General features: G+C 52.8%; 1 protein-coding gene across 1 annotated transcript; it reads left to right on the plus strand.

Annotated features, from left to right (window-relative positions):
- Window positions 1-2,382: 2,382 nt before the first annotated feature.
- On the plus strand, window positions 2,383-105,552 carry IGF2R (insulin like growth factor 2 receptor). Its single transcript, XM_069598858.1, has 48 exons — window positions 2,383-2,769; window positions 21,439-21,578; window positions 31,057-31,175; window positions 32,720-32,818; window positions 38,491-38,623; window positions 39,068-39,197; window positions 41,027-41,132; window positions 44,334-44,496; window positions 44,654-44,822; window positions 45,683-45,786; window positions 51,805-51,969; window positions 54,437-54,577; window positions 56,139-56,282; window positions 57,350-57,487; window positions 58,265-58,412; window positions 58,874-59,051; window positions 59,693-59,808; window positions 60,229-60,397; window positions 61,904-62,083; window positions 65,174-65,275; window positions 66,410-66,511; window positions 69,092-69,287; window positions 72,155-72,325; window positions 73,082-73,225; window positions 73,309-73,484; window positions 73,740-73,827; window positions 74,359-74,574; window positions 75,302-75,432; window positions 75,684-75,781; window positions 79,059-79,195; window positions 80,255-80,445; window positions 82,019-82,145; window positions 83,158-83,277; window positions 83,541-83,797; window positions 84,073-84,291; window positions 87,219-87,368; window positions 89,822-89,983; window positions 91,131-91,338; window positions 91,616-91,762; window positions 92,903-93,137; window positions 94,008-94,144; window positions 96,362-96,476; window positions 97,369-97,515; window positions 97,908-98,095; window positions 101,315-101,501; window positions 101,958-102,113; window positions 103,058-103,127; window positions 103,748-105,552. The coding sequence occupies exons 1-48, from the start codon at window positions 2,597-2,599 to the stop codon at window positions 104,153-104,155; spliced, it is 7,500 nt and encodes a 2,499-aa protein (XP_069454959.1). The 5' UTR covers window positions 2,383-2,596; the 3' UTR covers window positions 104,156-105,552.
- The last annotated feature ends 1,136 nt before the right edge of the window (window positions 105,553-106,688 follow it).

Raw genomic sequence — 106,688 nt, forward strand, 5'->3', positions numbered from 1 at the left:
CTGCTGAGTTTTTCAAATTTGCTGGCATTTTGAGTGCAATACTTTCACAGCATCATCTTTTAGAACTTGAAATAGCTCACCTGGATTCCATCACATCCACTAGCTTTGTTCTTAGTGATGCTTCCTAAGGCCCACTTGACTTTGTATTCCAGGATGTCTGGCTCTAGGTGAGTGATCACACCATCATGATTATCTGTGTCATGAAGATCTTTTTTGTATACTTCTTCTGTGTATTCTTGCCACCTCTTCTAAATATCTTTTGCTTCTGTTAGGTCCATATCATTTCTGTCCTTTATTGTGCTCAACTTTGCATGAAATGTTCCCTTGGTATCTCTAATTTTCTTGAAGAGATCTCTAGTGTTTCCCATTCTATTGTTTTCCTCTATTTCTTTGCATTGATCACTGAGGAAGGCTTTCTTATCTCTCCTTGGTATTCTTTGGAACTCTGCATTCAAATAAGTATATCTTTTCTTTTCTCCTTTGCCTTTTGCTTCTCTTCTTTTCACAGCTATTTGTAAGGTCTCCTCAGACAACCATTTTGCCTTTTTGCATTTCTTTTTCTTGGGGATGGTCTTGATCCCTGTCTCCTGTACAATGTCACAAATCTCAGTCCATAGTTCTTCAGGTACTCTATCAGATCTAATCCCTTGAATCTATTTGTCACTTCCACTGTATAATCCTAAGTGATTTGATTTAGGTCATACCTGAATGGTCTAGTGGTTTTCCCCACTTTCTTCAATTTAGGAAGAAATTGTGTCATTTTAGAAAGCAGAAAATATTATTTTTTTCCAAATATTGGTGCCACGAATTTTAATCACTTGATCAAGATGGTTCCACTAGATCTTTCCATTGCAAAGATATATTTTTCTTTAGTAGAAAAACATTCTTTTAGACAAAGTGAATTTTCTAGCTTGCAATTATTTTTCACCTGATGGTTTCAGTTTCCACTGAAGATCTTTGGCGGTAGCAATTATAACATTGTTGTTGTGCAAAATATGAACCCTTTTAGGATGCCCTCAGTGGGACATCTGAGCACCCTCTTAGGACCACAACTTTCCTTTCTTGGGCCATATTCCTCTTTGGCAATATACCACCATGGCTAAGCTGCAGGCTCTGGGACTGTCTAGCCTGTGCTTAAACTCTGGCTTCTCCACTTGGTAGCCATATGACCTGCAAGCTTTTTAATCTGTCTGTGCCTCAGCTTCCTTATCTATAAAATGGGTGCTATGAAGGTATCTGTCTTATAGGATTGTGTTAATATTAAATGAGCTAAATCAAAACAGCGAAACTACACTTGGCACATAATTAACTTGCTCAATAAACGTTAGCTATTACTGTATGTGTTTGAATTTCTCCTTTGTTGCATCAAAGTGGCTTTGCCTAAGTTACTTAACATCTCTGTGCCTCTGTTCCTCATTTAGAATATGGTTCCTGGATTCATGCATGTTAGTTGATAGTACAGTGTCTTATGTGGAGTAAGCATTAAAAAAAAATTAACAGGGGACTTCCCCGGTGGTCCAGCGTCTAAGACTGCATACATCCAATGCAGGGTATCTGGGTTCCAGCCCAGATAAGGTAACTAGCTCCTCCATGAGGCAATAAAGACGTGGCCCAGCAAAATTAATAAATATTAAAAAAAAAAGAACCGTTACCATCGTGGTTATTCTATACAATAATCAGATTATTCTGTGTCAGGTAAACTTCTTAAGTTCATGTCTTTTCAGATTCACCTTTTTATTCTCACTGTGCCTAGCTCAGCCATTCACACAGTCATGAGCTTAACACAATACATGAACAGAGCCATTAAAAAGCTTTGCTGAGCGGCACTCGCTCGTCAGCCACCCTTTTACCTCCTTTATGTTTCAAGTTCCTATATCTGGCCTGCCTTCCTTATTGTAGGAAGCCCACGCTTGGGAAATCACATTGCCACAGGTTTGTGAGAGGCTCTGCTGGGTTGTAACGGTGGGAACACGCGGTGCAGGGCTCAGCGATCGGCCCCCCGTAGGGCAAGAAAAGTGGGTTCCCATTCATTAAGGGATCGAATGTATGGTAACAGGGCTGCGCGGCAGCCTTTACATCACTTAGGTTCTAAACCTCATTTTCCCCTCCCTGTCGGTCGAGGGTGGGAACCTGGGAGTCCAGGTTGGGCAGCACCTCCATCCCCCGAGAGCGCCCCCGGGGGAGACACGGAGGCGGGGGGTCCCGCGAGGTAGCGGCGGGCACTGCAGGCCTGGGGTTCCCGCACCTGCGCGCGCGCGCGCGCCGCGCGGCTTCCGGCCGCGCGCGGGGACGCGCTCACGTGACCGGGCCTGGGCGGAGCCGGGCGGGCGGGGATCACCTGAACAAGGCTGTCACGTGAGCGGGGCGGGGCGGGGGCGGGGGCGGGGCCGACCGGCGGTCACGTGACAGCCCCCCGGGCCGCCGCCGAGCCCAGAAGAGCCGCGCGCCCCTCGAGCTCCCCCGGCTCGTCGCTAGCTCCTCGCGCTCCTGTCCGTCTCCGCCTGCCGCCCTGGCTGCACACCCGTGTCCCGGCCGCCGCCCCCGGCCGCCGCGCGCCGCTCGCCCGGCTCCGGACGCGCAGCCCGGGCCCGGCGCGATGGAGGCGGCCGCCGGCCGGAGCTCGCACCTGGGGCCCGCGCCCGCCGGGCGCCCGCTGCGGTGCCCGCTCCTACTGCAGCTGCAGCTGCTGCTGCTGCTGCTGCTGCTGCCGCCGGGCTGGCTTCCCGGGGCTGCGGGCACCCAGGGCGCCGAGTTCCCAGAGCTGTGCAGGTGGGTGGCTTGCCGGGGCACGGGCTTCGGTCGCGGTGCCCCAGCGCGCGGCGGGCGGGATGGGGGTTCAGGGAGCGCCCGCGGGGGAGGGGCCGGGGTCCCCGAGTCTTCTCCTTGGGTCTGCCCGTCCCCGACGGAAAGTTGCCGCCGTGCCGGCGAAGGATAAGAGACCCGGGGGTCATCGGTGTCCACGGGCAGGGGGTGGGGGGCGCTTGGCCCGCGCTGGCCCGGGGTCCGCCGTCCGGCCACTTGTGGCTGTCACCAAGTCCGGGGCGGCTTTGAGTGCGTGCGAGCGGCCGGGTGACACCCTGCGGGCGCCCTCACGCCCAGCGGTGCGCCTGCGAAAAAGTTGGGAGGACGCAGGAATCCCCGGCTTCGCTTTGTTCCCACTCCGCCTTTCCCCCAAAGTTCCACCAGCGGGGCTTCAGATGCGCCCCTTAAGGTGGACAGACTCACCCGTAGGACCGGCCGTGGGGTTGGGGGGGGAGGGGTTTGGTTTCATTTGCTGATTGATTTCCTCCATGTGGGTTTTCCATTTGTAAAGTAGCTTTTTCTGCAGAAGTTGACTTTTTTTTTTTTTTAAATCGGGGGAATGGAGAGTGGTCATTCAATATTGGCTTTCGAGACTTCACCCTTCACTTCTGCGAGCTGAACTTCCTGTCTCGTTGTTCGCATGATGTCATTGTCTCCGGGTGGATTATTCTAGTGGAGTCTTTTGCTTTGGGAACCATGACTGTATAATCGTTGGTCCCAGTGAGGACTGTTAAGTGTCCTGCCGTGGCTGGGAGTCCCGGGGTTGGGGAACTGCCAATTCCATGTATTTTTCTAACTAACCTTCTCTGGACTGTTTAGGATGATGGAAAATACAGCTTTTATTTAATTTTTTAAACCTTGGTGAAAAAGGGGTGAAGTTCTGAAAGAGTCGTGGACAAAGAAGTCAGCAATTATCCCTGGCGCTAGCAATTTACCTCTCAGAATGAAGCGAAGTGTAGCCCACTTGGAGCTGAATTTTGAGCTTACGGTGAGGTGTATGGGGTTCTTAGTCTTCCTTTGCGTTGCAGATGGTCTTATTACCCCTGAATTGAGAAGTTGCAGAAATGATTACTCTGAGGAGAGTGAGGCTGAACGCACAGTGGAAGCGGAAAGGCCCATATTCTTTGTCCTTTTTTGGAAAGGTATTGGGGGCCCAGGGAGAGTTAACTGCACATTAGTTTATAGGCCAGTTAACTGCCCTAAGATACATAAGTTACTCATAGAAGCCCCCTGTTACAGTGAAAAGCCACAGTCACTGACCCAAGGTCAGGCTGTGACTGATCTTTAAAGGAGGACTTTTTGGGGTAATGGCTGCTGTAACCATAGGCATCCATGAGAAATTAGCTCAGCTTGGCCTAGCAGTGTTAAAGTCTTGGTTGCTGGCAGATTGGAATTGATTTCTTAATAAAGTTGGCCTCAAGGGCAGACCCCTACTCTGGAGCTGCTGCAGGGGATTCTTGCTTTTGCTTTAGGGTAGTCATCCTAGCACCTGGACCATGGTTCACAAACTCATCTCCAAATGGAACTTGGCCTCTTGGTCCAGTAGAAAATGGCCGTTGTATCTTGAAATGCGTCTCCTCATGGTCACACGTGGGCCTGACTTAGCAAGTGCTTGACAGTGTCCTGAGGGGACTTGCATGTTTTTAGCATGTACCTTCTGAGGTCTTAGGACAGGTCCTTTCTGCCAGGCTTCTGAGGACTGCAGCCCCAGCCAGGTTGCAGCTGGGTGGGCTTCGGCACATTTCTTTCCGGTTACTGCTCTGTGGTTTCACATTCAGACTTGTCTAGAGCCGCATTTAACAGTCTCTACTTCAGACCCACTCCCTGAAATTTGAAATTTGTTTTTTTTTTTTTCCTGTTTCAAATGCATACCTTGGCTTAAATACTGAAAACATTTTTTTTCCCCCTTTAGGGAAAGGGGTTAAAAAAAAAATCTTTTCTTGAGTGAAATCAGACTGCCTAAAAGTTCCTTCACTGTAGCACATATTTGAATGGGAATGTGGGCTGATCATGTCTTTAAGTCCACTTTGAAAAATTCTACCGAGTAGCCCTGAAGCAGGCTGTTCTTGGCAGCCTTTTCTTCCAGCCCTGGGCGTCCATCCGTAAATAGCTGCCCAGGCCTTGCCGTGAGTGTGAAGAGCAGACTTCTGCTCTTGCAGAAGTTTGCGCCGCTTTTCGGTGGCAGTGGTCCCCACGGACACAGGGTCACATTCCAAATGTCCGCAAATTGGTTGCTGGTAACGAGGAACATGTTATTCCATGGAAGACTCTCCCGGTTCCTGGTGGTTTGGTGCCCGGTGTAGTCCCTAGCTCCCCTCTCGCAGGTTTGGGGTGCCTGGACACCTTCTGGCGGCCGCAGGAACCCTGGCAGGCAGGTCTCACGGTCACTGGAAAGGGGGGTTGATTGTGGGGCAGCGGCCTCTCCTCCCAAGTCCAGCTCTCTAGACCCCGGGAGGGTACCTTTTGCCTATGGCCCCTTAGAACCAAGAGGAGGGAAGTTGGGGCCCACTTCAGGGAGGCCTGCAGGGCACCCGTGTGGCTCAGACCCCTCCTGGGGTGAGTGTGGTGGGCAGGGGTCGTCCCCAAGTGGCTCGTTAGCAGAAGGGATGAAGGCAGCCGAGGAGAGACTGTGCCTGCAGCGGCTTTAGCATCTTTAGCCGGGCGCTGCAAAGCAGGGATGACGACGGCCAGCCGCCCAGAGTGTATCTGCTCTCCCAGCACTTTGAGCGTGTGTCCTTCGGAGAGCCTCAGTTGTGCATTCTAGAAGCTTCATGAGGATGGATGCACTCGGCGAGTCCTGCGCTGTGGAAGAAGTCGGAGGTTTTTAATCCCTCGGCTGTTTCTTGGGAGGTGGTGTGTGGTGGAGAGAAAGCACTGGAATCCAGAGGCCACCGTGGCTGCCACTGGGTCTGGCAGGCACGGCAGGACTGGGGCGTGGAGTGCTGAGCTGTATGGGATGTGCAGAGGTCGGGGGGCAGGGTCTGTGGGGACAGGAGGTCAGGGGGCAGAGGCCAGAGGCCGTGAAGAGTCACCCGAAGAGACCAGAAGGCCCTCCGCTTGTCTACAGCTTCACCCTCTTCCGTACGAGATATACTTTGTAAAAGGCCGTTCTACACGTGCGTGGTAATGGGTGACTTTCTACCCTTTATTTTGGTGTTAACAACATTCTTAATGAGTAAAGGCTTAACAGTTTATACGAGTTATAAAATAATGCTTTGGGCTGTTTTAAGTAGTTAAGTACCTTAAAGTGTATTTAGAACAAGCTTTCCCCCAATTGTTTCTGTATAAACGCTGCAACTTTTTTTTTTTTTTTTTTTTTTTATTGAGGACAAGAGAGTAATGAAGCCAGCTGGGAGCTGAGGTTGGTTTAGTTGATGTCTCTAAGGAGACATTTTTTTTCCCTGCGATTTTTCCGAAGGAACAGTGCTTATATGCCTAATTTGGGCCACATGTTGAACCTGGATCACATCCACTTGTGTGTATATGTTTCTTGCAACAATAAGTGTGTGTGTAGCCCAAGATTATTAACTGTGGGTAGACACATGCTTTAATTCTTAGACCATCATCCTGACAATAGTCCCAGGGAATGAACTCCTGATTGGGCTTCATATCTTTTATCAATGTTTCACAGAGGGAGTTTTAAAAGATGGGGTTGAGTGAAATCATTTAGATGTCTCATCTTTATTTTGATCTTGGCATGTGTAACTGTGCTGTGCTGGGAAGAGAGAATTCACGACAGTCGCAGAACTGGGGCTGATGGAAGAAAGTAACTCATTATTTTGCAGATACTGTTCTTTTTCTGCTTCCCCCCCGCCTTTTTTTAATTGTCCCAGCCAGGAGCCCTCTCGGCAGTGACCCCACTGGTCATGGAGGTGGAGGTAGCTGAGATCGGATATACCTGTGAGTCCTTTTTATTTTCCGCATAGCTGAATCATGACCAGTGAGGGACAGAGGCCTGAATTCTTGTTAATGGTGTCTCCTCACCTTTAGTCCTGGCAAGGTGACAAAGGACTCATTTATTCTCCAAGTGATCCATCGACATTTCTTAAGTAGAGGGGAAAACTGGGAGGGGTCAGAGTGGAGACACCACCATCTGGAAGCTCTGGATCCAGAGAACTGGTGGCCACCACTGCTCCCCTTTTGCTAATTTTATTTTATTAAACGTTTGAATTTCTTTTGTTAATTTTAAGTAATGTGTAATCTAAGTTTTGATTTTTTTTTTTTTTTGACCCAAGACTAATCTAGATGTTACTAGTTTTTTGGGCTGTTACAAATAAAGCTGTAGTAAATATTCATGTACAGGATTTTGTGTGGACACATGTTCTATTTTTGGATAGATACCTAGGAGTGAGATTGTTCAGTGGCTGGGGAGTGAGGGTTGATTTATGGAGCTGCAAACTGACTTCTGAAGTGGTTGTCCACGTTGCCTCTCCATCATCGGTGTCAGAGTTCCGGTGTTTCTACATCCTTGTCAGCACTTGGTCTTATCAGTCTTTTTAATTTTAGCCATCCTGGTGGGTTTGTAGTGGTATCTCAGTATGGTTTTAATTTTCATATCCCTGCTGACTCATGACGTTGAACATCTTTTCTTGTATTTATTTGGATGCCTCATGAGGTTGAACGTCTTTCATGTGCTTATTGACCACTTGAATATCTTTTGTTGTGATTCTCAAGAAAATCTCTTGCCCCTCTTCCCTGAACACACTTGTGTTTCAAGAGTTCTTTACGTTTTTGGAGTCAGGTCCTTCCTCAGGTCTGTATAGTGTGTATTTCCCCCCCAGTCTTTGGATTGCTTTTTTTTTCTTCCCCTTAATATGTCCTTTGAAAACTAAGTATTTCTTAATTTTGATGAACTTCAATTTATCCTTTTTTTTTTTTTCTTTTAAATCAGGCTTTTTGTAGCCTATGAAATCTTTGTACCAAGGTTTCTTAGCCTTAGGACATTTGACATTTGGCCTGAATAAATATTTGTTGTGGGGTCTGTCCTTTGCATTGTGGGGTGTTAAGAGCACCCTGTCTTCCCAGGTAGCTCAGTGGTAAAGAATTTGTCTGCCAATGCAGGAGATGCAGGTTCAATCCCTGGGTTGGGAAGCTCCCCTGGAGAAGGAAATGGCAACCCACTTTGGTATTCTTGCCTGGAAAATTCCATGGACAGTGGAACCTGATGGGCTACAGTCTGTGGGGCAACAAGGAGTCCGACATGACTGAGCACCGCCCCCCCCGCCCCCCCATTTTCTGATGTTTTATATAGGAAGCTTGCAACTGAATTTTTAAGTGAGTTCAGGCTGCAGCTTTCTTGCTGTATTATTCTTGGATGGGTTCAGTATCAAGAATGTTTTGCTTTGTGGGAAGAGCCAGTTAGTTTTTAGTATATTGTATGATACGGAATAGTTTTTGTATAGGATGGACAATTTCTGTTCCTTAAATTTTGGTAGAACTCAGTAGTAAAACTGTCTGGGCCTTGTGCCTTTGTGGAGATAGAATGTAGTGGAAGAGGAGTTTCAGTTTTGTCTGTTTACTCAGATTCTGTACTTTTTCTTGAGCAAGTTTTGATAATCTGTATTTTTCTAGGAAATTGTCATTTAAATTATGTATTCACATATAAATATGTAGCATTTACTCTTATGCTTTTGGAAATGCCTTTTGAATCTGTAGGTAAATGTAAAAAATTCCTGATGTTTATTTATGTATTTTTCCCCTCAATTAGGTTTACTAAAGATTTTTCTAGTCTTTTTAGCCTTTTCAAAAGAACTAGTATTTATTTTACCATCTTTGTCACCATTAATTTTTATTTTATTTATGCCCTCTGTTTAAAAAATTTCCTTAAAAATTTTTTCTGATTTAAAAAAAAATTTTTTTTTCTTAAACAAATTTCTTTCAGTGCAGTAGAGTTGACTTACAATATTATGTTAATTTCTGCTTCACAACAAAGTGATTCAGTTACGCCTGCATGTTCTTTTTTGTCGTCTTTTCCATTTGGTTTATCACAGGATATTGACTATAGTTTCCTATGCTATACACTAGGATTTTGTTGTTTATCTTCTTTTTTCCCCTAATTTAAATTGAAAGCTTAGATCTTTTAAATCAGCTTGCATGACTAAACTATGAATTTAAAGCTGTGTGTTTCTTTTTCCTGAGTATTATGCTACTTATGGGTTTTGATACATAGATTTTTCATCCTTCAGTTCTAAATATTTTCTTCTTATACCCCAAAATGCTAACTATTTGAATTTCTTGGATCCACCAGTTTTTAAAAATCTTTTGTTCTCTAGGTAAATGGAATTTTCCCCTCATGTGGGCAGTAAAAGTGTGAAATTGTGGCCTAAAACCTCCTTGAGTTGGGTGTTCTGTGTGTTTGGGAAAAAAAGGTTCTCTCTTTGTGTCAAAGTTTCCTTATTGTGCTGTTCAGCCTTTCTTTATCGTAACATATACTTGACCTGCTTGGTCTGTCGTTTATACTTTGTATCTGACTACCACTGTGGGCAGGGTTCCAGAAGAATGGCTTCTGTCCTCTTTCCCAGCCTAGCAGTTCTCCTGTTGTTTGTGAGCTCTTCAACTTTTTTCTGTTTCTTAGAAACATTCCAGCAGGGTCTGGAGTTGATGCATACTCACAGCTGCCTCTTCATGGTTGCCACGATTTCCCTCATCCCTTGGAAGACGTAAAGCTCTCCTCGGCTTGCTCTGTGAATTGCTCTTTCGTTGGGCCCAGTGTCTGTGGGCATTTGCCATCTCATTTTCATGGTGTGGGTGCCCTTGCGACGGCTGGTGCCTCTTGATTGTGCTCTTTGCGTTGAGCCTCCGCTGGGACGTTTGTGGCCTCTTTTTGCGCAGCTGTGCAGGATGGAGCTGGGAGCAGTTGTTGAAGCTTGGCTGCAAGTTGCTGGGGGGAGGCCGGGGGATGGGCAGGGCGTTCCTCTGGCTGGTGTGTCCCTGTGGCTGGTCTTAGGTGCTTTTCCGTCCTCCTCAACATCACTCCCAGCCCTGTTCCTGCTTGGAGACAGCTGCTGGGCCCTCATTGATGGCCGCTGGCAGAGGACAGTGTGTTCTGCCTGTAGCTGGAGTCCGCAGAGCTGGATTTCTGAGTTGGCGGTGGCCAGTCACCTCTTTCCTCTGCGTCTCAGTTTCCTTCTCAGGAAGGCTGGGAGTGGAGTTTTGGAGGTCACTGTCCTGCTTTTCAATGGGGAACTCTTTCTCCTCTTTACTAGTTGGAAAGCCTCGTGGGCCAGTTAACTGACCTGCTGAGGTTTTGATTTTCTTCAGTGTCAAATCAGGGTGCTAATCACGTTTTTAGGGTAGTGTGAGAACCAGAGTGTGTCTAGGTGCCCAGCCATCCTTAGTGGTCATAAACGGTGGTGGCGGTGATTGCTTTCTTTCTGCAAGTTAGGGCTCTGTGCGTCAGATCAGTGATATTTTTAGCTGGTTCCCCTGCACCCCCCTGGTTCTCTCAGTGTCCAGGGGCTTTTTGCCTCAACACGAGGGCATTTCTTCTTCATCCATCCTATACATTGGCACTCCATGGGAAAGTTCTTTTGAGTAAGAAGTGTTTCCATCATTTAAAGTTTTAAAACCACGGGGCTGTGTGATTCTCAGGGTCTAGTTTGCATCCAGGCTTCTGCGGTTCTGAGGCTCCATCCTTCAAGATTCTTCCAGCTCCCGAGTAGCAGAAAGCCCAGCTAAGTTTGCTTACACAAGGAGGAGCTTGCTGATAGGAGGTGTGGGGTTGGGGCGGGTGCCAGGTGCCATATGTCGGGTGGCCCCAGGCCCTTTCCTGCCTTTTTCTTGGCATTGTCCTCCTTCCTGCGGTGGCCTACCACCCCAGGGGGCGGGGGAGAGCCTCCTGATTTCATTTTTTGGTAGAAGGTCCTGAAGCCCCGAGGACTTCTGCATGGGTGTCAGTGCTGTGGAGGGGCTCAGCCCCGTCTCCCTGGAGGAGGGGTGGGTCTTAGATTCCAGGGCGTCTGCTGTAGGTGGGGATTGGGTGCAAGAATGCAGGCCAGTGGGAAGCGTTGTGAGAGCCCTTCACCAGTTTCACGGTGCCGCATGACTTAAGAAGCAGCTGCCACAGGCGGGGTTTTGAGGTGCCTGGAGTGGTGCGTCACGCCTATTTCTGTCCTCGTGGTAACCAGCGCGAGGGGCCAGCCTGTGTGCATCCTCCACGGCTGGGGTGGGTGGAGGGGAAGATCCTAGCCCCTCTGGGTTCTGCGAGCATGAAGCTTGCCCTTCAGATGGGCCAGAGACCTTGGGTGGGATTTTTATGTTGTTGCTTTAAGATCCTTCCATGAATCTCTGGAGGGTGGCTTCCTCCTTCAGGGCTAGGGGGTGGGTACAATTTTGCAGGTGTCACTCTTCACTTTGGGGCTCAGAGATGTAAGAAATCTGAGGTCGTGAAAGTTAGCAGTTCGAGTTTTGTTTTGGGGTACAGAGGGAGCAGGGAAAGATGAAGGAAAATGGAGACAGTGAAGCTTGGCCTTTGCCAGCCAGCAGCCAGGGAGGTCTTTTTAAATCAGAGCCTGTGTGCTTTAAGGGAATGGGAGCCCACTCCAGCATTCCTGTGTGCAGAATCCCATGGACAAAGGAGCCTGGCGGGCTACAGTCCATGGGGTCGCGTGCAGTTCTTCCCACGTACGTGTGTGCAGGAATAGACACGCGGCGGGCACGTGGAGAGCTTGTCCAGGAGCCGACCGGCCACCGGATGTTGACTTGTAACGTTAGTTTGTCACCATCTGGGTGACTCGCTCTAGTCAAAAGCCAGTTAGACATCTTCAAAACACTTGTTTGGTACTGAAAGCCGCTCCCCAGCACCCTGGCCTGTAAACAGAAACCCCAAACCATGAGCATGGACGTGCTGAAGGGTGGCTTCTTAGAAGTGACAAGAATGTGTCCCCGCTGAGTCACCCCTTCGCGTCCTCTGAGACCCCTCCGCCTGCCATCTGCCGGAGGAGTGTCACTCACCACAAACAAAGTGAGAAACCCGCGTGGCTCACTCTCCCCCCTTTTGAGCGTCCATCCTTTGGCAGAGGCCGGGTGAGTTAGCTGCTTGGGTGAGTGAGCGAGCCTGGGGAGAGGCGTATGGGGCGGGGCTGTTGTATGGAGGGTGCTGGGTCCGCAGGCCTGTCTATAGAGGGGGAGCTTTTGCTTTTTTTTAGGAAGCGAGGGGGTCAACTGCGCATCTGACCCAGGGAAGGGTGTGCTAGGCAGAGGGATCACGTTATCAAGTGTTCCAGCTGGGATGCTGGCTGACACGGCTGGAAAGTGGCAGCGGGGCCGACGTGCAGCAAGAGCAAGAAAGAGGGTGGGAGACGGGAATTTCCGGAGAGGGTTGGCTGGGGCCACGTCCTGTAGGCCATCAAGAGTGACTCTGGAAGAGAGTGTGTAGGTGTGTTTAACTGAATCCCTTTGCCGTGTGGCAGAAATGGGCACAATGTTGTAAATCAACTCTATTTCAATAAAAAATATTAAAAAAAAGAAGAATGACTCTGGATTTTATTCTGAGGGAGGTGGGATCCTGGGAGGATTTTGAGCCCAGGAGTGACCTCGGGTAGGGACGGCCTGAGGGGGATTTTTGCCGGACCAGGTAAGTGGTTATAACAGATTGGACCAGGGTCATGGTGCAGAGTGGTCTGATTTTGGGGACTTTGAAGATGAAGCTGGTGGACTCTGCCTAGGACTGGAGGTGGGGTGGGGTGGGGTGGGGTGAGGTGGGGGAATAGGGACTGAGCTGAAAGGATGGAGCTGCCGTTTTCAGAGGGAGTGGCGGTGGGGAAGTAGGGGCCGCCTGGAGAGTGGGTGGAGGTTGTGACAGTGTTGGGGGTCATTCCGTGGAAGTGCATGGTAGGGGTGGGGAGCCAGTGGAGCCAAGGTTCTTTCAGGCGGCATGAAGGTGACACTGATGTGGCCCTGTGCTTCCTGTTGCCAGCAGCGGGTGGTAGGGTTTCTGAGTCCTGTGACCCCAGCATCTTCAAAGCAGAGACTGTTCTCCTGCGGCAGCCTCGCTGGCCTTTGTGAAGAACTCCGTCTGGGTAGTGGCCCCATCACCGTCCGAACTAACCAGCTGAGCTGACTGCCCAGAAAGTAGGAAGGCGGGGGGCTCCCCTGGTGGCTCCGTGGTGAAGAATCCACCTCCCAAGGCAGGAGACACGGGTTCGAGCCCCGATCCAGGCTGATCCCATGTGCCGAGGAGGAGCTAAGCCCATGCCCCCATCACTACTGAGTCTGTGCTCTGGAGCCCGGGAGCTGCAACTCCTGAAGCGTGAGTGCCCTAAAACCTGTGCTCTGCAAGCAGAGAGCTTCTGCAGGACAGCAAAGAGGAAGCCCTGCTCGCCGCAACTAGAGCAGAGTCTGCACAGCAATGAACCTGGCACAGCCCCCCCTACCCCTGCCCCAAACAAAGGAAGGTAGCCTTTCTCTTGTCCTAGAGGCTTTGAAGGCAGGGTGCTGGGTCCCTGAGGGTTTGGGGGACGTTGGTGATGGTCTCTGAGGGGACTGAGCCTTAAAGTTTGATCTCTATGCCGTGAGCCGATGTTAAAGGCAGTTGAATTCCGACATCCATGTGATGATTAAGGAGGAGGTTCAGCCTGTAATTCAAGCCTTCGTTTTGCATTTGAGGAACAAAGAAAGTACCTAGATTGTAAAAGGGGCCTCATGGAGCAGGGTTGAAACCCTGGCCTGCGTCCTGGGGCTGTAGAGTCGCTGGGAGCAAAAACGCAGCAAGTGCAGCAGTGGGCGCACCGGCCGGCCCTTGGAGGCAGACCTCGGGTGCAGAGGGCGTTGGCCTCCAGGTTCCTGGAAGCCCCTTGAGGAAGAGCGTGTCTGTCCTTTTCCACAGGTTTCCGATCCATCAGGCCTTTGTTCTGGTGGCAGCTGGTGGCTGCGTGGTGCGGGCTTGGGTGGGCCTGAGTGCCTGTCTTGTTCTGAGAGATCCCAGGAGGCGGCTGGCATGCGTGTGTCTAGGTGTGTGTTCTGAGCTCCCCCCACTCTCTGTCTTGAGCTTCATCAGCTCCGTGGAGCTGGCCCCCAAACCAGGCTCCCACCCTCATCCTGGCAGTGTTGTGAGGTCACAGTCCTTTTGAAAGGACTTAACCAGGCCAACTCAGTTTTTAACCCGTCTTTGAGTCCTGCTGTTGATCCAGATGAGAGCTTAGGTGACAGTCCCTCAACAGCTCCACGTTTCCAGTCTCGTTTTCCTGGTGGTGGCTGTGGGGTGGATGACTTTTGGAGACTGGCAGGTGAGGCTCTGAGTGCTTAAGTGTGTCCCCCAAAGCTGGGTGGGGGTGGGATTCAGGCCCACGAGTGTGGGCTCCTTCCCCATCCCTCGGCACTTTGTGGCTTGCCTCAGCTTCTCGGGACCTCTCCCGGACACTCAGGGTGCTGGCGTTAGAGCCGTGCCTGCCGACCCCCTGGCGCCTCCACGCTCATGCCACCGGAGTCTCTCCTCCAGCGTGATTGCTCTCCAGACCACTGGCTTCCTGCTCCCAGACCCTGTGTCACTACAGGGAAAACCAGAGATTAATGTCTGGCATTTCCTTGCCTTTTTTTTTTTTTTTTTTTTTTGCTGGCCTCGTATCTTTATCCACAGCTTTGTGGGTTTGTTAGAATAGGAAGTGAAGTACTTCCTATATAAGCTTTGGCCACGATGCTCTATCAAACTTTTGTGTCCCCCCAGCGCCTGCAGATCAGGGTGCGTATTCCTCGTGCCAAATCAGATTCTTCTCTCATCGTGTCAGAAGCAGAGAGTTATAGACAACAGGGGTTACATTATGCTCTTGACATTTCTGCTGCAAATGTGCATTTTGGAAACCCTGCCTTCCTTTCCCCCTGCCACCCCTCCCCTCTCCCCGCCATCCTCCCCCTTTGCTATTTTAGGAGACTGTTCCAGATTTTCGAGGGTCGGTGGTCTGGAGGGATGAGCTGAGAAACTCTCTGATAATGATAAGAGGCAGTGGTGAGCCAAATGTTCCCTGAGTGTTTCGTTAGAGCCCTTGGATGTAGGCCAGAAGCAGAGAAATCTTTTTTTTTTTTTCCTGTTCAGGTTGGAAAGACTTTGCATTCCCCTCGTCCCCCAGATTTGGTATTGGCTGCTCACTCCAGATTTAGAAAAACAGTCCTCTAGCCAGTGACCATGTTATATGAATTTACTTGTATACCACCAACTTTCTTTTTTTTAAGGAAACCAGATCATAGATTCACACGTACTTGTTAATTTTACTGCTGGTTCCATTGTACCTCTCATCTGCTTTATATACTGATGAGTGTAGGCCAGTCATCAAATGTTTCTTGGCCACTTGACCATTATTACCATAACCCCAGGACTTGTGGGAGTGAGGGAACCAAGATCTCTAAAGAATATGGACAGAATGAAGGTTCATGGAGCTGCTTTGTGTTGGAGGGGAAGGGACTCAATTTTCTGAGATTTTTTTTTTTTCTTTAAGGTGTTGGGCATTCCATTTTATAATTAAACTGTCTGTACTCCGTTTTATCTATTTTTAAAAATTTTACCTGTTTTTGGCTCTGCTGGGTCCTGGTTGCTTTGTGTGGGTTTTTCTCCAGTTGCAGTGAGCTGGGGCTGCTCTTCTTGCAGTGCGTGGGCTTCTCATTGCGGGGCCTTCTCTTGTGGCCGAGCACGGGCTCTAGAGGCGGGGGCTTCAGTAGTTGCAGCTCACGGGCGTAGTTGCAGCTCCTCAGCACGTGGAGTCTTCCCGGACTAGGGATCGAACTCACATCTCCTGCCTTGGCAGGCGAATTCTTATCCACAGCATTATCAGGGAAGTCCTAGACTTCAGTTTAGATGTTAGCTGTTTTAAGAATTAGAAAGAACCCCACATTGTATTTGCAGAGTGTTAAGTTTTGCAGATATTCAGTGATGATGTATACGAAAGCTTGCTGCTGCTGCTGCTGCTGCTAAGTCGCTTCAGTCGTGTCCGACTCTGTGCGACCCCATAGACAGCAGCCCACCAGGCTCCCCCGTCCCTGGGATTCTCCAGGCAAGAACACCGGAGAGGAGTCCTAAGACACCAGTGTCAAATAGCTGAGAGGAGTCGTCCAGTTATAGCCATCTGGCTTTTTCTTTTGTTTTCTCTCTTTTGCACGGACATTGGCATCACGTTTGGTAGAAATGGCTCTGTTTCTCTTCATGAACCTTTATGATCTCCAGGCAGTTGTGATGGCCAGTTAGATCGGCTTCTTCCTTGCTGCCCCCGAATTGGTCCCGTTTTGACCGGGTTGGGCTCTCAGTGTGGCATTTGCCGGGGACCAGTATTGGGAAGGTAGGGACACCTTGCCGTCTCCGGGTTGGTTGATGGTCTGCTCGTTGTGTGCTTCCTTCTAATTGGTGATCTTCTAATTGGTTGCGTGCCAGCAGTTTTCAGGATATTATGAAATGTAAACCAAATGAGATTAAAATGGAACCTCTGGGCCTCGGAACAGATGCAGACTGACTGCTGTCGTCCAGGGTGGTTTTGGCAGAGGCCGTGGGATCATGGTCAAGGGCAGATGGTCTCAAGCTTTCTTGAACCGAGGGACCACAGCCTGTGTCCTCAGTTTATCTGATGAGATGAATCGTCCACCCCCAGGGCCTATCTCAGCTACAGAATTCAGTTTGAGACCCAGGTTTGAGATCCCCTGGAGAAGGGAAAAGCCACCTTCTCTAGTATTCCTGCTTGGAGAATCCCATGGACAGAGGTCCCTGACGGGCTGCAGTCCATGGGGCTACAGTCCATGGGGTTGCAAAGAGCTGGACACGACTGAGCAACTAACAGTGAGCTCAGAAAAGTGTCTTTTTTTGATCAGTATGGTGTGGGGTGGCCTGGATCTTCACAGAAGTCTTCACCAACAGCTTCTCCTCAGGGGCCATGCTCAGGTGCATTCACTCACTCTGGAAATCGGCACTCGGGGTCTGCCATTTCAGGGGCATCTATTGAGACAAGACTGAAGCTCCTAAAGTCTCCTGGAATGCTTTGCTAGCTTCACTGTTGTACTTAAAAGTAAATATCTTCTGAAAAGTGTTAAAAAAAGCTTAAAAAAAAATTGCAGGTAAATGAGGCAGTTGATCTTAGTGTGAGCGTTTGCCCTTGGGGCTGGGATGGGCCTGGGCTAGTGCCTGGCGTTGTCATTTCATAGCTGTGTGACGTTGAACAGGGGGTTTCATGTCTCTGAGCCGTGGAGTCTGGCTCTAAAGTGGAGGAATTCGAGAGAGTTGAGTAACCGTGTACAGTGCATGGGCGGCCTGCTGTCCAGACGTCAGGACCTGGGCTCCCCTGTGGTTTCCTTCCCAGCCTGCCAGCATATGCTGATCCTGTCCACGTATATGTCACTCTGTCATTCTGGGACGGAGGACACGCCTGTCCTGAGTCACGGGGCTGTGGGGGATACCAGGCACATAAGATCTAGCAGTGGGTGGTGGGAAATGCCAGGAGGGTTAGTGTCAGAGCTGAGGATAACAGCAGGGGCCAGCCCATGCGGTCCGGAGGGCATTGCGTGCAAACCCGTGTGTTTAATTGCCAGGTTTGCTTTGAAGTGAACATGGGAGTTTTCAAGAGTGGGAGGGGGACATTGGCTACTGATGTTTCATACTCTGGAGAAAGAGGTAGCATGGCAAGGATTTTGCTTGCGTGTGCTACTTTTCGAAGCCAGGGTTCTTGTCCAGGTGGTTTTGTGTCCAGAAGAGCGCTGCTAACTGAGGTTAGGCTGTCTCCTCGCAGGATTGGAACTGATTGTAAGACCCCAAAGTGGGCGAGGCCTCTGAGTGCTGTTTTCCAAAGACCACACACTTCCTGGGGTTCTCCTGCTCCGTCTTCTGGCATCCTGTTTCTCACAGATGAGATGGGGGACAGCTTAGAACCATGGTGTCTCATAGAAGTCTTGGCCTGATAGGAGAGTCAAGAGTTTCGTGAAGATGCCCACTGGGCTTTTATACTATCTGCATGCTAGTCGATGCTTGTAAAGCAAATATATTTCAAACATTTGTGTGTGTATCTGTCTGAATAAAGACTACATTTCCACCCAACTTGGAGATGTTTTCTTCCATGGTTTGTTCCCTGCTAAAAGTTTAAAATTTTAATATTACAGCTCATTTTTCTCTTTGGTCTGACACGTTAGACTCATTTTTTCCTGTTAGTTCCCCCCCCTCCCCGCCTTTATTTATGTAAGCCCAAAAAGCTTAGTGTAGAATATAGACTTTTCTGGGAATCTCAGCTGAATGGTTTCAGTTGCTTGGCTCTTAAATAAATCTTACTGTTGTGTTTCCTCATTTTGGCTGTATGTGTTCACCTCATGTAGAGAATTTTCTAGTGGAAAACTTTTGGACAAAATATTATTATTCCTCTAACATTTCATTAAATTTTATTTAGTCTATGTGCTTTTATTGTTTCTGAAGCCATTCTCTCGTTCTCAAATACGATCACAGTGCTTTAAAACTTCAGCATAAGTTTAAAGAATGATTTCGGCCTCGGCCATTCTGGTAGTTTGCCTTTCAATCTTGGCAAGGAGGCTAGAATTATCTAGTGCCAAACGCGTAGTTCTCTCAAGTGCTAACGGATATTTATTTGACTTTCACATTTAGGGAAATCATCTTTAAAACGTGTTTATTAAGGATGATAATTTAACTAAGGGGCACAGCAGTTGACACTATAGGTTTTGGAATATGCTTCGTGAGTTTTCAGATCGATGATTTCAACTGAACAATCATTCCTGAGCTCCTAACGATACAAGGCGTTGGGCGTGTGTGTCTGTTTTAAAGCAGACGTGTCTGTTGGAATCGGACCCTCTCAAGTGCTGACTGAGGACTCTTCACCCAAGAGCTGCAGTTTAGGTTTGTGAGTCGCTGTCTTGTGTTGGTGGTTCAGTCAAACCCTTGAAGACACCCAGCACTCGAGTACTTTCACAGCACCCTCCCCTCCTTACTCACATAACCACTTATCATTTTGATTAATCTTGAGAGAACGCAAATATGAAATACAAGTAGAGAAGAGAAACACGATTGACTCGGGCAGCGTCTTTCTAGGAACTCAGATTGCCAGATCGTCAGGACAGCACCCCCCACTTCCCTCTCTCCTCTCTTTTCTGCTCCGCTCACACATGCTGTTTACATCTGCCTTATTTAACTATCACCTCTGTAAAAATGGCAGTGGGTTTCTGTTTTAAGAAAAGCGTAGTGTTCTCAGTCACCACGTGCATTTCTTTAGAGTTGATTGCCACCAATTCACTCATTCTAAAATACCTTCACACAGCTCTCATGTTGTGGAACACTTTAATGATGCCAGTGCTTTACACTTGGTGTCTGCTATTCTGGAAAAACTTAGGGGCCCTGAGTAAGAGATTCACAATTTGCCTTAATTAACTGTATTTAATAGAAAAGTCTACTAATACTCTGCACGTAACAACACTAGCTGAAAATTTTAAGGAAACATCCATAGTCTGGATCTTTGAGCAGCCTGTTTTTGCTTCAAGTTCAGAATCAAAACTGGTTCCTTTAATCTGTGTGACCAGGTGTTCCCATCTCCTGGATCTCATCTGCTGCTCTCTCTGTCCACCTCGCTCCAGCCACAGGGCCCTTCCTTCCTTTCCATCCGTGTGCTAAGTTTATTCCTGCCATAGGACCTCGGAATGACTGGTCAGTCTGCTGGAATATCCTTCCCACCACATCTTCCCCTCGGTTGCTCATTTTGTCATTCAGGTCAGCCTGAGTTTGAGATCAGTTACTCTTCTGGATTCCAATCACATTTCTGTTACTTTGTTACTGTTTTGTGCTAGAAGGTGGAATTCTCCTGTGTATTTGCTTACCTGTTTATTTTCTGTCCTCGCCTGGAATATACACTCCAAGAGGGCAGGGCGTTTTTGGAATAATCATTGCTTGATCATTTCTGTACTCCTCACTAAGTATTTCAGACTTACTTGTGAAGCGAATGAAGAAAGGTTATGAAGGTCAAAAGCAACAGGCCTGGATAGATGACTTGCTGGTGCCTGGTGTTACTTGGGTCATTTTCTTGGGCCATGGAACTCTGGACTTGGGGGGTAAAAGGTGCTGCTTACTGGTAGGAGGGCTGAGTTTAGCGGTAATTGCATCCGAGTCCAGTGTCATCCCAAGGCCGGTGCTTGCCAAAGCCCAAAGCGCTCCAGCCTGTTTTTCAGGTCCTTGCAGTTCAGTGGCTGTCAGAACTCCCAGCGGAGCATTCACAGCCCTGCCCGAGTGCTGACGTGTGCCCAGGTCCTTGGTTTCCTGGCAGGTGGCGTTGATCGGTCCCCAGATCTGGGTTCAGGAGCACACCTGGCTCCTTGTCTGCCAGTAACCTTCCTGTTGGGGTTCCTCATTGCTGGACGGGGTTCTTGGGGAGACTGCCCGTGGGCAAGGAAGGGTGTGTTGCCTGGGGTTTGTGCCAAGTTAGTGCTCTGACACCCAGTGGAAGGGGAGCCCGTAAGTGGACTGGTCCTATGGGGGCTGTATTCTCCCGTCAAGCTGGTGCTGCCCACGGTAAGCTCCTGACACATACTTGTGGTTTCCAGGCTTAGCAACCTCAAGGTCTCACACCCGGTTCCTCCACAATTCCAGGGTAGGAATTCTGATTTACCTTCTGTCCTTTCAACAATACCGTTGCATTAATGTACCTTTTGCATTTTGTGAGGAACTTTTAATTTACTCTCATTTCCTATCTACCCTTATTGAGGAAATTTTTACAAAATTGACACAGCATTCTCCCTGGGAAGAGTGGAGAATTGAGAAGCCTTATTTGTTTGTCAGAGAAAACTGACAAACGTTATAGTTGACCCTTGAACAGTGCAGGTATTAGGAGTGTGACACCCCACCCCGCCCTCCCCACCCCTGTTGAAAGTTCCCATCCAGCTTTACGGTTCATCCCCTGCATCCACAGTCTGCATCTGTGCATTCAGCAACTATACCTTGTAGCGTTTGGTATATGGCAGCACAGTACTTAATGAAAAAAATTCCTTTATAAGTGGACCCGTGCAGTTCAAATCCATGTTGTTCGAGGGTCAGCTGTTATTTTGTCTCGAGTATGCAGATCGGTTCATGGACAGTTACTCAGTGTCTACTTTGCCAGAGGTTTGAACAGACAGCGAGTTTCATTGCATATAAAATACTTCATGTAGTGAATCAACCGAAAGTTAATTTTGTCTGATTTTGGATCTGTCGCCTGATGGCACAGCTTCATCTTGTCACTTTGGGTTTGAACTATTAAAGGTAAAACCAGAACCAGAACTATCTCACGTGCTATAACTAGTTTTTAAATAAGATAAACAAAATTAAAAACAAACATTTGGCTTTGCAGCATTCCACGGTGATTGGAAAGGTCACTGCCTTAAAACTCAACATAATTCTTGAGCAATTACTTAAATATCTGAGTTGGTATTCTTAAATTAATGGTAAAATTTTAAGTATTTTAATGCTTAGGGAGTCTTGAGGCTGCTTCAGGGCGGATTGAACTAGATCGAGGTGGTATTTAGTGGTTTCTGCCCTGGCTTCTATTCAACTTAACATAGTTTGACTTTAGTATTTTTGGCTAATGAAAGTGTATCTTCTAGGTTATGGTAGTCTTAAGCTTGAATGTGGCTTGAATATGAAACTAGAGAGAAGTTTAATTATTGGCAGATCAGTGACAGTGACAAATTGCTTTTCTTCCTTTCTAGTTATACATGGGAAGCAGTGGATACCAAAAATAACATGCTTTATAAAATCAACATCTGTGGAAATATGGGTATTGCCCAGTGTGGACCATCAAGTGCTGTTTGTATGCATGACTTGAAGACAGACAGCTTTCATTCTGTGGGTAAGTAAAACTGCCGTTAGCTTGCTACACGTGCGGGATCCTGATTTTGCAAAAATGGCTCTATGTATGTAAGCTGTCTCTTTAATTATATAAGCTTATGATCCATAATATATATTTTACGTTTTACAGGCGTTCAAAGTGGTAGCAATGTAAATGTCTGCTCTGAGACAGGGTTAGGCTCCTCCCGTCCAGCGGATGCGGTGCAGTCAGTCGTTACGAAGATTGATGCGCCTCTGTGTTTATTGCTACAGAAGGATGTTTCCTATATGGCTCTGCCTTCTCCTGTTTTTTCTTAAACCCTGTCTTTCCTTTTCTTCCTCTTTCACCCCCATTTCCTCTGGTGCCCAACTCCCTTCCCAATTGTATCTTTCTGCTTTGTGCTGTGGTGGTTTGAGTCTCAGGCAGTCTGTATTCACGTGGGGTCGTAGATGGTCCCTGGCTTTGGGCTCCCCCTAAAAATTAAATGGTCCTAAGGGCTTCCTCCCAGAGGAAAAAGCACAGACCTCTTTCCTAGGGCTCATTTCATTTGCCCAGCGGCCCTGGTTGGTGTTATTTTTTTGGTCGGGATCCCTTTCCTTTGGGAGGATAATGGGTCCACGTGGTTGATGGCCCCGCCACATTATATGGAGCATGAAAGATGGAGCGTGAAAGGGGCAGATGTGTAAAGAGACGGGCGGATGTGAGAGCAGGAGGTGTCATCCTCGGGGGTGGTGGCGTGGGTGTCCGTGGTGACCTGCAACCCGGGCCTTTTCGGGGGTGAGGTCTGACGGTGCGGGTCGGGGCGAAGTGGACATGGCACGTGACTGGTGACTGTGTGGCGCCAGGAAGAGGAGACTCGGCTTTGGAGTTGGGAGGGGCGGGTTCCTTTGGTAGCGCCATCTGTCATCTTGAACGCAAATTCCTAAGCACACTTGAAAGGGCTTTTTAGAAAGTAATGTTTAGAAAAAGAAGAGCGAGGTCTGGGAGGTCTGCTGGTCGAGCTCCAGAGTCTGCCTGGCTTCCCTCTCCCCCGACACGGAGACAGTCTAGACTGGGAACGGTGGTCGGAGGGACTTGGGGCCCAGGACAGAGATCTGAGAAAGCACTAGCTCGTTCTGAACTCCGGGGCCAAATTTTACTATTTTGTGAAATACTTAAAAAAATGTGTGGGGCTTTCCTGGTGGTCCCGTGGTTAAGAGTCCTCACTCCCAATGCAGGGGGCCTGGGTTCGATCCCCTGGCCAGGGAACTAGAGCCTGCATGCCTCGGCAAAGAGGCAAGTTTGCATGCTACAATTAAGACCCAGGGCAGCCAAATTAAAAAAAAAGCGCAAATGAGATCATCAGTTTCTTAGTTTGAACAACTCAGGGAGAGAGGCCCCAAGTGGGCCTGTTGGCTGGTGTTACTTAGGTTTTTAGGAAGAAGAAAAGTAGTTTTCCTCTTGATTTTATTATAATACGGGCTATAGTATTTTTGGCTAGTGAAAGTGTGCTTCTAGTTTGCGGCAGCACAGTAGAGTGTAACGTAGATGGGTACCAGACACTAGGAGGAGGATTTGTGAACTTGGCACAAAATTTGAGAATGACCAAGTTAGATAGGCTTCGAAAGCTCAGGCAGGAGAGTTGGTATTTTCTGGGGCAGATAGTGGATCCGTTATAAATTCTTTGTGACGGTAATTGGGGGAGGTGATCTGATAAAATGTTTTTCAGAAAGCTGGGCCTGGTGAGGTTGGTTGAAAGGGAGAGTTAAAAAAGATGAGTTGTTACCGGTTGACACTGATATAAAACAGCTGTTTCTAATCTCATTTTACTCCCAGACACACATGACATACTTTTCCTGGGGCCTCAGCGCCTCCGCCCCCCTGCCCCCCCGCACCCCCGCCCCCCCGCCCCGGGGGAGAGAATGGCATGCTAGATGGAGTGTGCTTTCAGCACTGGCGGTTATTGCCCTGCCCTTCAACTCACAAAAGCACACGTGTGTGAGCGAGTGAGAGCGACGCGAACATTAGCACAGGTCGTCTTGAATCTGATCTCATTTTGCTCATGTGTGTTATACAGTTGGAATAACTAAATTTGTTCTTATAAATTCAGTTTTATAGCTAATCACTAAACTTGGTGTGCACTTACATGCCAGGTGTTCTGTTTCTAAGTAAAAAGTACCTCATTTAACTCATGCATCAACTTCTGAAGTAGATGGTCTCATTTCCCTCGTTTTAGAAGGGAGAAAGCTGAAGCACTACATGGATAAGCAGCTCGCCAGAGGTTGTGTGGTTGTGGATTTGAATGCTGACAGGCCAGCTGCAGAGCCTGTGGACTTATTTGGCTTCTTACTCTCCGATCACAGCGTCCCATCAGACAGTTATAGCGCTAATATGGGAACTCTGGTGGGTAACCTGAACTCCTGGCTCTTAGAGGACAGCTGGAAACTAACATCAGTTTGCTAGAAAGGGGAGACAAACATGAATTTTGGAAAATGGCCGCAAAAACTGGAGCTCCCAATAGATCAGAGACAAGAAGAGCTAGTTTAGCAACAGATCCAAACACATAGGAGAACTGAATGTATAACCTGAAATTTGGATATAATTAAGCTATGTATCTCCTAGGAAACAATATTAGACATCTCCTTTGTATTGTGTTACAGAGATTATGGATTAATTAAAAGTAAAAAGACAATAGAACATTGGCGGGGGGAACCTAGTGAAATAGAAATATAATCTGAAGGAGGTAGGAATTTCTCTTAATAAATGATAAGAAAAACAATGCAGCAGCAAAATGGCAAAGTCTCTAAGAACAGGCAATTCACAAAAGAAGAAATCCAGATGGTCAATTCAGCTTCATTAGTAAGCCAGGCATAAATGCAAATCAAAGCAATAATGAAATCTAGTTTTCCTTCAGTCACATTGGCAGAAATTTAAATGGTTGAATCACGGAATGCTGGCAGGGAGCCTAGAAACGGGCACATTCGTATATGACTATAGGAAGATGGTTGTCTCTAACCCTTATGGGAAGATAATTGTTGATGTGAGTTTTATAGTGCCCATAGGGCAGTTTTTGTACTTACAAACAAATATTAAAACCTCAACTTTGGTCTAAATAATATTACATTATTTTTGATTTAAAAAATCCCGTATTAGTTCTTCCTTAGGCCAGTGATATTGTTACATATGTAAATCTAGCAGAGTTTAGCAATCATTTTTATGGGGTCAGTGAACAACCATTTTGTTCCATTTACAACCTAGTTGAATCATTTTCATCACATTTTACAATGATTTATGCATTTTATACATTTGATTTCTGTTTAAAGTACATCAGATAATCTGATCTGACGATAAAAGTTTAAGGATTAACAATAATTCTTATAAATTTAATAGTTTAAATGTAGAAATATGATAAGCCTGAAATTAGCTGTTCTCATATTGTCACAGTTCTGAATCAGTTGCTTAGTTTATAACCTCTGAATTAGTTGTAACATTGAACATCACAAGTATATAAAATATGAATATGTTCACATTCCTCCTAACAGCTTTAATATTAATACCATGATTTTCATTTAATTAATCTTTCTGGAGGTTGAAAATTATGTATCCACTTCATGAAGGCTGTTATAGCCCCTTTCATCAAGGTAGCAGACCCACTGTTAAGTGAGGTTACTCACCACCAAAGCCTGGTTCTGACTGGCTTCTTATAGGTGACCTGGGGGTAGGACAGCGTGTGAAATTCATTTGCAGTTGCTGGTCATGTGACTTCGTTTGCTCTAAGCAGACTGACTCCTAACTTAAGGTTGCACTTAATGATTCCTGTGTGCATTCACAGAAATCTACAACAGCAATCCAGCTGATCACTAGATTGACTTTCATGTCTCTTAACATGTGAAAATACCATTTCTTCTTGTGCCTTGTATCTTTCATTTTCAAAAATGATACAATTCTGTTAGATACATAAGATGATACCTGGTGATACCTGGTTGCCTTCTAGGTGTAACTCATATTTTTATCTCAGAGTCTCTCCTGATAGTCTAGAATTATCTGTTGCATTTAAAAACTTAGATTCCTGTAACGTCTTTTGTACATAGACTTTTGTACAAAAAAAAATTCCTCGTAGCATTGAAAATTGTAGTGAATATGCCGAAACAGCCTAACCATGGGATAGTTCAGTACATTGTAGTATATTCTGATTTACTTGGCTAAATCATAACATATATATATATAAATTTTTTTTAAAAAACAGCTAACACTTAATACTCATTTATTGATTTGTAACAAATATTTGAATGAATCAGTCACCAAAACAGACAAAAACCCCTTTTCTCACGGAGCTTACATTCTAGTGGAGCAGGAGGCACACAAGAAAGAGAGACAGTGGCTAAGTGGGATATTAAGACTGTGATGGATGCTGTAGAAAAGACGGGGGAAAGGCGGGAGTGCCGGGGGGCCTTGGGAGTATGTGTTCAGGAATATTCAGCAGGGTGGGTGTTGCTGAGAAAGTGACATTTGAGCAAAGACTTGAAACAAAGCAGCGAATCACATGGCTCCGGGGTTGGTGGGCGGCCAGTGCTGGGGGGGGGGGGGGGGGTGCTGTCAAGGCTAGAGGGAGGGAGGGTCTGAGGGGGCAGGAGCCAGAGTAGAAATCTCTTTTGGAGTGTTCATAGAAAGAGGAGCGGAAAGGTGAGGCAGGAGGCAGAGGCGAGAGCTACGCAGGGGGTTCTCTTTTTGGTGAAGGAACACGCGAAACAGTACACGTCGAAAGACACGATACAACAGAACGGGGCGTGTTCCGCGAGGGGGCGGCCTGGCCGGAGCACGTCGGAGAGGGCTAGCGGCCCGGCTGGCAGGCCCTGAGCAAGGTGCTGAGAAGGCCCGGCGGCCGCGTGCTGGGCCCCATGGCCGCCGGCAGAGGCACGGCCGCCGGCGGAGGCACGGCCGCCGGCGGAGGCACGGTCGCTAGGCCGGGCAGCCTCAGCGAGGTCGGGTTGCGAGCTCGGCCGGGCTCGGCCGCGGGCGCCGAGGGCGGCAGGCGAGGCCCGGCAGGCCCGGTGCGCGGCCTGATCGGGCGGACTCTGGTGAGCGAGGCCGGGCGCGCAGGGTCTGCAGGACCCGGCGCGGCCTGGCCGACGGCGCGTGGCCGGGGCTGGCGGGCGCGGGCGAGCGCTGCCGGACGGGTGCCCTGGCGCGCAGGGTCGGGAGGACCCGGCGCGGCCCGGGCTGCAGAGCGTGGCTGAGTCTGACGGGCTCGGGCGAGCGTGGCCTGGCGGGTGCCCTGGCGTGCAGGGTCGGGAGGACCTCGCGGGGCCTGGCCGGTAGTGCGTGGCCGGGTCTGGCGGGTCCGGGTGAGCGTGGCCTGGTCTGGCGGGCCCGGGCGAGCGCGGCCTGGAGGGCTCGGCCTGGAGAGCGCTGTCTGGAGGGCCCAGCGCGTGGTCTGGCGGACCCGGCGTGGTCTGGTGGCCCTGGCCTGGAGACCGCGGTCGGGTGGACCCGCCAATGCCTGGCGGGCTCGGCAAGTGCGGTTTGGTCTGGCGGGCCCAGGCGAGCGCGGCTCGGTCTGGGGGGTTCGGCCTGGAGGCTGCGGTCGGACAGGTCTGGCAGGCCCGGGACGCGCGGCCTGGTCTGGAGGACCCGGCCTGGAGAGCGCGGCCTGGAGGACCCGGCGTGGTCTAGTCTGGTGGGGTCTCGCCAGTGCTGTCTGGTCTGGTGGGCCCGGGCGAGCTCGGCCTGGTCTGGCGGACCCGGCCTGGAGAGCGCGGCCTGGAGGACCCGGCGCGGCCTGGCGGGCCCTGGCGAGCGCGGCCTGGCGGGCCCGGGGCGCAGGGTCTGAAGGACCCGGCGCGGCCTGGCCTGGAGAGCTCGGCCTGGTCTGGCGGACCCGGCCTGGAGAGCGCCGTCTGGTGGGCCTGGCGCGCGTGGCCTCGTTTGGAGGACCCGGCCTGGAGACTGTGGTCTGGAGGGCCTGGCGCGCACGGCCTGGCGCGGTCCGGAGGACCCGGCGCGATCTGGCGGGCCCGGTGAGCGCGAGCTGGTCTGGCGGGCCCAGTGCGCGCGGCCTGGTCTGGTGGACCTGGCCTGGAGAGCGTGGTCTGGAGGACCCGGCGCGCGCGGTCTGGCGGGCCTGGCGCGGTCCGGCTGGCCGAGCGCGCGGTCTGGAGGACCCAGCGCGGTCTGGCGGACCCGGCCTGGAGAGCGCGGTCTGGAGGACCCGGCGCGGCCTGGCGGGCCTGGGCGGACGCGGCCTGGTCTGGCGGGCCCTGCCGGGAGACCGCGGTCTGGCCGGCACGGCGCGCGCAGCCCGGTCTGGAGGACCCGGCCTGGAGAGCGCGGCCTGGAGGACCCGGCGCGGTCTGGTCTGCTGGGGCCCCGCCAGTGTGGTCTGGTCTGGCGCGCCCGGCCTGGAGAGCGTGGTCTGGCGGGCCCGGCGCGCGGTCTGGAGGACTCGGCGCGATCTGGCGGGCCCGGCGAGCGTGGCCCAGCCCATTTGGCGCCGTCCTCGGGAGCTGGCCGTGGGCCTGGCGTGCTGGCCGCCGCCCCGCAGTCCTCGCCCGGCCTTCGTCCGGGGAGGACGGCCAGGCTGGCCGGGGTGCCGCGGGAGTCCGCCGCGGGGGCGCTGCCGCGGTATACCGCGGCCTCTCGCCGAGTGCCGGGGTGGGCAGTCGGTCCTGGCCAGTAGGCGGAGGAGCGGGCGGCAGGCAGGCTGGACTGGCGGGCGGGCGCGGTGCCGATGGGGCCTGATGCTGAGGGACGCCGCTGTCCCCAGCGCCGCGGCCGCAGAGCTCGGCCGGTCCGTCTCGGCTCGAGGCCAGGGCCCGTCTGGTCTGCGCGCAGGGCGAGCCCAGCAGTTATGAGGCGCCCCCGGGAGCTCTGGGCACAGGGCCGGATGGGGCCGCCGCGTCGGGGGGGGGACAGAGGCGCGGGGGGAGGGTCTTTAAGGTGGGGGGGCTCCCCCGCCCCCTGCCACGGCCCGGAAGCGCCCCCTTCTGGCGGCTGCACACGCCGCCTCCTGCCGGCCGAGCCCGCCCCGCCACCTCCTGCGCCCCGAGTCTCCTGGAGCGCGGCGCTGCGGGGGCTCGGGAGGCCCCGCCCCGTCACCAGCTTCCCTGGCCACGCCCACAGTGGGCGGAGCCGCGGGGCGCTGTCCGTGGTCCCGGAGCCGCCTCCGCAGGCCTCTGAGGCTGTTGGGTCTGGAGAAGAAAAAAAAGATTTTTCAGAGCGATCTCCTGGAGTTTTAGGCGCGGAAGAACGATCCTGGCAAACCTTTGCCGCGGTTTAGACAGGCAAGGCAGAGAACCGCTGTACTGTTAAGTCTGGTGCTCTGGGGCCTGAAAGCCATTATTATCTCCTCTCCATTGGCGTCTTAAAATTTTTACCCCTTCCCCTCTTTTTTTTTCCTTTTCCCCCTGCTTAAAGATCTCCGGTGTAGGTATCAAAGTAGACCAGTTGTAATCCCGAGGTCATGACACTCACTCATCATTAGTCTGTGAACTAATCTTTTTTTTCCATTTTGTTTTTTAAATTAGTTGTTTTGGATAATGCAATGAAACCCTTCTCTCACAAAATCTAGGACCTTGACAATAACCACTCTCTCTCCATGCTCCTGTCTCTCTTCACTGGAGGTGATCATTTGCCCACATCCTGTATACCAACATTTCCTTTCTTTCCTCTCTCACTCTAGTCAGAGTCTGTCCGGCTGTGTGTGGTGTTTTTAACTTAATAAAAAGTGTATATCATACAATGTGTAGTTTTGGGGGAGCTTAAGTGGTAACAGCATATTGCTAAAAAACAGCTGTATTGTTGTCTTTCCCTGATTTATTCCTCTGATTCCTATGTTGTAGTATTGTGTAGGTCTAGCAGGGTTAATTTATCCACTCTTCTTTTGATGGGCATTTGAGTTGTTTCCAGGTTTTCACTAGTGTGAAGAACACGAGATATTCTTTCACATGTCTTGTTACATATATATTTATTTGTGGCTTTCGTTTATGTATTTACCTAAGAGTTGACGAGCTAAGGAATAGGGTATGTGAATGTTCAGTGGTAGGACTCAGTGCCATGCCAAATTATGTACTGGTTAAACCAGTTCATACTTCCTCCTGCAACACAGGAGAGCTTTGGGCTGTCTCTCCTCCGACATTTGGTGCTTAATTTTTGTCCATCTAATGGCTGGGCTTGGTATGCCGTGTGGTCTTGATCACCAGTGATGTTGAACATCTCTTTGTATTATGAAGATGTTTTTCTTCTGTCTGATCATATCTTGCCCACTTCATATTATCTATCGCATGTGATCAGTTCTTTCCCTCTAGAAGCTTTAGAATTTTCTCTTTGCCTTTGAAATTGAAATTGCCATACTATGACTTGGTGTGGGTTTTCCCCTTTTTCCTCTCAGCGTTTTCTCTCAGAGGTCATTCGTTTCCTTTTCTTTCCTAAAATTATAAAAAATGATTTTGTTTTTGTGTGAGTATATATATTCTTGATGCTAGTTCTTTGCCAGCTCAATGTATCACCAAATTTATAATTTGTTTCTGTTTTCCTCAAGGTACTTTTTGATGAGTGTAAACTTTTAAACTTAATAAAAAGTCAAGTTTAAATTTTTTTTGGGTAGTTATTGCTTTTGAGACTTCAATATTTTGCTGCATTAGGATTTAAAAGATAACTATGTATATATTTTATTAAGAGAATTTGGTTTCTCATGTTTATATCTTTTAATCCCTTTAGAGTTTATTTTTGTATACAGTGGTTTAAGTGGGGATTCAGTTATCTTTTGCCAGTACCGATTGCTATTTTGTTTCCAGTTTTATCTACTGAACAGTTTCTCTGCTCACTAACTTGATACCTTGTATATCAAAGTTTGACTCAAGAATCCAGGTGTCTGTGCTCTCTGTTCTGGTGTCTTGATCTCTGTTCCAGTCTGTCTGTTCTTGTGCCAACTATCATCACTGATACTATATAGATTTTTTTATTATAATAATGTCTCAGGCAAACTGAGAAGTGATCACCCTATTTGTGGACTGTTCTAAAAATTTTTTGTTTTTACAGTGTGTATGTATGAAGTTATAAAAAGGATTTCATCAGCCGAACTATATATTCTGATTTATGTTTTTGAAGATCAGACTGGTGCGAGATGGGTGGGAAAGGGAGGATGGTGAGGGACGAGACAGGAGTTGGAGGCAAGGGGCCCCATTAAGAGGCTGTAGCCAGAGCACGGGAGCCAGTGGTTACAGTCGTCGTAGAGATGGAGAGACATGGACGGATTTGAGAAGAAGGTCAAAGTGCTGGAACTTGCCCATGTTGACAGATGAGAGAAAGATAGGACTTAGTGCCATTTTGTTTGGGGCTTGAACAACAGGAGGTGGGGCGAGGATGGCATTCCTGAGACAGAGAATTCTTGGGAAAGGGCACTTTGTAAGCTTATAAGCTTTTCAGATGAATTATAGTGCCGTTTTTAGTTTGCTCGTACTTGGAAATAGCTTTTGGTTATGAATGTCTTCTAGCTTGTTCATGCTCTTTTCTCTCCGAATAGGTGACTCTCTTTTGAAAACCGCAAGCAGATCTCTTCTGGAATTCAACACAACAGTGAACTGTAAGCAGCAGAATCACAAAATTCAGAGTAGCATCACCTTCTTATGTGGGAAAACCTTGGTGAGTCCATGGAGAGTCACTTCATAATCTTTCTTTTAAAAACATTTGTCCCTGGGGCGTTCTTGCTGTCCTGGTATTCTAAGACAAGTAAGTGAGTAAAATGAAAAACTCAAGCGAACAGATAAACAGAAACCCCAACCAAATGACCATCATCATTAAAAACCAATAAGTAAACAAATCCTAAGCCTATAGTTACAATGTTTAAGTGAAACTTGACCCACATCCTGTGTACAACGCAATGTAAAGATTAGTGTGTTTAAACTCAAAGCTCTGTTTAATGTTTATGTTGCTGGCATAATTTTTTTTTTCTTTCTGCATTTTCTTTTGATAGTTTTCAGGGCAGCGTGTTTGCTTCTTAAAGTGTGTTTTTTTTTGTTTGTTTTGTTTTTTTCTAATTTACATTAAATTGGACAAACTGACACCTATCAAGAAGAAACCTTGGCCAGTGGGTAATGGGGTGCCCAACTTTCGGGGTATTACTAGTGTTGAAATGGAACATAATTGTTTAAAGCATGACATTTGTCTTCACTCTCTGTATATTGTATGTGATATTTTAGTTTTAATCCTTACTCTTTAGAAAGGGACTCTCAGCAAACGATTGCTAGCTTTTAGGAAAAACGGCTTGTGTACATGTTCTGTGAGTGTCCTATAATCAGAGTAAGAATCCAAGTGTTTAGAAAAATCAGATAGAGTGACGCTCATGTGGCTACCAGATTGCTTTAAAATATCATTTTTAGAATTTGGTGCTGTGACTGTTGCATTTTAAAACCCATCCTGTCACTCAGTATTGTTAATTTTGGACCAGATTGTCCGTTGCACTCTTGTCCATGTTGAAACTTTGGGAAATAATCTGTTTGCAGTGGTATGAAATCTGGAGGTCTGAGTTACAGAGTAAGCTGTCGTTTGAATTTTAACTAACTTTTCTTGAGGAATTCTGTGTTCATGCTGCAAGAGCCAGAATTTGCAGAGCTCCTTAGACTTGCTCAGGGAGTGTAGGGGTAAGTTTCCGCTGGGTCTTAACAACCAGCCACACCGTGGTCATCGCTGGTCCCCGTCTGTTAGAAGGGGCCCCCCGCTCCAGTGTGGGGGCGTTTAAGGAAGGCCGGTGTATGAGCTTGGTCAGGTCCAGATGGGCCTCCTCCGTCGGCTTCCAGGAAGCATGAGGTCACATTTTCTGGCTTTGGTTTTGTTGGCGTTTGGTTCGGAGAACATTTGGAGTTTGAGAGTGGAAGGTCTGCAGGGATTACTTCCCATGAGCTTACTGTACTTGCATAGCTGGGGCCGGAGAACAGTTTTGGATCAGTTAGAGCCAAATTCCATCATGATTTTATGAAGCTTTTGTCTCAGAAGTTTTGAGTTTGGGAACTTCTCACTCGGCTGACCTTGTTAACTAAAACAGTTGTGTGTTACTACTCTCCCCCCCCACACACACCCACTGCTGCTAGTTTAAAATTTTTCGTTAGCCTTCACGGTTTCTAACTTTAGAAAAGGAGCACTTTACAATACGTGGTGTGCTAACTTATTTTTACTTCTTTTAAAAATAGGGAACTCCCGAGTTTGTAACTGCAACAGATTGTGTGCATTACTTCGAGTGGAGGACTACTGCAGCCTGCAAGAAGGATATATTTAAAGCAAATAAAGAGGTAACAAGGGCCCTTCAGGGTTACATGTTTGTGAAGTACATTCTGGGACCTTCAGTGTTTGAAGTACAGACACATACCTTTTGAGGTAGAAATCTGTTTTTGGTTTTCAAACTCCGTTTGAGCAGAGAAACCATATGACTTGGGCTTTCCTGATAGCTCAGATGGTAAAGAATCTGCCTACAGTGCAGGAGATCCGGGTTCGATCCCTGGGTTGGGAAGAACTTCTGGAGAAGGAAACGGCAACCCACTCTAATTATTCTTGCCTGAAGAATCCCATGGACAGAGGAGCCTGGCAGGCTACAGTCCATGGGGTCACAAAGAGTCAGATGTAACTGAGCAGCTGACGCACACACACACTGCGTGATTTCCTTGATAACTTGTCCTGGATGGTTCTTACTTTTAGGACAGGGTGTTTTAAACATACAGGACAGACTGGAAATGGAATGGCTCACTCATGTAGAGCAAGTGATTTCCTGGTTTCTGATGCCATGCATCTCAAGAACTAAGTTTCAAGCTGACTTTGGGGTTTAGATCACCATGCTGCCTGCAGAGACCATCTCCTTGGCCTGGGAGTGGCTTCTAAATGCATCTTGGATCCAGGTCAGGTGTGCCTGGCCCTTACATTTGTTGCCAGCTCACCTCAGAGGCCAGATGACTGTCACTACTTCCCGTTTCTCTGCTATCTGGCACGTGTTCCTGGTGATCGATGAAGCACCATCCTCTCTAACCTACAGCTTCTGACTTTCCCTGGCAGTGGAGGGGGCAGAGGGCCCTTTCCTCTGCAGTTCTCCCATCCCACCACCCCGGGATTTCAAGGTGGCTTTCCTTTGTTCACCCAGGCAATAGTCTTCCTGGGTTGAGAATTCTCTTTTTTCTATATTCGTTTTCTGTTCCGTAGAGTTGAGTTCAGAGACCCTCTTAGGAGCTAGGAACTGGGAGTGATCAGTGATGGGAGTAATTGGTCATTTACCTGATGGCCTAATACGTTGTCATTTAAGAAGGGCAAAAAGAGACGTTTATATCTTTTTTTAAAAAGCCATGTTAAGTTACAAATAGTGAGCTATCACCGATTCTTCAGATGCGGCCGTCTCTAAAAGAAAAGCTATTCGGGATGCTGCCTTGTGTGTAAGGAGCGTTCAATGGGAAGGAAGAAGATATAATGAAATAACACTAGGAGGAGATGGTGTCAGATTTAAACTTTGCACTTAAAAACTTAGGTTAGACTCTTTGCCAGTATTTTGTTAGCGGCAGGTAAAGCATCCTTGAACCAGTGTGAAGTGCCTTCTGCTTTCCCGAGAGACCCCAGGCCCCATGGAGGTTCTTGCGGACTCTGACTCTCCAAGTGATAGTTATCACCCCCATTTTTCCTGTTTTAACCGAGTCTGTCTTTTACCTTGCTTTGCTGAACTGACAGTTGTCTCCCACCACCTAAAGAGTAATTACTTCCCCAAAGAAAGAAACGGTGGCTTGGTTTTGGTTTCCTTTGTGTTTTTAGGTCAAGAAGTCATAGACTACATCCTCTGTTTGTGCAGCCTCAAACCTAGGATTGTTTTTTTACATTTTTATAGGATTGTTAAAAAAAAGCCGAGAAGAATACACAGCAGAGACCTACGTCACTCACAAAGCCGAACATGTTTACAGGACGAGGGTGCTGACCCTGGACCTGAGTCATTTTGCGGGGTGGAAATGGGGAGATTAGAGCCTATGTTTTTCTCAAAAGTGATGTTTAACTTCTCTTAGAAGCTGATCGAAAGATGCAGGGGGAATGTTGATTTGCTCCCAGTGACCTTTTCTTTGGGCCTGGTTGGCGGCAGGGCTTTTATCTGTTGAGTTTTCCTCTCTGGAGGGGCTCAGCGTCAGGAATGTCATTACATTTTGAAAACGCTGTTGCGTTCAGGGGGCCCATAGACTGAAGGTGTGGAGGGCATCTGCTCTGCCTTAGGTATGGACAAGTAGATAAGAACACAAGAGCCTGATGCTTTCCTGGCGGCTCAGTTGGTAAAGAGTCTTCTTGCAACGTGGGAGACCCAGGTTTGATCCCTGGGTAGGGAAGATCCTCTGGAGAAGGGAATGACAACCCACTCCAGTATCCTTGCCTGGAGAATCCCATGGGCAGAGGAGCCTGGGAGGTTCAGCTCATGCAGTCCATGGAGTTGCAGAGAGTCGGATACGACCGAGCGCCTGACACACACAAGAGCCTGATGGCTGCAGCAGGAGCGTTGCTCTCACCCCCTGCAAGTCATAGGAAAGCGTTTTCCCTCTTCTCTGTCTTCAGTAGGATTCGATTGCGTCGTATAGGCTATAGTATAACTTCAAGGATTATGTTAAATGTAGAAACACTCATCATTCCTCTTTAAGAAAAAACAAACCTAGGCTTGGTTTAGTGGCCGTGTGGTCTTGATCTCCACCCGTTATTAGTGTCTCCTCATTGCTTCTGTTGGTTTGGCTTCATCGGATTTAGAATGGAGTGATGGGCAGAGAGCATGGGGCGGGGGTGGGCTCCAGAAAGTGCCATCTAAACCCACCCGCGTCATGCTCTGCTTAGTGGATCCCGGTGGAGTCCTCTTAGATCGTAATTTCTTTACAAGATTGTGGACATGCACCCCCTACCATTCCACCCCTAGGGAACACAGAAAACGCACTCCTGGCAAGTGCGTGGTCCTAGCGGCGTTGCATAAATATGGTTAATGTACAGACACACACTGTTAACAAGGGTGACTCAGTGTGCTGTGTGTGGAGCTGGCAGAGACCCCCTTTGCCGGCCGCCGCATTCCCGGGGCTGATGAATGTCTCCATTGCTCGGCTCAGCGGAGCAGGAAGTGGGAGGACTCTCCCCAGGAGCCTTGCTTGTTTTTCCGACGCTCGCTCCAATTCTGGGGGGCGCTGCGTTGGGCGTGTCTCCTGTTCCTTCCTGGAGTCGAGACACAGCCAGCAGTTGCTTGTGGCCTTGAGCCGGGGCAAGGGGGGTTGGGGGGGGTCTGCAGGCCTGGCTCACGGAGATCCATCTAGCCTTGGGGTGACACAGAGCTAGTTTAAGGCAGATGGCCCCCCTCCCCGCCTGCTGGGTGCTGTCCTGCTCACTCTCCATCTCGTAGCTGAAAAGTTGCTTCTTGTCTCCTGTCTCATCAGTCAGCCCAATTCCATCCCCCTCCTCTGAGTTAACACATTTCTGTTGACTGTATTACTCTGCTAGGGGCTGCAAGCTTTGAATTTGCAGGATCAAGGGCGTGGGTTACTTCCACTGGAGCTTTGTCACGGTCTGCAGTCATCCTGCTCTCGCACTTCGATGGCCTTTTGGCAGGACGTGGTGCCGTGTGTGGGTTCTGCCTCCTGCCCTCGGCCCGCTCTGTGCCTGTGCCTGCCCTCCTTGCTGGCATCTAGCTGTCGGGTCAGTGTCACAGGTAGTGGTAGCTTTGCTCTAAGGGTCTGGTTGACATGAGTTTGGGTCCCCCTCCCCCACCTCCGCCAAGGGGGTGCGAGTCCTTGGGTTTAATCCAGTAGCTCTCTCTGAAGTCTCTGCAAACAGAACAGGGGAAGAGGGTTAGTGGGTCAGAGCATTCCTGCAGGGTTGATAGCATCTTTCCGAGAAACATTTAAAAGCTAAACATTAACATGAAGCAGTTAACCTTTGTAAATGAACCTGCCTGTGAATAGCTTAACTTTTCCAAACGAACAGTTTAAGGAAAATTACCCACTGGAAATGATGAAACAGACTATCGATCCTTTGAAATGATTTGCAGAGAACATGAGTTTTTAGAATATTTCTTGGCTAAGGCAATTAAAACGATGTGGTATATTACTTTGCAGCTGAGATTTGGGGGCTGTTTCACATAAACTTGGTGACCAGGCATTTACTCAGGGGCACACCTGTGGGCTTGGCTGCTTTGCCTTCAGACTTTGGTGGAGCTTGGAAAGCACAGGGTCTTGCCCACTGTAATGGGTTTCATGTGTAACCTTCCCCTGGACCCCTTTTTCCTCCCCTCCGCCAGTTTTATTGAGGTGTAATTCACAAGTAAAATTGCATATATTTGAAGTGTACAATGCAGTGGTTTGGTTTAGTCCTTGATTTTTTAAAAACAGAAGGCCATTCATTTATAGAGATGAGAGAATACGTGTGAGCTGGAACCCAGTGGGGCGTCCCTGCTGACTCAGATGGGAAAGAATCTACCTGCCAAAGCAGAAGGCCTGGGTTCAATCCCTGGGTCAGGAAGATCCCTTAGAGAAGGGCATGGCAGCCCACTCCAGGGTTCTTTTCCTGGAGAACCCTGTGGCAGAGGAGCCTGGTGAGCTACAGTCCCTGGGGTGGCAAAGAGTCAGAGGTGACTGAACAACTCACACACACTCAAAGCGTGGGCCGGATGCCCAGAGGAGGAACTTCAGGCTCCGAGCCATGTCCTAAGCCTTGCTTGGGGCCGCAGCAGTGACATAGCCCCCGTCCTCAGGAGCTCACTCGCACGTTAGCAGGTGGGGGTGTCTGGTGACAGACACCAGTGCAATGAAGGAAAAGGGTAGGGGAGGCGCAGAGAGAGTGGAAGATGTTGAAAAGGCCACGCCAAGCAGGTGACGCTTCCCCCGGGGCCTGAGCAAGGTGAGAGGGGATGCCAGGAACTATTCCAGGCAGAGGCAGTGTCACTTTCCTGGGGTGAAGTGCCCCTCGAGGCCAATGTGACTACGTGGAGTGGTCCCCAGGGTTGGAGACAATAGAGAAGCTGGGATTGCATCCTCATTGCGATGGGAAGCGGCCCCTGATGGATTTTGAGCAGAGTGATGTGACTCGAGGGAATTTTAATTTTTTAAAACTTTTTTTTTTTTTTAGTTTTTCCTTTATAAGCTTTTTATTTTATATTGAGGAATAGCTGATCAACATCACTGTGATGGTTTCAGGTTGAATAGGGAAGGGACTCAGCCATATATACACGGGTACCCATTGTCCCCCAAACTCCCCTCCCATCCAGGTGGCCACAGGACATTGAGCTGAGTTCGCTGTGCTGTACAGCAGGTCCTTGTTGGTCCATTTTAAATTCAGCAGGGAGTACGTGTCGATCTCAAATTCCCTAACCCTCCCTCCCTCTGTCCTTCTTCCCGGCAACCCCTAAGTTCATCGTCTTAAGTCTGTGAGTCTGTTTTCTAAGTCAACTCAGCTGCATCGTGTCTTTTTAGATTACGCACATCAGGCATGTCATAGAATATTTCTCCTCTCTCTGACTTGACTTCACTCGGTATGTGACAATCTCTTGTGACTCGGTGGAATTGTTAAAGGGTTGATCTGGTGGTTGTAGAAATATTGGCTCAGAGTTGGGTACATGGAAGCTGGAACCTAGAGGCCCCCTTAAAAGAGATTATTGCAGGCAGGAGAGGACTTGCTGCCAGGGTGATGTGAGGTGGTTGCTAAGGGAGGGTAGGGACAGGGAGCCATGAGTGAGCACCCTGGTGGAAATGGGGACCGGGTGGCGGGGAGGGAAGGGGCAGGCAGGAGATGCTCACGGGAGCAGCCGGAGCCCTGCAGGCCTTGATTATGTGGTCCTCGGGGGCCTCACTGGAAACCCTGAGGCATGGAGCCCAGTGTCATGTGGCAGAGGTCACAGGCTTTGCCGTGCCCCTGCCACCCCCCCCCACCCCCCGCAACCCGAAGGCGTGTGTGGAAGCCCCTTCTTCTCCCTTCTCTCTCCCAGGTGCCGTGTTACGCTTTCGACAGAGGGCTCAAGAAGCATGATTTAAACCCACTGATCAAGACCAGCGGTGCTTACTTGGTGGACGACTCTGACCCGGATACATCTCTGTTCATCAATGTCTGCAGGGACATAGGTCTGTGTCTGAGGGCATCAGGGGTGGGAGTGGGGGAAAGATTGCTTCAGAGGCTTCAGTGCCTTTGCCCCAGCACCGTAGGATTCCCGTGGCTCCGAGATTAAGGGGTACATCCCTTAGCCACCAGCCACGTCCCATGTCCCGGCTTCCCAGCCCCTCCTGCGGACCAGGGGCAGAACCAGCATTCCAATGCTTCGTCCTTGCTTTCCAGCTGCCCGGCTGGGCAGAGAGCTCATCCCCTTGTCCAGTTTCAGAGCGGGCCTTGGCTTGCCCAGGGTCTCGGGATGGGATCCTGCTCGTCCTTGTTTCCAAATTTCTTTTACCTTATATTGGAGACTTTAAGAAAATTTGCAGTTTTTCGAAGAGCCCCTGGACCCAAGGTTTGAGTGTGATTGCTGTGCCCGGTGTGTGGTCTGATGCGGTGCCACGTGTTACCTCTTCCAGATGCGCTCCGGGCCTCGAGTCCGCGAGTGCGTGTGTGTCCCCCCGGCGCGGCCGCCTGCCTGGTGAGAGGGGACCGCGCGTTCGACGTGGGCCGGCCCCAGGAGGGGCTGAAGCTTGTGAGCAATGACAGGTCAGTCTGCGGTTGGCAGGGGCAGTTCTCAGCAAGAGCCTGGCTTTTCAGGGGAGCTGCAAGAATACCCCTTTTCACCAGGGCTTGAGAAAGGCCTTGCCAAGTGACTGCTACTTCACACATGCTTATAAACTTACTGGTCATTGCTTGAGTTGCATATTCTTGGTGACTTTCTAATCATTTGTTTCTTAGAGCAGGAACACGTTTATCGTGATGCAGCCAGCATCCATCCATATGGGTTCCATTTCATGAATTTGCCACCACCTTATGGTGTGTTTGAGTGTCTTCCCTGCTTCATCGCCCCTGACATCAGTTTTATGTCCATAGTTTTATCTCTTCTTTAAAAAAAAAAAAAACAGTCCTGGAGGGCAAGCGGCAGGAGGGCCACTTTGCCGTTGTCCTTCTGGGTACAGTTTGCTTCCCGACTGGGGTCCGGTGGGCCCCCTAGCCCGCCGTGGGCCCCCTAGCTTCTGGCAGGGGTGGTTCACTTTCTCTTAAGGAGCCCTGCTGTTGACACATGCTCTCCTTCTGACTTGTGTTTGCCCCTGGCTTGGCAGAGAGCTTGCTGTCTCCGGTGGGTCCCACGTGACCACGTCCTGAACTTGGAGTGAGGATTTTTATCCACTCTCTGTTCCCGGAGCCCTTTGGTAGACGTCTCACTGCACCTGCTCCCGTCTGGAACTCGTGGTGTATCAGCGTGTGCAATTATAGACTGCACTCTGTCCCCAGAAAACACTGGCGCGTGACCTAAATTGAAGCATGCTGGGAGATTCCCGCATGTGCAAGTGTGTCCGCCTGCCAGAGCCGCCCAAACCGAGTGCTGCAGGATGCCCAGGCAGCTCCTCTAGCTCCCTCTCAGCTCTGGAGGCCGAGGTGTCTGCGGGGGGCATGGTGGGGGGCTCCTCCTGAGACCCTTGGTCTCAGCTTGTGGACGGCTGTCTCCTCCCCATGTCCCCTTGTGATCTTCCCTCTGTGTGTCTGTGTCCCGAGCCCCTCTCCTTATAAGGACAGCTCTCTTGTCTCAGGGGCCCACTCCAGCGACCTCATCTTCATCCCCTCCTCCAAGGCCCCCTGTGTCCAAATACAGTCATGTCGGGGATGCTGGGCATCGGGGGCTTCCGCTTGTGAAATTTGCGGGGACAGAGTTCAGCCTCTCACCCTGTCTTCAAGTGATAAACGGGCGCTTCTTCCTGCTGGCAGGGGCTGGAGAGGACTCTCCGGAGAGCGTGGGCATGGAGTGAAAGCCCAAGGTCACCTTCAGAGACCAGGAAGGTCGTCTGTTTTTGGTGCCTCTGCGGCCACGGCCCACAGCGAGGCCAGTACCCCATGGACCTTTCCAGGGTCTGTCTGCCTGCCAGTGGGAGGCCATGTGGCCAGTGCTCTGGGCGGTTATCAGGTTTAAAAAAGAAAGTCCTCGGTTTGCACTGAAAAGTTGCCATTTAGAGAGGAAGTGGTCTTGCAGCCTCGTGGGCTGAAAGGCGCTTGGCCAGCTGGGCTGTGTTTGTTTTGTTTTGTTAGATGGTTTATGATTTTGTTCCTTGTCCTCCCGACAGCTTTTCTAAGAACTTAAGTTTACATGGTGATTATTTGGCTCTTTTTTTGGGTTTTGTTTGTTTTTTGAGAAAGTACAGCACTCATTGACGTTCACTTAAATTTTATGTCCCCCAAATGAAAATAAACACGAGGGAGTCTGTCCTGTGGTGTCTTTTATGTCTGTGACCTACATCTGTTCTCCTCTCGCCTGAATGAGGGTGCCGAGGGCAGCACGAAGTGGGCTGTGATGTCCGTGTTGGTCATGCTCACTCTCTCCCCGACGTGTGCATCTCCAGGCTCGTCCTGAGTTACGTGAAGGAAGGGGCCGGCCAGCCAGACTTCTGTGACGGCCACAGCCCGGCGGTGACCATCACGTTCGTGTGCCCGTCGGAGCGCAGAGAGGTGAGTGGCTTGACCTGAGCTCTGCACCCCAGCGGCGTTCAGCGGTCCCTCGTCCGGGGGTCCCCGTGGGGGAGACGAGCCACAGTGGACGGGGAAGCCAAGTGGGCCCGGGCTAGACCATGCCATGTGCTGAACGTGCCTGGTTGGCTGTGTACTATTTCGCAACCAGCCCGAGGGGCCTCCATGTACACCCGTAGGATGGTGTTTTCGTTCAAGGGTCGTGTGGGATGACATCCGGTAGTTCAGGGACAGATTTTTTTTAAAAAAAAAACTTCACAGCAAGGCGGCTGTCAGTAAATATTTGAAAAAAAAATGTACATATGATCCTGAACCTGTGGATTTCACGTGTCTGTTGACTGCTTCGGGTGAGGCAAGGTAAAAACGGCTAAGTGGTTTGTAGGAGCATAGTAAGAAACGAGTCGTGCAGATGGCGTGTAGGCCTGGCAGACAGCGCTCTGGGGTTCCGGGGGTGGGTACCAGTGTAGGGGAAACGAGGGCCCGAAGGGAGATTCCTGCAGCCTCAAGAAGCGTGTTCGCCCCCTCACCTGCGTGCCCGCCCCCTGCCCACGGGCAGATTGATGACTCGCTGTTTACTCAAATTCCAGTGCCAGCTGTAAACTCCTTGAGGGTAGGGCCTTGCATCTGCTGTGTCCTTGGGCCCCGGGCCAGTGCAGTCCCTCAGGTCCTTTGCTGCTTAAGTGTCTTTGCAGATGGCAGTGCTGCTGAAGGGAGGCGTCCCCAGGGAGGAAGGGTAGGGCTTTCCTCCAATTTATTTCTGCCTGTCCTCCCCACAGAATGAAGTAGGAGGAACGGAATTCTTTTGCCAAAGAATGTCCTCCCCCAAACAAACGTGGAATTTGCTCTGCTTTCTGGCTGGCAGCTGGCCGTTTTGTATGTGTGTGTGTGTTGCGGGTTGGTGGGGGGTGTGGAGAATGAGACTACAGTGCGGGTCCAGCCAGACTTCCGGGGCTGCGTGGTATCAACTCAGCCAAGACCAGGCGGGCCAGTAAACGACGCCGGTCCCGAATGTGATCATGAGAAGTGTCATTAATACTTTTTTTTTGCATGTATTTGTGTATTTCTTCTTTCCATCATACAAGTGGGAATCAGAATTAGGGAGATGCTCTAAGGTGGCCGTGGTCTCGGTGTTTCCCCCTCTGATCTGTGCTGCATCCAGCGAGCCTCATTCCACATTCTCACGGGGGAGACAGTGGAGAGTGCCCCTCCCTTCTCCATGGGACACGAGGCGGTCGAGGCTGGTGCGTCTTCCATGGAGCTTACGAGGTTCTGTGTCCAGCCTGACTGTCGCCTGGGCAGAGCTTGGGTGACTTAGGCCCGGGGCCCTTAATACTTTGAAGGTTTATTGAAGCATTTTCACCGGCTCATTAAATGCTTTTAGAAGCTGGAACTTTAGTAAAACGTTCACCTTGTCACATAAATCTCTTTTAGAAAGCTTTACTTGAATTTACATACTGTAAAAATTCGCCCAGCCTAAGTGCAGTTTAATGGTTATTAGTGCACTAACCGAATTGCACAATTATCGCCTCAGAACTTTTCCATCACCCAGAGAAGCCTCGTGCCCAGCCACCATCACCCCCTGCTCACCCAGCCTTGGCCGCCACCGAGAGCCCCGCCTCTGCCCCTTGGCCTCTGCCTTCCCCGACCTCCCACGTACGTGGAGTCACACGGCCTTGGGCGTCCGGCTGCTCTCGCTCAGCGCTCGGTCCACATCTCTGTTTGTTTGTCAGGCCGCCCTTAGCCAAGGGGTTAGTTGGGGCATCGATTTCCTGAGTAAGCGGTCGGGGCTGGACTTGGACCTCTGCAGCTTGTTGGCCATGTGATGGTAAAACTGGCACTGGGCCCCATGTCTGGCACTCAGCAGGTGTTCAGTAAGCGTTGGCAGCGTGAGGTGCCCAGAGGCGGCACGGCTGCACCTGATGCCAGGGCCGGGGAGAGGACCACTCCTCCAGGGACGTCAGAGGGTGGCACTGCATCCCTGTTCACAGTGACTTCCTGCTCAGCACTCATGCCAGAGGGTGGGCTTGTGGGTGGGGTGACAGCCTGGTCTCACCCGTGAACAAAACTGATCTGAGTACAAGTGAAGCCTGCCCAAGACCCTGTGGACATTCCTAGGAAGGGGCTAGGGACCATCTCCCTGTGGATATTCATAAGAGAGGGCTAGGGACCATCTCCCCCATGGACATTCATAAGAGAGGGCCAGGGACCATCTCCCTGTGGACATTCATAAGAGGGGGCTAAGGACCATCTCCTCCATGGACATTCATAAGAGAGGGCTAGGGACCATCTCTCTGTGGACATTGATAAGAGAGGGCTAGGGACCATCTCCCCGTGGACTTTCATAAGAGGGGGCTAGGGACCATCTCCCTGTGGATATTCATAAGAGAGGGCTAGGGACCATCTCCCCCATGGACATTCATAAGAGAGGGCCAGGGACCATCTCCCTGTGGACATTCATAAGAGGGGGCTAGGGACCATCTCCTCCATGGACATTCATAAGAGAGGGCTAGGGACCATCTCTCTGTGGACATTCATAAGAGAGGGCTAGGGACCATCTCCCCATGGACTTTCATAAGAGGGGGCTAGAGACCGTCTCCTCTATGGACATTCATAAGAGGGGCTAGGGACCATCTCCTCCATGGACATTCATAAGAGGAGGCTAGGGACCATCTCCCCTGTGGACATTCCTTGGAGGGTCTAGGGACCGTCTACCCCATGGACGTTCATAAGAGGGGTCTAGGGACCATCTCCCCCGTGGACATGCCTAGGAGGGGCTAGGGCCTGTCTCCCCAGGTGCGCGCAGATGCAGTGATTTCCACCCCCCTGGAGGGGCCGTCCATCTGGCGCCTGTGACAGAAAGGAGTGGACAGACCACAGGCCCTTCACACATGGTGACTGCTAGCCACGGGCATGGTGGGGCAGGGGGGACTGCGTTCAGGGCGGGTTCCCAAGCTGAAGTTTGCATGTGACTCTGAAAGGGACCGGAAGAGCCGCAGAGAAGCGGGGTTGTCACCAGTCAAATCATCACAATCTGTTAGGGGCCGTGTCGGTACTAGAATGAGAACAACGTTAAAACCCCAGTAGCACACCCTTGAGCTTTTCCGCAAGCAGAGAAACTCTGTCTGCATTTGAGCCGTGTGAATAAAATGAATCTTTCTCCCTTTTTCTCTGGGTTTGTGGCAGGGCACCATTCCCAAGCTCACGGCGAAATCCAACTGCCGCTTTGAGATCGAGTGGGTCACCGAGTACGCCTGCCACAGGGATTACCTGGAAAGCCAGAGCTGCTCCCTGAGCAGCGCGCAGCATGACGTGGCTGTCGACCTCCAGCCGCTGAGCCGGGTGGGAGGTGAGTGGGGGGCCCCTGAGGGCCGGGAGGGGCCCCGGGCTGAGCACTCCCTGCCCCGGGGCGGGCGCTGCAGGTCAGACGGGAGGAGGCTGTGCTCTCCCAGGCTTGTGCGCGTCGCGAAGCCCCTTCTCGTGTGTCCCCCTTTCCTCAACCTCAGACTCCTTGTTCTACACTTCGGAGGCGGATGAGTATACATATTATTTGAGCGTCTGCGGAGGAAGCCAAGTGCCCATCTGTAATAAGAAAGATGCTGCGGTGTGCCAAGTGAAAAAGGCAGATTCCACTCAAGTCAAAGTGGCCGGGAGACCCCAGAACCTGACCCTCCGGTGCGTACAGCCCCCGTGTGACTCTCAAGGGCATCCTGCATGTCCCTGTGAAGCCTGACACGCTCCCTTGCCAGCCGCCTGCTTCCATTTTCCACAGGGAAGTGAGCTAAGCACAGGGAAGTCAGCTAAGCTGGCATTTTTTTTCTTGCTTGAGTCAGGCAAGTGCCGTTTGTTGCTGACCCAGGTGGATGTTTTTCCTAGCTTTACAGTACAAGTGCTTCTGTTAGTACGGTTTGTTTTATAATCTGTTGTCTGTAGGGAACTGTACTGTAGCAAAGTTACTCGATTAGTTGATATGGCTTTTGCGTTTTACAGCTTATGTTTCTTGGAAGTTTTGAGTTTTCTCTTGCGGTTTGAGAAATCTGAAACACCACTGGCATCACACCCAAGAGTTGAACAACCAGGCGAATGCATTCAGGACAATTCTCCTGACCCCTGAAGTCAGGAGTTACCTTCACAAAAGCTTTTATCAAAGCGTTAGTTCTCTGAAATTGTCATCCGGGGTCCCTCTGTCAGACTTTCTGAGGCAGTTGCTGGTAGAGCTGTGTCTTCTTGGGCATAAATTATTTTGTACAGAACCCCAAAATGAGAGCAGAAGAGTCCCCATGTTCCCAGTAGAAACTTTCGTGCTTTCATCCAGCCAGTTATCACTTTGAAGTGAGAGGATGACAAGCGCATCCATTTGGAACTCTTTTCCTCTGGACGACCCTGCCCCAGACGGCGGGAGTGTGTCCCCAGCTGTTTGTGTCTGTGCTGGTCTGTGGATGGTGTGCAAAAGTCTTAATGTAGAAATGCTTAGACGTTCAAGTTTCTTTCTTGTTTCTACCAAACCTGTGTGTGCGTATGTTACAAAAACCTAGGTACTCGGATGGAGACCTCACCTTGATCTATTTCGGGGGTGAGGAGTGCAGCTCCGGCTTCCAGCGGATGAGTGTCATCAACTTCGAGTGCAATCAGACAGCAGGTGAGTGCGCTTGAGACAGTGGCAGCCGTGCGTCAGTGGGCCGGGTGCGTGGAGGCAGAGGGGTGGGGGGTGGTCAGACCTTCTCCTGCAGACGGGGCCCCACAAGGCCCCCTCTGTGGTAGCGGGCAGGAGGACCCCCACCCCCCTGCCAGCGGTGGACACACACGTCCTGTTTCCATGTTCTGTTTGTTCTGGGAGTGGGCCCGGCATTGGGCTCACTGGGAAAGCCTTTCTGTCCCGCATTCAGCTCTCGCTGGAGTGTGGATGGAGCCTGTGGGCTGGGCTGCTCACCACCTTCTGGTGGGTTGTCACCCAATAACTCTGCTTCCAGGAAACAAGTTTCTAGGTGAACCTTTTCTGCAGTTGGTTGCCCTGATAGAGGTTGGATTCCGGGGATTGTAAGAGGCCACAGGGCAGCTTTAAGTGGAGTGGAGGGCTTCCCTGGGGGCTCAGATGGTAAAGAGTCAGCCTGTGATATAGGAGACTTGGGTTTGATCCCTGGGTTGGGAAGATCCCCTGGAGGAGGGAATGGCAGCCCACTCCAGTATTCTTGCCTGGAGAATCCCGTGGACAGAGGAGCCTGCTGGGCTACAGTCCATGGGGTCCACGACTGAGCAGCTAACACCCTGAGTCTTTCTAAGCGACTGAGAAGCTTCCTCGAGGCCACCATGGCGCTGCCATTTCCTCCACGCGGTTGGGGTCTGTTGAGAGGTGATGGGGGTCTCACCCTCATCAGAGCGCCATCCTTTCCCAGGCCCCCCAAATGGTGACCTCCCCTGCTTCTCTGTGTGCTGGCTGGGCCTCAGCCCAGAGCTGCAGCCTGGGAACCACCCGAGTCCGGCCCTATCCGCATAGCCGGCCAGCTCACCCCATCCCTCCACCCCGAGGGGCCCCTGGTTCCTCCCTCTGTTTGTTTTGTACGTTCCCATGGAAGAGCTTTAACCTTCTGGTCCTGGGGCAGGTTCCTACGTGATTTACCGGGGGTCTGGGAGAGGCAGCCGTGCGTGGCGGGAGCCGAGCTTTAGAGGCAGATGTCTGAAGGTGAACGCGGGCAGGAGAGGGGGTGACTTGCCCCCGGGGCCCAAGCAGAGACTCACCTGGCATGAAGCAGGTGGGAGGGCATCAGGACGCCCCTCAGTTCCCATTGGCCCCTGCCGCCGTCCCCATGGTTCACGGCCCTGCTTGTGGTCTGTCAGCCCCCCTTACCCCCCACGAGCGTCCTGGTCTTCACGTTGGTGTCGTGTTCTCAGTTGGTTCATTGAACACGTCTTATTGATTCCTGTCTGCGAGGCCTGGGGACGCCTTGATGGCTGAGAGCTCTATGGGTGTGTGCAGAGCAGAGGCAGGGGGAGAATGGTGCTGGGGGACCACAGTGCAGGGTGGTGCGGGCAGGGTCAGGGCGCCTGGCAAGGTCTGTCGCTGGGGGCCTGTGTCAGGAGGAAGGTGCCCAGGTCAGTGGGCTGGTGTCTGGGTCCCCCCTGAGGACTAGGAGGTGCTGTGTGGATGAGGCGTATGGGACAGTGCGGGGCTGAGCCAGGCGCCAAAGATGGGGGCCAAGGGGCTGACGCTCGTAGCAGGAGGAGCAGCTCGTGCAGAGGTGGGCATCGGGGTGGCCGTGAGCAGGTCAGAGCTGAAGGCCCCAACCCTGGCTAAAGAGAGTGTGGGGGGCTCTGTGGGGATCTCATATCCTGCGGAGGGTCTGGACTCTGTCTAGAAACCAGTGTACAGGGGCTGGTTGGTGGTGGTGGAGGGGGGAAGCGGGACACACATCTGGCTTGGGTGCGGCCTCTGGATCTGTCTCCCTCCTGCTGGAAGGCCCCGAGGCCCTCCCCAGATTCTCCATCCCTCTGCCGTCATCCCCAGCTCCTCCGGGCCCTCAGGAGGCCCTCTTCGAAGTCCACCCCTTCCTCTCCTCCTGGGCCCCCCGGGAAAGGCAGCCTCCTCCCTGCCCCCAAGTCCCCCGCCCAGACCCTCGGGCGGCCTGCCCCCACCCTGGCTGGGTGGGCGGCTCTGCTGCGGGCGCCCTGTGTGGGCCAGGGCCCCCTCCGCCCGGTCGCTGCCGCCTCCGGCCGTGCGTCTGAGCTTTTTATTAATGACTTGGCTGAGGTGGTCGGGAATGCGCTGATCTCATCTGGGCACGTTGGGAGGATCGAATGATCACCCCCGAAGACCGCAGGAGGATGTTGAGGAGGGCCCCTGGTCAGGGACTCCCAGGAAAGACCCGGGAGTCGTGCCAGGAAGCTAGAGAGCCCAAGTGGGTTGGAGACTGGAAAAACGATTAGAGGTCATTCTTTTTTTTTTTTTTCCCCCCTTTTTGTTAGGAAAGTTTTCGAATCTATAAGTAGAAGGAACATTACGATGAAAACTTACATGCCTACCCCTCAGGCTAAACAGTCGTTAATGTTTTACCAAATTTGCTCCACGTTTATATGCTCCATCACATCAGCGATGGATCGTAACGCTGCACCCCGACTCCGAGAGAGGACATTCCTTCACGTAACCTTGGTGGCAAGGTGAACGGTGATGCTCTAATCCTGAAGACACTTGTCTTCCTAGGTTCATTTTGTTGCGACTGGTGACACAGAGACCCGACCCGGAGACTTTTAGATGTTTTTGTGGGAGACTTTGAGCCCCTTTCAGGCTGGAGTTGGATTATGAAATATTTAAAGCTCCTTCCAACTCTGTAATTTGGAGCTAACTATATGTACTATACTGCTGCTGCTGCTGCTGCTAAGTTGCTTCAGTCGTGTCCAACTCTGTACGACCCCATAGATGGCAGCCCACCAGGCTCCCCTGTCCCTGGGATTCTCCAAGCAAGAGCACTGGAGTGGGTTGCCATTTCCTTCTCCAATGCATGAAACTGTGTGTCGTCTAAAATTATTCCACTGTTGCTTTATATGAGTTTAAGTTTAGAGAACTTAGAGAAGAGAAGCCCTTAGTGGAGTCTCATGTTTATTGGATAAATGTAATAATGTATTTTTTGCATGTTTGAATGGGTGTTAATTGGCCACGGAATCTTGTGAAGGGTGGTTTATAGTTCAGCTTGGATTTCCAGGAATTATTTAGGCTTATGAGTAGAGGGCGGAGAAGGCAATGGCACCCCGCTCCAGTACTCTTGCCTGGAAAATCCCATGGACGGAGGAGCCTGGTGGGCTGCAGTCCATGGGGTCGCTAAGAGTCGGACACGACTGAGCGACTTCACTTTCACTTTTCACTTTCATGCATTGGAGAAGGAAATGGCAACCCACTCCAGTGTTCTTGCCTGGAGAATCCCAGGGACGGGGGAGCCTGGTGGGCTGCTGTCTGTGGGGTCGCACAGAGTCGGACACGACTGAGGCGACTTAGCAGCAGGAGCAGCAGCAGCAGCATGAGTTTAGGGTTTCCTGCTTTTCAAGACACAGAGGTGCATAAGTTTCTTCCTTCCATCCATGATGTATTTTCTTTACCATTTGTTTCAATAACTTAACATCTCGTTTGATGTAATAGATCTTATTGTTGGTGATCCTGTCGAACTAGGACATTAGACTATTTTGCGGGGAGGAGTTACGTTAGCCTGGGCTAGTAAAACACCGTCCACAAATCCAAGGGGCAGGCGATCACATTTAAGACGTCGTTTCTCTAGTCTCCGTGCAGGTCTCGGGGGCCTCTGCTCTGTGCGGTTGCTTGGAGACAGTGCATTTTCTACCTTGTATGGCTGCTGTCTGTGGATGTGGCCTCAGGATTCCACAAAGGATGGGAACTGCAGTTTTTTTTTTTTTTTTTTTTTTAAATTTAATGGGCCAGAACTAAGAGACCTGACCCAACTTCAAAGGCTGGGAGGCAGGAAATGTGGTTGAGCTGTGTGCCCTGAGGGAAGGTTGAACCGGTCTGGCGAGTGGGCAGCCCCATCTCTGTCGGGGCAGAGGAGGAATGGGGCGGGTCCCCGGCTTTGGAGGGAAGAGTCTCCTTCGCCTCCCGCTGGTCTTGGAAGCCACATACCCTGAGGCCGAGTAAAGGGTGTGCTGGGAATGAACCTGTGCAGGTGGGGTACCCAGGAAGCTTTCGGAATTGCGTGGAGAGCACTGATGGAGAGATTACAGAAAGTCACCCTGATCCCGCTGGTGGGTGGAAACCCATAGGAAAATAGCGGTCCTGGAGGCAAGGCCATTGTGTGTTTAAAAAGCCACGTGGTCTGAGTGAACGAGTCATTTATTTTAATATTTTAAATTATCCGACTTGTTTGTAATAGTTGTATAAGAATTGTAAGAATGAACCTAGTTTTATGTGTTTGAACCTAAACCCAGCCAAACAAAAGAAACGTAGATTGGTAGTGAGGAGTCTTAGTTTTCGATTCTCTGAAAGTTCTCCGAGGAGTTAAATAAGAATGCAGGTCAGGGGCAGGCCGGCCAGTGGTTATTTAAATTTTACTTAAAATGGACTCTCCCTGGGGATCATTAGGGCGTTTCAGATGCAAACCTAGCTCCTAAGGGAGGATGACCCTAGAACCATTCACAGTACTATTGGTATTTAATCGTCTGTGAAGTTACCTGGTAAAAGAAAAACACTCTGAATGCCTCAGGTTTTCAGGAAACACAAATCTTTTCTGATTCGTGAAATACTGATCCAGCGGGGAGCAGCGTAAACCTTGTGGGTGGATTGGGGGCTCAGGAGCGTTGAAAAAAGCTGGAGGAGCTTCACTGGGGGGCTTCACATGGGGGGCATCGTTGTCGCAGCTAGAGAGGGTGGGCTCTGTGTTGTTGGTAAGGAGGTTGGGAGCACTGGTTCTTAGGGAGAACAGCTTACGGTACTTAAAAAAAAAAGTTCGAAAAACAGAAGAAAGAAAAAACCCGCGGTAGCGCAGGGAAGTACTGCTGCTTTGCGGCTCTGAGTCTGGCTCTGGGGCCAGACCGTCTGGGTTTGATTTCTGGCTTTCTAGCTCTGGAGCCATAGGCAAACTACTTAGCCCTCCTAAATCTCCAGAACGGGGCTGAAACTGTCCTCGTGCTACAGGGTGTGAAGGATGAAATCCTCGGATGGATGTGGAGCCCTTAACGCAGACCATGTTGTTTGCCATCCAGCCCCGCGGAGAACGCTGGGTTTAGCCCTGCCCACCTTGGCTTGAGCTCCGTGTGCAACTAGCCGCTGTTGCTGGTGTTACAGCTGCGACAATTATATTATTAAAGATTTAATAGAAGTTGCAATTGAAGCAGCGTTCACTCTTGGTGCAAAATATTATCTCCCTTTTCGTTAGAACATTGTTCTCTTCAGGGCACTGAACCTTAAGAAAGGCAAGTCGTGCAGGAGGTCCAGAGGAGGATTATTAAACCATCAAGGGTGGAAAACCGGCCGTTGTGCCAGCAGCGCACTAGCTCGGAAAGGCAAGGGGATAGAATTTCTCGTTGGGGAAAAGTCAACAGGGTTTGCAGAATCCCAGGCTACGTGGACCAGGGAATCTGGCTTGCAGGGAGGGCTGATGGATTGGAGGACAATTTTAGAGGCCCACACGTGCCCGAGTCCCCAGGATTTGGGATGCTGGCCCCTCTGGGAGTGAGGTTACTAGACCTGAGTGCCCTTCAGCTGGGGGTGGGGGGAGGCCCAGACCTCATCAGACCTTATCTCTCTTCTCTGCTCATATCAGGGACGAGTCCCTGGGGACTTGTCCTGCTCACAAGCACATCGTTAAGACTGTGATGGTCCTGGAACCGGAGTGACGCCCTGGTCTGACTTAAAAGGGTGTTTATGAGCCTCTGGGAAGCTGACCGCAGGCCGTGAGCTGCCTAGCACTGCCCGGGGGCTCACACCCATTGAAAACACCCTGCTGTCCTGTTGAGGCCATCCTCCTGAGATGAAAGGGGCACAAGGCTGACCGCAGGGGTTCTGCCTGAGACACTCTGGCCTGGGCGCCCTCTTATCTCTGGGGCTGGAGCCCTGAGCTTGTTTGCCTGCTTGCCTGCCCCGGGGGGTCCCGTCCTGTGTGCCATCGGGCGGTCCTGGCGTCTCTCACATCGCGGGCACTGTCTCCCTTTCGGCCTGATGCAGGTAACAACGGCAGAGGGGCTCCTGTGTTCACCGGGGAGGTGGACTGCACCTATTTCTTCACGTGGGACACGAAGTATGCCTGTGTGCACGAGAAGGAGGCCCTGCTGTGCAGCGTCTCCGACGGGAAACAGCGCTTCGACCTGTCGGCGCTGGCCCGGCACTCAGGTAGGCGGCCGTAGGTGCACAAGAACCTTCCCTCTCGCCTCCTGCCCCACCAGCGTGGTTGGAAATGCTGTTACTGTTCTCTTTGTCAACTGATCGTATCCCAGCCCTTCCTCCCTTCTCACGGAGCAACATGAATTATCAGAGATGACACTGACTCAGGAGGTGAGATATCTGAATTTGAGGTCAGCGTTATTGTTCCCAGTTGGAGTGCCTTGGGCTCCTCTTATCTTAGTTTAGTGAAAAAACGACCAAGTGCCTTCTGTGTGCCAGGCCCTGTATTTTGTGATTAGAAACTTTTTTTTTTTTTTAACTCTTGTTGCTGAGAAGGTAGATCTTAAAAATTCTCACCACACATACAGAAATTGCTAGTTTCTTGTGATGAATGTTTATCTACACTACTGAGGTGTTCATTTCACAGTGTATACATATATCGAGTTGTGTTGTATATCTACAGCCAGCATGTGGCTTCCCAGGTGGTGCTAGTGGTAAAGAATCCACCTGCCCATGCAGGAGACCTAAGAGACGTGGGTTCGTTCCCTGGGTCGGGAAGGTCCCCCTGGAGGAGGGCGTGACAACGCATTCCAGTGTTCTTGCCTGGAGAATCCCCGTGGACAGAGGAGCCTGGCGGGCTGCAGTCCATGGGGGTGGCAAAGAGTCAGACAGGACTGAGAGACTCAGCTCAGCATGGCACAGCACCGACGAGTTGCCTCTGTCACAGGGAATAGCACGTGACAGGCAGGGTGGCCTGAAGCTGCATAATCACCAGCTGCTATGGGAACGATGACTCACGTGTTCTGAGCCCCCGCTGCTGAGGGCCGCTTTACGTTGGAAGGAGGATCCCTCTGTTGTGGGTGCTAGTCAGGGAACACGAGCCCCATCGCAGATGCCCTCAGGTAGTGGATTGCCCCGGGAGTTACCATCCCAGTGCTCTTGTGGTTCAGCACCTCTGAGCCGCGGGCCTGGGGCTGTGGTTCCCTTCTGTAGGCTGGTGGAGAGGTTGGCCTTCTGTCTGCTGGGCGGGTAGGGCTCTCCGCTCTGCTCAGACCGGGGTGCGAGGCCTCTACTGCCGCGTCCAGCTGTGTTGACTCAAGCAGCTTGCCCTCCTCCTCCTCCCCCAGTTTTTCCTTGCTGTAAACTGAGTGCTGCTTTCTAATCCCTCTCTTCACTTTCCTTTTTTTTTTTTCTTTTGTAACCATCCCTCTGTCCAAGGCCCAGCCTGAGGTCTGTGAAGGATGCAGAGATGTGTTCCAGCTCAGCTGACTTTGGCCCCCCTCTCTGGTTCCGTGAATAATCAGTCCTGAATATTCTTTGGAAGGACTGACGTTGAAACTGAAACTCCAATCCTTTGGCCACCTGTGCAAAGAACTGACTCATTGGAAAAGACCCTGATGCTGGGAAAGATAGAAGGCGGGAGGAGAAGGGGACGGCAGAGATTGAGATGGTTGGATGGGATCACTGACTCAATGGACATGAGTTTGAATAGGCTCTGGGAGTTGGTGATGGACAGGGAGGCCTGGCGTGCTGCAGTCCACGGGGTCGCAAAGAGTTGGACACGACTGAGCGACTGAACTGAAGTGGCTCTTTGGGAGCAGGGTGTTTTTGTGTAGCGTTTGCACCCAGGTAATTGAGATGCTGTGAAGTGAGAGCTAAAATCCTTCCCTGATGGTTAGATGTCCTTCTGCGTGAGGGCCCCTCAGCCCTCCCACCGCAGCTTTCAGAACCGTTTGTCCTTGTTTAGCAAGTGGTCCTTCCAGGTTGCTGACAGCCCTGTGTAGTGAGCGGGTTGTGCTCCTGCTGATGAGGGGTTTTCGCTGTAAACCCCGGACTCCAGTCTGTGCAGGAGCATCCTCTCCGTGTGTACGTCCGCCTTCCTTCCCGGTCCTCAGTGATGTCTGCGGGGGCTGTTTGGGGATGGTCCGCCTTTGACTTGCTCTCTGCTCTCAGCCCCTGCTGCTTCTACCTCTGTGGATGTTTTCTGTTCAAACACGACTGGGTCGTGAACGGTTTTGAGTTCAGGGACCACCCATGTCTTGTTTATTTTCTGGGGGCCCCTAGTGCTAAGCTCCGGGCCGGGTCTGCCTTATCTGTGGTCTGGAGGCAGATGCGTCGCCCGTGGCCTGCGCCTGCCAGGTCCCAGCGCTGGCGCCTGGCTCTGCTTTTCAGGTTTTTGATTTCAGACTCTGAGGCTTGGGAGAACTTTTGCTGTTTAATCCTCAGGTCGTCCCGGTAAGCTCCCTCTTCTGAGGAGCTCTTTGGGGCTGGTTTGTTACTGTCACGTTCAGAACAAGCCTAAGATTCCCCCTGTGAGTCTGTGCCTTCAGCCTACCCAGGTCCAGAGATGTGAGAGCCTGTTTAGTGACCACGGGCCTTTGCCGTCCGCTTCATCACCGTCTATGGTGTGACTCACACAGAAAAGCAATCACTGCCTAGGGCTAGAAAAAGCTTTTTTTTTTTTTCTCGGTTACAGAACTGGAACAAAATTGGGAAGCTGTGGATGGCAGTCAGAGGGAAGCGGAAAAGAAGCATTTCTTCATTAACATCTGCCACAGGGTCCTGCAGACGGGCCAGGCACGGGGCTGCCCCGAAGACGCGGCCGTGTGTGCCGTGGGTGAGTGGTACCCTGTGGTGAGCCGTGCCTGTGTGTGCAGGCGGAGCTGGGCTGCATCCAGGCTGGAGGGAATGAAGATGAGCTTCCTGTGGTTCATTACAGCCTCCTCTCTCTGGGTTCAGCACATAAAGGATGGGAGGGAAAGGAGAGTTTAATGACTCAGATGTAGGGAACTGGGGCACTCGGGCGTCTTGAAGAAGGCGGAAGTCTTCTGATGTGGGCTCCCTAGAGACAGAAAGAAACGTGGGAAAATCCTTGGTTATCTTTTCACCTTGTAACCCGAGGAAGAGAACTGCCAGTGCTTGTATAAAAAAACCTGATTTTGATTTGTTAACGGCTGTACTGCCTGGAATTGTTCAAGAATTATGGCTTCCGGGGAAGGGGACTCTCAGAATCTTGTATGAGAGAAGTGGATGGACCCTTTGAGTTCCTTTGGCTTTTAACTGTGTTGGCCGCAACTTCTCAATTGAATGTTAAGTGTTTAAACATGTTACTTAAGAGTCACCTGGAAAGCGACAGGCAGAATAATTGGAATCTGTTTTGCAGGCATTAGATAAGCGATTGTGAATTGTTAACTTTTTAATTAATTTTTATTGGAGTCCAGATGCTTTTTGTTCCTTGGTAGCTTAGGTGGTAAAAAATCTGCCTGCAATGCAGGAGACTTGGGTTCAATCCCTGGGTTGGGAAGATCCCCTGCAGAAGGGAAAGGCTGCCCGCTCCAGTATTCTGGCCTGGAGAATCCCATGGACAGAGGAGCCTGGTGGGCTACAGTCCATGGGGTCAGAGAGAGGCAGACACGACTGAGCGACTAACACACAGTTGCTTTACAGTGTTGGGTTAGTTTGTGCTGAACAGCAAAGGGAATCAGCTATATGTATACATGTATCCTCTCTTTTTTGGATTTTCTTCCCATTTAGGTCACCACAGAGCAGTGGGTAGAGTTATAAGGGATTGTGAATTTAAAATCCAGGTTGGATTTTAGGAATTACTCCAGGCTCCAGAATTGGTGGTGTGTCTTTTTAAGCAGGCGTGTCCCTGCCTTTATTTGAGAAGGACTTGAGACAGAGTTTCATTGCTTTATCGTAAAAGTCACTGAACCAGGAATTGAGTGGTCACCTGCTTGGCCCCCTGAACAGATTTAGTTTCTACTTTGGTCACGGGACAAATGCTTCCCCCTTGGTTTCAAATGACCTTGTGCCTCAGGGCAGCTGGGGCCCCCCTAAATGGGGGAGCGTTGTTGTTTTCCGAGATCTCGTGACAGGCACTTCTGCCTCTGTCTGCCTCCCCTGCCCTTGAAAGATGCTGTGAGTCACTCTCACACTTTCCTCCTTCTCCGCCTGGAGGTGCCCATGGGGTCCTCAGCGAGGCCGCCCCTGCTCGGTCAGACGTGTCACTTGCATCTAGAGACCCACTGACCGTCCCGAGCAGGCTTGGCGGGCCGGGAAAAGGGCCAACACACACCTGTGGGCCTCAGCTCCCTCTCGGTACCTCTGCATCTGTGTTGTTAACCCCTTTTGATCCTGTCTTCTGTTTTGTTCCCCCTTTGCTTTCTCTTTTCTAGATAAGAACGGAAGTAAAAATCTGGGCAGATTTATTTCACCTCCCACCAGAGAGAAAGGAAATATTCAGCTCTCTTACTCAGATGGTGATGAGTGCGGTGGTGGCCAGAAGATAATGACAAATATAACGCTCATGTGCAAACCAGGTACAAATGAGAAGCACAAACAGAAAACGTGGGGTCTCCCGGGCTCCTGCCAGGGGCACCCTCGCAGTCTCTGTTTCCCGTGTTCCTCCCCGGCCACCGCTGGGACGACGCGGTAGAGCGCTGAGGTCCAGAAGCGTCGCGGTGGCCCCGCTGGATTCTGTCGCCCCCGCCCCAAACCGGCCCAGAAATGGAGAAACCATATGGTGTCCGAGGGGGTCGTGTTGCAATTTTCCAGATGAGTTATGCTCTCGGCACGGCTTCCACTTCCTTAGGCCTGGTGCCGGCCGATCGTGGGGCCCCCTGACTTCCTCCAGAGGGGGACCATCACGAACGGCTCCAAACGTCATCCATGACCTTAGTGGGCACACAATAAACACTCCTCTTAATCTGCCTTTATTTATAGGTCTGCATTGTTTTCCAGGGGTCAGGATCTATATATATATATCTGCACATTTTTTATGTTTGTCAAAACGTGGCATTCTGTGAATGCTCCTCTGTGTCCCACGGTTGTTATTTATCATCTGTCGGGACTTCCTTGTTGCTGCTGGCTTGGTTTTACTATTTTTACTCATTTTTCTCTATTGTTGGATTTATAACGTTTCCAGCATTAATTGTGCTGTGACATGTCCCCGCTGCCTCCTGTTGGAAGATTTCCTTTGGATAAATTCCCGGCTGTGAGATAAGTTCAAGGACCGGGACAGTATTTTTTTTTTTTTTTTTTTTAAGATTGTAAAATATACATAACATAAAGTTGACCATTGTAAAGGATTTGTAAAATACACACAATCTGAAATTCACCCCTTTAACCACAGTTCAGTGGCGTCAAGCACCTTATGTTCACATTGTATGTTACGTACGTGTACACCACCGTCCATCTGCAGAACTTTCTCGTCCTCCCAAGCTGAAGCTGTGTCCCCGTTAAACACTAGTTCACCCCCACCCTTGTCCTGACCCGGTCGGTGTGGCCACTCTAGCGACCTCAGATCAGTATTTATAGAGCTGGTTTGAGAACCATGGAAGCTTCTCGAGACCAGATCAATGACCAATCTGGGTATGCCCATCAACAGGTGACTTAGAAAGTGCCCCGGTGCTGACAACCTCCAGGGATGACGGCTGCTTCTACGAGTTTGTGTGGCACACGGCCGCGGCCTGTGTGCTCTCCAGGACCGAGGGGGACAACTGCACGGTCTTTGACTCCCAGGCAGGTGCGTGTCCGAGCGCCCTGTGGGGCAGCCTCTCCTGCAGCCACTTCAGCTGGCTTTTATTTGTTTTCTGGCCGCGCTGGATCTTTATTGCTACTTAGGCTTTGCTCTGGTTTCGGGGACCGGGGGGCTACTCATTGCAGTGGCTTCTCTTGTGAAGTGTGGGCTTCAGTGGTTGTGGAGCACGGGCTTAGCTGTCACGCAGCACGTGGGATCTTCCCAGATCAGGGATCGAGCCCTGTCTCCTACATTAGCAGGCAGATCCTTAACCACCAAGTCACCAGAGAAAGCCTGCTTGTTTTCTAACGTTTTCTCTCTGAGTGTTTGAGAGTTGATAACCTGCTTCAGAATTTATAGTAATCCTGTTTGACCAGAACTCTGAAAATCTGGTGTTTGAGGCTTACTTGAGATAATGAAAAACCTCTCTGATAGTTACACTTGCAGTGGGTTTGCTAATCATTAGCCCAAGGAACACGGGAAATCAACCGTGTCTGGAAAGACATCCCGAGTGCCTTTCTGGCCGTGAAACCCACCATAGCCTTTTCAAGGTCATTGTATTGTGGTTGTGGTCCCGTTTCTGACACACCGGTGGTTCATTCAGCCAGGAATTGTGGGCTCTGACTCAGGCGTTGGGTGAACGCGGCAGGAAGGGGTGAGTGAGGCGGTGGAGGAGGCCCGTCCCCGGGGGGCGGTCGTGACGTCTCCATGCCGTCGGGCCGGCCCAGCCTCTGCTGCACCCCACGGTCTGACCCGCCTGGGGTGCTTTCGGCTCTTCCTTAGGGTTTTCTTTTGACTTGACGCCTCTCACGAAGAAGAAGGACTCCTACAGGGTCGAGACGGACAAGTACGAGTTCCACATCAACGTGTGCGGCCCGCTGTCCGTGGGTGCCTGCCCACCGGACTCGGGGGCCTGTCAGGTGTCCAGAAGGCAAGTGGCCGCTCTGCGATCCGGGTGCGCCCTCGGGTGTCCTGTGTGCGCGCGGATGTCGTCCTCCAGGACAGCTCTGCCGCTTGCCGATGTCCTTCCCCGACGATCCTTTAAACCCCAGGAGGGCCTGGACTAAGGGCGTTTAGTTTCCAGAGAAGGGGCAGGATAGGAAGTGGGTGCGTGGGGTGGGGGGGGGCAGCCCTTGCTTCTGTGCAGTCAGCACTTCTTGGCCACCTGGGGGGATCTATGCCCACGCTTCTCCAAGTTCAGTGCAGCGTTAGCTCAGATGAAGGGAGCTGGGCCTTGAAGCGGTGCTGACAGGTCTGGCGTCTGGGTGGGGTCGCCTTCCCGCGCCCACTGTGCAGAGATCCTCCTGCCCAGGTCCTGGCAACCCCCACGCTGCCAGTGTCGCCCAGCGCTGGTCCCACTGTCTTTTCTGAGAAACGCTTGGCTTGTTTTAGTGATAGGAAGTCTTGGAACTTGGGACGCAGCAACGCTAAGCTTTCGTACTACGACGGGATGATCCAGCTGACCTACAGGGACGGCACACCCTACAATGACGAGAAGCGCACGCCGAGAGCCACGCTCATCACCTTCCTCTGTGACCGAGACGCCGGAGTGGGTTACCCTGAATATCAGGTGGGAGCCGCAGGTGCTCGTGTGCGTCTGCGCAGCGACGGGGGCGAAGGAGGGAGAGGTCGTCAGTCTCGTAAAGGCGGGGGAAGAGAAGAGAGCGGGTGGAGGCGGGGCTCGTGATTCTTCCGGAGCGAAGGAGGTTCTGATGGAGCTGACACGTGAGCTGGAATGGTCCCCGGGGAGAAGCTGTCACGCTGTCTGGCTTCCCGGGCCTTATCCAGGAGCCTGTCGTGGGCCCTTTATTTAGAAGCAGAGCCGTTATTAGTCTGGTTTCCTGGGCACATCCTCAGCTCCTTTGATTTTAATTAATCCTTTTAGATTTGCCAGGGGACATGGGCAGTGTGTATTTTCTGACCAACAGTGGGCCGTACCACCCTCAGTCACAGTCCTCGATACTGCTGGTTCGGGGTACAAACCACACAAAAGCAGCAGCTCTGCCTTATTCCCACTAACAGAAGCTAGAGTTCCATCTTAACTCATTGATGGGCTATGTTCCTTTTAATAGAACGAGAGGGGATGGACAAAGGAGATGAACTTGCCTCCGATTCTTACTGAGGAACAAGTGTCCCACCTTTTTCGAAATGCTGGCTTTGTGTAACGAGTCCCCTTCTCTGCCGTCCCTCCTGTGTGTGTCCTGAGATTAGGAGGAGGATAACTCTACATACAACTTCCGGTGGTACACCAGTTACGCCTGCCCGGAGGAGCCGCTGGAGTGCATCGTGACCGACCCCATCACACTGGACCAGTACGACCTCTCCAGGTGAGGTGGGCCCACCTGCCCTCAGCCTGGCCCTGTCCAGTTAGGGCCGAGGTTGCTTAGGCCCTGCCGGTGGGCATGTCCCTGAGCTGGTGAGAGAGCGTGCAGGACAAGGGTGGGGAGCCCCAAGCTGCATGAATTCTAATGATCTGGGAGCCTTCACAGGATCAGCCAGTGTTTGCCCAGCACGCACCTCTGTCTTCAGCTGCATTCTTCAGAGCGATGCCTGTCGGTGCAGAGGAGTGGGGGCAGTCCCAGGGCTGCAGAGAGGCCTGTGTCTCCTGAGGCTGGAGAGGAGGCGTGGTAGGCCGGCCTCTGCTGGTTAGATAGGCAGCGCACCTAAGTCGTTAGGACTTAGAAATGAATTACCGGGCTGAAAGCCGTCGGCTGGAAAAAGCGTGCGTTTCCCCCTTGACCTTTCAGGCTAGTGAAATCCGAGGGCGGTCCCGAGGGAAACTGGTACTCGATGGACCACGGCGGGGCACGCAGCACGTGGCGGAAGTACTACATCAACGTGTGTCGCCCTCTGAGCCCGGTGCCAGGCTGTGACCGCTACGCGTCCGCCTGTCAGATGAAGTACCAGGGCGAGCAGGTGAGGCGGCCCTGCCCTCCCTCCCGAGCCCTGGGCTTCGCGCTGGAGGGTGGAGGGGGTGGTCTGAGTGGGTCTGGCTTGCGCCGAGAAGCCCCTTGAGACAGATAGGGGGTTCTTGCTGCAAACTCACCTTCCCCACCCACCCCAGAGATTCGATCACACTTGAGTCGTTGCTCAGATTTAAAATGAAAAAAACAAAAACCCCTGGGTGTGGGGAACCGCCTCTGCTCACGGTTCTCGGCAGAGGAAGTGACTCTGAACAGCAGCCGTCTGTCAAGGAGAGTTTAAGCTTCCAAAAGCTCTTGCTTCTGGACTGATTAGCGGGGACGCCTGCTTGGCAGATCCAAGCGCCAGCCCTTCTTGCCTGGGTGCAGGCTGCACTCTGTCATTCGATGGGATGCAGTCACTGCCAGAACCACGGTAACGCTCCCCTGGGTGCCTTGTTGTACACAGCGCCTCTTAAAATAAAGACGTCTGTGTGCTTCTTTAAAAATAGCACGTCGAGGATGTACTTTTCCTGGGGTCCGTTACACGGCAGCTCAGAGGTGTTTTTGGGGAAGCTGGTGAGCGCCCCCTGCTGGTTGAGTGGAACGTGGTGGTGTGTTGGTGTGCTCTGTGTTGGAGCAATGGCCTCCAAGGACAGTCTGCTCTCCTTATTCATGGATTCTGTATTTGCAAGCTGTCTACTTGCTACCGTTCATTCGTGACCCCAGATCAGTGCCCGGGCACTCTCACGGTCTGTTGTGGACATGTGCAGAGAAGCCTGGTGTGGCTCTGCAGTTCTGTCCCGGTTCTGCTACCCAGACGTCCAAACGCCGGAGGCGAGAGGAGGTGGGCAGTGCGGTGCCAGACGCTCCTGGTTCCTGGCCACACATGGACCGGGCTGGGTCCTTCCTCGAATGCCTGGGAGAGGACTGGCCTTGGATGGCTCGCTTAACACGTCCGAACCTCGTTTTCACTTTTGTGAAATGAAAAGGATCTACCAGGGTTTTGAGGCTTCAGGATCGCAGTCTATGGGAGATAAATGTCCGCAGAGGTCAACGTGCCCCCTCCCTCGGTGTGCGGGGAGCGGGTCGGTTCTAGGCTCCTGGCTGGTGCCCAGAGCCCGAGGGCGTGCAAGTCCATGGTGAGCAGTGTTGCAGGGCTTGCACACGCCCTGGTGCACATCCGGCCCGCGGCTCCTCTACAGATGACTCAGTGGCAGCGCTGTGTTAGTAGACGCTGGTGGCTAATGTAAGCTTTGCTTTTTGGAGCTTTCTGGGATTTCTTTCCCCTGAGTGTTTTCCATCTGAAGTCGGTTGAATTTGCAGATGCAGAACCTGTGGGTTTCGAGGGCGGACTGAGTTTCCCCTCTACGGAGGAGTGGTGGTTCGCATTTGCTAATCCAGCATCTGTGGCAAGTCTGTAGGACACACCTGCCATGCACAACGAAACACGCACCGTGTCAGTAACGAACGCAGCTGGTCTCTCTCCAGAGGGAAAGCTAATAGCCACGTGTGTTCACAGGGCTCGTTCTCTGAGACCGTCTCCATCAGCAACCTGGGGGTGGCGAAGACGGGCCCCGTGGTGGAGGACAGCGGCAGCCTGCTCCTGGAGTACGTCAACGGCTCCGCCTGCACCACCAGCGACCAGAGGCGCACCACCTACACCACCAGGATCCACCTCGTCTGCTCCATTGGCAGCCTGGTGAGGGGGGCGGGGCAGCGCCGCGACCTTGCTTGGTCGGGCTCCTCTATCTGCACGGGACGCGGGTTCTGCTTGGTTCTGCTTCTGTGTGTGCTGCAGACCCGGGGAGGCCAGGGCTACAGCAGTGGTGCTTCTGCACCTGCCCTCCTCCAGTTTACACCCAGGCCGTAACGTGCTGGCTTGGGACCCGTACCGCAAGGTGTTCCCGTAGGCGTGAGCTTTCTCTCTGAGCCACACAGATGCCATCCTGCATGTGAGTTTCTGTGAGTTCTGGAGGGTCCCAGAGTTCTGTGATCTGAGGGTGATGAGGTCTTAGAGATGGCTCGGTCCAAACACCATGGCTCACAGATGAGGAGATGGAAGCTGGGCCCCGTGGGTGGACACCGAGGGAATAATAACAAGCGGTCTATTGGGAAAGCAGGAATGAGATCTCCAAGCTGGGAAATGGAGGAGGTGACGGAGACTGCAGGAGGGCCCGAGCTCCTTAGCCCGAGCAGAAGAGAAAATGCGACATGAAAATGCTTCGGGGTCATTATATACAGTCTGCACTTTTCTTTTTCTTTAACCTTTTATTGTGTATTGTGGTTTAGCCGATTCACAGTGTTGTGATGGTTTCAGGTGGACAGCAGAGCGATTCAGCCATACAGGTCTGAGTCGCCATTCTCCTCTGAACTCCCCTCCCACCCATACAGCCACTTACGGTGGAGCAGACCCTGTGGACCCTGTGCCACGCAGCGGGTCCTTGTTCCATCTTAAACGCAGCAGTGTGTGCATGTCCCTTCCAAACTCCCTAACTGTCCCTTCCCACCATCCTTCCCGCCTGGGAAGCCTAAGTTCATTCTCTTAAGTCTGTGAGTCCATTTCTCTTTTGTAAATAAGTTCATTTACTGTGTGATTTCTTTTTAGAGTCTGCATGTAAGGGGTGTCTCACAATATTCCTCTTTCTCTGTCTCACTTAACTTCACGCGTTATATACACTCCCCGGTGACTCTCTGGTGGTTCTTAAAAAGCAATGTAGTAGAAGATACATCAGTATAACACAGATTTACCGTCTCAGCCATTTCTGGGTGTAGAGTTTAGTGGCATTAATGCCGTTGCAGTGCTGTGCACCCATCACGGGGTCCATTTCCACTGTGTCCATTGTTATTCTAAACCCAATTGCTTTTTTTTTAACCTAGAGTTTTACATTCATAATTGCATCATGTGTTTTTTGAGCAGTCACCAAGCCCTTCGATGGACATGCAGTGGGGATGATAGAGTTCACGTCTGTCGTCAAACAGATCATTTCCAAGGGTTGGTGGCGCTTCGTAAGGGTCAGTTGCAGCGTCCTGCACTTTGGTGGACGTGTTACTGGCCCAGTGCGTCCGCTCCACCTAGCAGGCGGGGGCTCAGTCACTTCCATCCTAGTCGGCTTACAGACGTCAAGTTCTCTCTGTCCTTTGCCAGCACACGATTTTTTCCCCAGGAGATCACGTCTTAAGAGCTTAAGAAAGTTGCCCTGATAAGGGGAGGAAAAGCCTTGTGGGCCGAGCTCGGCTTGTACAAGCAAAGCTTTGCATAGCTGAGCCATAAACACACACTGATAAGCCTGAGCTGGGCTTCCCGAGTTCTGCTTTCAGCGCCAGGAAGGAATGCTGGCTGAGCAGCTGGGACCTCGCTGGCCGCCTCCAGGGCCCCTCTGAACCCCACCCTGGGCCCCTTTCTCCCCTCTGCTGGGCCTCGTCCCCCCTCCACTCCCCTCTCTGGAATCTCTTTGTGGTGGAGATATTGGACAGTTCTAGGAAGCCCTCTCAGACCCTTACTTTTTCAGCTTCCCTGTGTCGTCCTATTTGGATGGTGTTTTTCAGTTTTCACAGTGATTCGACGTTGTTACTGTATCCCTCAGCACTGGTCCACTGCCTGGTGCATTTCGTGGGCCCAGGCAACGTGGAGTGAACGGAGAGCCACGTCCCCAGGGGTGCTGTGCTGCAGTCCCCCCGGGCTCTTCACGGCCACATGGTAGGGCCGCAGGGACGGCCGTGTTTGCAGTTCACTGTGGGTGATGCCGCGGCAGAGAGGGTGGGGAGGCGTGGGGACCAGCGGCTGTGTCCCCTTTCCCCGTGTGTCTGGGTGGGCGGCTCAGCTCCTTCGTGACTCCCCTCTCTGCCCTGGCCATGTCCTCACCTGTCAGGGAGGGCGGTGGAGGTCCCCTCCGCAAGGCTGATCGCACCCCGGGTGTCCGGCCGGCTGTGGAGACTGTGCCCGTGTGGGCGCTGGTGCGGCTCACGGTTGAGCACACCTCACCCCATCGGCCAGCCTCGCCTGGGTCCACAGTGGTGTGGCCATGCTCGTATGCGTCTGGCCCGTGGGCCCAGCTTTTCTGAGTCTGGGTGCAGTTGAGTGCAGTTCAGTCATTCAGTCGTGTCCGACTCTTTGTGACCCCATGAACCGCAGCACGCCAGGTTTCTCTGTCCATCACCAACTCCCGGAGTTTACTCAAACTCATGTCCATTGAGTCAGTGATGCCATTTGACCATCACATCCTCTGTTGTCCCCTCCTCCTCCTGCCCTCAATCTTTGCCAGCATCAGGGTCTTTTCAAATGAGCCAGCTCTTTGCATCAGGTGGCCAAAGTATTGGAGTTTCAGCTTCAGCATCTGTCCTTACAGTGAACATTCAGGACTGATTTCCTTTAGGATGGACTGGTTGGATTTCCTTGCTGTCCAAGGGACTCTCAGGAGTCTTCTCCAACACCACACTTCAAAAGCATCAATTCTTTGGTGCTCAGCTTTCTTTATAGTCCAACTCTGGGTGTAGAATGGTGTTCAAAAGCGCAGTCTTGAACTCTGACCCAGATTTGGATCCCAGTTCTACCATTTACTCTTGGTGTGACCCCCCAGGTAGATTCACTGGCATTCACATGTAAGAGAGAACAGTCTCCGTCGTAGGAAGGATGACATCGTCATCAGATGAGGCAGGTTAAGCTCCTCACCTGCTCCACCATATGTTAATCCACCGACTTGAACTCTTCTTGTTGTCCGGCTAGTGTTCTGGTGGTTAGCGAGCGTTTCATGGCCTTGAGTTGACTTGTATCCTTGATTTGGCCTTTCAGCATACCCATCCCATATTTTCTCTCAACTGGGAGTGCGTGGTCAGCTTCCTGTGGAACACGGCAGCAGCCTGTCCTATCCGAGTCACCACGGACATAGACCAGGTACGGATAGGGTCCCGGGCCCCTGACCGAGCTGCCCCAGCCCCGTCCGCCCCGCGTCCCAGCCCCACCCCTCCCTCCAGCCCCTTAATCCCTGCCTGGAGAGCAGGCGTTTGGAAGGCGTCCTGTGTTCCCCACCCTCTGCCCTGGCCCACCTCCCGGCCTGGGATGAGAACCAGGACTTCCCTTCTGCTCCCCGGTTTCCCAGACCCCGCCCTCTCCCTCCCTCCCGCTGTCCCTCCGGCCTCACGGGGGCCCCGGGGCGCTCTGCCATCGTGGGGACAGAGTCTTAATTTCACATCACGGCCACACCCGGGACGTGTCGGTGCCCCCTCGGCTGTAGGATTCGGCCCGTGTGGCTCATGTGATGCTCGAGGTTTTCACGCCCTGACCCCAGCCACGCCCCTGCCTCTGCCCTGCCTGATGTTCTCACCTCTCTTTTCAGGTTCCCTCCGAGTGGCAGAGCTCCCCCAGAGAATGTACCCGGCTCAGGGAGGATGCGGGTGGGAGCCCATGGGCCCCTGCCCACCGGCAGGGCTTTCTGAAGCCGCTGTGCGGTTCTCTGTGTAGGGTGGGCGGGGTGGAAGGAAGACATGGGGAGGGGGCTCACTGCGCCTCCTAGAATTGAGGAGAGACTGGGAGTTATTTGTGGATCTCTCATGGATCTGTCTCCGATTTGGGCTCCCCTGATAGCTCAGTTGGTAAAGAATCTGTCTGCAATGCAGGAGACCCCCGGTTCGATTTCTGGGTTGGGAAGATCCCCTGGAGAAGGGATGGGCTACCCACTCCAGTATTCTGGCCTGGAGAATTCCATGGACTGTATAGTCCATGGGGTTGCAAAGAGTTGGACACGACTGAGCGACTCTCACTTCACTTATGGCTCCTTACTTTTTCTAGGGGCTCAACCGGGGCCTTGTTCGGGTGAATACAGCAGTCTCGGGGTCTCAGGGGAGGATGGCACCGCTGAGCTGCTGTCCCCCTGGGGCACCTCAGATGTGGCACCAAAAGGCCATGAGCTCGTCCGGGGCCACTTCTCCGAAGGGATCGGTGTCAGGCAGACGTGGGCAATGCTCTGTCCCTGCCGTGCCCTCCAGAACCGGGTTTGAATGTGCCTCTTCGCCCCTTTCATTCCCGCAGGCCTGCTCCATCAGGGACCCCAACAGCGGGTATGTGTTTGATCTGAACCCACTGAACAGGTCCCAAGGATACGTGGTCTCGGGCATTGGGAAGATGTTTCTGGTAAGACTTGCGGGGTGCACTCTGATTTGCCTTGGAAGGATGGGAGGAGGCGTGGAGCTCACCCTCATTTCGTGACTGGGGAGGCAGGTGTCCTTAAGAGCCACCCAGGGCACGGGTGGCAGCCCTCACCCAGGAGGAGGCAAGAAGTCCAAGTGTAAGGGGGTGATAAGGTGAAACCCTTGCCCCCTCCCGCTCTGCAGATGGGAACTAGGAACAGAAGAAGGGCTGCTCCTGGTCCTGGCCCTGCATCTGGTGTGGTGCCCAGGCCGGCAGCATGCACATGGCCTGCAGACTTGTGGCCAGGGCAGTGTCTCGGGGGTGGGGCCCAGCAGCATGGTTCTCATGCCCACTGGGGTTTTGAGTCCCTGGTCAAAAGGAAATGGTGATCATACTTGCCTATAAAAGGGAGACGAGCTGATGGCACGCTCCAGAATCTTCCGACAGCCCCTCCTTCGTGGGCGGCCCTGGCAGTGTGTCTGGAGCTGCGAAAAGGAGAAACTCCACGTAGTGTGTTCCATTATAAATTAAGCACTGCTGGACAGAGAGAGGGTTTTAAAAAATCTGTTATTTAGGTTTAACTTCCACGTTGGAAGAAGAGAGTAACCTTTGAAGCAGGGATCTCATCCCAAAGGAAGCTGGGATGAGAATGTCATAAAACCAATACAGAGGGGCATTGTAGGCACAGCGCATGTGGGAGGGCGTGCAGGTTCCTTCGGAGCCTTGAAACTCCCGATGGGGCTTGTCACCGACACATGTCAGCCAGCAGCACGGTACTCGTGGTCCCTCCCTTCCCCACCCACTCTCAGAAGTTGCTGCCCTAGAGTTTGGCTCGTAACAGGTTGTAATAGGTGATTGCAGTGTATTTGGCTGCCTGTGTGAGTGCGAGAGGCAGACAGGAACTTCAAGATCGAGCCCCTTAGGGGATTTGTCAGAAGAGGTAAGTCCCCTGGGGGACTTGGCCGAGGAGGTAAGCCCGGAAGAACGTGCCAGAAGAGATGACGATGTCTGTAGGGCAATGCTGGAAGAGGTGATCCCATGGAGAATCGGCCAGAAAGGTTCCTTCTGTGCGTTGGCCGGGGGGCAGGAGGAGGTGACGGGTGCAGGGTCGCAGACAACAGGGACAGGCTCCGGATGATGGTAGTGGTGGGGTGACCAGGCTCCCGGGAGTCAGGGCGCTGGGCTTTGTGCTGCCAGAAGGGCCTCAGACAGCACCGCCCACCAGCTGACTACTTGGCGTTGCATCTTGGCACCTGGCCCTGCAGGGCTGGGCCGCCACGTGTTCTCCTGTGGGCTGCGTGCTTCTGTGACTGCGCGGCCCACGTGGCTGCAGGCCATCGGCCTGGGTGTGTTCTCACGTGGCCGTTTCTTAGATAGGAAACTGTGATCTTAAGGAAAGACACTTTGTGTACAGAGATCTTAACTTTGTGTACATTGTCCATAAACACTGACCGGTGATAGAGAAGTCTGTCTGTGTCTCACACCCAAGAGCGAGTTCTGCTTCACTCTGTCAACTGCTGGATTTAAGTGGAACGGTGTCAGTAGCTTCGAGAGTTACAGGACCAACACAGTACTGTAAAGCCATTATTCTCCAATTAAAAAAAAAAAAATACAGGGGTATCCACTTTTTCCAAATTTGGATGCATCTAACTACGTTTAGATTTGATTAACAATTCAGGTTTGGGGAGAAAAATCAAATTTTAATTAATTTTTTGACAACAATGAATCATTTCTAAAATGTCTACTAGTGTAGAACTGAATAATGGTCTTTATCTAGTGTAAATGGATAAATCATTACATAAAAGGGAACCGGATAAAAGGGTAAAGAACGTGCAGTTTTCTGTATCATATCTTATGGATATAAACTTAGAGCAAGACTTTTCAGGAACATTGTTAGATTAGTATTAAGCAGGTTAGGAATGTGTGGGCATCGATCATGTTGGCAAATCCTACCTGTACTTTTTCTACAGAACGAGTTATGTGTACTATATAATGCACACGTGTGTATTCACACATATATATGTAAAATACACGCATGTATATTCACGTATGTCATATTCATATGTGGCTTCATAAAGCCGTAGAAAGGTTTTTCCAGAATTTCAGAATATTTAAAACAGTTTTTCAGAACATAAAATAGGTTTTTACACAATAAAAGCCTTTTATTTAAAAAAAAACAACAGGGGTATCCCATTTTATTTACTTTTTAATGTGACTTCAGCCATATGTGCTTTTCCTATTATAATCAAAAATACTGCAGCATTCTGGGTATATATGTTGACATATATTGTTGCATGCAGACTGTCTCATACATTTAAAGATAGAGGGCTATCTAAATAAACCATTTGAGGCAGTTAATGGACATTGCTGTTTGGGCTTTGATTTTTGCCTTATGTACTAGCTTTAGGATTTAACTGCCCAGATGTGTCAGGTTGGTCATTTGGGTGATATTGAAGAGCAGCAGCTGTTTGGCAGGGCAGGGTTTGCGTTGCGGGCTTGTGGCAGGGTTTGCGTTGGGGGGTTGTGTCTGCGGCGGGTCTTGCAGCCTGAGCTGGTGTGTGGTTCTTGCCCTCTGGCCTGCAGTTCAACGTGTGCGGAGCGATGCCCGCCTGCGGCACCCTGGATGAGAATCCAGCTTCCGGCTGCGAGGCAGAAGCCCAGACGGACGACCTGAAGACCCTGAAGCCGGGCAGGCTGGTGGGCCTGGAGAAGAGCCTGCAGCTGTCCACCGAGGGCTTTATAACCCTGAACTACACGGGGCTTCCTTCCCACCCCAACGGTGAGCTCAGATCCCTGTTGGTTTAGTGACTCACCAGCATCCTGGTGGTTTTGTGACTGTCGACCTTTCCGAGAGTAATGTGTGGGTCCGTAGACGCTCCGGGTCTGGCTGCCCTCTGGCCTCACATGCACCGTGCGTGCCTGGCCTCCAGGGTGTTCTCCCAGCCCCTGAGTGCATTCTGCAGCTGGAGACCAGACTGCTGGGTTCTGCTCACACCCGCAACCCCCAGCATCTCCCCCCAGCACCTCCAGCGGCTCCTCTGATAGGGAAGTGTTCACCTGGCCTCTTGTCCCGTTCTTCAGATATTGAAGTGATGGGTGAAGGTAGTGGCAGTTTTGCCGTCTGTGTTGGGTTCTCATTTCTGTTCCTTTCTGCAGCTGTGATTGTAAACAGTTGCCGTTGTGGTGTCATCAGGGGTGATGCTGAGTGTAAGCGCCCCCGGGGGATGATGGTGGTGGAGTAGCAACTACCGTGCAGGCCTGCTGGCCGCCGCGTGCTGGGCCCATGTGGAGGTGCTGTGTGCTCAGCTGCTTGGTTCTCCACCAACCCAAGGCACCTCATTCTTGGCTTATGCCCTTCTTAACCACCTCTTTGCATCCCTGGTGATGAAGGCCCAGAAGGCCTCACGCCCTGGACAGAGAGCCAGTACTGGGAGCCAGGTCTCCTGCTTCTCATCCTGGTTCTGCCGATGGACACATTTACTCAGTGTTGCGGATCAGAGGCCCCCAGAGGTGCCCCCCTACACACAGCCCAGGGCCACGCAGCTGGTGATGAGCACAGCTGAGGTCGGAACCCACGTGGTCTGACTTCTGGACCTGCGCACTTCTCGCCATACTGGGGTGGGCGCAGGAAGGGGCATTCATGTGATGCCTGGTGCCCAAAATAACAGGGGCAGTCTGAGTCCACGTCAGAGGGAGCCGGGAGCCGGAAGGCAGTGGGGATGGCTCTGCCCGTCTGCTGGCGTCAGCTCGTGCTGTGCACCTTGCCTCAAGCTGACAGATCCAGTAACACGCCGGGAAGAGGACTTGTAGGGTGTTGAAAGGCTGATTTTGGGATTCCTGGGAAGGGGGTTAAAAATTGGGGGTCTTCTTAACTTCGAGGACAGAAGACGTGGGTCTGGGGGCTGCTGTCAGGTCTGCAAAGGGCTGGCCTAGAAAGGGAATTGCTCTCATTATGCCTCATTTGTTGGGGAGGACAGACACAGACGGATGATTTTAGTCTGTTCATAGAGCCCAGGGGGACGGGAATCCTTTGCTTTGCAGATGTAAACTTCTTCACCGCTGGGTCCAAAGAGTCAGCTGTTCACTCGCCTCAATATCCAAAAAGAAATGTGCTTCACTCTTTTTATTGATATGTTATTAAAAATATTTGTTTTGGCCACCCTGTGTGGTACGTGGGGTCTTAGTTTCCCAATCAGGGATTGAACGCATGCCCCCTATGGTAGAAGCCAAGAATCTTAACCACTGGACCATCAGAGACCACCCTTCAGTCATGTTTATAATTCTCTTCATTTCCAGTTCCAGAGTATTGTTTAAAAATGGAATAGATTAGGCATCTACGTATCCTTTTTTTCGTCCTAATTTGGAAAATGACCCCACTGTTTAATAATGAACTAGATTAGACATTTATGTGTATGTGTGTATATATATACATATATATTTTTTACCCTAATTTGGAAAATGACTCTCTGTCTCTTGCGGGGTTATCAGTGTGGTCGTGTGGCTGACAGCCGCTGACATAACTCTGCTGGGTTGGGATCCAGGCGCCAGCAGCCCCCAGGGTGCAGTGCGCGTCTGACCTTAGAGCTGTGTTGCTCCAGGCTTGTCCCTCCCTCTCCCTCTGCCTCAGTGTCCTCCTGTGAAAACCAGGCGTCTCTGGGGGCCCCGTGGGACTCAGTAACACGGTAATGGCGCCGGGGCTCTTCCCTCCGTGGAGCCTCCGCCCACATGGTCCCCTCCCTGCAGGGGCCTCCGTCTTGGCTGTGCCACCTCCACTTCCTCCCTGCCCGCCACCCCAGTGGTCTGTGCTCTGCTCCGCAAGTCGAGTGATGTTCGAAGTGTTGGGTTGTATCGCCCCTGGCTTAGACCACCCCCTCCCGACCCGGGGTTCTCCGTGTGCCCAGAGCAGCAGCCAGGCCTGTCCAGTGGCCACGGGCGCCCTGCTGCTCCTTGCTTGGGCCCGTCCGACCTCCTGCTCCTCGACCAGGAAGGCCCACCCTCCCCACTGAGCCTTCGTCCTCAGTGTTTCCCGCTGCTCACGGCAGTCGGTGCTCTAGGCAGCCAGGTGGTTCTTTGCTTCCCTTCTGCAGGGTTGGGCTCCAATGGCACCTTCCAGTGAGCCCAGCCATCGCGCCTTGTCCCCCCGCCACCACCCCCCCGCAAGCCCTGGGGTTTCTCAGCCCCATCCTGCGGTGTCTTCCTGCATTTCCATCTGTCCTGCCGAGGCTGTATGAAGTCTGCTCACTGTCGGGGTGCTGAGCAGCCTTGAGGGTCAGCTCCCAGGAGAGCGGGTTTTCTTCTGTTTCTCTCACTCCTTTGTGTAGTATGAACGTCGTAAACATTGTTGAATAAGCGTGATGGTTTTCTAGTGTTTGGGTGGATAAATGGATGTAGCACTCTCATCCTTCTTGGAACAGAAGAATGCCAGGACACTGCGCTCATGGTGTGAACCTTCCTTACAAGGGTCACTGTCCCAATGTGTGTGACCTCTCCTTAGCTCAGGTCCCTGGAACAGACTGGGTGCTGTGACACTGTCTTAGCAGATGAGCCTGGAGGCTCATGTCTGGGCACGCTGTCCCAGTGACCCACGTGTGTCCGGCGACGCTCTGGTCACTGCTGTTTCTCAACAGTCTGGCCTTCTGTTCCCAGGGAGGGCTGATGCTTTCATCATCCGCTTCATTTGCAATGACGACGTTTACCCAGGGACGCCCAAGTTCCTGCACCAGGACATCGACTCTAGCCTGGGGATCCGGGACACTTTCTTCGAGTTTGAAACCGCGCTGGCCTGTGTACCTTCTCCAGTAGATTGCCAAGTCACAGGTGAGACCGGTCAGAAGTGTGTGTTCGTGCCTGTGAGCATATGTATGTGTGTGTGTGTGTGTGTTTTATTTTCAGGCAGCATGACATTTGTGTTACATGTTTCCCTTGACTGATGCGTAGAGTTGTAAAATGTCTCTTGAAGTGAATCTGGGTTCACGGTTTTGAGCTATCATTTGGGATCAGAAGCTGCTTAAGGACAGAGAAGAAAACTAGGGGGAAAAAGTCAAGCTCACTGTTGGAGCTCCTTACTGGAGGGAGAAGAGGATAAGAGGATAAAGCTCGGAAAGGGGTCCCCGACGCTGAGCTGGGTCCTCCCTCTTTGTGGCGGCCTCCACCTCCTCGGCCATGGGGCTCTGCTGTAACGGCTGGTTTTTTTTGGTTGGTTGTTTCTGTGTTTGAATTAAAAGAAATTTTTAAAATTGGGAATCGCTAGACTTTTTTTTAATTAAATTTTTTTGACTTTAAAAAAAAGTTTGCCTGTGCCACATAGCATGTGGGAATCTTAGTTCCCTGCCCAGGGGTCGAACTCTGCACTGGGAGCTCCAAGTCTCAGCCGCAGGGCCGCCGGGGAAGTCCTGTCAAGGCAGTTTTGAGCGCCAGGTTTGGTGCATGTTTCTGCAGGAGATGCCTGTCGGCCTCCTGTGGGTCTGCTCATTTCTGTTACGAGTGCTAAGTTCCTGCATCCTTAGCCTTTGGGGTTGAAAGGTGTCCAGAGCTACCAGGAGGGCAGCTCTGCAGCGCCCCTGTGTGTTTCAGACTCCGCCGGGAACGAGTACGATCTGAGTGGCCTGAGCAAAGCCAGGAAGCCGTGGACCGCGGTTGACACGTTCGATGAGGGGAAGAAGAGGACCTTCTACCTGAGCGTGTGCACGCCTCTCCCGTACATTCCCGGCTGCCACGGTGCGTGCCGTGCCCTGGACTCACGTTCGCCCTGCCTTCCTCCCCTCCCCACCACCTTCAACGCTGTCTCCCGGCCCTTGCAGGCACTGCCGTGGGGTCCTGCCTGGTGACGGAAGAAAACAACTGGAACCTGGGCGTTGTGCAGATCAGCCCTCAGGTGGGCGCCAATGGGTCCCTGAGCCTCGTCTACGTCAACGGGGACAAGTGCAAGGACCAGCGTTTCTCCACCAGGATAAACCTCGAATGTGCCCACACGTCGGTGCGTGTCTGTGCAACCTCCTTTCTGCCTCCCCCAGACTCCAGGTCTTGCGTCTGATGTTGAGCTTGCCAGAGTGTTCGGGGGTTTTAGGCTGTTGATGGGATTGGACCAGAATGTCCTGGCCTGGTGTGTTTCCTGAGGGCTGTCCTTGTACTTCTCTCGTGGAGTTGAAGAGCTGGGTGTCTGCTACACCCATCTGCTACGGTCTGACTCCCTTCTTAAGTGGACGAGCATGAGCACTGGTTTCCGTTGCAGGGCTCCCCGACCTTTCAGCTCCAGAACGACTGTGAGTATGTGTTTCTCTGGAGAACCGTGGAAGCCTGTCCCGTCGTGCGCGCGGAAGGTAAGACCTGGCCCTGCTCACCCAGGTTGTGGAAGTGTGATGTAGGGCTTGCTCTGATAGCATTTTAGATGTGAAGCCTTGCGCGTGATCACGAGACGCCTGTGTATTTATTAGCAGATGGATAGCTTCTTGTCCTTGAATTTTCTGCTCCACTCCATTGTTCCTTTCACCAGCGACATTTTCCTCCTCTGCTGGGTTGATGGGCTGTTGGCGTCTCACACTTGAGAGCATGAACATGAGGTTTGGTTTTAAGTGGATCTTCATTCGTCCGGTGACCTAAGCTTTTCTAGAAGACTGGGCAGTTTGTCTTAGGCATACAAGCCAGAAGGAAGGAAGGTGGAAATGGTATTTAAGGCCTGTTTTAAGGCGATACTTAGCTGATTAGAGGTTGCAGAAGTTTTGCCTGAAGGGGTGTGTGTGTGTGTGTGTGTGTGTCTGTGTCTGTGTCTGTGTGTGTCCGTGTGTGTCTGTGTGTGTGTGTGTGTGTGTGTCTGTGTGTGTGACTGCCCTTCCCCTCTCATGTTCTTAAAGGAGACTACTGCGAGGTGAGAGACCCGAGGCACGGCAACCTGTATAACCTGCTCCCTCTTGGTCTGAACGACACCGTCGTGCGGACCGGTGAATACATCTATTACTTCCGGGTCTGTGGAGAGCTTTCCTCTGGCATCTGCCCAACCAGTGACAAGTCCAAGGTCATCTCATCATGCCAGGAAAAGCGGGGACCTCAGGGATTTCAAAAAGTGGCAGGTACTGTGGTTTTCTTTCTTTTCTTGTAAAAGAATGGAATTCCATATGTAAGATGATCGATTATATCTTGTGTTTTAAGGTCTAAAGACAGTATTTTTCTTGAAAAAGAAGTACATCTGCTGTGTCCTGGTAAAACAGCCTGTTAGCGATGTTTCTGGTTTCATACCCAGGACACACACTGACACGTGTTGTTAAGAGCTTATTTCATTCTTACTTAGCAACACTAATTAGTTCTCAACTCATATTTCTTCTTTTTTATCCCAGCTTTGGGACCCACTGGAGTACTGGTGGGTGCTCTGGGGTGGTACTTTGTAGAACAGAGGAGGGCACATGTCTGGTACGGGGCTGGGCCGTGAAACTGCTAGAGCAGACTGTCGGTCCTCACGCTCTCTCAGCAGCTGGGCAGGTGGTGATGCACTTATGAATTTTTTGCAAATCATGGAGTAGCTGACAGGGTGAGTCTGTGGGCCTCACTGAGGAGCCAGCATCCTCTGAGCTCATCGGGTCGAGGAGTGTCTGCGTGGCATCCCTCTGTTGGTCTGTGTTCTGGTGTCTGTTGGTGCGGAGGTCACGGCCTGGGGCGAGAGGAGGCCTGGTTCAAGGAGCCAGTGGTCCAGGCGTGCTTGGCCTTGTCGGGGTTTGTGCAGGGTGTGCGATGGGCCGCATGTGCTGGCCGCCCGGGGGCGTCCTGAGCCCGTCCTCATATCCCCGGCTGCTTCTTTGGCAGGTCTGTTTACTCAGAAGCTGACCTACGAGAACGGGGTGCTGAAGATGAACTACACCGGGGGCGACACCTGCCACAAGGTGTACCAGCGCTCCACCACCATCTTTTTCTACTGTGACCGCAGCACGCAGACGGTGAGTGTACTCAGGGCGGGAACTTCCCCCTGGCTTTGCTGCCTTCTTTCATAAAATGAGCCCGCCCTTACCGCCTTGTGCAACCTCCTGGCTAAACCTAGTTCAAGTGTGTGATTCACAGACCCGGTATTCAGAACCTCAATCAGTTTTGTCTCGAGCTTAACGAGCAGGTCCGTCCCTTCCTATGTGCGTCCTCAAAGCACCGGCCACCCAGGGTTTCCGGTTTCATGCGCTCGTCTCTGCCCTTGCAGCCCATGTTTCTCCAGGAGACTTCCGATTGCTCCTACTTGTTCGAGTGGCGCACGCAGTACGCCTGCCCGCCCTTCGACCTGATCGAGTGTTCGTTCAAGTAAGTCGATGGGGCGTTGACTCTCGGAGGGCAGTCAGGTTTACACGGTAGTATTTTGCTTTAATAGCTGGTGGCTGGCGGGGATGGGGAATTAGATTAGGTGAGTCCCTAGGCTTTAGTTCCTGCATATTACACTCTTGGATTGCTCTTGGCTTAGGTCCATTGCTTCTTGGGTTTTAGGTCCTCTGTTTTGTATTCTTTTGTTTTGTTGGAGTGTATCCTCCTGTATTGTGGAGAGGTTGGGTAGCAGAGAACCCAGGCATTGTCTGAAAATGCCACTGACTTGCTCTCAGATCCGATTAACTGGGACTGGGATTATGACAGAGTCAAATTAGTTTTCCTTCAGTTTTGAAGGCCTTGTCCCATTTCTGACAAGAATCATGCACGTTTGGTGAAAAAGTTTGTTGCTCATCTTCTGTGAGTTTTTACTCCATTCTGGAGTATTTTCTGAACTTAAAAAAAACTATCCTTTGAAAAGTTTTATTTTAAATTTCACATAAGTCCTTCTAATTATCTCTGAGGATACGAATTCTAATTTTTGTTTTCTTTTTAAAAAAATCTCATCATGCTTTCCCTGAATTATAATCCATTTTCTTTTAACGGTTGCCTTACACATGTATTTTTGATTTAACAGGAAGCTAAAGTTGACCCATAGCTCTACCCACCCCTCCAACCATGAAATAACAGAGAATGTTTTAGCACCAAACACACTCTCCCAAACTCCACAGGACTGTGGGCTAGTGTTTTAATTCTGACTTTTTTTTTCCTTCTCACATAAGTTGTAAGTTGTGGTTTTAAAAAATACTCATTGGTTGTTTGACTATATAGATTTCTTCCTTTGAAAATGAACAGAAATATCTCTGTTTCTTTGGCTTACTCTTCCTTTTTGCATTGTACGCTTTCCTTTTGACCTGATTTTCATTCTCTAAGTTTAGTATGATGCTACGCAGCACGCTTGTTTGCAGATTGCTTGCCTCTGGTCTCTGTTGGGGTAGGGAGTTTGTGCCAGGATGTCCCACATGGGACCAGGAAGGAACTAGTGTGTCTTCCGACCCTGGCTCCTCAGGCTGTTGCAGCTGGTCCTGGGGTCCAAGCCACACCGTAACACTGGCGGTCCTATACCAGTAGGGAGTGTGTGGAGTTAATCTTGGTCCTCGTGTGAAAAGGCTGAGTTTTATCACCACTCGCTTGGTACAGAAGTCCAGGTGAACGCTTACGTGTGTGTGCACCAGCCCTTAGGAGGTAATCCGTCTAGGGCCGCTGTTAGGGAATCTGGCCTTTCAGTCCTAGTTCCATTCCTGGGTAGATAACCTGCCTTTTCTGTATATGTTCTCTTGGCTTTGTTCTGTGGCCTCAGTCTGTTTTGCTTACATGTGGCTTTGTTATTTATGTTGCTTGGAAGGTGGTACTTTCTAAAACTGAAGATGTATGCCTGTTATTCAGTTAGGGATATTTTCAGTGACTGTTTTTGAAGGTTGCCTCTAACCTAGTCTGTGCCTTTTGTTCTGGGCCTTTTATTAATCATATCTTAAACTTTGCCTGTTGTATGCACCGTATATTTTGAATGTTTTTTTAATCTGTTTTTGTACCGTTTTCTGTTTCCTTAGGTCTGTTTCCCATTAACTGATTCTCTCATCAGCTGATTCGATTTGCTCTTCTGCCTGTTCGTTGTCTTTTTAATTTTCATGACTGAGTTCTGTTTGGTACTCTTTCTCATTTCTTCCTCCATTTCATCATTTCTTCTCTCCACTCCGCCCCCCTTCTTTTATTATAGTTGCAGTTTCTTCTTTTAGGTCTTTAACCATTTACAGTAAATACCCGTTATATGAAGTTCTCGAGGATCAGCTTCTGCAAATGTCTGTGTCTCCCACAGATGCAGATATTAATGCCTGCCCCATTCTTTCACTCTCATCCCATTAATGGTCCCTCAACTTTCAAAGTACCTAGAGTTCTGTCTTCCAGAAGCAGCACCGCCCTCCCCCCACCCCGGTTTAGACCATCCCCGTCTGCCCCTGCATGGGTGCAGCGGTCCCTCAGTGATCCCCTGGCCATGGTGGACTGGCCCTGCACAGGGGTTAGAGGTCGTATTAGACGAGACCAAGTGTGTGTTCAGAGTGGTATGGCTGTAGACCAGAGTGGTCCTGGGAGATTGTAAGTTAGCCCAGGCCTATCTTGTCACGACCCCGTGATGCGATGAAGCCCCCGTGTTGCTTGGAGCTACCAGCTGAAGTCGGCTGGTGGGGGCTGGAACACCCCCCGCCCTGCTGCCAGCCTCAGCCCCCACTGTGCCACGGCTCCTGTCTGCTCTGCCCCGGCCACATGGGGCCCCGTGTTTTCCTGTGGACACCCTGGCGTTCTGTGCCCCAGGCCCCTGATTCCCTCTGCTCCCCCTGCCCGGTTGCCTGTGGGGCGGGCTCTTCCGCATCATCCTGAGCTTCTTCAGAGATGGCCTTCTCAGAAAGGCCTTCTCTGGCCACTGTCTAAAAATTTCACTTCGTCTTTCCCCTCTCAAACTTCATATTCCCTTCCCTGCCTTATTTTTTCTCTTCACTCTGATTACCATCTGTTATTCTGTACATTAAAAAAAAAAAAATTACCCGTGGCCTCTTCAGACTTCATAGGATGGGCGATTTTTATCCGTTTCCATCAACACAGCACCACCCCCTCTGGTGTGTAGTTTGTGAACAAATGGCTGACTCTAGTCTCCTCAGGTTAAGTGGTGTCTCTAGCTGTCCTGCGTCTCCACCTGACTTGGACCCCGTGGGCAGACTGTGTGTCTTTCTCAGCCTTGACTCTGCACCTGACAGAGGCCTGGCTCTCGGTACCTGTCCCTGCCTGGGGTTTGTGCAGGAAGTAAACCTTCCCCCGAGGAGGTCAACGCCAGCCCAATTTACTTCGGGGACCGCTGGGGGCCTCTGGCTTGGACAGCAGGTGGCTTGGCCGGGATTCCCCGGGGAGCTGCGTGTCTCAGCCGTCTGTTCACCTGTCTCCTCACCGCCCTGAGCAGGGCGCACACTTATGCTTTGCTTTTTTCTATTGTTGTTGAGTACATAGTTTCGTTGCGCCAAGGTTTGGCGTTTCCTGAGCTCAGGCTGTGTTGTTGCTGATTCCGCCTGGAGCTGGGAGACCCCAGGGGTCAAGTCCAGCCTCTGGTAGGGTCTGTTGCCCTGGGGTGTCAGGAGTACACTCTTGTGCACTGAGCCTTTCCAGCCGGGGTGCTCAAGACCGAGTCAGAATCTGGCTGCACCTCACCGTGGCACTTTTTCTTTCCCTGCAGAAACGAGGATGGGAACACTTATGACCTCTCGTCCCTGTCGCGGTACAGCGACAACTGGGAGGCCGTCACGGGCACGGGGTCCACCGAGCACTATCTCATCAACGTGTGCAAGTCTCTGTCCCCGCAGGCTGGCTCGGGTGAGTGGGGGGCACGGCGGCTCGTGGCTCGTAGGGAGTTTGGCGGGGGAGAGAGGGAGTCAGGACGGATTCTTTGAAGTCACATCACTCCGACATGGGAGTAGGGACACATTAGCCTGGAAGTGGAAGGAAGACTTGCGGGTCTTGATGACCAGGCCCTGGTGTGGTCCAGGGTAAGTCAGTGCTGAAGGCGTGCTGGGAGCGTGAGGACCTGTTTGAAGTGCCAAGAGATGGAGGTCGCGGGAGGTAATCATGGTGGTGGCTGAGGTCAGGCCAGGAGATCAGAAGGCAGGGAATGGCTGTGCGGGCACAACCCTCTGTATTTACTGATAGTAAAGCGGGTGGGGGTCCTGATACGATGCACCCAGACCCTTGGGGCCAGTGATGAGGTGAGAGCTGGTTGGACCCAGGGTATCAGGAGCAGCAACCCAGAGAGACCCCGATGCCCGCCTCAGCCTGCTAGGATCCTGAAGACGGAGCTTGTTCTGTCTCCCTGGCAGGTCTATGCAGCCCCACTCACATCTTGAGTGATTTTTCTCTGCTGCATGCTGTGTGGGCATGGCCCACTTCCCTTTGCTTTGTGTGCTGGCCAGCCTGGTGACCAACACTCTCAGTCCATGAAGTGGGGCCCACCCGTTCTTTCCCCAGGGCAGGTGACTCGGACATTTCCAAGACTGGGAAGTTGGCGCAGTTCTTGGTGACTTCTGAAATAAAGATAGCACGTGAACATAGGTCATTTGCAACGTCCTGTGGGCTCAGTCTGGGTATTCTCAGCTTCATCCTGTTTGGGGGTCAGAAAAATTGAGGCCATCCTGTCTTGAATTCTCCTGACTCTCCACATCTAACCCCCCCACTCCCCCAGTCCATCTGTGGTAAAATAGTTTCATGCTATGAGAGCTCGTGGTGTCATCAGCATCTGACTTAAATGATGGGAGTCACTGGTATTTTGGAGTGATCGTTAGAGTCAAATGTGTCACGTGACGGACGTTAGGTGCCTTGTGAGTCCTAGTCTGGAAAGCGGCCGGTGGTTGCTCTTAATCGTCTTTGCTTGTGCTGCAGATCCATGCCCTCCGGAGGCAGCTGTGTGTCTGCTGGGCGGCCCCAAGCCTGTGAACCTGGGCAGGGTGCGGGACAGTCCTCAGTGGAGCCAGGGCTTGATCCTCCTGAAGTACGTCGACGGCGACTTGTGTCCAGACCAGATTCGGAAGAAGTCAACCACCATCCGCTTCACTTGCAGTGAGAGCCACGTGGTGAGTGACCCAGCTGTGTCCACCCCGGCGTGGGTCCTGAGTCAGAAGGACTGATGTCTCACTTCCTTCTGGTGCGCGGTGAAGCCCACAGGGTGACCCAGCCTAACGGGGCTCAGGCAGTGCGGCCTTGGGCCTATGGTCCCGGGTGCCCACCCTGGCAATTCAATGTCCTGAGTTAGGGGCTCCCCTGGTGGCTTAGTGGGCGAGTATCTGCCTGCAGTGTGGGAGCTGCAGGTTCAGTCCCGGGACTGGGAAGATCCCCTGGAGAAGGGAATGGCTTACCCACTCCAGTATTCTCGCCTGGAGAATCCCATGGACAGAGGAGACTGGTGGGCTACAGTCTGAGGGGTTGCAGAGAGTCCGACACGACTGTGACTCATCGTGAAAGTCTTACTCAGCCCCCTGGAGGCTGGAGAGAGAACTGCCATTTGCCATCCTGCCTTTCATTTTCGGGGGTAAAAACAGCAGGTTCCAAGCCAGCTCTCGCGTTTCCTGACCGTGCACCCCAGTCCCTTCATCCCTCTGAGCTGGTCACTTGTTACCAACACGAGCTCCCACGAGGTTAGAGAGGAGAGACCTGAGGCTCCGGGCCCTGTTGCTGGCTTGTGGTTGGCGCATGAGAGCCGACGTCCTGTCTCATCTCTGGGCAGTCCCTTCCCCAGAGGGTTAGTCTGTGCAGTGTGGAGGTGGGTACAGAATTAATTGTCTTCTTGGACTGTTTTTTTTACCATGGGGACATTTCCATCTGGGAGATGAAGATGCTTTTGTGGGAGATGAGGGTTGTGGCTACGGGCCATGAGGACAGGCTGAACTAGCCCACTCAGTGTCACCGTCCAGCTGCGTGTGAGGGAGCCCCAGGGAGAGGCGCCTGGGGGCCTGAGGCCTGCCCCTCTGGACGGGGTGGATGCTGAGGTTCTCCTTGGGAGACCATGCGAGGCTGAGCCTGGACCCCCAAGCTGCTGGGGTGCAGACACCCTGGGTCCCCATAGACTCCCTGTGTGACTGAGCAGAGAGGCGTATGGCTTAGCAGGACAGTTGAGGGGCTCCTGAGGACTCTGTACGTGGGTGCCTGGGTCTGGGTTGTCTGGGGAGAAGGGTCCTGCTGCACCAGTCTGGCCTGAGCCATGTGGATGAGGCACGTCTGAAAGGCGGGGAGTCTCCGCGCCCGAGCGGTGCAGGGGTCGGTGAGTTCACAGCTCTCACTAGTCCTCCTGGCGGCACTTCCCCTTTTGTCCCCGGTAACAAACTTCAGTTCCGGTTTTCAGGACATGACCTCTGGTTTCCTCATTCATTTGCCCTCCCGGTCCCCCGCGCGCCATCTCACCGCTTGGCTGCGGGACATGCCCCTGGCCCCCGCGTGGATCTCAGGCCTCGTCTCGTCCTGTGTGTGTCAGGGCCCTCAGGGGCATCTCAGGAGCAGACGCTGACCCCTTGCCTTTTCTGAACCTGCCCCTGTCCCACGAAGACCCCGGGACGGACGAGTCACAGGCGGCGCAGCGGAGCTTCTGTTGACTGGGTCGGCGCTGTTCCCTGTGGCCCGTCGGCAGCCATCTTTGTTTTTGCTTGTTTTTAGAACTCCAGGCCCATGTTCATCAGTGCGGTGGAGGACTGCGAGTACACCTTCTCCTGGCCCACGGCCGCCGCCTGCCCGGTGAAGAGCAACGTGCACGACGACTGCCAGGTCACCAACCCTGCCACGGGTGAGTGAGGGACCCCGCCAGCCTCCCCAGCCCTGTCCCCCCGGTGAGGGACCCCGCCCCCGCGGTGAGGAACCCCGCCCCCGCGGTGGGGGACCCCGCCCCCGCGGTGAGGAACCCCGCCCCCGCGGTGGGGGACCCCTCCCCCGCGGTGAGGGACCCCGCCCCCGCGGTGAGGGACCCCGCCCCCGCGGTGAGGGACCCGCCCCCACGGTGGGGAACCCTGCCTCCGCGGTGAGGGACCCGCCCCCGCGGTGAGGGACCCGATGGCCTCCCCTGCCCCGCCCCCACAGTGAGGGACTCCGCCCTGCGGTGAGGGACCCCGCCCCCGCCCCCGCGGTGAGGGACCCCCCCCACCGGCCTCTGGCGCCCCACCCCACCCCTGCCGCGCCCCACCCCACCGCTGCCGTGAGGGATCCCCACCTCCCGCCCCGGCCCCCAGCGTGATGAGAGGCTCCGGATGAAGTTGAGGAGCAGACAGTGTCCTGTCTGGAGGTGGACGCTGGCCTTTTGTGCCGGCTCTGCGGGCTGCTGTCGAATGGGGAGTCCCCTTCAGTGGAGGAGACCGCCTGTCCCCCTGAGACCTGTGTTCCCACTGCCCTTGTTTCTGGGGCTGTCGATCCCTGGCTCTTGGCTTGTGGAGGTGGAGTCGATCTCCTGTTCCTTTTCAGCGTTAATCTGGGCAGGGGGCGGGGCGGGGGGACACCCAGGAAACTGCTGAGTCTCAGCGCTGGGGACCTGGGAGGCCGCAGGGTGCTTCTCTGGCAGCCGGAAGTGCTGTCGTGGCCTCCCCAACTTCCCCCCACCCCGAATCACAGGGGCTGCTGAGGGCCAGCCCCAGGAGGATGCTCCACCTCCCCCCTAATACTCTCTAGCGGGTCAGGAAGCTTCTCAGGGCCCGGCCGGTGAAGGGGGAAGATTTATCACGAGGAATCCAGGGCCAGATGGCCCGTGGGATCTGTGTCTGAGCAGGCGGTTGAGGGGGTCACTGTGTCCCCCTGCCCACCCCGTGCAGGACACCTGTTTGACCTGACCTCTCTGAGCGGCCGGATCGGCTTCACCGCCGCCTACAGCGAGAAGGGGCTAGTCTTCCTCAGTGTGTGTGGGGAGAATGAGAACTGCGCCTCCGGAGTGGGTGAGTGCAACCTGCCCTCCACGCCCCTCTCTGGTGAAGAGATCACACGCCTTCATCGGCAGCAACCCTCTTGGGGTTGGGGCGGGGGCCGTGAGGGGGTGATTTATAACCATGGGGTGAAGTATTAGACGTGTAGCATCTGTTGAAATCGGGTAGCACCCCCAGGAGTGCCAGCTGTGGCTCGCAGCATCTGGGTCTGCAGGAAGCAAGTGCTTTGGGTCCCTGACTGTGTGTCCTTCCCACCGGCTCTGTGCTGGGCATAGGGGCCTGCTTCGGGCAGACCAGGATCAGCGTGGGCAAGGCGAGCAAGAGGCTGACCTACGTGGACCAGGTCTTGCAGCTGGTGTACGAGAACGGCTCCCCCTGCCCCTCCAAGACCGGCCAGAGCTACAAGAGCGTCATCAGCTTCGTGTGCAGGCCCGAGGCCAGGCCCACCAACAGGCCCATGCTGATCTCCCTGGACAAACGCACGTGCACGCTTTTCTTCTCCTGGCACACGCCCTTGGCCTGTGAGCAGACGGTGAGTCCGGGGCGGCCCAGCCCAGGGGCCCTCTGCTTCTCTCGGGTCCCAGCTCACCCCCGCCTGCTTCTTATCCACTCCTGTGGCCCCGATAATGCTTGATTCAGAGTGCCCGACACTAAATAAAGTAAAGCACATGGCGGGGGTGGGGGTGGGGTTGATCCTCCTTTAGCGCATTTCCCGTTCAGCCTAAATCCTCGCGGTGACCGCTGGTCAGTGGTCAGGAGCTCAGTTGTCGTAGATGCCAACATAGAGGCGTGTTTCCTGTCTGATAGACCGAGTGCTCCGTGAGGAACGGCAGCTCCCTCATCGACCTGTCCCCACTCATCCACCGCACCGCGGGTTACGAAGCGTACGATGAGAGTGAGGACGAGCGCTCAGACACCAGCCCCGACTTCTACATCAACATCTGCCAGCCTCTCAACCCCATGCACGGGGTGGCCTGCCCCGCCGGCACCGCTGTGTGCAAGGTTCCTGTGGACGGCTCCCCGATAGTGAGTATGGGGCCCGAGGGCAGAGGCCGTCCCACAGGGTGTTTCAGCAGCCCCCCCGGCATGTCGTGTGTCTTGCTGTTGGTGGAGAGTCTTCAGGCAGAACGAACGGGGAAGTGAGTTGGGACTCTGTGATTCTGGGTCCGCTAGGGGAAGAGGAATGTGAGGGTTTGTGCATTGAGCTATCACTTATTGTGATAGAAGTTACGGAAGAAAATGTGAACACGTGTGTAGAGCTGTGGCATTTTTGTTATCAGGTCACAAGTCCCCAAGGATGTTGATGGAGCTCGGTGTCTGCTTGAGTGCGGGTCTTGGGTCATTAAAAGCTTGTGAAATACAAGCATGTTCTTTGGTAAATGAGTTTATAGTTAAGGGCGTGAGCCAGTTGGCTAATAACTGAGCATTCTGCCCTGAAAGCTTTGGTGTACGCCAGCATTTCCCAGCGTAGGTTTGGGCCTCCAGGCATTGCCTTCATGAGTTATGGTCACGTTTTGTCCAGTTCTCAGCGTTATTTGAAATGAGATGCGCCCCAGGAGTGGTCTGTTTCTCACTTGCTTTAACTGTGGGTCCGGTCCCGAGGGACCTAGATGTCCCTGTAATGGATGGACGTTACCGGTGGTGCGGGTGGGGAGAGACATGGGCAGTGGTTGGGAACGTTGGCCGTGATGTGAGCTTGACCAGAGCGTGGCTGTGTGACAAGCGCAGGGCCTGGACAATTGGTGTTGGCAGGAAGTGCTTGTGGTCAGCCTTCCTGGCAGTAGCCGGGGAGCCGTCTTCTCCTGTGTGGCTACCTTCTTCCAGGTTTAAAAATAATAGAGGCAGTTCTCTAACCAGAGAGGGTGGTGTGTCATCGTGGCCCCAGCGTGGTGGATAGAACGTGTTGTGTGGCTTCATTTACACACTCACACACTCATCTCACACACCACACACATTCATCTCTCACCACGTACACACACTCATCTCACACACACCTCACACTCATCTCTCACACACCACATACACACACTCATCTCTCACACACCACATACACACACTCATCTCACACACCACACACACACACATCTCTCACACACTGCACACTCATCTCACAAACCACACACTCATCTCTCACAGACACTCATCTCTTACCGCACACACACACTCATCTCACACACACCTCACACTCAGCTCACACATCACACACACTCATCTCACACCGCACACACTCATCTCACACCACATACACACTCATCTCACACCTCACACTCATCTCACACACCACATACACTCATCTCTCACACACCACATACGCACACTCATCTCACACACCACACACTCATCTCTCACACACCACACACTCATCTCTCACACACACAACCTCTCACATACCACACACTCATCTCTCACACACACTCATCTGTCACACACACACACATCTCTCACACACTGCACACACACACTCATCTCATACACACCTCACACTCATCTTACACACCACACACTCATCTCACACCACACACACACTCATCTCATACACACATACCACACTCATCTCACACACACACACCTCACACAAACACTCATCTCACACACACAGCTCTCACACATCGCACACACATCTCACACACACACATCTCACTGCACACACACACTCATCTCACACCTCACACTCATCTCTCACACACCACACACACTCATCTCAAACACACACTCATCTCACACACACACATCTCACACACACACTCATCTCTCACACCACACATACACACATCTCACACCGCGCACACACACTCATCTCACACACCGGACACACACACTCATGTCACACACACCGCACACTCATCTCTCACACACCACATACACACTCTTCTCACACACACTCATCTCTCACACACCACACACCCTGATCTCTTACGCATCGGATACACACACATCTGACATACACACTCATCTCTCACACACTTACCATATACACATCTCTGTCACTCACACACGCGTATCACACACACACATTCATCTCACATATGCACTCATCTCACATATTTGCTCATTTCACACACGCTTGCCACATACACACACTTATCACACTCATCTCACACACACATTGTACTCATCTCACCTACACACACACACTCATCTCACATATGCGTTTATCTCACATGCACACTCATCTCTCACACACACATACGTACACACCATTCCTGGCCAATCACATTTCTTTCATTTTTGTGCCTATTTGCTCAAAAACCCTGGCTGAGCAGCCAGTGTGTGCCAGGGGCTGAGCGAAGCCACAGAAGGTGGTGGGGGTGTGAGTGTGTGCTGTGTGCCCCCCGCGGACACGCCTCAGCGCTGCTGAGGAGATGGGGCAGCCGTGTGTGTCCTGCCTCCAGCCGGCAGGTCCAGGAACAGAGCAGCTTTCCCACTGTGACCTGACTCCTGTTGCCTGGAATCTTTGAAAGGGGACCCTGAGTAGATGCCTGGGTGATAAATTTGTCCCTTAGTCAAGCGTTAGTCACTCAGTGGTGTCCGACTCTGCGACCCCACGGACTGTAGCCTCCAGGTTCCTCTGTCCATGGGGTTCTCCAGGCAAGGATACTGGATGTGAGTTGCCATGCCCTCCTCCAGGGGATCTTCCCCACCCAGGGGTTGAACCCGGGTCTCCTGCATGGCAGGCAGGTCATTACCATGTGAGCCCCAGGGAAGCCCAGCCCTGAGCAGAAGCGCACCGCTGCTGCTCCTGTAGCCGACGCCATCTGGCCAAGCGAGGCTCTTTTTTTGTGCCTCACTGTCAGGCCTTTGCGGGTGAGCCGCTGGTAACGGGGTTTCTTTAGGTGCTACTTGTCCTCAAAACTGAGGACGTGCAGTTTTTGTAACTTCTCTGTCAGCCCTTACTCCTCTAACCTGGGGAACGATTACCTTCTCGAAACGTCGTCTGCTTTCTCTTTGTTCAGGATATTGGCCGAGTGGCAGGACCTCCGATCCTCAACCCCATAGCCAACGAAGTTTACTTGAACTTTGAAAGCAGCACCCCTTGCTTGGCAGACCGGCATTTCAACTACACCTCACTGATCACGTTTCACTGTAAGCGGGGCGTGAGCATGGTAAGTGAGCACTGGCGTACAAGGTAGGAGCTGGTGTGCGGGTCGGCCAGCCAGAGCCGGAGGCCCACGAAGCCTGTTTCGGACGAGGGCTGCCCGTGTTCACAGCACCTGCTGTGCACCGGGTGCTGTATCAGTCGTGTGTGGAACCATTTCAGGTCCTAAGTTTAGCAATAAGTAGGCCCTCCCTGAGTTACCAGGGCAGATTTTGTACAAGGAGGCTTGTTGTAATAAATGCTCGAGCAAAGAAGTAGCCTTCACCTTTGCCTGGAAGTGAAAGAAGGTGTTAGTCACTCAGTCATGTCTGACTCTGTGCAACCCCATGGACTGTAGCCCGCCAGGCTCCTCCGTCCGTGGGATTCTCCAGACAAGAATACTGGATTGGGTTGCCGTTCTCTTCTCCAGGGAATCTTCTTGACCCAGGGGTTGAACCCGAGTTTCCTGCATTGCAGGCAGATTCTTTACTGTCTGAGCTATCTGCCTACCATCATACTAAAATGTCAACTTTGGTTTTCTTTTTTTGAATTTTAACATTACTGATTTTATTCTTGTTGGGAAGTCAGACATTTTGGCAGCTGTAATCGTTCAGGATGTAATTCATATTTCACAAATTAGCAAATGAAAGACCTTTGGGATAAAAGTTTCAGTAGCTATGATAGTGTACCATCTACTTTTAAGGAGGCCATTGATTTTTCTCTTCTGTGCAGTTAAAAAACAGCTTCCTGTAAAAAAAGAGCGCTGTTTTGTTGTAAGGAGTTTCGTGTAAGTTTTCTCTTGCCTTCCATCTGGGAACAGGAGATAAACCAGTGGTTTGTGGCTCCTGTTTCGTGATGACCTGGGAGGGCTGCCTGACGTCACGTGGCCCTGCAGGGGCACGGGGTCCCCACCGCTGCTCCACCGGAATGTTCTGTGCTGGCGGCCTGGGTCTCAGCCCCCTGTGCTGCCTGTTTATTTTGTATTAGAGTATAGTTGTTTAAGGAAAGAGGAGGAGATGGTCAGGTGGCATCACCGACTCAATGGGCATGAATTTGGGCCAACTCTGGGAGACAGTGAGGGCCAGGGAGGGCTGACGTGCTGCGATCCATCGAGTCGCAAAGAGCCGGCCACGACTTCGTGACCGAACAGCACAGTGGTATAGCCACTAACAGTGTTGTGATAGTTCCGGTGAACAGCGAAGGGACTCAGCCAGACACATACATGCATCCATTCTCCCCCCAGACTCCCCTCCCATCCAGGCTGCCAGTTAACATTGAGCAGAGTTCTCTGTGTTCTGTAGCAGGTCTTTTTTTGGTTATCCATTTTAAATATAGCATTGCGTACGTGTCCATTGGAAATTCTCTAAACTCTCTCCTCTGCCATACTTGTGCTTCTGAAATTCCTAAACTCTGGAAAGCTTACAAGTCCTTTGATGGGAATGGGCGATGTGGGTGAGTGGACGGTGGCAGGAAGGGGCTCGCGGCCACCTTCCCAGGAAGGGCTGCCATCCTGGGCGTCTGCATGGAAACCTCACAGCTCCTGGACCAACATGTCGCCCCCGTTCACATGTTGCCGAGTGGGAGGGGAATCCCGAGTGACCGAGGTGCGGGCAGCCGTGACCCACTAGCCTCTCTTGTCTCTGTGCGTGCGTCTGCGTGTCTGGGGGGGTCTGGACGCGTGTCCGCAGGTGCCCCCCAGACTCCTGCTGGGTCTCAGAGTGGTGGAGTGCTGAGAGCAATGAGTGTTTGGCGGGGCTCAGAAGCAGGGCATCTCACGCTGCATGTGCGGTCCAGTTCAGAGAGACATTTAATGAACTCTCCTTCCCCTACATTTTTTTATCTTTAGTGGAAATATTTCCTCCACGTACATTAATGGGAAAACGCATTCTCAGCAACAATTAATGAAATTCCTCATCTATTTTTACGGCTGCCGCGGAACGAGGGAGGGGAGGCAGTGAGGACGTTGATGGATATTTATTTAGATACTCAGCCTGTGGAATGTCCGGCTGGATCGTGTCTCGCCCTCAGTATAAACATCCCCTCAGTCTCCAGAGACGTGGGTGGGGACAGCCCCTCGAATGTACAGGAAATGCTTGCTCCCTCCTTTGCCGCCGGAGACTCTTTGGTGTCTCAGGCTTCCTTGTCGGAAAGTTTAAAGACCCCCCCCCTTTTCTCTGAGCTGGTGGTCTGGAGTGCTGGCATGCTACGTGCAGGGACACAGGGGCCTGGGGGGCGGAGGGGAGTTAGGTGCAGGCAGGCCTGCCTGGTGGGGCTGCTGCTTGCTCGCCCCTGGCGAAGACGGTGGCTCCCTGCTCTTGGAGAGAGCCCACTGTGGGTCACCTGGGACCCCTGCTGGTCTGGGAGCATCTCTGAGCCCACAGCGCCTGGGGCAGGGGTCCCCAGCCCTGCGGGGGAAGCGGGAAGGTTACTGTGCTTGTTAATCCACGTGGATTTCACACCTGCCCCCACCCCCCAAAACAGGGGACGCCAAAACTGCTGAGGACCAGCGTCTGTGACTTCGTGTTCGAGTGGGAGACCCCGCTGGTCTGTCCCGACGAAGTGAAGACGGAGGGCTGCTCCCTCACGGACGAGCAGCTGTACTACAGCTTCAACCTGTCCAGCCTCTCCAAGAACACCTTCAAGGTAACACTGTGCCCCAGAGCCTGTGACCTCGGGGCCCCTGCTGCCTGGCGTCGCTCTCAGGCTCCTCTGTGTGTTACAATGCGGCCTCCATGAGCGCTGGAGAACCTGCGGTCCCTCAGGCACTGTGGGGGTCTGGGGGACGGACAGGAGTGGTCCTCACTCTGTCCCCAGTGCGGGCTCGGCCTGCCAGGGGCGCTGGACAGTGTGCCAACCAGTCACGGCTTATACCCTAGCTGTTCCCCGCGGTTCAGAGTGAGTCTTTCTCGTGGGCTTGGCGAGTCATTCAGTGAGGAGGGTCACGGGGCCTGTTCCAGGTTGCGGATGGAGAGCAGGAGGCCGCTCAGGGCTGTGTGAGTGACCACGTGCCCGAGGGGGTGGGACCAGCGGAGCCCACGTGGCTCCGCCTCTGCCTGCTGCCCAGAGACCGCCCTCCAGCCCCGACCTGAGACACATTTGGGTGTCAGGGGCTGCTCTCACCCCAGCCTGAATGTCGGGGGGCTGTGCTTCAGAGGCTGGGGCCCACATTCCTGTGGCATAGATGTTACAGAGTCACACAGCTGTGGACCAAGCTGTCCCTGCGTTGTAGATGTTACTGAGTCACACGGCTGTGGGCCAAGCCCACAAGATCCCGGCGCCTCCTGGCGTGTGGCAGCCGGGGAGCGGTGAGCTCTGAGTCGTACGCCAAGGTGCCAGCCATCTGGCTCCCAGAACAAGAGACCTTGCCTCGGCGCAGGCCCCCAGGACGGGTGTGCGGTAGCTTAGAGCTTGCAGAGGCGGGGTGGCCAGCGAGAACCATGTTCAGTTAGGTCGTGGCCACTCTGTGCTCAGTCCCAAGTCATCAGCACTCTGGGGTTACTGGCAGGAGACGCGGCTTAGGGTAGGGGGCAGGCAGCTGGAGCCTCGTGGAAGCGTGGTCTATAGTGCTGCACCAAGAGGCACGGCCTTGGTGAGGAGGGATGTGCCCGGGAGTGGCCAGGGCCTCGTGCTCTGCAGGAGGGCCAAGGAGGGTGAGCTCTCAGGCACTTGCACGGCCCATGGACAGAGCTCCGCCTTCCTGCTCGTGCCCCCCCCGCCCCCCCCACCAGCCCCAGCGCTGGCCTTGCCCCTCCTGGAGACCCAGTCACAGCACGGGGCGGTGTCTCTGCAGGTGACCCGAGGCCCGCACACCTACAGTGTGGGGGTGTGCACCGCAGCCGCAGGCCTGGATGAAGGAGGCTGCAAGGATGGCGCTGTCTGCCTGCTGTCCGGGAGCAAGGGGGCATCTTTCGGGCGGCTGGCGTCCATGAAGCTGGACTACAGGCATCAGGACGAAGCCGTCATTCTGAGTTATGCCAACGGAGACACTTGTCCTCCGGGTAAGTCTTTGCGGGCGGGCGGAGTGTCTGTTCCCAGTAGACACGGAATTAGACATGGCAGCAGAAGGGAACTCAGGAATGATGCCCCAGATGCCGCGAGCCCCAGCACACGGAATGGTCCATCCTACCAGCCCTGAGTGTGAGCGCTCGGGCCCACGAACAGTCAGTCAATTTAGGGGGGCTTCCCTCGGGGAATCGTTGGTCAAGGCGACCACCCCTGCCGGGCGCAGCTGACGCGGTGCAGATAATCAGGGTCACTCTGAATTCCCCTTCCCAGAAACTGAGGACGGCGAGCCGTGTGTGTTCCCCTTCTTGTTCAATGGGAAGAGCTACGAGGAGTGTGTTGTGGAGAGCAGGGCCAGGCTCTGGTGCGCGACCACTGCCAACTACGACAGAGACCACGAGTGGGGCTTCTGCAAGCACTGTAAGTGGACACGCTGGGGCCCCCGCTGGCCGGCGCGGTAGCCCTGCACCCGCTGGAGGCCTGGCTTCATGCTCAGATCTTTCTGGACTGTCCGCATTAGCGGCAGCGCTTCTCTTGCGTATGGTGTTTTCTCGCCAGGGCTATTTTCTGTAAAGAAAAGTCATCCTTAATTGCTCTGGGGGTCCAGGTGACAGATAGGTGTGGGGCGGTCAGCTCTCCCCCTCCCCAGCTCCAGGGGCTCGTGTCCGCATGCCAGCTTTTTCAGCACCAGTGGCTCACGTCCACACTCGTTAGAATTGCTGCTGTCCCAGGTCTGCAGGGTGGTGAGGGGTCCTCAGGTCTGCAGGGCCTCATCTGCTGACCATCGGCTCTGCAGTGCACTGTGCCAGGCAGGGGTCGGGGAGGCTCTCAGTGCCCTTGCTGCCGTGGAGAGAATGGACCCACGAGAGTCTTAGTAACATGCAGGGCACAGATAGATGTGAGTTCTCAAGGAGAGTGATGGGACGGGTGCATGACAAGTTGTTTAGTTCTTGTAAGTGGCCATGTTGAGGAATTAGGGCTTCCCTGTGGGCTCAGACAGGAAAGAAGCTACCTGCAATGCAGGAGACCTGGGTTCAATCCCTGGCTCAGAAAGAGCCGCTGGAGAAGGGAGCGGCAACTCACTCCAGTATTCTTGCCTGGAGAATCCCATGGACAGAGGAGCCTGGCGGTCTACAGTCCGTGGGGTCACAAAGAATTGGACACGACTGAGTGACTCACATACACACACACACATAAGGAATTAGAAACATTAAGTCTACAAGGGACTACCGTAGCCGCCTTTGGAGGCTTATTACGACAGGATCTTTTTCCTGGTAGGTTAGATGACATATTTTTAGCTTATCGCAGGATTCTTATTGTTACCATTATCATTTGCACTTTAATCAAGTAATACCTGTTCGCAAGGAGTTGTACTGTTGCTGTGGGGTGGTTAAGTGTGGAAGGGGAACTTGGTCCTAATTTTAGAGTTGAAATGGGAATGAAACACAGAAGGAAGTGGGGAGTGGCGGGGGACAGACAGCACACCTCAGCGCCAGTGCCGCGAAGGCGGGCACCCCGGCTGGGCGGGGGGCCTGACACTCGCCTCGCATGCCGCCCCAGCCACCAGCCACCGGACGTCCACCATCATCTTCAAGTGCGACGAGGACGCCGACGTGGGGCGGCCCCAGGTCTTCAGCGAGGTGCGCGGGTGCGAGGTGACCTTCGAGTGGAAGACGAAGGTGGTCTGCCCCCCAAAGAAGATGGAGTGCAAGTTCGTCCATAAGCACCGGACCTACGACCTGCGGCTGCTCTCGTCCCTCACCGGCTCCTGGTCCTTCGTCCATGACGGAGCCTCGTGAGTACCTCCCCCCACCAGCCCGCCGGCCGCGTCCGTCGCAGGCCCAGCATCCCGATGGGGCGAGTGCGCAGAGCTTCAAGCTCCGATTCTGAAGGTGGGATGGCCTTGGGCCTCTGCTTGGGCAGGCCTGGTGTATTCCGGGGGGTTTGGAAGCAGAGGCAGCTAAAGCCAGCCTTGAGATCCCAAAGTAGCTGGTGAGCAGCTGCAGGCCCGATGGAATCAGGCGTGGTTTGCTTCTTGTCTGGGACGCTGTCCGTGTTGGGCTTTCCTGGTAGCTCAGTTGGTAAAGAATCTGCCTGCAGTGTGGGTGACCCAGGCTCCATCCCTGGTCAGGAAGATCCCCTGGAGAAGGAGATGGCAACCCACTCCAGTATCCTGGCCTGGAGAATCCCATGGACGGAGGAGCCTGGCGGGCTACAGTCCATGGGGTCGCAACAGTCGGACATGACTTTGACTAAACCACCCGTGTGTGTTGAGTTGATGGGGGTGTTAACTTGCCCCGGTTTGCTTCCCCGACTACCTCGGCCATGCTGGCCCGACCGCTCCATGCTTAGAGCAGTGGGGAGTGTGGACCCGGAAGCCTTGGGAACCTGAAGACGGGGGACGCCTTGCTAAGGTTTCAGCTGCTGCCTGTCCTGACTCGGAGCCGCCTGAGTCTCGGGACTCACCCCGTGTGTCCCCTGCGCGTGTTTTCAGCGTCCACCCACTCTCTGGCCTTTGTTTACCCAGAGACCTGTGTCAGGGCTGTGTCCAGAGGAGCTGGGAGACGCTCGGACGGTAGCCTCTTCTGAAAGGGTGGCAAGAGCTGCCCCCAAGCGTGTCGGGACAGACGCCGACCTTGCTCGCCTCCCGCGTGTCGTTCTGCAGGTACTACATCAACCTGTGTCAGAAAATATACAAGGGACCCCAGGACTGCTCGGAGAGAGCCAGCGTGTGCAAAAGGAGTGCCTCTGGCGAGGTGCAGGTCCTCGGGCTCGTTCACACGCAGAAGCTGGATGTTGTAGGTAAGGCCCTGCGGTCACACGTGTCGCCTCTGAGTTGGGAAGATGAGGGTGTCGTCCTGGGACTGGAGGGTCAGCGCTGGCTTCCGTCGGAACCTGCAGGAGTGTTATTCTCAGTAACCGTTTCTCAGGCAGCCTGGGGCCTCCTGAAGCGTTAGATAAGCACGCTCCTGTTCTGAAACGGCAGGTCCCGGTCTGTGTCTAGAGGGCTGGGTGGTCTTGGGATGTCCAGGGTTCCTCCGAGTCCCTGCTCCAACTGTGGGCCGAGTGCCTGAGTCTCCCCGTACACTGGCATGGGTTTATTCGGGAGAAGCTGGACGACAAACACGAAAACGTGGTCAGGACCATCCAGATGCATCCTCGTAAATGTCTTAATAATTTGACATCAGAAAATGAAGCTCTTTGTTAATAGTTCTGATGGAGAATTTCTTTTGCAGTTGGTTGTTGAGTGAAAGACTCTTTCGTCACGTGAAGGGAGAAGGTTGGGCTTTCTTTTAGGGACAGTCAGGGCTGGTGGAAGGGACAAGAAAGAAAACCATCACTGTGCCTGTTCAGCTGCGGGGCGGGGGGGGGCGGGGGGGGGCGGTCCCCAAGCTGTCCTGATGAAAGCACAGGGAAACAGTCCACTCGAGCTGTTGAAATGGAGAAAGGAAATTCTGGAGGACAGCTGTCACCCTGGAGAGAAACCCCCGACTCTGCAGGTTGGAAGTGGGGGTGAAGTCACCCTCCGCCTGGGCCCCAGCAGAAGTGTCCAGACCTCCCAGCCCGTGACCTTGGTGACCTTGGTTGTTGGCTGCCGTGAAGGGCACCGGGGGCTGAGGGTGGTTCTCTTCCTGTGCCTCGTCATCGTGTGGATGTGTGACCCGGGTCTTCCCACAGCCAAGTGCAAAGACTAGGAGGTTGAAGCCTCCTGAAAAGCATAGTGAGACCTCCTGTTCTCTGACATGCCAGGTGGGATCTTGCCTCTCAGGCCCCAATAGGACAACCGTCTAAGGCCCGTCACTGACCCCACGTTCACTTAGGGGACATCACCTTATGGGGTGAAGAGATGGACTCATCACAGAAACCAACAGTCCTCAGAAACTGTGCTTCATATGTGTGTGTGTCATATATGTGTGCGTGTCATATATGTGTGCGTGTCATATATGTGTGTGTGCACGTGTAACCTTCAGCACTTCTCCAGGTCAGCGTCTTAGTCCACTTCTCAGGCTGAGTGCCGAGGCCTGGAAGGTCAAGAGTGCTGCCCATCTCGTCTGCGGTGGGGGGAGCACTTGAATAAGACCTCCACCTGTTGTTCCCATATTCTAGAAGTTTAAGCATTTCTCTTCAAAGCTGTGAAACTTCCAGAATTTTACAGAGAAGCCCAATTATTTATAACAAATTCACCCAGGGTAGCTTTGACCGTGACGGGGGCCGGGAGCCTGGGTCTCACCCCTCAGCTCCCCTTGAGTGGCCCCTGTGCCTCGGCCGTGCCTGGAGGACCCCTGGCAGCTGGCACTGCCCATTCTGGGCCCACTGCCCCTAAGGATGTGGGTTGGGTGTGAGTGCCAGGTCCGAGGACCGCCCTGTGCCAAGAGCCAGGCCTGAGACCGCTGTGTCCCGGCCCCTGGAGCCACCGTCCATCTGCTGAGCAGGGCTGGGCTCGGGTGTCCCCAGGGCAGCTCTCAGAACCTCTGGCCCCTGGGAGCCGGCCGCTGAAAGCGTGTCCCCGCTTCCCTTGGTCCCTGCGGACTAGGGCTCTGCTGGTTCCTCAGCCACGCTCTCTTCAGAAGCAGGAAGAGCCCTGTGTGGAGCCGGGAGACCGAGCAGACCAGGGCGGTCCTGTGTGGGCCGTCTCTCTGCGGGGTGGAGGTCTCGCCCCTGCCCTGTTCATCCCGGGGCACGTGGGGGAAGCGCCGGGCTGGCACAGAGGTCGCTGGGGACCTCAGGCTGCCGCCGTGACCTGCGGTCTAGCCCTGCACGCACGCCGTGCAGGGGCTCCCCGCTCGGCCCTGAGCCGCACGCCCTGGGGTCTCCCTGTCACACAGGTGTGTGCTCACAGGTAGGGGCTGAGGTGTGACCCGCGGTCTCCTCTGGCCACGCAGGTAGTGACACGGGCCAGGTGCGAGTCACCAGGCTGGCAGTGCTGACCGCCAGGGCGATGAGTCTCCAGAGCCACTTGTGACCTGAGGCTCCTAGGATGCCCTAGAGATAACGTCAGTTCAATGGTCTGTGTTTCAGATGACAAAGTCATCGTAACTTACTCTAAAGGCCACCATTGTGAGGACAATAAGACGGCGTCTGCTGTCATTGAGCTGACCTGTGCCAAGACAGTGGGGCGGCCTTCGTTCACGAGGTGAGGGTGCGGGGTCCCCCCGCCCAGGGGGGAGCTGGGTGCTGGGCGGGCTGGGCCCCCGTCAGAGCTCCTCCCCACGGTTTCTGCTTGGCAGCTTAGTGTGCGTGCTGCAGAGAGGATACTGGGGCTGTCACAGTAGCGAGGGGGGAACCGGCCCCTGAGACCCCTAGCCTGATGGGGCCAGGGCCACTCCGCAAGGGAGGAGTCCTGGATGGAGGCTGGCACCTGTGCACGAGACTGATAAAGTGGGATTTCACCGGGCTCATCTTCAAGGTCGCAGTGTAACTAAGGCTTCACTGATCGGTGCTGCTCATAGCCAGCTGTTCAGGCGGCCAGTCTGGGACCCCTGGCAGGTGGGGCGGCACCACCTGGAGTGCCCTTTTATTTTGCTGGAAATCTCCGCCTCCGGTGCTAGGAGGGCATTTGGCCAGCAGAGGGAGCGTGTGAGCTGTGCTTGGTGAACAGACACAATTTCATTATAGAAGTGGGGCTTGGGAAAGGGGAGATCCAGGAAATGTCAAAGGGTCGAAATCAATGCTTGTAAAGCAGGCTTTAAAAAATATGGGAGCAGATTTTCCCAGCTGTTAGATGTTGCCCAGTGTCTAAATGTAAAAAAGTTACATGTTGAAGTGCTTGCCTGCTTTTTTTTTTCACGTACTGGTTGAGCTGGATGGTGTTGGGGAAGGGAGATGAAGTCGCTCTCCCAGCCTAGAGCGGCTGGTCCCTGGCTGGGGGCGGGGAGGGCTAGGCGGTGGGCGGCTCCCGGGTCGGAAGGGCAGCTGGGCGGTGGGGGGCTCCCCAGGCGGAAGGGCAGCTGGGCAGTGGGGGGCTCCTGGGGCCCTGGCAGGCGGGTGGAAGGGCGGCTGTGACCGCGGTCCATGTGCCTCTGCAGGTTCGACATCGACAGCTGCACCTACCACTTCAGCTGGGACTCGCGAGCGGCCTGTGCCGTGAAGCCTCAGGAAGTGCAGATGGTGAACGGGACCATCATCAATCCCGCCAACGGCCGGAGCTTCAGCCTCGGGGATATTTACTTCAAGTAAGTGGGGCCGTTTTGTGGCAGTGCCACCCCATAATCCCCCCGTCTTTGCCCGGCTGAAGGCTGTGAGATGAAGACGTCCGTTGTGTTTGCGTGTTTTAGTTGCCATTTCCAGGTACCCTTGTCACGTCTGGCTCAAACAGAGGGCAGACATTGCTTAGCTGTTCGAGTCGAACCCCAAAGATGGTGAGGTCTCTTGAATGTGAAAATAACGTCACTCCTCCTCTTAGCATTTGTGATAAGCCCAGAGGTCGGAGCTGGAACCTTCTGGTCTGATTTTTGATGAGGAACCTTCTGGCTTTACTAGTTTCTCTTTTTTAAGTTTCTTAGCAGCGTCACTAGGTGGGTCCCGGGATCTAGGGCTGTCCCCGAGCCCTTTTCTGTCTCTTCAGACGATTCAGCGCCTCTGGGGACATGAGGACCAACGGGGACAAGTATGTGTACGAGATCCAGCTCTCATCTATCACGGGCTCCAGCAACCCCGCCTGCTCTGGGGCCAGCATCTGTCAGAGGAAGGCCAACGACCAGCACTTCAGTCGCAAAGTCGGAACCTCCAACCAAACCAGATACTACGTCCAAGGTAATTCTCTCCACCCGCGTGCCACGTTTAGCTTCCTCGGAGGCACATTAACCTTTTCATGAACATACACTCCCTTCGGTTAAAACGTCAGATCGGTTTTAACATGAAAGGCCCAGGTCCAGTCTTGTGTCTTGTGGACTGAGCAGCACATGTCAGAGTCCCAATGGTTCACTGTCGGGAAGACTTATATCCTAAACAGATGAGCAAAGCCTGGTCTAAACCAGAGGTGGTGAGGTGGGTGTGGAGGACCACAGCCAGAATTACTTTTGGTTGGTTTGGTTTTCATCATGATGCTTCTTTGAAACTTCAGATGCTACTAGGGGAGGGTAAGAGATTTTGTATTTGTCAAAAGGATGAAAAGAGGGAGGCCTGGCCCAAGTGTCCACACTGGGTATGGAGGAAGGCCTTCCGCTACATGGATGCAGCTTCGTCCTGTGTTTCTTTCTTTCCTTCCTTTTTGTTGAGATAAAATTGACATAGAGCCATAGCTCAGATGGTTAAGAATCTGCCTGTAATGCAGGAGACCTGGGTTCGCTCCCTGGGTGGGGAAGATCCCTTGGAGAAGGAAATGGCAACTCACTCCAGTATTCTTGCCTGGAGAATTCCATGGACAGAGGAGCCTGGGGGGCTGCCGTCCATGGGGTCTTAAAGAGTCGGACACGACTGAACAACTAACACTGTATAAGTTTAAGGTGTCCAGAATAACAATCTGAGTTATATACATCACGAAATGATTATCACAGTAAACTTGGTGACTGTCCATCATGTCCTATAGGTACAAAATTAAAGAAGTAGGAAAAAATATATATTTCTCTTGTAGTGAGAACTCTTAGGATTTATTCTCTTGACATATAGCAGGGTTCGTTATATTTAGCATGTGGTATGTGGCATCCTGAGTATTACACCCCTGGTAACCGCAAAGCTTCTCTCTTTTTCTGTGAGTTTGTTGGTTTGTTTCTGAGACGTAATTGACCTGCCGTGCCATATTAGTTCCCGTTGCATGACATAGCGTTTTAAACATTTCCGTACACTTCAAAATCATTACCACGCTAGGTCTGGTTGTCATCTGTCACCACGCAAAGAAGTGACATAATTATTGACTGTATTTCCATACTCTGCACTTCATATGTGCGCTCTTTTATCATGCAGCTGGACGTTTGTGCCTCCTCATCCCCCTCACCCTTGTCTTTCCTAATTCCTTCTTGACCTGGAAAGAATATTTCCAGGAGGCAGCTTGTGTGTTTTTGTTTTCAACAACTAGTCTTCCTCTGTAAACCATTTCATGGTTTGATTTTTGAACTAGGTGAATGAACTTGCTTTTTTTTAAAAACAGTTAAATGTGTTTACAAAACCAGCTGACTTTTGACCTCCCCGAGAGGAGGTGGGGGTGGGTAGCTGCTCCCTGAGTAGGTGGAGTCTCAGAGAGGTTTCCGTGCACAGGTGGTAAATAAGCCAGTCTCTGTGCTTGGCAGTGCCCACTGGAGCTGGGCAGAGTCCTGCCAGGTCAGCCTGGCTCGCGTCCACGCCTCCCCATCAAGAGCACCTGCAGGCACCCTGCCACTTCTCCTTGGGCCTTCCCGCTGGCACACCTCGGCCTGCTCACCCCCACCCCACTTCCCCCCTGCCACACCCAGCTCGGGGCTCCCTTCTCTCTCCCAGCAGCACTGCCGCTGGTGGGTCTGCAGCAGTGGCCCGGCTCCACGCTGCAGCCCTGAGCAGGGGCCCAGGTACCAGGCTGAGAACCTTATGTCTGTAAGGCCTATGTCTAGTCTAGTTGGCCTCTTGCAGTCCCCAGGCTTAGAGAGCGTGTGTGTGTGTGTGTGTGTGTGTGTGTGTGTGTGTGTGTGTGTGTGTGTGTACATGCGTACATCTGTGTGTGTGCATTTATTTATTCTTGGTTAGTTAAATCCCTTTCTTACCTGTTCACTCCATTCACTCACCACCAGTAGGAAATAGGTTTGGTTTTAAGACCTTTGTCCACGTACCAGGAAGAAGTGCAGTTTAACCCCACCCTGCCACGCGTCTGCGTTCCTTCCAGAGGGCGGGAGGCCGCCAGGCCCATCTCTGGCTGAGGTTCGGTGTTGCCACCTTGGTTCCTCACCAACCTCATGGGTTTGTGTCCACAGTCCAGGCTGTGGGGCAGCCCTCTCAGGTCACAGCTCAGCCGGGTACATACCAGTGAGGACCCCGGGGGTCCCCTGAGCCCAGCCCACATGGCCGCCCTCAGGGCTGGCCTCCGCTCAGTCTGCCGCACACACTGCACACCCTGGCCCTCTAGCGGGGGCCGACTGCGAACTGGCCGCCAAGCTGTCCTCACAAGGCAGGGTCTACACAGGGACCCCTTGCATCTCACACCAGCTGCAGGTCCAGGGGGCGCTCCTTAGGTGTGATAGCTCATTAGAAAGGTACTACGAAAAGCTGTCTTAGTCATGCTTACAGTTTATTTCAGTGAAAGGATATAAATTAAAACCAGCCAGTGGGAGCAGCACTGTAGGTAAAGTCCAGGAGGGAGCCAGACACTTCTGGTGTCCTCTCCCTGTGGAGTCAGGAGGTGTTAACGTGCAAGTGTGTGACAGCGTGAATGTGTACAGCACTCACGAACGTGCAAGTGTGTGACAGCGTGAGTGTGTACAGCACGCACGGAAGCTCGGGAGCTGACCAGGGGAGCCCGCCCGCACCTCCGTGTCCAGGGCTTTAGTGGCTCTTCATTGTGTATGCTTGAGTGATTAGTCAGTTTTTTAGTTGGTTTGCTGACTGGTTGGTTGGTTGGTTGGTTGGTTGGTTGGTTGGTTGACTGGCTGGTTGGTTAGTTGGTTGGTTGACTCTTTGGTTAGTGGGTTGGTTGGCTGGTTGACTAGTTGACTGGTTGGTTAGTGGGCTGGTTGGTTGGTTGATTTGCTGGTTGATTGGTTGCCTACATGGTCAACCTGGGTGTCCAGGCAGACTGAGACGTGGGCAGCCCCCACTCCACATCGTGTTGTTTGCTGAGGACAAAGGCCAGACCTGTCTTAGGGCAAGGTTCAAGTCTCTCCCGCTTCCTGACTTAGGGCAGGGGCTCTATATTGTGTGTGAGCAGTCTGTGAAGAGCTCCTCCGGGACATGAGACGAAGGACCCTTTCGTCTGACTTTAAGCCTCTGCAGACCTTTCGCAGATGATGGAGAAGTAAACTCAGCCCTCTGTCGAAGCACCGTGTTCATGCTGCTGTGCCTTTTTGATAGATGGCGACCTGGATGTGGTGTTTGCCTCGTCCTCCAAGTGTGGAAAAGATAAGACAAAGTCTGTGTCCTCCACCATCTTCTTCCACTGTGACCCCCTGGTGAAGGACGGGATCCCCGAGTTCAGCCATGAGACCGCCGACTGCCAGTACCTCTTCTCCTGGCACACCTCTGCGGTGTGCCCGCTGGGGTAAGTGGGGCGCTGGCTCACAGCATCCCCCAGCCCCAGAGTGCCAAGGCTGGCCCCCAAGAGTTGTTGTGAGGGAGAAATCGTTACCTGGGTTGTGACCCCATGTCTTCCCGGAGCAGAGTCGTGGTCCTGTAAGACCCAGGCAGCTGGTGTGTCCCCCTAAGTCTCTGCTCCAGAAGCACCCCTGTGCCCTTGGGGCCCGACAGCATGGTCAGCAAGGCTGCAGGGGGGCGAGGCATGTTCTCCAGAGCAGCTCTCCTCGTCCCCTTAGTGATGGAGGCTCAAAGTGGTCGAGGCAGTGTCTTTCCCGATCCTCTGCCTCAGTCTTGGCATCAGAGGGGTTTGCCCGCGGGGGTTCTCCCAGCTGGTGGCTCGTGTCTTCTCGGGTGTGGGTGTGCACAGTCAGGGCCCGGGCCTCGCCGGGCAGTGGGGCTGAGCGCTGTGGTCTCCCTGTAGGGCGGGCTTCGACGAGGAGATTGCGGGGGACGACGATACCCAGGAGCACAAGGGGCTCTCAGAGCGCAGCCAGGCGGTCGGGGCGGTGCTCAGCCTGCTGCTGGTGGCGCTCACTGGCTGCCTGCTCACCCTGCTGCTGTACAAGAAGGAGCGCCGGTAAGGAGAGAGGAGGGTCCAGGCGGGGGCCCAGGCCGGAGGCCCAGAGTCAAGCCCTGGCTTCCTCGTCTTGAGCAGCAGCAGCTAGAGCTCTTAAGACTCTCAATGCTGTGTCGTGTAAAGCTTCCTACAATGACTGTCCCTGCGTCTGAGCTGTCAGGTCACATGGCCAGATGCCCCATGGGCCTCAGCCCGAGCCTGCCCTGTTCCCAGGACATGGCTCACTGTACATGTCCCCACGTGAGCTGACTGCCTTCTGATCGACTGACCCCTGCCCTTAAGAGGGGAGCATTTACAAGGTGCAGGCTGTGACCTCACCCCCATCCATAGTCTCTTCTTTGGGGGGTGAAAGGTCTTGTCACTCAGAGGCAGGCCAGTGTGACTGTCCAGCAGGTTTCACGTCACCCGTGAACGAGGCCCAGGGCTCTGTGTATGGTCAGCCGTGTCCCAAGGGCAGGGATGGGCCGGCTCTGGGGCTTCCTGTCTCCCCCCTCACCTGCCCACCGATCCAGAGGCAGGAAGTGCTGACTGCCATCACCCCGGCCCCAGAGGCCATCAGCCCGATGCAGGAGTCGGGCAGGAGGTCTGGGTTGGAGCTGGCCCTGGGTTCGCCACTCAGCCTGGTAATCTCAGCACAGCCCTGGGGTGGCGGGGAGGTGTGGGCTCGTTCCATCTGTGTGGGGAAAAGCAGGCGCAGAGGTGCAGGGTAACTCACTGTGGTCTCTGTTAGCACCGCAAAGACGGGGTGTGTCTTTGCATACAGGGTTTGAATCTGCTTCTCCTAATTCCATAGCCTTCCTTCCTCTGACTTGGCTCCCAGCCCTGCTGTTGTGGGTTGAGGGAGCATGTGCTTGGGTGGGCACAGCTTCCTGTCGGGGGGCACAGTAGGGGAGGTTCTGGGGTGGGGTGGCTCCAGGCTGGAGTAACTGGAACCCCCTTTGCAGGGAGATGGTAATGAGCAGGCTTACCAACTGCTGCCGCCGGAGCGCGAACGTGTCATACAAGTACTCGAAGGTAAGGCCTGCCAAGGCCTCCAGTGGCTCCCCGACCCCTCCCCGACCCCCCCTATACACACACACACGGTCCACGTGTTGTTGCCGTGTTGGCCAGTGGCTGCAAGGAAACCGTCATCCCGGGCCGTTGGAAACCGCCAAAGGGGAAACTGTCTCTCGTAGCTCTCAACCTGAACTCATTCTTTGTCCGTTCTTCTTCAAGGTTTTCCAACTGTGATGGCAGCTAAATTCTTACGCATTTAATATTCAGGTCATTTCTACTCTTTTGGCTCTTCTGCAGAAAGCGTGGCAGTGGAAATGTTGCGCCTCTGGCATTTGGATGGTTTCCTCCGGTTGAGTTTCTAGCAGTTGTGCCCAGGTGGCATAAATGCACTCCTGGCTCTTGATTCTCCTGCCAGCTGCTTTCTAGAAGGTCTCCCTCAACTGCACATGTCCACGTGGTGGTGTCCACGGGGCTCCTCTCACCTTCGGCCGTCCCCGAGTCCCCGACCCTGTCTGCCTTGGTCGGGTTTCAGCAGGAGCTGGCGCTTGCCAGCCTTCCCCTTCCTCTCCCTGCTGGGGTTTTGGGGGTGGTTAGATGAGGTCTCAGGTGGGCCCACAGTCCCTGTGGTGTCCCGGCAGGTGAACAAGGAGGAGGAGGCGGACGAGAATGAGACCGAGTGGCTGATGGAGGAGGTCCAGCCGCCGGCGCCACGGCCCGGGAAGGAGAGCCAGGAGAACGGGCATGTGGCCGCCAAGTCAGTGAGAGCCGCCGACGCGCTCAGCGCCCTGCACGGAGACGAGCAGGACAGCGAGGACGAGGTCCTGACGCTGCCCGAGGTGAAGGTGCGCCCACCGGGCCGGGCACCCGGCGCCGAAGGTGGCCCCCCGCTGCGGCCGCTGCCGCGCAAGGCACCCCTGCCACCTCGGGCGGATGACCGGGTGGGGCTGGTGCGCGGGGAGCCGGCGCGCCGGGGGCGGCCCCGTGTGGCGGCCACTCCCATCAGCGCCTTCCACGACGACAGCGACGAGGACCTCCTGCACGTCTAGGCTTACGCGCGCCGCCTCCGACCAAATCCGACCGGACTCCGTGATGCTTCTGTCCTTGGCCTTTAACGAAAACTGTCCAAAAAAGGGAAGAGTGTTGGTGGTGGGGGAGGAGGGGGGCTCCCCTCTGTGGGCGCGGGGGTCGGGGAGGCGCGGCCGCTGATGGCGGTGCACGCCCCGGGTTTGTCCCCAGCCCTCGTCTTGAGCGTGGCCACCGTGCGCTTCTTAAAGGCGCCGCGGCCGGACGCGTCTTGGGACCGAGGGCTGCGTTTGAGGAAGACCCTTGCTGCTTTAGGCCCTGTAGGGTATTTGATCATATATTTTAGCATTTAATTCTCTCCTCCTATTTATTGACTTTTGACAATTACTCAGGTTTGCAAAAAAGAAAAAAAAAAAAAAAAAACAAACCACCAACAGTTTTTTCCTGCCGGCAGGGGGTAACCTTTCCTGTCCATCCTTTAAGCAGGGGGAGGCTGTGGGCGCGCTCAGATGCTTTGAACTGGTCCACGATGTATCCTCTCAGTTAGACTCCACCGCTCTGTCTCTTTTCCCTTTTGCTTCTGTGGCGTCAGGGCACACGGGTGTGTGCGTGCGCACACGCGTGGGTCGCAGTTGCCTGGGCTGAGGGGGGGCCGCCTGCTCTCTGCCTCTCGAGTCAGTAACAGCTGTAGCCTTTCTTTTTTTTTTGCATGATGTCTTCGATCCCAGGTGCACAGAGCACACTTATCAGTATTTCTCTCGCCAGCTGGTGAAGTCAAACAACCCACCCAAAGATTGATGTGTGTGTGTGTGTGTGCGCGCGCGCGTGTGTGTGCACGCGTGTGCCTATGTGCTCACGTGTGTCCGAGAGAATGGAGTTGAGATGTCAGACTTTTTTCCAGACTTGGGGTGTAGGTCTCACCTCTTCAGGTTCTCATGATACCACCTTTACTGTGCTTATTTTTTTAAGAAAAAAAAAGTGTCTATCGACCATTCGACCTATAAGAAGCCTTAATTTGCACAGTGCGTGACTCATGGAAGTTGCATGAAAGCCAGTGGGCCAGGCTCTCGCCCCCAGCCTTGCACTTGGATTCCCGCCCCGGCACGGCCGAGAACGGCCGCCCGGTCCGCAGGACGGGAGCGGGGACCGCATCCTTCCCCGGCTGTTGGCGCCTTTCTCTGAAGTGTTTAACGAATGACTTTTCTGGCATTTATAGAGCTGTATATAGACTCAGTGGTATTCATATCCTGGAAAGCCAACCAACCCGCAGGGTTCCTGGGTTTGTACTCTCGTTTGGCTAGCTTATTTGATTTCAACATGAGTGTATTTTTAAAAATTGATTTCTTTCCTCATTTTTTTTTCAATCAAATTTACTGTAATATAAAGTATTCAACGATTTGAATAAAAGATAAATTATTAACTGGGTGGTCCTGCTTTCTGCCCTGTAGTGAAAAGCCCCTGAGTTTGCCCGATACCCTCTCTGCATCTCCCGTTGCATTCCAGAAACAGTCTTGTCCGGGTGTCGGCCGACCCTTCACAAGTGTCCCCAAGTCTCCCCGAGTGTAGATGCTCACTCGAGGCCCACGGGGGGCCTCTGTCAGCTTCACCCACACCTGGTTTTTCCTCCTTCTGAGAAAGCAGATCTCAGGATATTTATTTGTTTTTTACCAAAACAGCCACCATGAGTGCAGATCCCACAATCCTGGTATACAGCCCAGGCTTACATGGAGCTGGGAAGGGGCTTCTCTTGCATGAATCTGGTTTCCATCTGAAATGACCGACTAGTAACTAGAGCTTTCCGGATGTTACTATGAAGACAGACCGAGCAGGGAGTATGGTGTCTGACTATAGACTTATTGGAGTCAGCGTCCATCCTTTCTGCTCATATTCTGATTATTTCCAACCTGAGAGACTGTTTTCCTCTTGAGGACTTTAAAGCATCTCTCTCAAGACGGACACTCTGGGGTTTTATATAAAGGTTTATGTTGTGAGCCCACGGTTGCTGGTTCTCAGATGCTGTGTCCATGAAACTGTTGTCCAAGCCACTCCCTTTTCACTAAGACACAGGAGTCCTCTCTGTCCAGAGGGGTACTCGCGGGCCCTGTGGGTGAACTTGATGACTCTTCATTGGCACCTCGGCCGTCTACCCTGGTGGCCAGATGTGCAGGGCACAGGGCAACAGGGAAGTGAACACATGTGTGAGGTGTTTGCTCACGCTCTTTTCTCCAGCACCTCAGTAATCTCTTCCCCTGAGCCCCTGCAAATAGACTAACAGTCTGTGCCAATTGTGGTCGTAGGAAGCTTAGGAAAACGCTCCCCAACAGCAAGTAAATCTTTCATGAGTCTAATTTAGTTTCCTTTTAACCAAGATTTTAAGCCCCACCTTTGTAGAGACTGTGTATTGAATGGCAAGGGGCTGGGATAAGTAGAAGGTCAGGACACTGTAGGCAAACCCTGTGCCCAGGAAAATCCACGCGAGAGTGGAGACCCGGCTCCCACCAAGAGCTTTCTAGATGCAGCTGCCTGCTTTCCACCAACCTGTGACACACACTGGCC

The sequence above is a fragment of the Ovis canadensis genome, chromosome 8 (assembly GCF_042477335.2).
Source record: "Ovis canadensis isolate MfBH-ARS-UI-01 breed Bighorn chromosome 8, ARS-UI_OviCan_v2, whole genome shotgun sequence".
NCBI lineage: Eukaryota > Metazoa > Chordata > Mammalia > Artiodactyla > Bovidae > Ovis > Ovis canadensis.

What these genes read in the sequence shown, in the direction of transcription:
- IGF2R (XM_069598858.1), top strand. Translation starts at nt 2,597, where the DNA reads ATGGAGGCGGCCGCCGGCCGGAGCTCGCACCTGGGGCCCGCGCCCGCC. An exon ending in AACGCTCATGTGCAAACCAG is followed by an intron (nt 56,283 to 57,349) that starts GTACAAATGAGA and finishes GCCCATCAACAG; the next exon opens with GTGACTTAGAAAGTGCCCCG. An exon ending in GTGGGGCTTCTGCAAGCACT is followed by an intron (nt 91,763 to 92,902) that starts GTAAGTGGACAC and finishes ATGCCGCCCCAG; the next exon opens with CCACCAGCCACCGGACGTCC.